The sequence below is a fragment of the Cinclus cinclus genome, chromosome 5 (assembly GCF_963662255.1).
Source record: "Cinclus cinclus chromosome 5, bCinCin1.1, whole genome shotgun sequence".
NCBI classification, from domain to species: Eukaryota; Metazoa; Chordata; class Aves; order Passeriformes; family Cinclidae; genus Cinclus; species Cinclus cinclus.
The window spans coordinates 63,906,973-64,040,025 of record NC_085050.1 but is presented as its reverse complement, the minus strand read 5'-3'; the positions used below and the strand labels follow the sequence as shown (position 1 = coordinate 64,040,025).

The 133,053-nt window shown below is 39.1% G+C and overlaps 4 protein-coding genes across 8 annotated transcripts; 2 read left to right on the top strand and 2 right to left on the bottom strand.

Annotated features, from left to right (window-relative positions):
• Positions 1-40,109: 40,109 nt before the first annotated feature.
• Positions 40,110-49,173, top strand: SCOC (short coiled-coil protein). Of its 3 annotated transcripts, none has more exons than XM_062493944.1 (4): positions 40,110-40,178; positions 48,037-48,108; positions 48,209-48,292; positions 48,865-49,173. In XM_062493944.1, exons 1-4 carry the CDS (start codon positions 40,115-40,117, stop codon positions 49,005-49,007), a joined length of 363 nt encoding a protein of 120 aa, XP_062349928.1. In that variant the 5' UTR covers positions 40,110-40,114; the 3' UTR covers positions 49,008-49,173. The 3 variants fall into 3 exon arrangements, with proteins under 3 accessions (XP_062349928.1, XP_062349929.1, XP_062349930.1); XM_062493945.1 differs by having other exon boundaries at positions 40,115-40,178; positions 48,034-48,108; XM_062493946.1 differs by lacking the exons at positions 40,110-40,178; positions 48,209-48,292 and having other exon boundaries at positions 48,087-48,108.
• Positions 49,174-52,937: 3,764 nt separating this feature from the next.
• CLGN (calmegin) lies at positions 52,938-76,277 on the bottom strand. 3 transcript variants are annotated; one of them, XM_062493942.1, is made up of 16 exons: positions 76,211-76,277; positions 71,603-71,787; positions 70,756-70,826; positions 68,946-69,004; positions 66,754-66,895; positions 66,475-66,556; positions 65,567-65,759; positions 63,630-63,819; positions 62,920-63,033; positions 62,190-62,346; positions 61,109-61,324; positions 59,915-60,034; positions 59,598-59,736; positions 57,701-57,781; positions 55,504-55,628; positions 52,938-53,905 (listed from the first exon to the last, which is right to left on the bottom strand). In XM_062493942.1, the coding sequence occupies exons 1-16, from the start codon at positions 76,260-76,262 to the stop codon at positions 53,831-53,833; spliced, it is 2,001 nt and encodes a 666-aa protein (XP_062349926.1). In that variant the 5' UTR covers positions 76,263-76,277; the 3' UTR covers positions 52,938-53,830. The 3 variants fall into 3 exon arrangements, with proteins under 3 accessions (XP_062349926.1, XP_062349924.1, XP_062349927.1); XM_062493940.1 differs by lacking the exon at positions 76,211-76,277 and adding an exon at positions 76,003-76,052 and having other exon boundaries at positions 71,603-71,773; XM_062493943.1 differs by lacking the exon at positions 76,211-76,277 and having other exon boundaries at positions 55,504-55,619; positions 59,589-59,736; positions 71,603-71,782.
• Positions 76,278-79,294: 3,017 nt separating this feature from the next.
• MGAT4D (MGAT4 family member D) lies at positions 79,295-112,158 on the bottom strand. Its single transcript, XM_062493101.1, has 15 exons — positions 111,921-112,158; positions 103,461-103,622; positions 101,351-101,479; positions 99,441-99,574; positions 97,294-97,340; positions 95,453-95,566; positions 93,961-94,036; positions 89,144-89,255; positions 88,473-88,603; positions 84,463-84,570; positions 83,424-83,617; positions 81,796-81,874; positions 81,610-81,688; positions 80,520-80,632; positions 79,295-79,989 (listed from the first exon to the last, which is right to left on the bottom strand). Exons 1-15 carry the CDS (start codon positions 112,009-112,011, stop codon positions 79,963-79,965), a joined length of 1,596 nt encoding a protein of 531 aa, XP_062349085.1. The 5' UTR covers positions 112,012-112,158; the 3' UTR covers positions 79,295-79,962.
• A 6,736-nt stretch (positions 112,159-118,894) lies between these two features.
• On the top strand, positions 118,895-126,254 carry ELMOD2 (ELMO domain containing 2). Its single transcript, XM_062493939.1, has 8 exons — positions 118,895-119,065; positions 120,208-120,236; positions 120,847-120,941; positions 121,707-121,836; positions 122,652-122,785; positions 123,369-123,437; positions 124,522-124,655; positions 125,070-126,254. Exons 1-8 carry the CDS (start codon positions 118,921-118,923, stop codon positions 125,225-125,227), a joined length of 894 nt encoding a protein of 297 aa, XP_062349923.1. The 5' UTR covers positions 118,895-118,920; the 3' UTR covers positions 125,228-126,254.
• The last annotated feature ends 6,799 nt before the right edge of the window (positions 126,255-133,053 follow it).

Genomic DNA, 133,053 nt, shown 5'->3' with positions numbered 1-133,053 from the left:
TGAAAGCCCCAATTCCTCAACTGTTATAACAGGACAGGCTAATAGATTGAGATACACAGGGCAACAAACAAAAACTCCCCTATCACTGAAATCAAATGCCCAACTTTGGTAATGAGGAAGCAGTTGGGAATTTTTTTTTTCTCCAGGACAAATCCTGTGCTGATACCAGACTTTTATAAGAATTCCAGTGTGAACATGATCACTTTGAATTTTTTGAGCCAGAAGATAGACTGAAGCTACTGAAAACTATCATTCATCCTCCTTCATATGGGAAACAAAATTATTTTGCAGTCTTTGGCATAATCAGTCAAGGTCAACATTCAAATAGGAACATTTTTTATAAATTCTTAAATTACAGGGAACTTGATATAAAGAGTAATTTTCCACAGTGGTAATTTTTTTAAAGTTCCATCTTCAAGAAGAAGAAATATAATCTTTTCCTCCCTGGGCCAGTGTGCTGACTGACAATAGTGTTGTTTCATTGAAACTGCTAGACTTTACCACCTACAAACAAATCTTTATATCACATATATTTATAAACCTGTATTGAAAGTCACATCACTGAGGTTGTAGCCTTGCAATGAGTTTAAAACCACCAAAATGAAAGCACTTGTGTAATCTTTTGTTGGCTTCTTCGCACAATCCACAGGATGAAATCTTCAAATACATTGTTACACACTGTTTTTTCACAGGATGTTTGTTTCATTCTGTACACAGAATCCTCAGTGTTCAGCAGTGAGGAGCATATTTAACAACTTTTTTTCCTTCTAGTTCCTCATATCCCCTCATGAGGATTTGCTGATTTAAGCCCTGTTCATAGACATTCATTTCCTACTGAATGGCTACTGCTCCTGCTGCAGAGTGTTTCACTTGTACCAATAAACTGATTTTCACAATTCATGGCAAGTGAGAAGACAATGCTCTAACACTGGAGAGTGGAGACTGAGAACAAGGAAATTAAGCTTAAGAGGTTTTGCAAAAATGCTCCAATCCATCTGATTTTTTATAAAGGCTTACACAACTCAGAGCGCGCTGTGTTTTATAAGAGCAGCCCACATCAACTTTAGTTGAATCTGTAGGTGCTTAGCATTTCTGTCAGGCACAACCCTGTTCTCTAGACAGGTACCTGGAGAATGAGGAATGCAATTAATGATCACCTGCAAGAAGCAGAGTTTGCTTGAACTGAATAGCATCATGTAAGAAAGCTCAAACATTTAATCTCAAACACATACAGTTCAGTGAATTACAGGCAAAACCACAATTAGACCTTACAGAAAAGAAAATACTACATGCTGGCTTTCAGTAATATTTTAAAATAATAAATCTTTTTGTCCCACTTTTTCTGTAGACGCACCTTTCAAATAGGTTTTTGCTACAGCTAGAGTCAAAACATGCTGTGTTTAGAAAGTACTCTCAGGGAAAGTTTATCTGAAGCCAGAAAATGCTTAAGAGATAAGACATTAGAAAAAACAAGAAAAACTGTATAAAGGATACAGAAACAATCCCTGACCATGCTTTGGCACATTAACTAAAATAACAAAAACAAGTAACTATTAGGGACATTAAAAACCAAGCCTGTGTTCAGGCTATTTCCAGAGTCACGGAAGTTACTGGGCAACATTCTTCAGAAGTCTAGGACGTCTCCAATCTTAGCTCAGGCTTGCAGCTAAGGGTTTGCAGCAAACAACAGCTGATTAGATTCCAGTTAGACAGGGAAAAAAATCCTTCTCATAGTATGAATAGTGAGACTTACATAGATTACTCATGAGGCCGTTGAGTCTCCATCATTGAAGGCTTTAGGAACTGGTCAGACAAATTTGTCACTAAGGACACCAGGTTCTTTAAGTTCCTTCTGGTCCTGAATTCTCACAACATTATATTTACTTAGGGAACTTGAAAGCCATAAATATATTTAAGCTGGTAATAACTTCATTTATTTAATTCTGACTTTGGTGTACATTGAGAAGTATATATATATATATATATATATATATATATATGAACAGTGCTCCATGTCCCACAGTAGCCACAGGAGTGGAGGAGTGGACTCTCAGGAAAAAACCAGAACAGTGTAAGGACATACTGCCTGCCAGCCTTTAAACATTTTCAGTTCAGGTTATGTGATTTATCTAGTCAGTGGACTCTACACCATCCCTTCCAAAGTTTTCTCCCAGCCTCTCCTTGCCTCTTTACAAACTCCTTGATCCAGAAAGTCATTTGAGGAGTACCACCACAGGTCAACATAGGCTGTCTGAACAACTAGTTCCTCTGGTTTGTTTTGAATGAAGCTCTTGCTATCTTCCAGTACCCTTCATGCTTTTATTAGAAGAGCCAGGAAAAAGTCAATTCCACTCTACTTTTCTCCAGACCTCTCAGTTCTGCAGACCCCTTCTTACCTTCCCCACTGTGTCATGAGTTTTTCCAAATAAGAGTGTGCATTGGAGCACTGCTGTCTGTTGGGTCCTTCTGCAGTCTTCATCTCACCTTTATGGATTTAATTGTCTTGTGTGCAATTCTTTGTCTGTTCTTGGTAAACTTTCTCATTTTCACAAATCTCCCCATATTGAAATGAACACAACAGTAGTGGGCATTTTGACCTCTATTGGTCCCCAAAGATATGGAATCCAAGGGTGTTAGGTCATTCTTAAAGAGCAATCTTCATGTTCAGCAAGATATAGATGTGTATATGCATATATATGCTTATATTGTGTGTGTGTATTCATTATAATGAATACACAATTATAATTGTGAGATATATATATATTTAGGGCAGATGTGGCTGGTAAACAGACAAACAACGGTAAAAGGACTTCTGGTTTTCCTGGATGTAACCAGACATAATTGAGGGTTCATCTGTATCTGTTCTGATTCCTGAGTTTGCCTGAAACATACACTGATAATAATTAGCATTTATTAGCATGCAGTTATCAGATGTTTCTGAGTGTCATTATTCCTCTTCACATATTAGGGAGCTTTATGTGTTTAAGGGCACCTCATGATCCACCAAAAACTAACCAAGTTGCATATTGTATGTATGAAAGCATCTAACTTCGTGCAGATAGGAAAAAACCAACCAAACAAAAAATAAACAAAAGAAGAAGATACCTCAAGATTATAAAGTACCATTCCATAAACTGCAAAGAGACTGAATTGGCATAGTTAATTATTCCTCAGCTGTCCATGTCATGTTTTAATAAATGAAGAGTCCAATAGAATGCATACTAGCTCTATAGGCCTGTATTTTGCACATCATAATTTTACAGCAGCAACACTAACAAGCCAAAAAACTGGATACAAGGTTGCTCCATTTTTCTCTCTCATGACTCAGAGCTGTCACCTCTCCCACATTGCCTGGTACAGTAATTACACTGGAATTTCACCTCCAAGACATAGTAACAGTAGAATTTTGGTACTCTACCAATATTTAAAATTCCCTCACAGCCCTTGCTAATGCACTGATTCTTTGCTGTGCTGAATCAGCACAGCACTGAAAACCAATCTCTCCTCTAAATCACTGACAGAAAGCTGTGCCTTCTCAAGGGCAGAATCAACAAAAAAACAGGATTAGAGTAGACTGACAGTAGCTGTATCAACTCCTATGGCATCATTTTAAAATTATCTAAAATCAATAACCTTTCACTTCTGGAGCATGAGGTTCAATTCTGCATTTAGCCATGCATGAAAATGAGCTCAGCAATCTTGGGCTAGCCTCCACAGAATCGTTCACGTGATTTCCCATGACTGGCAGATTTTACTGTAGAGAAAGAATGAAAATGAATTAGAAAATAAAAGCGAGGTTTTGTCAGGTTGAAAAATCAGACGTCGATAAATCAGAATGTCAGAATCACAAACCAGCAAATTCAGATCTGAAGGCTTGGACCTTCATGGAACCCTGGAATGCAGAGAATGAAAAGTGGAATAGAAGGCAGGATCTACTGTAAGCACAGCGCAGCAGCCACCACGGCATCAATGGAGCAGCCACGGCAATGGCTGTGAGTGGGAACTCTGCACACCCATGGAATGCTGCTCAACTCCACCACTTCTGCACCACAAGAGCTCTCAGGACTGCCCACCGAGTAGAGCAGGCAGTTTTGGATCTCAAACATGCCCTGCAGTTTGCCAAGGCCAGCAGCCCTGCCTCACCTGTTTCCAGGAATTCCAGGGCGCTGCATGGGATGAAAAATTTATCAGCCTGTTCCCATGATGGTAAGGAAGACTTCAAGTCCTTCTTTTTCATGTGGGAGCTCAACCTGAACAGTAAAAAGTACAAATGAAAACCTGAAAATACACATCAAGGAGAAAAAAAATAGAAAATGATGAAAAAAAAAGAGTGAGAGAAAAGCGAAGAATGGCAACCCCTCATCTGCCATAAATCCTGTTCTCAGTTGCTTTGGGTGAATAACAGGAACCCCCCATACCAAATGAAGCCAAGTGACACTTCACTGAGCTACCTCAGTAAGGGCAGTGCACAGTCTTGACTCTGTACATACAAATTCTTTGTGATGAGCTTTTCTCCTTATGCATAATTCTACTTTTCTTTGACAAATATTAAACTCTGTATAGCTAGAATTCTTTCAATGTGACCACGCAACGATGTGCTGTCATTTCCAGGTTTAAATGGGACTGACAAAAGGTGGCAGTGACACAATCAGATCTTTCATCTGGTGACACAAATCAAGACACCTGCCTGATGAAGATGGCTCTCATAAACACTTTCAAGAAGGAACTGCATCCTTACATTTGTTTAAACAACATCTGCCTTAAAAGGGTATGGATTCTAACTTGAAGCCCTGTGCATTACTGTGGTGTAAATACTGTAAAACTCACCTATACTTCTGAGTCACTGCTTCGTCTAAAAAATTAACAGCCAAAGTGGAAAAAAAAGATATAGAAACAAGAGAGATTGGTTGGCTTAACATAAATGCAAGCTGCAAGTATTTCTGTATAATTTAACTGGTTTACTTTACTAAAAAGAGGAAAAGACACTCAGAAAGGGGGGTCCAAAGCACCCATCTCCTCTGTAGCTCTTCAGATGGTATTAAACTTTCCTCAGTCATCCTGTTATGTGGGGAATCCTCCAAATAAAACTCTAGAAAATCTAGAGCAAGGAAACTACTGCTGTGTTCATCCAAATACTTGGACAGAACTGAAAAAAATCCAAATGTGGAAGCCTGTCAGTTTCACAGTGTAATTCTACCTGTTGTTTACCAAATTTACAGTGCAACCTTCCTCCTTGCACAACCCCTAATAATTTGTCATTAGATTTTTTTTTTTTCAGTAGAAAATTTTTACTTATTGTTTTCCTTCCTCTTCGCTGTGTCCAAGACTTCAGAGTCAGGCTGGTGTTGGTGTATTTTTTCCCCTCTGGATTCTTGGCCTATGTGATCTTCTTTTGGGAAGAGACAGTGTCACTACCACCAGGAGGGAAATGCCCTGTCACACTCCTATGTTGTGAAATAAAGACAGGCTTTCAGTTCACCCCTCATTTTCTCAGTACCACCTCAGGAAATATAATTTTACAAAAAATAAACCAAGAAGAAATAGAGAATGGCAGCAAACCTAATTTAGCCATCCTTTGACTAAATATACAAGGCACGTCAGAACATAACCCACCATAGTCTTATTCAAAAATAGGTGGCTGAAAGGTGCTGTAGGATTTACAAAAAGAAAACAGATTGTCTTGGAGGCTGATGCCAAATAACTCATTACCTGAGTTATCACTCTTCAGTCAAAATGTACAGGAAGAAACTACATAAGTCATTTAGACAGCAATCACCATGGGGTTAGGCTGGCCTCTCATGTCAGTGATGAAACGGCCAAAATCTCCGACAGTGCTGAGTTATTCCTTTTATCACTGGAAGAACTGCCTAAAGAATCATCAAGGCTACAGGCCTTTCCAAATTTAAGTGATAAAAATACAGTGTTTTATTACTTTACTTTAATCTTTATAATTTATGTTTGAAAAAAAAAAATAACAAGTCCACAATGTCACCTATAGTTAGGCAACAATGAGATTAATTTAAGCTCAGTATTTAATTCCTGTAAGGAAGCTTTCTTCCAGACCATGATCTTTGTGATTCCTTCCCCACCTTTGTCTGCCCCCAGTCTCTCTCATAACTAAAGACATATCTTTCAGCCCTGACAAAGCCAGTATAAAGTACTGGGTGTTTTATTGCAAGTTGTAATTCAGTCACTTTGGAAGTTATTTTCTCTCTCTAGTAATGACTTAGTGGAGGAAACTGGTAATTTTTTTGTTGCACTTTAACATTGCTAGAGAGGTCACATACTGTAAGTGAGAGAAGAGGTGTTTAGAAATAAGTCTCTGCCTGACCTGATTGCCTTTAAAAATCCTAAAGAAAGTGAAAGTATATTCATTCTCTTGTGTAAATATATATTTTATATATCTCTTATAAAATATTATATATCTATCTATCAGTTATTGTATATCTCTTATAAATATTTGTGTTAAAAACCTAGCATGATGTGAAGAAAAGCAACATTTGTGGGCCTGATTTCAATCTGAGCAGAGCTTCAGTTAATAACATAGCACACATAAACCCTCTTTTAAAAGTTCATAATATTACACTGAAGACAGAATTGCTAAAGAACTTCGTTAATTTTTCTCCCTATTAAATCAGCGTTACAGACTTCCAGCAGATGTCTTTAATAGACACTGTTAATAAAAAGTATTGCATAAGTTCAGACCATTTCATCAGTATTACCTTCTCCCACCATTAAGAGCAGAATTTCTCCTGTATCTTCAAATTATTTCATTAATGCCTAATGCAAAGAAACAATAACTCATCTCCAAGCCCTATAAACCTCTGTCAGCATCCGTACTGTTCCTATACTTTAAAAACTGTGACTGCTTCCATTTACTGCCTATTTGTACAGGTATAAAAGCTTCTCTTCAGAATGTGTTCTACTAGAAGTTTCAGTCCATGGGTATTTTAATTTTAAGCTGGGAAAAAACAATCCGTCTGCTTTTTAAAAGCTCTTGGGTGCCAAAGAGGTTTTGTAGTGTCAGGTGTTCTTCTGAGTAATGATCAGCTAATAAATGTACCTTTGATTGTTTAACTGTCTGGGAAATGTTATCAAATATAATAATTTTCAAGGCAAAAACCCCACCAAAGGAGATGTCTCTGGGTCAAACTGTCTATAGTACTTCATGCCTGAGATAAGTACCAAAGTCACAGTTATGGTCCTGCCATAAAATAAGCTGTGTTGCTCTGATGTGAAGGTGCAGCTCTGTGTCTCCAATGACGGGGATGTTTACTCACCTAAGTAAACACAGGTTTATGGGCTACAGATCCCTATTTCCCACCCACCTGTGCAGGTAAGCCGATGATATATAAAGTGCAAAAGTTTTCCTAGGTCTTGACCAAATCTTGGGCTCATGTTTGTACCAGTGTTTTCCCTCTACAGCATGTTTTCCACAGAAACCTAATGCCTAGTAAGACAAGAATAGCAACAAGCTCTTGGTTTGGGTAAGTAGGAGCCAGGATCTAGGAAAACTGTAAGAAACATCTGGAGACACAATGGGCTTTGGAGTTGGGATTCTCTAGAGTAATTCTACTGAAAGCTGTGAAATTACCTTTTTAACATGTGGAAAAATATGTATATTTAGGCTGGGTAAATTAAAGCAGATTTTGGTGCATTAGAGATACATAATACTCTCTTACATACTTGTAGTATGAAGTGAGAGAAAGAAAGAAGCAATGGCATAATAGCTAGGCACTAGTTTGGCTAAATCCACCTCCCCATCACAAACCTCTAAACGCTCAACCCGTGACTACATGTTTCTAAACAAGAGACCTTTAAGGCTTTCAAACAGGAAAGTTCACCTGAGAAGCCTGTGCCAAGCAGTTTTACTAACCTCTACTATACTCTGCTAGTAATGCAGCCATAAGAGCCTTGAGTTATCTCCCAGGCTCAAGCTCAGCTGTACTTGCCTAGCAATCCAGTAGGATTGTGGATCCTAGTAGGATCCACATTCAGCACAGACATTGCTTGAAAGAAGTGCTGATGTGATTAGGCAACCCATAATTAATCAACACTTCGTGAAGCACGATAACTCACCTGGGTGGCCTCAAGAAGTTTTTCACATCTGAGAAACAGAGTAAAAGAAAATATCCCAAATGTATGCAAGTCACAGTTCTACTGTATCCCTAAATAAAATCTCCCACAGCAGGTAGCCTTGCCCACCTTTTCTCTATGCACTTTGGCTGTTTCATCTGTTAAAAATATAAAACTCATTTGCCTGAAGGAGCCAAAATTTCAAGGGATGCCACCTCAGACCAGGGAGTTGATGACTGACTCCAGCATCTGAGAATAGATCCGAGTAAGCTGCTGCTTTTCTATCATGAGTGGCACAGTATTTTCCCCCTCTAGGTACACGCATTTAATAGCAATATATTCTGTTGCTATTTAGGATTCACTGGCCACTTCCACTACAAATGTTCTTGTCCTGACACTTACAACCAGAGTTTTTGTTACACTGTCCACTGCCAGACAAAATTCATCTCATTCTGAGCTTTATTGCAAAACCAGCACTATGAGCCACCTTCAATGAAATTTTTGCAATTCTTTTGGCAATCTTGAGGTGAGGTAAAAACAATAGACAGCTTAAGGTCAAGTGCCAGCAGAAAAATCTCAAATACAAATTGATTTGGCTGTTTAAAAATCAAAAAAAAAATGAGGAATCCTCTGTATTCAAAGAAGAATCAGCATTGAGTGGAGGGTTGAATCCAATGATAGAAAGCAAAGCGTTTGTGTGAACCCCAGTGAGAACCAAAATAGCAGCATTCTGCACTGCTCTATTTATAACTCTATGATTTTAAATGGTAAGACCAAAAATAATCATTCCAATATGTTAGCTCAATGCAATTTTTCTTTCCAAAAGAGATAAATTAGCCTATTTTTTTTTTTCTTTTGGCAGAGAGCAATAAAATAAATAATAAATATTTTTCCAGATAATTTTAGAGGTTTTTTTTTTTTCCGTTTCTGAAGTTTTAATCCTTTGTGGCAGGAGTTCCTGGCATCTGAATATGGCCTTTCCTTCATCTGATTTCATTTAGGATCTACATCTGTCAAGGGACTTTCGTATAAATACGTAATGATTTAACAAAGCAGCTAGTTTAAGGGGGGGATAATTAAGCTTCCACCCTCCCCTTGCCTCCGTGCCACCGTTTGTTACTCTCTCCATCCCCACTGTACCCCTAGAAGCAGTGCATCTGCAGCCAAGCACTGCACACTCCCCCCAGCCCGCTTCCTCTGAAGCTGCAGGGTGTAATCACAACCAGCTGCTAAGGGCTGCTGAGAGCAGGGCAAGCAGCCCCTGCCTGCCCAGAACCAAGCCCAGGTTTTGGGAGCCCCCAGCATTTGCTACATGGACACCCACAAGGAGGTTCCCACTCCGTGGTAGTAGAAGTTGAGAAACAGCAGAATTCCAACTTAGCCTTTGGAGATACTGAAAGGACTGGGTGTAGTGGGTTGGCACCACTTTGTTAGTGGCTTGTCTTCATTTCTTTCTGCCTTCACTCCGAGTCAGGATTAAGGCACAAAGGAGATTAATTTGTCATCTGGACTTGGTTGTTTATTAAATCTTATCTAAAGTACAGAGAGTTCTGCAACACTTCAAGCTACCACCTAAAAGAGAGCAAAACGGAGGTAGATTTAGCTAGTTATAACGTCTTTTAAAGCTAAACAGTCCAATAGATAATTAATCTATATTATTTATACTTTTGATCCAATAACCAAACACCTGTGAACTGCAGCGCAGCACCAAATATCCAACCAAAAACAACTACCTGAAACCATGAAGAAGGAATAAGACAGAGACAATTCCCAAGAACCTCCATCTTGTCCCATACCTATTACTATATTCTAAAAACCCCAGATTCCAATCCCTTCACCATGTGACACCACACACTTCTATTCAACTACACACTCATGATTTTAACTCCATCACTCAGATTTGGAAGCCTTCTTCAAGGCCTTAAGTCAAAAGCAGTGTTCTCCTAGGGGGTAATTGTCACTGTCGGTGCCAGATATTCCTTTTCCAACTGAATCACAGAATAATTGAGGTTAGGAGATACTTCTAGGGATTGTCTGATCCAAGACACCAGCTCAGAGGTGTACTGAGTTTTGACTGTCACCAAAGGGGAAGACTCCACAACCTTTCCGGACAACCTGTGCCACTGCTTGGTAATTAAATATTTTTTTTCCCTATCTGCGCATCTTTGAGAAATAATAACCATAATGATAATGACAGCATTTTTACAATTTTCCTCCAGGAAAAAAAACCCTGCAATTTCAGGCATGCCAACCATGAAAAAAATCACTTTTATAAAAGTTTCTCTCAAGAAAATGAACTTAAGGTAGAAGTGAAATAAGTAGTGCAAAAACCCTTATTAGCCTTCAGACCAAAGTAGAAGTGCTGTAAGACTGTAAAGACACAGACTAGTCATGGGGAGCTGTCCTGATTAAAGGACAAAGCATTAGGAAAGAACAAGCACGTTAGAGATGTCAATACTACACAGTGACTGAGAGTGCTTCAAGGTAATAAATGTTCAGCAAAAGGAATGTACTTAAGAAAGGAGAAATTTAGGCCAAATTGCAGGAAAAGATTCCTAATGGTAAAATACAGAAAGTTGTGGAGTACTTGCCTGAAGGAAGAGGCATGGCATAGCCCTGGAGACTTGTAAAACTACACTGGAAAAAGCACTGAAGTGTTTGGTACACAATAATCCTAAACCAGCAAGGAGAAAGGCTAGATGATATAACTCAGCTTTTCCATCTCTGCTTTCTGTGATTCAGTGGTAATTCCGCTGGCCAATTCCAGCTTCAAATACAAAAATCCAACATCAAATGTAAGCCTCTGCTAAAAGCAAATGTTATAGAAGAACTTACCCCTTCACCCCAGCATGGAATGCAAGTGCTCTTCAGAAATCAAAACAGATCCCGCGTTTTAACTAACTTTTATTTGAATATGCCTACATTATGATGAAAACATTAAAAATGTGAATGTTCATTGTGTTTGTACTTACAGCAGGGTTCGGATGTGATCAGCCTGGGTACTCACACTGAAATTTCTAAATTTTGAATGGAAATTATACAGACACTGTTTAATTAAGACAGATTCTGTAGGGTAGTTATAATGTTGCTCAGCATGAGGAAGAGGGATAGATCTGATGTTCTGTGAACTTTCAAAGGCAGGCTTGCACCTTTCTTACTTTCAGCCTTTTTTTTTTTTTTAAGCTGTTGCTGGAGGAATAAAGGGGAAAAAAACGGCAGCATATTTTATATAGAGTCCTCTAAAAATCTTACTCTTTCAACTTAAAATAACCACTCTGTGGTCTTGATCTCAGGTTTGGAAAGAGATGCAGCTATCTACATTCCAAAATTCTCAAAGGCCTACGTGTTCTTGGAAAGCCCTTGTTCTATCCCAGTTGATTGCAGGTGATTAGCAAGGACTGGGTCAGCAGTGCTTCTAAACTTCATGGAATAAATTAATTACATCCACTAAAAGCAAGTAAGCATTGTGGGACTGGATGACAAAAAATATGCACAGAGCGCATTTCAGTTTGTATGAGGAGGGTGTTTTTGAAAAGATTTGTCCTGATAGCTTCATCCTGGCTGGTTCAACCCATGGAGCAGTTCAAAGCTGGATTAATTTCAAATGAAGCTAAACTGGAAGATGTGTTCCAGCCATTACTGGACATGCAGTCCCCTGCTCCAGACAGAGCTAGCACAAAGTGAAGCATCCTGAAAAGCTCACAGCTTGGTCGCACAGCAAGATTCACAGCGCAGACCCGCTCCCGCTGCACCCCACTACGGCATAACACAGACCTCCCCAAAACTGACGGTCTGACTAACAAACCTGTCAGGAAATCAACGGAGATCCTGAAACAACACCACGAACATCACAAGCCCGGCTCATCCGTGACTCCTTATTTCTGATTTCCCTCCTCACTCCAGCCTTCTCGATTATTGGAGCACTTGCACTAAACGAAGCGCAAATCCTGCGGGACGGGTGTTCCCCCCCCGCGGGGTGGGGGGAACCCAAAAAGCACGGACCCCAAAAAGCACGGACCAGGAGCACAGCGGCTCCAGCCTTCGCACCCTCCTCCCATCACCACCGGGCTCTTCCTAGACCCGCTCCGCTCGGCCGCTGCAGAAGCAGGGAGCGCACAGCGGGGCGGGATAAGCCCGGGGAAAAGCGGCTCCCCAGGGAAAAGGCTGTCCCGGCCGGCCGAGCCCCGTGTGCCAGCCCGGGATGCCCTTCAGCCAGCGCCGGGTCCAGGGAAACGGGACCTGGAGCTGCGGAGCGGGGCCCGCTCCTCCGGTCAGCGCTGACCGTGGGTCCGGCCGGGGCTGTCCACGGGCCGGAGGAGCCACCGCCTCCCCGGGCCGCTCCCTCCGTGCCCCGCTCCCTCCGTGCCCCGCTCCCTCCGTGCCCCGCTCCCTCCGTGCCCCGCTCCAGCAGCGCCACCTCGGGGCCGGCGGCGGCACCGCGCCCGAGACGATTCCCGAAGGGAAAGGACGAGCAGGGACAGGGCAGGTCCCCGAGACGGATGCAGCGAGAGGATTAGCTTTCGTTTGAGTACGACTTCGTAGAGAACGTTCACAGAACAACGTCATATAGAAGTGAAAAATGGGAAATAAAGTAAAACGCAACAGCTGTTTAGCACCTGCCAGCTTCCAGCAGATACTTTTTCCTTCATTGCTGTCACCCCAGCCCAGGAAAACAGCAAACATGCAATGCTGCCACAGGTGATCCTGTCACTGACAGCACCCAACAGAGAGAAGGAAACCAAAATGCCTCGGGTTGCAGTGCCTTGCAAAAGTAACAAGGGAGAGGGCTGTGTGGGAATGGCTTTAGAGAAAAATGGACAAGCCAGGAAAGGGACATATAAACACTTTTGTGAGCCTGAGCCAGGCCTGTAGGCTTTGCCCTTGAAAAAGGGATAAGAAGAACAGTTGCTGCAGCCTAACAAGAAAAGAAGGGACAAGAGCTGAAGGTGATAGGAGAATGCCAAGGGACTCTGAAGCCTATGAAAAGTAGAAAAGTCTTAACAGAGAAATGTTTGACTCGTGCCAAGAAGGCTTCTACCAATGATAAGTTGTGTCATGGCATGCAGGGAGAGAGAAAATTGTATACTAGGGTGAGAAGACAACAATAAAATGTCACTTGCTTGTTTCATATCAAAACATGAAGAGTCCAGTTCTTTACAGAGCTGCTCCTTGCACAGGAATCTACACCACAGGGAGTGCTCTGCTATGAGAACAAGTGAACACAGTTCAACCAGACCAGCTACTTCACCACCTTTGGATGATCAACACCATGTAGGCAAGAAAAGACTACCATTTGAAGAATGCATAGAAGTAGCTAATTCATGGTGATGGCTGCAGTAGTGATGGCTTGGGTGGGCTCTGTACTTCACATGTTTCTGTTGGCTCTCTCTATCCAGTCTAGAAAGGATGAAGACAGCCTGATTCTAAAACTGCAAACCAAAGGTGACAACTACAAGGGGGGCACACGGAGGCCAGGCTGGGACCTGAGTGGTAGGAAAGCCTTTCCATAGAAAAACAGGTCTCCAACTCAGGACAAGCAATGCCAGTCAAAGTCACTCTTGGGTGGGGGGGAAAGGCAAACGTATTTGGTGTGCACCAGGACATTGCTCTGAGAGACAAGTGAAATGATCCTTCTGCTGTATTCATTGCTAGTAAGGCATCAGGCTTGAGTGCAGCACCTGGGTCTGGGCACGTGTCAAGAATGTTGTTAGTGGGAAAGAGCAGCAGGGAGCAAAGAGAGCCATCAGAGGGTTGGAAAACACAGCCTACCATGAGAGATCAAAAGAACTGCAACTGTTTTATCTCCAGTGGGGATGACTGAGGAGGAGTAGGGCCACCGTTTTCAAAGCAAAGGAGTAATTTGTTCTGCCTGCCCATTGTGAACAAGAAGTAATAGATTTAAATTGTAGCAAACTTTTCTAGTGATAAGCACAGGGAGACAATGAAACATAGTGCCTGGAGAGCCTGTGATGTATTTGGCACTAAAGAACAAATTAAACATGTTTTGAGAAGGATATAGAAATATCAGAATTCTTACTGGGGATGACAAAGAAAAATATATTTTAATTATGTTTTTTTATGAGAGGAAAACAACTTTTTACTTGAAATACAATTAGGTTTCAAAAAAGGAACTATTTCCATTCTTTAAGCTAGCTCACAGAATGAACTGAAAAACCATGAGTACTGCTGTATCTCAGCCCCCTTTCAACAAAATGGGGGTAGCAACACACAATTTATGACATTGTAGTCTATAATGCATTATTGCAACCTTGTGGGTGTTGGGAAAGGTGGTGATATACAAATATAAAACATCTCCAGACACCCTCAGGTTTTTTTTTTTTTTTCCCCATACTTGCGCTGCTTTAAATGCTGTAATTTGTTTTCCTTTCTTCTCTAAGAGTTCATAATACACTGGGATCTCTCCTGGTAAGTGAAGTACACCTCTTCCTAAAGAGGAGCAAACCAGAGCTTATGTGCTTTAATAGAACACAGCAGTTGAGAAATATTTCTAGATTAAAAACCCACAAACCCTAACCGTTAAATGCCATACTACAAGTTCCTTTTATTTTGTAAATTGTATCAGAAGAAATTTCTAATTCAGAAACGGTGATCCTTCCACTTAGGCATGTTAAAACACCTACTGAACAAAATCTACTTTCCCAAAACAATTAGTGAACATGTACAGCCAGCACTAATCGTGACTATCAAATCAAAGCAGAGCTGAAACAACCCATTACTACTTCCCTTCCAAAATGCAGCAATAGGACTAGATTCACCAGAACTTGAAAATATTTGTTGTTAATAAAGTTTATATTTAAAGAAACACAATTCAAGTGAATTCAGGCTGTATAACCCAAACAGATAACTGCAGATCCACTAAACACATTGATCCCAAGATAAAACCATCTTTTGCAGCCTTGTTCAGAAAATTATTTCTAATCATCTTATTATAAATACTTTTTTTATGGCAGATTTCTGCCATGATTTCCCAAATAAACCTTGCCTCTTCTTGCCACACCAGTGTCCTGCTCTCCTGTCATCTTGGCAGCCATCTCTCCAAGAATCCACAGCAAACTTCCAGAACCCAACTCCCCTGTGGTACCAGCACTGTGGCTGGTATGATGGTGCAGGGGCAGCGTTCAGGATGGAAATTCTGCATGAGGACAGCAATAGTAACAGTGCTGAAGATGGCAATACAGCCGTGGCACACATCCATGCAAGGCCTGTCAAAAAACATTGGGAAGTTCTCTCCTTGATCCTCAGCAGAAGCTTAATCCTCATTCCTGTTTGCTCCATAAAACAACATTTCATGCCCAGATCTGACATCCATTTTACCTGAGCATCGGTATAAATGTCTCACTGAAGTGACTGGGATTATTTACATACACCTTGTTCCTCATGTGTGTACCTATATTTAAATATTTAAGAAAACCATCCTGGAAAAGTGATTTGAAAAGTAATTTCCTCTTGGCATAGCAGCTGCTGAGATGATTAAGTCACTACTTATACAGTACTTTCTAAGTTCTCCAGCTCTCTAGAGACCTCTTACATTTGGCCTTGTTTATAGAAGTGCAAAATACTTAATTCCCTTCTAGCTTCAGTTAAAAGTTGGCATCAACACACCTTAAAAAGAATTATTACTCTTACAAAGACAATATATCAAAACTGCTGCTATGTTCCACTGCTCCTTTTTTTCTGCACTGCTTTTAAACTGATTACTTGTCATTTATCAAAACTCTAGATGTGGCCCTCAGGGACATTGCTTAGTAGTTAAACTTGGCAGTGCTGGGTTAATGGTTGGACTCAATGATATCAAATATTTTTTCCAACCAAAATGATTCTATGAAAAGTATAACAAAGCACACTTAAACTTATTTAAAATATTTTAATAACTATAGTTCAACATAGGAGTTGCTCTACTTTGCTTTATATCAATGTTTAAAGATGCAGGGAAAATTTTGTCAAAGATGTGACAAGCAATTAAATGCTTATAACACCCAGGATGTAAAAAAGAGTGAGTTTACCCTCACTTGTGCTTACCAAAAGTCTTCTCTACAAAATATATCACGTGGCTTTTGGCTATTAAGAAAAAAAAAAAAATCACAATGATAAGCAGAGATTGAGAGAGACGATCAGATAGATTACTAGCAGGGCTGCTCAATGGTCCTATACATTATTTTTGTAGAGAGCTGCAGAAAGCAAAGACTAAGATTTCAAGTGGAAGCAGTGTCACTGTCATCTGTACTTGGGAAAATGTTTTGAAGTTCTTCAAGACCTTTCAGTGGGAATATTTGTGAGAGTCAAGAGTCAGTTCTCAGGTAATACAGTTTATTGAATCAGCTGCAGAAGGGTGAAAAAGCAAAATACAAAAAGGAGAAAATTAAATAGGTTAAATATAAGGCGTTAATTACAACAATCCACAATTTTAAATACTTGACTTGGCAGTCATAATAATGCTATTACAAATTAGATGTGTTTGGACAGTATAGACAGATACATATATTTTTCTCATTAATGAGTGTCTATAGAAACACTGAGCAATATACGATTTTCAAAAATATTTAAACCATAAGTAATCTTAGGTCTTTCTATTTTATTATGAAAAATACTTCTCTTTTGAACAATGGTACGTTGGATTTATTAATGCTAACTACTTGCTAAATATTCACCATTTTCAAAGCTGAAAATTATTCCAAAGCAATAGATTGGTTTATTTTTCAGCTACACATATTAGAGCAAGAAGACCCTCATTGAAACAGGTTCTTAATCTGTATTAAATTGAAAAACCGTCCGCAAAGAGCATGCAAAAGACAGGGCTATTGATGTCAGTATGAAACAGAGGTTAAAATCCCATTGTCCCAAACTTGTTCACAAGAGAAGGGGTTTGGTCCAATTAGTGCAAGATGAAGATGACTAGAAGCACAGGAATGTAATGACACAAGCACACTTAAAAAGCACTTCAAGTGAGACTCTGGGTTTTCAAGACACACATGCATCAAACTTGATTCAACTGAATTACTCTTCTAAAAATGCTCTCTATGTTTATGATGCTAGAAACATTCAGATCCAATGAAGTTAAAGAGAACTGATGGAAGCTGCAGGATACCTAATGAACTGACAGAAGCTATTGTTCCACTAAACCAACGTGCCATAATTCAAGACTAACGCCATCTACTTGCTATAATTTCAGTGGTGGTTTAAACTATATTGTTTATAGCACAGAATGAATAGTTTCTCTATTGAGGTACAGGGTTTTTTTTTTTAATGGAATGTGCTTGAACAGCTACAGAGAAGCTACTGAACATCCCATCCAGCCTGAACTGTCTGTAGGTCAGGAACTTCCTTGAGGCAAAGATAGAGATTACATAGGTCTCAGTCTTCTGTGCTTCAAAAATGTGTCCACTAACCTTGCTGTCAGACTGTCTGAAGAATGCAGCATGATGATGCAAAATAAACTGTGCATAGTTTCACCCCGAAATTCAGGCTTAGCTGTGAGGCAGAACAGATGACTTTTGGAAGCAGGATTAGATAAATTACTTAAGCAAGATCAGATTCCTTAGAAAAGATACTGGGGTTAAGACAGAAGAATTCTGCAATAGCAGAAATAGACATGCACAGTGTCAAGTCAGTACTAGAACTTGCAGAAAAGGTGAAAAATCAGGGGTTTTTCTCTCAAAAACATCCATGCAGATTTAGGAAATAATGATTAATTTTAGTAAATAAGTATCAATACCTTTGGATAGAAAGGAGACTTAAACTGCAAAACATGCTCTTTTCTTTCTGAGAAGTTCAAGACATCCAATGCTATAACACCTGCCACCCACCCCACAGCATATTAGATATTTTAGATGAGAGAAGGAAGATTTTAGGATGCACAGTTCTATAATGTTTGTGCAAAACCAGGAGAGAACTGTAGTTCCTTTTCAATATATCAAGGCATTAAGATGGAGCACTAAGAATGTGATGGCTACCTTGTATTTCACAGCACTTTTACTTGGGAGCTGCTCTGCTGGGAGCCTTGCAAGTGTGGGTTATCACTGCATTCAGAATCTGCCCAACACAAACGTAAATGCACTTACAATTTAAGTTTAGCCAGCAGACTATGTTTCATGCACAAGTACCATGGACTAAGTTTGGAGGAAGAAATTGATAACTGAAAGGAAAAAGGGCCAAATTTCAGAAGACAGTTAAAGATTAGGTTAGGTTGTTCATAAGAACACTGAAAGGAAGTAAATGTGTCATAAATAAGAACTAAAATGCAGTTTATTAGAGAATATCAATTGTTTTGTACACTAAATTTATTACAAATACTTCAAGACAAATTCTATTTTGTCTTACAGCAACATATAACCCGGGATATGTGCAGCTTCCCTGGAAGCATATCTGCACATAATTTTATCCAGAGAAGCTAGCTCACAAGATTTCTGCTGCTTTTAGCTGCTAAAAATTGGGAGCATGGAATATTATTGTCTTAGTGATGAAAAAATTGTATAGGAAGCCCACTTTTACTCAATCTGTATTTCAGTTTGTATTTTAGCTCAAGTTGGAGACACCACATTGTTCTAAGTTAAAGAATAGCACTGCTCCAGGTATTTCAAGCCCTCCTACTGCATGGTTCAGCACCCTGAAGCAGATGCCACTGGTTCCAAAGAATTGATGCTTTTAAACTAAGAAACATCTAGTTTTATTATTCAATTAACTGAACTCCAGGGATACACTTGGCTGTCTATAAATACCAATGTGCTGTCACAGCTCAGGGCTCCCAACTGTTGACATTAAAAAGGGGGATATAATTTATTTCATTCTCATAACCTGTAATTTAAGTGCTTTAGAGAATGGACTATACAAGGAAGTTCAGCATCAGCCTAATTTCATGTTTTCCAAAGAGGAATCACTTGAAATTATAGAGCCATTTCTAGTTTCATTCCAAAGTTACGTTCCTGGTGTGCCCAGAAGGACTCACTCCTCAGAAAGGAAGCAGCTCTGGGGGCAGGAAGGACAGGGAAGATGATACAAACAATGGAATACTTCAGACCAAAGAGAAATAGCTTTTTGTGGAAATAGCCACATTAAGCAGCTATAACCCATTATGTAAGACAGGGAAATGGAAAGGAAAAGAGACTGATTCCTCCAACAAGGTGAAGCTTGGTTCAGCTAAAACAATTTATGGGCATGTAGTGAGGCAGAACAGTAGCAAAAGCAACAGGCTGCACTAGGTTAAGGTATTTCTGCTAAAATACTTCCATGATTTAATTTGATAAATAAGAAGTAAGAGGGAAGTGAAGAAACTGCTCATGAAGGAAATTTAGAATGCCTGAGATATGGAAGCAGGTATTGAGCTTGTTAACAGGAAAGAAAGCTGTTAGTAAAACAATTTTCACTCCTTCACAACCTGAATACTTTCTTCCTCAATCTAAATATTCAGTCTTGAAGAAACAGAAAGAAAAGCTCCAAATAAGAGAACAGTTAAATAATTGACAATTAGAGTTGTTTTCACATTCACAGCACTGTTTTACTCAAGAGCAATAAAATTGCAAAATAGAATTTTTCTTAGCTCAACAAACCCTGTAAAGATGATGTAAGGAGAATTTATGAACATGCTTTTGAAGAAAGGCATCCCAATCTGGTTTTGAATGTCCATGTTGATCAAGGAGTTAAACAGCTGGAAAATAGGCAATGCACAAAAAATTCTTCACTATAAAACCAGTTGTTTACATGGGTTTCACTTATTTGTGGAGAGTGAAGTGTCTGGGGAGACCTTTTTACCCAAGAATTTTCCAGACCATGTTCAAAATAAACTGATGCATAGACAAGAAAGAATTTAGAAGTAGAAGACAGATTTTATTGACTGAAGGCCTGGGATAAATCCTGACAATACTCACTCTCCAAACTTACACAAGGTTGCAGTTGTGAAGTGATTGCATTAGTAAAACAAATTCAAAATTACTGCAAATTCAGAAAAATAAACTTCAGGAAGCTGGTTAATTAAGCACACACTGTTGCCCCTTCACCTTGGGCCAAACCACCACAGTATGTTAACCCCTTCAAATGGCCACTGCAAAAAACAACACTGAATATTTCTTCGGCAAGATAATATTTCTCTGCTAAAAATATAAGATTGTGGTGCTCTGAATGTACTAGGGACGAAGAGGTGTAGTTCAGAAATCCCAGCCTGCCTTTTACTCAATCCTGTGTTTAATGAGCTGTCTCTCTTGCCTCTCAACCTGCACCTAGAAATGCCTTGGACTCTACATCAGGCAGCAGCAGGGCAATCTCTCATCTCCTGAGCTGGCTTTTCCACAGCTCTTCTCCACAAAGACCACACTACCACAGGCAGTAGTTTCTAGTGTTTCACTTTACTTACTGCTAAAAGAACCTAATTTCATAAAGACAACCTGGTTTTGTATGCCTAATAATTTCAAACACTTCCCATCTGGGTCCCAGATGTCAGTCCAGCAAGAATTAGGCAACTCAACAACTGATCTAAGGAATAATTGTTTTATCATTTTAATCTCAGCATTTTCACAAAAAAAAAACCCATGTTGCTCTAGAGCCTCTTTCCCCTTCTCTCCCAAATTTCTTTTAGTAAATCAAAGGGTATTTTAGTTCATCCCCAATATGGAATGGCAGGAGTAGAATATGAACATTTTGTTCTAATCCACTACTAGAAACTAAAATTGCAAGTCACACATTATTCTAGTATCATTGAAGCTTTTAACTGCAATAGAGGCTAATTCTGGTCTCTGTGTTTCTTCTTCCAAGGGATGGAGATATTTCTCTTGTGACAAGCAAGGAGGAAAAACGATAACTCTGCTTTCTTTGTCAGCAGTCACATTTTTTACTGGACAGCCACTTCCCTGCTCCCCAGCATGGAAAGACAACAAACCACCTGCAACACTGTTTACAGACACCAGCAGCATAATTTTGTTTATGCCTGGACTTAAAAGCTGCAGCAACATGAAGCTACTAATTTTTCTATTAACAGGAAGAACATCTAAATCCAAAGTCCCCATCAGAGAGATGCACTTTATCTCCTGCCTATAACCTTTCTTACAGACAGCAGTGGACAAGTTGTGTATGTTTAATGACTGCTGTAAATCTCAGCTAGTGCAAGTCATTTCTCCTCAGAGAGCTTGGGTGTCTCCTGTAGCAAGCCAGCAACATCATTTGTGTTCTGTGTCAGACACTAAGAGTGGTGTTCAGCATCAGAGGGACTCTGAGACAAGGCTGAGTTGAAAAGTGCACAAACTCCTTTTTCAGTGCTGAAAAACATTAGGTCTTGCAGTTGACTCTTGGAACGGTTTCCTTTTTCCACCCAGCTGATGCAGGGACCGTGAAATATGGGCACACACACAGATCAACCTTCTGTAATGGGAATGGAGCCCTTTAAAAATCTGCAGGCCACCGAGTTTTGAGGGGAGTTAATTCTGCAGAGTTTCCAGCCTCCCTACTCCCTCTTCCTCCAATCAAATTCTTGTCTCTATGCCCAAAGTGGTTTCTCTCTTTACAGAAAAACTTCCATTTCTTTTGCTCTAATTAAGATTTCTAGCCTTTAGGTAATTCTTAACGTGTGAGAGTATTGATTCCTTTTCAGAGGTGTGGTAAGCACCAAGACATCTTCTAGGTGTTACAAGTCTCCATGAAGCTCTGAAACATGTCCCAAGTAAAAAAAATTATAAAAAAACCAAATCCATCAATATCTCCACAGGACATATCCTGGGCGTGAAAGAATCTACTTACTTATCTTTTGAAGTTATTTGATTTTCAAATGGTCCACAGAGAATCTAATGCTGGTAATTTTTCCCAACTATGTGCAAGAGCCAAGAAACAGCCAACAGTGCAGTTAGATTATTCTGACAGATTTCCCCAGGGATCTGGAAAGCTTCTGCCCTCCTTGAAACTGCTTGAGGAACCAGTCCATACTCCACACACACATTTTGTGCAGGACCAGTAAAGGAGAACTTGACATTCAAATCCAAAGCAGAAATTCTCAGATCATTCTGCTCCACCCAATTTGAACATAAAGCACAGTGCTGAAGTACTCTAAACAGAATCTGGACTACCCTCTGGTGAGAACTTTCATGTCAGCTGGTTGTGGCTCTGCTGGCTCACACTCAGCACAGCCAACCATCATTATGATTTTGGGCAGAGCAGGAGTATTCAGCAACTGAACGTGGTCACATTGTTCTTCAGACCCACACAAACTTCAGCAGGCAAAATCTCTTCAGGAATTTTCTTTAAAAATAGCTCTCTCTAACTATGAGATTAGTGTGACTTCTGAGCTTTGAGCTCAAGTTCTACCTGTCTTCTCAGGTGGAAGCAGCACATTCTAAAAATAAAAACATCTAACACAGGCACCCCAGTATATTTAAGAATTCCCCTTCTCCTCATCTATTCTCCATTCTCCAAATGCCAACAATTCTTTCTGCTTCACTTCATTCCAAGCATTTTCATACAGAAACACATGCTGTATTCCTCAACCTTTTCAGAGATTGCTCTCAGTTGTGTTTTATTTCTTATGCTTTTAAATACAGTTTTCCTTAAATTCAGTACAAAGATTTTGAGAAGCCTTCTGGTCTTAGAGAGGGCATTAGATACTTTTTTCAAGCTTTAAGATCTACACTGTTGAATAAATTTAGCTCTTCATATTCCAAAATGACAAGGGTAAGTGAAGTTACATCATGTGAATTATGAAGTGATAATGTCTTTAGTTCTGCCCCAATCAGAAATGTAACTGTTTCAAGCTTGAAATAATCATGTTCAAACATATTCAGATTATAATTACTTTTCTTCTGATAATGATACCCCGTCTGATTGGATGATTACCTATTTGACTTTGATAAGTCTCAAGGTCAAAGATAATTACAGACATCTGTTTTCTAAGAAAAAATAAACTCTTGAAAAATAATATTTAAAGTGACATCTGCAAATAAGCATTTTAGAAGCATGCCGTTAATGCAAGAGTCACAGGCAAGTAAATAAAACAAATTTTAAATCTGCCAAGTGTTCACACTTCATTTGTAAACGTGCAAATTTCCTTTTGTTACTTACATAAGCATAAATAACTTCAATCTGATCAGAGCATTTTAAAGTAAATGTTAAGCATAAAAATAAACTAAACTCTAGTAATGCATATTCCATATATTTTAAACTATTCCTGCAGGCAACATCTGTCTGAAAAAGAAAGTTGTTTGTTTAACCATGAAGTGGGTAGCAGATTATGTACCCTACCTGTTGCTCTCTCCAAGGCAAGAGGGAATTGTATTCTGTGAAAATAAGGCAAAGTACTTCAGTTCCTAGCACGCAGTGATCAGAATGGACTCCTTTCCTTTTAGCTTTCATGCCCTCCAGTGTCCTGAGGCACAGTTAGAACCAAGGCTATGGAATACTGAAGCATTAATTACTGGCAAACAAACAAATCTGGAGCCAAAGGCACCTGCATTTGTTTCTGGAGGAGGAAGAGGCAGAAGAGATACAGGACTTCAGTTTCCCATAAAACAAATGTAGCTCACTTGGATGTTTTGCCTTGTACCCTTTACAGCAGTTTTCTCTTCAGTTAAGTGAGCAAAAAAATGCTGTCAAACCAAGATACTCTGCCCAAATTAATGACAACTTCTCTAGCCCCAGTCTTAACCCATTCCTCCTGCTTCTTCTGCGCCAACAAAATTCCGTAGTTCCAACAGCTCTTCTCCACTGCAGAGACTCAAATAGAGACTATAAAAGAAACATCCACACTCCTAGCTCATCTACAGGAATGTAGATTTAAATTTATATTTTTTAAAGGTCAACAGTTATACTTGAGAACTTTCTGGATGCTTCCGAGTGATGCAGATCTAATTTATGTAGTTCAACAAAAAACAGAAATCGCCATAATCTACTAAAGCAATCTTCTGATAAAACAAACATTGTCCTCCTGTTCTTTGTAATACCAAGCCATAACAGGATCAGCTTCAATATAATTACTTCAAATATTCTGTTAGATCAGTACACACAACCACCCATTTATGGTGATCTGTAACCTTCCCAGTTTCATGCAAGTTCACCTAGCAGTCAATTCCTAAATTCTTTAGCTTAGAATATGACTAGTGTAAAGAAATCAAGATACTGGTAACTTATCTTAGGGAAGTCATCATCAACATTAGATTCAGGATGCAGTCAGCTAGCCCACGCATTTGGAAAAGCAGCTGAATGGGTTTATATTTTGTGCACCGAAACATTAAATCAATAAAGATCAGGGATCTGAAAACTTAGAGAACTCTATTCTCCAGAAGAATAAGCACATAGCTCAATTTTAAAGTACCAAAAAAGGTCCCGATCTAAAGTTATGAAAACAGAAAATATGGAGAGGTAGGTGGGTTTTTCTACATTCCTTGAAAACCTAAGAACCCTGACAGTCACACAATAGTGGCTAGGTCCTTTTGAGATAAAATCTGATTTACAGGATTGTGCTATAAGTCATAATTATTATGGTAGACACCTTTTTGAAAGAAAGTCTGCTTTCAATTGCCAAGGAAATGAGATGCTGAAGACAATTGCATCCAAACTTTGCTAATCAAAAATTGAAATCTTCACCAGAAAATTGTAAGTTGTTTTTTAAACATGTGCAAGTGAGTATTCAACAAGCACTGGAAAGGAAGAGCAACTGAACCTCAAATGAGAACAGACATGTCCAATAGGACAAATTAACTCCAACAGAAATTGGTATTGTTCAAATATAAAATAACAAACAGTTCTCCAGAGAAGGGTAAACAGTCTAAACAGATGAGCCAGAGACCTCATTGGAGAAGAGATACTCCCAAATGAGAAAGGGAAAAGAGCACCAGACCTTGCCTAGACATTTTCATCAGTGATACAGTTTGAATTTGTCTTCTGATTTCCTTATGTCTGCATCTCCAAGAGGCATTCCTCTTTCTCTGCTTCTACAGTAACACAGACTAAAAGAAAATGTCTCCCTGAACGCAGGGCCTCTTACAAATTAAAGGAACATGTGAAGAAAAAAAGCACACTGACATTTTAGTTTCTCATATGTACTAGCTCTTAAGGACTTGAACATGCACTCTGCAGTGCATGTAAAAGACATCATCCTTCCAGCCATGATACCCAAATTAGAGGAGTGTAACAAATGCAGAGCTCCAAGCTGTGTGTATAATAACCAGGCTGTAACAATAGACACCAAGTATTTTAATTGGCAATAAGCCAACACATACTTACAATATGTTTAGGAACGTTTTGAACTTGAAGTAAAAAAATCTCTGGCAATGAACAACAAACGGCAAATTCTTGTTTGTGATATAGATGCCTGTTGCAGTAATCTCACAAAAGGGAAGCTGCAATTCAAGTACATTTAACTGCAGTTGTGACTCCTATCGATATTTTTATTGATATAGGAGACCCAGGTATAAAATGACCCCAAGGTAAGTCTCTCAGTGGCATTGAACCTATGGGTGAAGTCAAAGTGCCACTCAAAAAGCAATCGTTATATTACCCAACCAAACATTAATTCACCTCATGAATATTCGATTTACTTTCTTCCATAAGCAGCCTAAGAAAAGACAAGGTTCCTGGAATCCTCAAAGATAATTCAGGAGAACACATTCTTCTCTCACAACACAACTGACAGGAAAAGAATTTTCATTTCTCTGATTATTGCAGAAGACCTTGTCTGACTCCCTGGATTGTGAAATCTTAAGGCAGTGTTAGCAGCAAAGAGGTATCACTCCATCTACAACCTTGCATGACAGGTTACATGATTTTTTGAGCCCTCTTTGCATTCCTTCCTCTTCTTTCACCACCTACTGCTCTTCAGGAACAGAAGGTGCCACACATGTATTCAGAAATGTAAATCTTGCTTCCCCTTGTAATAAATGTACTGCACTTTATTTTTTTTTTCCTTAAGTAGCAAAGTCTCTCTACCTAATGGTCTCCCAGGTCTCAGCACTGTTCTCCTGCACTTCTAAAATCTCACAACATGCAACTGCAGCTTTTGTGATTTCAGGACTTATTTTCATCACCTAACCAAGTAAAAGGAGCAGCTATCAAAACACTGGTTTGTTTGGACCTATCCTCACTTTCATTCTCAAGATTTCATAGGGAAATATTCCAAGGAAATTCTCTGAGCTACAATGTATCATCCACGTGATCTCAATTATCACATAGAAAAGATTGTTTGGGGACCATACAAGAAGGATCCCCAGTAACAGAATATAGCAATGACTCACTAGGACTCAATGGTTTATATCTGTGAAGGGTAATACTGAGACAGAGTTATGTATCTTTTTAACCACACAAATCAATTGACATTTAAGCTTTATTGTGTGGCTTGAATGTCAGAAGAAGAAAAGGACCAATCACCACCCTCAGACAGTTCAGAGAGCAGCAAACTCTGCCATCACTTGTTTGCCAGACTCTGTCTCTAGTCTTAACTAACAAAATAAACTGGTTTGCTTGTACATGAACTGGGAGAAAATGATGTGCTTGTTACTCCAGCCAAGAGCATTTTCAGTAAATAACATTTAAAAGAACCCAAACGTTGTTATGAAGTAAGGAAGGAGAATCAAATCAAACTTCATTAGGAAAGTGGTTACTGTCAGCAAAACACAGGGCTGGTGAAAACCCATGAATCAGGGCTTGGTTAATAATTTAAGCCCAATCAGTTGCTCTGCTGGAGTTTGAGGCAGAGGTGTATCTATTAAGTCCTGCAAGCCCTGATGGTTCCATTTAGCTCATGAGAATCATCACCTCTAAAGATGGATGCACAGCACTCCTTCAGTGTTATAGCACCAAGGCTGCTGATTTGAGAACCACTGAAATAATGGAGAAAAAGCCAACTTGCACCTTATGATCAGATATATGCCATGCCATCTGGCTGTGGTATGGTGACACATGAAAGCAGTGCTAAAAACCTTCTTACAGTTTATTCTTTACCTCTTTCATCTGTCTTCTCATCCTTCCTCCCACTTCCTCTGAAATTAACAGTTTGACAACTGTTTCAATAAACACCTGTTTGAGGCAGGTGACCTGTACTTCCCATTAGAAGTTTATCTGTTCAGTACAAGCAGACAACCAGTGTGTCTTACATTCTTACTGGATAACAAACCTAAGCCATGACTTTTCCATCCACACAGCTGAAACTCTGGTTCTCATCTTGATTACCACAAAATCCTTCTCCTTGGCAGATGCAGCCTTGTCTGCCTTATTTCATTCAAAATACTACTACAAAGATAACTTCCTTTGGCTCGCCTTTTTCTTTTTTTTGACTGGGCCATCTCTCTCTCCTTGTAGTCTCCCAATAGCAGCTGCTTCTCTACCACAAACTCAACTCATTTTGATTGCTCAGACTTTTCAGTCTCTTCCTCCCTCACCATCTGGTGCCTTACTGAAATGCTCCTCTCTGATAATACTGCCAAGCAAGTCTGGATGCTTAATTGTTCTACTCCTGAACTGGCAATTCCCTAAAGACTAACAGCATAGCGACAATATTCCCTGATTACCTTTCTCTGGAGTTTTCCTTTGATGCTCTGAAGAAAACTGTGACAGTGCTGAAAATACTGCCTGGCATATAGTCAACATTATCCCACAGTCCCTTCATGTTTCCACCTCTTTAGTTTCTTTTAATTGCAGTCTCTCTGGGGCAGTGATCCTTTTGTCCTGATTTGTACAGCATCAAACACAGTGAACTCTCCATCTGTGGCTAAGTATCAGGTATACAACATAAATAAAAACAATAATGAAATTAAAGAGTTTCACAGTTTCTTTGAGAAAAATACTGCTCAGCAGAGCCTGAGGAGCTGCCAGTACAGCTCAAGTCATATTTGTTACAGAGGACTACACTCAGGTAAATTTTTCTGGCCAACTTTCTCACTTCTGTAGGAAATTATTATATTTCTAGGTGGTACTTCCGATAAAATGTTACTTAAAAATATATTTTGTCAGAAACCAAAAACACCTCAGAGCTAAAAAAAATTAAGAGAAACTTACAGGGCTGTTGTCACAGCTGTAAGCAAACACTTCACAAATCACTGCACTCTATATGAAATTCTGAGAAGTTTTACTGTGAAGTCAACTATCATCCAGGGAAATTTAGCATCACAAATGTTGCTTATTATGTTGGCTTATTGAGCCACCAGAAGACCTTGGATTCCTAATAATTGTTTATATATCCACAGGCCAAACTTTTAAAAACTGTATGCACAGATCACAACTGCATCATTTAATTGAGCCTCATCGCACAAAACTGATTTAACTTAGGCATGTGTGCTGTGAATATTAGATTCACAGTATGAAAGTGCTAAAATTCAGGGTGAATGACAACAAAAAGCAGAACTAGAAATGCTGATATTTGACTTCCTTGCTCTGTGTAAGAATTCATTGCTGAGGGTTGTTATTCTGGCACTCTAAGAACTAAGCAAACATTCCCATCAAGACAGGAACCTTTATAGGTTTGTTCAGTTCCACTTTCTAGTCTGCTCAGCAATACATTCTGTGTAAAAAAAAAAAAACACAAGAAGCGAACAAAAAAAGAGCAAAAAACTTAAAAGAACTGCACGTAAGTGTTAGGTGTAATTAGCAGAATGAAATGCAGATTATCTACCTTTGGACTCTCCAAGTTAGTCTGTAGTAACTGAGGATAGATGCATTCCTAGTTTGCCACAAGCACTATGTTAGCCTAGCTCACATTGGGGAACTGCTTTGTGAGCATAGTAGAACACTCATTGCCTCAACCACAATTTAAAATCAATGGCACTATATTGAGGCAATGATTTAGTAAAATTACTTCTCCATTAATTACTGGTAATTGGAAGCTGATCTTTCACTCTGCTGACCCAAGTAACAACTGTCACAGCAACTTCAATTTTTTTAAAAAAAGTAAAGTCTCTCAGTCAGACTTTTTCAAACAAAGTGAGGGAAATGCTTCTTTAAAAAAAAAAAAAAAAAAAAAAAAAAAAAGAAATCACTGCCCTGGTTTGGATCGGATATCAGAACTCTCCAGTTCAGAATACAGCAAGAAAATCCCTTCTGGAAAAGTCCAGTATTGCATCCTTTAGCTGATACACGTGGGTCCATCTTTGAAATTTACCAAACGAATCATGATTTAAAATCTAACCTGGAAGATACCATCCTGATACCCCACACATCTTATGCTATACTTGCTATAGACCTGGAGAGGGGAATATTCATTAAATTCAACATTTCATACAGCAGTCCTTCAAACCAGCTTCAATCTAGATGACAAGGGGCCCACTTCCACACTCTCATTTAGGGGCATTACAAAATAACTTAGAAAGATTTTCCCTACTTTCATTAGAGAGGATAATTTGCATACTAAGCAATGCATTTTAGAAAACTCTCAGATAATCAAACAAAATAGCTGTAGGGATCCGAGGTCCATACACATGCAAAGCATACAATACACACAGTATGAATAATTGGCATTAATGAATGTCAAACTCTTCACTGAAGCCTGGTTGTTGATTCACCACACTGCTGGAGTGTGGAACTACTGCTCCTTTGGGAGCTAATACAAGCAAAGGGACTGAGGTCTATTGATCAAGGGCACTTTCCGTGGCTAAGATCATGAAGAGAAAGAGATTACTCCTTCTCCCTTTGTATGGCAAATACATCCTCCTACAGTTTGGTCTGACTAATGAGAAAAGTGCTGCAAAGAGTCACATCTGAGAGGATGTAACTTGTTTGCTTCGTGACCACAACTTGCCTCAAAGTTTGTCAAAGGAAAGAACACACATGTATCTTAGGATCTGGCTCTTCATACACTACATGAGAAGAGCCAACAAGCCCTTTTATTCTTCTTTTACAGGGAATCCATCAAACTCAGGAAAACTCTCCACCCATTAATTTCTTGTACTTGCAGACATCTGCACTTTCTGTCTGAAACTGTTCCAGTAGAACACCTCTAAAATTACTGCATTTCATCCGCAAAAGACAAAACCCCTGATAATTATAAAGTAACCTTAACTTTGTCCCATGAAGGTATCACTTCATGTTAAGTTGTTCAGTGTAGTTTTCCTCAAAATAAGGCCAATTTCCCACCCATCCCTCTCCCCAGGTAGTAGAATTTTGTCTTATATTTATGACAAAAGCCTAGGAAGCTGTGAACCACAGCACACAGGTGCAGGAAGGGCTTTCAGTTGCTCTCCATGTTCACAGAAATTTCAGCTGAGGCACAGACACAGGAAAGCTTCTGGCTGCTCCTTCAGCTGCTCCATTTTTGGGAGCATGTCAGGTAATTCCATCATTAGACTTGCAACTTCTCAGAGCAGCTCTTCTGTTTTGTTGGTTTTCAGTAAGCTTTTTTGGTAGCAAACATTCACACAGAATGCACACTGTTACTGTTGCATGGGCTTTGCAGCTGGTCTCACTACCTGAGGTATGATTACAACTCCTACAATTATATCCTGGACTATTTCCAAATAACAGTTATTTCCTCCTGCAGCTTGAGCTGACACACCAACTTTGATGCCCTATAGAAAAAATAATTTTTGGGCCCAAAGAGATTTATAAGCATTAATGCCAGTGGCTGAAGAGCACACATGTTAAAACCCAGATATTATTCTTTCAGGTCAAACCACTTACAGAGTAGCACTTCGTAGTCTCTGAGTTTGGCATTTCTGTCACAGCTTCATTTTTTTTTCTTGAATAGTTTACTTGATTTGGAAGTTGAGCTTCAGTTTGTTCTTACTGTTTTCTCTTTTCCCTTGCCTTAGGTGACAGTGCAAGATGTAACTTAAAATATAAGCAGGTGGGGCAGTGTTCTTTATCTTTTCCCATGAGCCATCCCTGATAACTCTGGGAGATATCTTCTGCTAATGCACCATCAAGCCTCATTTCATGACTCTTAAAATTACACCATCCCAATGTGAGATGTTGCACCCAAGGGGGAGGAACCAAGCATTCCTACCCAGATATAATCTGAGACTTGGAACACCACGGGCAGCCTTATCCACTGAATTCCCAGAGGACAAGAGCTCCATAACCACCACTGGACCTCCAGAGGAAGACCAGATCCTTCTACAGGATCACTGCTTCAACAGAACCACATCTCTCACTCCAGGAGGACTGCAGCCACCATTTAATCAAACTGCTACCACCACCCTGGCCAGCAGGGTGTCAGGCTGTATTCTGACTCTCTCCGTGTTCCTGTATTATTGCCTTTATCCTAATTTTCCTATTAAACTGTAATTCTGACTTGGAATATCCCACTGGTTTGCTTTCAAACTAGCACACGCCTCTTCTTTCAGCTTTCCCAAATCAAAACTGAAAACCTGTTCTTCAACAATCTAATTCCCACCCAGGAAATTCAGTAAGCAAAGCCACTCAAACACAAATATAAGAGACAACACCTGGTAACCACTTCCACAGTCTCAAAAAGACAAAAGAAATTAAACTTCTAAAAAAAAACCAAAAAAAAACAAACCCTTGTCTTAACAAAATATTTTTAAAGTTAAACATGGGAACAAAGTGAGTACTCTACCATTTAAATGCTGTGACCCTTGGATTTAGATTGCAAGTACCAGAATCTTTCCTTAATTCATTCAGATACTTGACATTTGTGTTCAGTTTCTGCCATGGTTCATAGGCATCCTTTTAACTATCACAAGTCATGCATTTTTAAAAATAAAGCCCATGAAGATTCGCACATAAGTTCAGTCTGTTTTTAAGGAAACATCAACTATTTTAAGACTCATGATAAAACTAAGAGCTATGCACAATTCTACTAAAGTCTCTGGCAAATAGCCCATTTTTTTTAAGGGGAAAAATATGCCCAAAGACCACTACCTTCTCCAGAAATTGTTTTTATCATATAAAAAAAAACCAAACCTCATCTCTCTCTCAACTGATATTTCCCTGCTATTGTATTGTTCTAAGTACTATTGATCATCAAGTCCATTAAACACATAAGTCACATTAAATAATTCATCCCTCCAGAGCAGCTTTAGCCACAGATGCCATCAGCAATAGCACTCCAGGAGACTCCTACTAAAGAAAAGTCAGCATAGTTGCAGCTGAAATAGACAACATGCAAAAATAAACAAGAAAAAAAAAATGACTGAGCAAATATGTTACATAATTGCATTCCACTGCAGATTCCTCCAGAAACCAGCTGTGTGACAACAGGAAACTTGAGATCTTCAAATACATGCAAGCAACAGTAATATTTATTAAGGCTTTGAAAAAAGATATACATGGATGGACTTCATTGATCTTTGACACACAGCTTGTTCTGCAGAGGGCTCCAAGTGAGGAGCAGCAGCCTGTTTATGTGCTTTGGCCACTGTTTCAGCAGAGAAAACGACAAGTACCATACTTGTTTCAGTGAATAAGTCATCAAGGGCTTGGAATACACCCTGGTGCTCTAGACCCAGTCCTCATTACCAATTGCACATTGCAGGGCTATGAGCAAGCCAAAATCCTCCCTTGGTACACATACAGAGTACCCAAGAGCAGAATATGCAGCTCCCACACGACCCTCTCCTTCAAAGCCAGAAGCAACAGCAGGCAGCCCAGTAAGAATATCCAAATCAAGTTCATCAAGCCCAGAGTAGGCAGGATTCAGGCCATAAAGAAATCACATCTGATTTGCAAAGGAGGTTTGAAACAGTAAAATGCTTCATGTATCTCCCTTATTTTTCCTCCTAGTAAGTGGTAAGGCTCTGAGAAAAGATGCAGAAGAGCTGGTAGGCTGACACCCTTCTGGACTGTGCACTCACATCTACCTTGCTGCTGCAGCACAAGGCACTTACTATACCCCTAAAACCAGCTCTAATTCTGAGGCCGGCACTGAAATCTGTACCTAAATCACATCACTGAAGTACTCAAACTAGAGATCTCAGCACTTAAACTGTAGCACAGAAAGTTTCTATGACTGCATTGAGACCCACACATTTCTGAAATCCTCTTACAAAGTAAAATCTATTAGCATTATATGCATTTAAGTATTGATTAATCAACAAGCTTTCTTTGGATTATGTTCCTCCATCCATTTGGCAATTTTAATGGCTAGAGATGTCGAATCAGAAATGTTTTCCATTTATCTGCAGTACGGAACAGCAGCAGCAAGCAGGTCAGCTGGTTACAGACCTGGAGGGGCCTAGGGATTCCCAACAAGAAGGAAGAATTCCTGTGTTCTAGGTCACAGTCACTTCAAAAGGATGCTAGTGATCAGATACATTGCCAAATGCAGAAGGAACACTCCCTGGGATAGGGTATGCACTGCCAAATGCTTTACATCTCTGTATTCCAAAGACACAGAGGAAATCTTTAATGACTTTAGACTAATGAAAGAAAAAAAGCATCCCATTTTCAACACTGGTATCCGCCAGTGAACTAACCAACAATTTCTTAGTGCCTTTAATGAGCACTGTGAAATATTATCAGAGATGCAGAAGTTACTTAAGGCCTGTTCCTGAATTACTGCCATCTCTAGAATCATAGATCAATGGACTGATGCAAAAATGGCTTTCATTCAAGGAGAAGAGCAGACTGATCATTCCAAAGTCCTGGGAAAAGTCCTGTTCAGCTGCACACATGCTGAAGCACCTAGTTAAGAATGATGATGTATCAGATGAAAGAAAAAGGAATGGGAAAAGCACACACTAGTGAAATATAGATAGGCTCCCCCATTGTCCAGCCACTGTCTGGATTACACAGGAATCAGAATTAAACTTTAGTGAATACATCAACCTGCCTAAAGCAGTAGATTCTTTTAATTTTTTTTAACTTAGAAGACAGATGTTCTCCAAGTCTAGAAAGAAACATAACAGGAAGTCTGAGAGGGTAGAAAGTACAAGTGTGAAGGAAAGTGGGTCTATTTTAAGACATACCTACCAGATGTTAGAAGCAAGTCACTCATTTTGAGAGAGCAAATCCAAATAAAAAAAAATAGCCACACAGAAAACAACAACATGTATGAATTTAGTAAAATTTAAATGTAGTAAATCAGAGGATATGAGTACAAGTGGGCAGTTGTGGATGGTTCCTAAGTGGCAATTTTGGAGCCACATCAGAAGCAGCATTCACAAATAATGATGGGCCATCTGTATAGCATGACCTTCTTAAAATCTATCAAAATTTGGAAGACAACCTCAGCCACAACATGGCTTGTAAGTACATTAAATCGGTAAGGGGTGAGTAAGAAAGGAAGCAGAGGAACAAAATTAACACCTGGGACTCTTACAAGTATAAATGTACCTCAGTTCACAGATTAAAACTGAATAACACATTAATACTTCTGTTACTACCTGAGGAAACTACTGTTCTGCAAGCAGGTTACTGTTCTACAGTGTCAGCACAGCACTGAACATCCTGTGAGTTCACTGGTATGATTAATGCTTTATTAGCATGCACTAAACACATGCCACAGCTCCTTCTGTCCAAGTTTATTAAAAGAGAAACAGACTGGGAGCTGCCATTTGCTAACAAGGCAAGTAGTTTTAAAAAGCTGTGGTTTACATACTGTGGGAAACTGATATATTGGATGCATTTTAGAATGTTTTGTGTAAGAACAAGAACTCCAAATACTGCTCTTTGCACAGAGATTGTCTTACTTCAAGAAAAAAATAAAGATTGAAAGGAGTATTTTTGTGTTCATTTTTAATTGTGTTGACTAAAAGCAGAAGAATGCATTTCCTAGGAATCCAAAGCAGTTTTCTTAGTTCAGTGTTGGAGCAGACATCTCGTTAGGGGTAGAAATGTGCCAAGACACAGACTCTCATTCAATAACATGAAAAGGGTCCCAGTTTATTCTTCTTGACAGCTTAGCCATCCTGATTGTTACTACAGCAAGCTCCTACTCTAAGTTGACTGTGGCTATTTCCTGCTGGGCTATGACTGCAAGTATTGGTTCACAGACTCTGAACACAGCTTTCACCTAGCTCAGCTATAACTGCAGGCTGAAACAGCAGACACGGACTCCATCAGACACCAACCCATCTCAGGGCAGTTGTTTCACAGCAGCAACTCTTGGTTTTGTTCTTCTTTGTCTCTCTGGAGCCTTCCTTTTTCCTCAGGGCTCCTCTACCCCCTCAAGGTCGTTTTTCTCCAGGCCCTCTGCCTCCAAGATCCCCCTAACCAGCCAACCCAGCCCTTTTATCACACTTACCTTTATTAGCCACAGCTGTGACCCATTGAGGGCAAGGCTGCTCCTCTTCTTTAGTAATTAGTACAGCTTACCAGGGGCAAGGTCACCTGTAATCTCTTCTACCCCTACAGTTCAGAATCTTTTAGTGGCTTGCTTAATACACTGCATTGTTTACATCATCCACAGCTACATTTGCAAAACTTGTGTTCAAGCTAGACTCTCGATCAAACCGCTGTACAACAATAGCAGAACACATTAGGACTGCACAGTGCAACCTGATGGAAGATCAGCCACTACAAGTGCATGGCAACAAGGATCTTACCTACCAACAGTGCTCTTTCACAGTGTTCTCTGAAAGAAGCAGTAACCTCCTTTTGCTTGAGTGCTTTTCTGACTTAAAAAAATTCCAAACTTTTCTGTTATTGATACACAGAATGTACCAGAGCAACAGCAGGCACATCTAGAGGATTACACCTTTGGGACAAGGAGTCAGTGAGGTTTTGTTAAGTAGTGAAGACTGCAAAAATGTCTTTCAACTTACTAAACTCCTCTCTTTAAAACAGTCACTGAAAATTGTTTCTAAAAAGCACTACATCTGTGGACTCACAGAGATAAGAACTTAGTACTGTAATAGGAAACAAATGAAGCAGGTGAAGATGGCTGTCAGATGGCTGTCAGATGTTGTATCTCAGTCTGTAAGTGCAAGGCTGAGCCCTAAATAAAGGAGGGGTCTTGAAGTCTGCTTGGATCATGCTACTATAAGCACTGTTGGTATAAATAGGAGTCATAGCACATGCTGTGGTTTTGCTAGAATACTCCAGAATTCCATACTTAACTCAGAGCCAACTTCTTTTTCAGGTCACTATTACATCACTTTAATTAGAAAACAGTTACACAGTACTTGCAGTAATAAAAATGCAAACCTACTACCACAAAGTTTTAGCTACAGTGTTTTAAATCCAAGGATCCACAACCTTTTGCAATTGCATCCTTAACACAGACCAACTGAAAAATCCTGGGATTCATTTCAGTACTAAGCCTGAAGACACTCTCAGTCATTTATCTATTGCCTGCATGGCCATCATAACCAGACAGCAATCTACTGATGTGCTTGTTATCAACACACAAACACCAGGCCAGCATATGGCTACATGAACTGATGTTACTGCTATAAAGTCAAATAAAGGGCTCAGGAGCAGCTGTGCAAGATGCTGTCCCCAAACTTCCCCTACCCTCAACCTCCTCTGCAGCTCCTGACACCTGCTTTAAAAGACAGCCAGACAGCTTCTCAGCACTCCACAACCTTTGCTCAGGAAGATGAGCTGATATTTTATAACCAAATCAACTTTTACATTAATGTCCATTACTCCAGTGAAAATAATTCACTTGTGGAAATAACTAAAGCCCTTGCGCTCTGACAGTTAATTCCATTACACAGCTCTCTTTCTTCCTCTGTCGTCTGCTGTTCCTTTATGTACCTCCTTTAAAAAGAAACATTGTGACAGAAAGAAATGGATACTTGTACTTTAACATGGTATCCCCTGTCCAAACATGTTTTTTTCCACCAGTAAAATATCAGGACTACATCAAAGAAAATGTTTCTTACCATAGCACGCATAGAAACAAGGAAATGACAGATAATTCTACAGTGCCTTTACAGTTATAGAACACAGGTGCATGTTTAAACATGAAGACTATTCGCAGCAAGAAAGAAACAAGATTACACTGTAGACCTCTTTTTAAACCCCATCTCTAAGTTGGTAAAGGAGTCTTCCACATTCAATTTATCTGTGTAAGCCTCCCACAAACCTGATTCCCAGGTCCTCACAGGAAGCAAAGGGCTTCTGTAAAACAATGCAGGTCCTGAGTCCCATGCCATCTTAGTCTACCTACACATGCACCCAAAGCCACATATCTGTACCTTCCCCTCTCTCCTCCGGAGGCACTGACCAAGGAAATTAACCAAAAGAGCCACCTGTACAAAGGCCTTTTTTTTTTTTTTACAGGGAGCTTTAATGAGCTCTGAAAGACAGCAGAGATCCTTACATTTGAGCCTTAGAGTCTAGCTCTGTAAGACAGGACAAAAAACTTCTCAGGTAGCCTGCTCTTTGTGTCATACAGAGCAGAACACTTGGCACAAATCCAAGAGTTTAACTCCATAAATTGCAGGGATTGGGGTATCTCAGGAGACAGCCCAACACCTTCCTGGATCATATGCTCCCTGGCCAGGAGGAGTGTTCCTTACTTACTCTCATTAAAATACAACCTTCCCTCTGCAACACTGCTGCTAAAGGCTTTGATGCAAACATAGATAACAGTCCCTGTTGAGATAGACACAACTGACACCATCACGAGTCCCTTAGCTTCCTAAAGTCCTCCCATGCCTTCTCTCTGTGGACTTCTCACAGGCAGCCCCACACAGCACTGACACCTTTGCCCATAAACAGCACCACACAGCCCTGACTCCTGCCCTCTGTGAGTTTCCTTCTTCCTGACCAGCTTACTCCATCCAACCCCTTATCCAGCCACCTGACCCTGTCTGTGCCTCACACAGCATCTTACCTTGTCTAGCCCTTGCACAACCACCTGTGCCTTCCTCCACACAGCACAGCCAGGAGACTCCACCTCCCACTAACCAAAGGCCTCCTGACCCACTCTTTTATAACCCCCATCCTCACTGGGCAGGCAAGGCTGTTTCCACTCCTCAGCAATCATTACAGCTGTAATTCATTGAGGAAAATTGCCTTCAGCACTATCCTTACTAACCATCCTCCCACAGAAAACAACTTCACAACATCCCTATTTACTTGGCTGCTGTGACAAGCTGTCTAAAACAAGCTAATAATTTACACAGAAGTTGTGTCTACCAGAGAGTACCATGGCCACTATAATAGAACAATATTGATATAGGCTCGAGAAGTCAATTAAACTGGTTGGATGGGGACTTCACAGTTCAGACAACATACAGCCCTTAGGTTCCACAAGCATACAGTTTTTAAAAATGCAGAGGTAACAGATTCACAGATTATATAATTGAATAGGTTTTTAGAAACTGACCTTCCAAACTAATTTGTTGAAATGCTGCTACCATACATGTCTGAGAACAATAAAAAATGCAATGAAGACAAAAGATGAGAATGTTTTCTATCGTTATCATAACGAGAGCTTTGAAGCATGCTATTGCATCCTGGAAAGAAGAAAAAAAGGCCAAACTTATCCAGAACCCCTTTGTGATACTCAAGAATTTGGAATTAAGCCAGTGAGTCTATTTACAAAATATCAAGAACCATAGAATAGGCTAAATCAAAAGGGACTTATTAAGATCATCTAGGCCAATCTCTAGTGTTGGGCAGGAGAACCCCAAGGCCAATATGGTAAATTTTGAGCTGGTTCTGATATGCATGAAACAAAAATTGAGCAACTCAACACAGTTCTGAAAATGCAAGATGTGCTTGATTTTCAATAATGTCTGAAAGCTGCCCTCAATGACTTCATTGACAGCAACAGAAAAGGGTAAAATTTTTAAAATGCAATTAAAAGATCAGAAAAATGAAACAAAAAAGTAGCATAATATTTATAATTTCTGTAAGCTGCACCAATTCCAGTGCTTGGTTTCATTCGAGTGGTGAATGGTACCACATCTACTTGATGATCGAGCAGTGGCATCTTCCAGAACTCGCTATTGGGCCCAGTCCAGTTTAATATCTTTCTTAATCTGGATGAGGGGCTCAAGTGCACCCTCAGTAAACTCGTGGATGTCACCAGGTTGGGTGGCAGTGTTGATCTGCTGGAGGGCAGGAAAGCTCTGCATCTTATATCCTTTGTCCTGCAAAGTTATATGCATTTTCTTTGTATGTAGAAGTTGTCTCAAAAGTCCAAGATTACAGCCGAAAGTGTGAAAGGCAAACTGTAAATTCAAAGAATTATCATTCAATAATTGGGCAATGCTCTACTAAACTAGGATTTTATTTTTAATGAGACTTTAGAGAGGTTCTGAATGACAATTAAGAAAAGAAAGTATTTGTCAACACCCTTAATTTATGGTCTTTTTCTGAATTCAAATTAAAAAAACCAAAACCAAACTACAGATTCTGAACATGCAACACCCTGAAAATAGTGATTCCACTATTCACTATTCTGTCTCCAATCAAGGCCATTTTATATTTTCGAATGAATTTCAAGAAAACATTGTGTTCCAGGAGTACAAACAAAAGATATTCTTAAATATATTCTTAAAGCAAGTAGTTTGATGTGAATTTTTAATTTGTATGTTCAAACTATGTCCAGCATTCTTTAAGAAGCAAAACAAGTTCAATAAAGTGGGGTTTTCTTTGAATTTGATTTCTCTTCCTTCCTCCTGTCTCCTACTGTAGAGTGTCAGACACTCACTTATATACCTTCACTATTTCACATTACCCAATTAGTTTTGATGCAGCCGTTTCACATAAAATCATAAATAAAATCATTCCTAAGTACTTGAAGATTTTATTTTAAAATTGCTACTCCCAGGTCTGTTCATTGTGTTTTTGTGGGTTGTAAGCAACATTTCTTGAACACTAAGTTACTTTTGATCTTTTCTCTATCAAAAACCCCTCCAAGAAAATCCCCGTGTGCAGCCCTAGAGAAAACAAAGAGCATTGCTAAGAAAAAGCCAGCCAGGACGGATACAACTCTGTTACAGAAAGAACTTGTAATAGCAGTGTTTGTTCATCATTTGTTTGACAAAGCGGTGAGAAGGCAGAAACCTTCCAGCTGAACGATTTCCGCAAAAGAGCTCAAGGTTCAGGGGAGACGGAGCGCAGAGCAAGACATGTGCAGCTGCCAGCAACACCTGCGCTGGACTCATTAAAGATTTAACCAAAGAAGTCACGTGTGCACTTGAAAATGGCTGACAAGTGCCATGCTTAACACACATCTCGAAAACTTTGGGAAAAGGCAGCAAAAATGGAGTTACCTTTGGATGAGGAGGATGGCACGTTCACCAGCATTTCCTTGGCAGATGATTCAGGTAAGAGACTGCAGTACTCTACTGATACAATGCAAATTCCACAGGCTGAATAACAGCACTGTGAGAGCAGGAAAGCTCGTCCTGTTTACCAGGTACATGGTATTTTTAGCAAATACCCTCAAGCAAACTTTTTTTTAGTTGCGTGGTTTGAATAAGCCTTTTGATGAGCTAAGAGGGTATGGAGGCTACCACAGTTTTCATATATTAGCATATGGTAATATACACTCATCATCTCAGCACATAGAGCCTTTCACTGGTTAGAGAGACACTGTTACAGAAATATTACCTCAGTAGTTACTACTACCAAATAAAATACAGATAATGCTGTATACAGAATAATAAACCTCTGACATACTCTAGGGAGAACTCAAAAGAAGTGATGCAAGTTAATTGGCAACGGAAATAAGGTGATATTTTACATATCTACTGTTAAGCATTTAATTGTTTTAAAAGAAATTACAAAAGCAAAGACTGCCTACCCCTCCACCCTCCTCCTCCCCACTTACAGAATAAAAGTTACTTGGAAGGGGAAGAAGGAGAGTCCTACATAGTGGAAAAATGAAGTGAGTTAATATGAATTGATAATAAATTATTTAGAAAAGTGTGGCCAGAGTATCAACTTGATTATGTGAGCATGGCTGCCAAAGAGCTGTGCTATGTCACACTACTAGGGATCTGGAGGGCTTATTTTATAACAATGCAAGTCACATTTCCTTCCCCCCCCTTTTATTTTTTAATAAAGAATGTTATTGTGCTTTCTGTATTTACCTCCTATATTAAAAAAAAACAAACAAACAAAGTCCACTAAGTTAATCTTATTTTTAGAACACAGTTTCCTATTAGCAATTCCATATTAGTGTGATGGGGCTGAGCTGGATGTTTGAAAGCACTTTGTACATTGTAGAGTGCTACTGACACCAAGATGGGGCTGGCCCAAGCTATTTGCAAGAAGGCAATTTGCCAGAGCTTAGTCCAAGCTGTACAGTAATGAAGGCTTCTCCTGACAGTGAATCTCGCTCCTTCCTGTAGCAGGGTGTAGAAGAGTAGAGAAAAGGTATCCCACAGGACACCGTTTTGTGACCGGCTGCACAGCTGGTAACATATCAAGAACAGATTGAGGGGGTTGCATCCAGTGGCACAATTGTCTTGTCTTTGCAAACAATCCAGAAGAAGCTGAGTTAGGGATGATCCCATAATACTGAGTGGGTTTCAGTCTGCTCTGTCTCATAGAGGGATGTTTTTGCCATATGGGTTTCCTAGTCTTTCATGAGATGTCAAGTCTCTTTCTTCAGAATTCAAACACCCACCAGGCTCCTCTCCTGCTCTAACCTCAGCACCCTGCAGCTTGAAACATGTTAATACCCATGAGGTTAAAAATTCTCTTATCCAAGCACCAACCGCCAGTGGGTTTCCAAGTCAATCTTGGCATTTGGGGCTTGATACTCAAAGCTAAGCCCTGACAGATGTCACTGCTATAAAGGAGGGGACATGGCCAATAGGGCTGTACTGCACCTCAGAAGCTGAGCACTTCAAATCTGCTGGAGTCTAGATTAAGCAGAACACCCAGGGTCAGAGAAAGCTCATGTTCAAAATACAGAGTTCTTTATTAAAGATCTTCTACCAGTATTACTGCATTTCCCCTCGTAAGTGAAGAGGACCACCTGTCAGAAAGCAGAAGTAAAATCAGAATACCTGAAGATAAGTGACATTTTCAGGCAAGCCTATAGCTTGAAGGCACAGAGAGTAAATAGAGTAAGATTCATGGCGAAAATGATAGCCCTGGTCCATTTCTTCTAGCAACACTTGGAAGTTACAAAGTATAAGAAAATTCCTAACCTATAACAGGAAGAGACTATGATATACTTTGCAGGAAACAGTCTTTAACACTCCCAGTGGAAGTTAAGGCTAATTACAGTAACTCTGGGGCATTGAAGCTAACAAAGACAGTGAGCCTTACGGCTCTCACACTGAGACTGGAGAATAACAGCAATTCCAGTAGAGCAGGGAAGCTAAAGTCTACACTATTAGAGAGAGAAAAATATTCCTTACGATGGACAAGAAAAAGTTTGAGCAAGGAGTAAGGAAACTAGTAGATCCTAAGTGGACTTTGTCTGAGAATGATTGTTTTACATGCAACTGTTCCTTAATTAAATATTAAAAAGGTTCACAAAAGTGCACTGGTTTTAGTGAACTTGAGCACATTTTTCACTGCGTAAGGTTTCCCCCTCATTTCTTAAAACGTACAGGAAAGATACTAAATAAGCAAGAAGAACAACATGCTGTATGTGTACAATCTGAAGGATAATCAGAATACAGCCTTCATATCAAAGTTTCCATGGTACAGTGAAAAGCCATTGTGTCAAAGCAACAGGGGTTACTGAGCCTCCTTAACCAAGCACAAGCCATGAATATTTAATAGCTATTGCTCTTTCAAAACAGCAGTGTCTTTCTATTTGTTATAAAAATAAAACACTTCCATGTAAATTAAGACAAACACAAAATGGTTGCAAGATAGAAACTTTCTGTGAAGTATTTTAATAGCAATATTAACAGCACATGAAATCAAGGAAAACTTGTGAAAACATTTGCACCTTTAATGAAAGAAATATCTCTCAATTTGGAGACTTAAAGCACTAGATAAAGTTCCCTCAAAAAAATTACCAACCCAAACAAAAGTACAGAGGAAATCAAATAAAAAATAAAACAAACCAGTGAAATGTTGTCCAACATCTGCAAAAATCAAGATCAAGGCCGTCTTTCTTCACTGAAGACTACCCAGAAATTATCTTACTCTTTTTTTCAAATATGCCTTCCAGAAAGCCAACATTAGTGACTACATTTCTCATGTAAACCCTTCCTTTCAAAAGCAGATACAAACCCTTAACGTATAGAAAGACAAGGCAGTTTTAATCTAATTAAGTTACCAGTAAAGCTTTATGGAACTTTGCTAGATATCCTTCCACAAAACCTGGTGGCGAACCTATAGATGATTATAAGGAGGATCAAACAGTTAAGAGGATAAGGTTATGCAATATATGTTTGTATTCACAGCCCAAAGCTGCCAAGAGTTCAGTTCCTCAGTCTATTTAAAAATGCATTTTTGTGGAGTCAGTAGAAATGAGAACTTTTGCACTCATGCTCAATCTTGCACAGGACAGGATGCAGCTATATGTTGGCTATATAGCTGTATGGAGCTATATGAAGGTAGGCTCTTCAGGCATAAAGAAAAATTATGACTTTCTGAGGCTTCCTTTTTGTAGACCTTCTAAAGAGAATGCATTTCTTCATTCCAACTGTGTGCTCAAAGGTCTCATCTGGTGAGGTCCAATTCTCACTCAGGACCTAAGGCAAAAACCAAGATGTGCAGAATAAATAAGGACACAGATGAGTTAGAACAAAGTAAGCCAAAGTATTTGCTAATTTTGTATAAATTGATTTAGTTGGAAAAAATACAATCTAAGATGTACTTAAATTTTGCATTTAACAGAAGACCCCAGTTATAAATTTGCACAAGAATATGCACTAGGCTACAAAATCTTTTTGAGGTTACTCTAAAAGAGTGATAAGAATTGCAGAGAATTTGGTGTAAAGCAACATTACACAAAACAAAAAACAAAAAACCAAACCAAACCAAAACAAAACAAAAAAAAAAAACAACACAAAAGAGCCCTCCTCAGAGTCTGTTACTTCTGCAGAGAAACAAAAGGGTGAAGATTTGATGTAAAGAGTCTCACGAGTTAGCATTGCAAGGAAAAAGACATAAGCCACTTGTGTTCCTTTCTGTCTTTTTCTTTGTGGCAGTAATTAGTCAAAGGAGCAAACAGTACAGTTCAAATAGCCAAGTCATCTCAGCAATAGGTACAATGCCTCCCTCTGTTAGTGACAAAAAGGATACATTTCTATTGTAGTGGTGAACAGTGAAGCCTCTGTCATCAGTCAGCTTCTGCAGGCGCCTCTGCTGCCTGGAACGTCGCCAAAAGGGAAGTCAGAGGCTTGCTGGTTTGCACTGTGTGCCATGGGAAAAACAGGATGTAAACCAGAGTTTTAGCAATAAAACATCTGAAAGTGTTTGTCATTAGCAGCAATGACTTCAGAGTCTGAGTGCAGAATAGTAAAACCCTCCTCTCTCAGTTTGTAACTGTACCTGTGTATGATCTCAGGTAAACTATTAATGATACTTTATAATCTAGGGAGGCTGTTTTATTTTAAGCAAAAATTGATCTTTCAGTGAAACTGATTAAATTGATTCCTTTTGCCTGTGACATCCGCTGCTTTCAGAGAACCTAACTAGAACCTAGCACACAAACAAGTATAGATAGCTGCAGTTGTGAACTGAAACTTTTTCCTATAAATGTAATATAATGACGATATCATGAGTGCCTCCTGTGATTTAACCACATGCCTTAGAAAACAGTCTGTAGCACTGCCTGGGGCTGTTGTGACCCAAGTGCAGGACCCATCAGATCAACACTCCCACTCAACTTGGTGTCATAATATGCATAGGTGTCTTCTCAGGGACACGTTCTATGTTCTAAAATGAACATATTTGCTGGGGATATACCCTAAGTCCCTAGAACTTTACATTTAAAGTGCACAAAAATAATAATTGATATTATATTATGCAGTGCAAGACAGGTGAGGTAAGGCATTTAGGAAAGCCAGTAGGTAAATAATGTAATATGCTAAGCTTCTGGTTTCTTGGCTGACTTATACAAGAATATTTTGGGCTGTGGACCTTTATTTTGTGATATATTTGATTTGGGCATTTTTGCATTTGTGCTTTGGGGTTTTTGAATGTGTGTGTGTATGTGTTTTGATGTTTGTTTAAAAGTAGTGGTGCACTGGATATTTAGAACTCAGGAGTTGCCTTCTTTGCACTGGATGATCTAGGCATTCTCTCTGTGGAATTTGCACCCGCAGTATCAATCCAAACCTTTTGGTCCCTGGATTGTTCAATGTTGTGTCATAAGACAGAGAACTCTGTAGATCAGAAATGTCACCTGCTGTCTGCTGCTAACCCCTGTGCAATGCCAACAGTGGAAGAAGCTCAGAACAACAGCTTTCTCTAAAGGAAAACCAAAAAAACCTCTCATTGACTCTTTGACTTCTGAAAAGAAGTTCACCCTGGTGTTCATGCTCAGAGCTCAGAATCAAAAGAAAGTACTACAGTGAGAAACCACAACCAGGCAAAGTAGAAATAACCCAAACGGTACATATGCCAAAAAGGAAATGGGAAGTAAACCAGCAGCTCTTGAAATTACTCCTGTTTTGGCTACCACAGCACAGGATGTGTTGTCCATTCCATTCCATTCCATTCCATCCTGTAATTTAACATCAAGATTTCCCCGTTTGCCCATTTTGGGACAGATTTCACAATCTCCAACTGTAATGCAGCAAGAAAGTAGAATTTCTGCATCAGAGAGGTGCATTTCCTCAAGATCAGCCCACTATAATTTTTGCCCCTCTCACAGTATAAAAAGATATAATGTTCTTCACCAGGTAAGCAAGGTCTCCATCCATCTGTATAAACCTGGAGCATCTTGCCATAATTTTCCTCCCTGCTAATGCAACTGCTGGAGATTTTCTCATTAGAAAGAATTAGAACCTGTTGATTGCCATGTTTGCCAGTGCAGCAAGCGAGATCAAAACAGTGCAAGCACCTGGCATTTTAAAAACGGCAACCAAGGAGACTTTCCAAAAAGCTCCTAAAGCCCAGCTCCCACCTGAGAGGACTGCTTGCAAGAAATAACGAGGATTGCTGTGTTGAAAATGCCCTTTGTCAAGATGGTGATATGCTTTTAAGTAAACTAGCTAATGGAATTGGAAACAGGTTCATTTTCCAGTATGGATGGATAGCAAGACTCTAATTGTAGTGCATTTTCAGACCCAGAATAGCATCCTGTCTAATCTGAATTTATCTGATTGTAAGGTTAAAAAGAGTCATTGACACAATAATAATACTGTGGAGGCAGCCAGAAGATGTAGAAATATACACTTTCTGAAGTGTATTTAAAAATACAGTAGAGGGCTCACTTCCCAAACGCCTTTGTCTTCCTGAGCGTCTGCACATAATTTAATTATTTATTCACAGCTAGATATAGTACCGCAATTTACAGGTACAATACAAATATATTTCACTACAACATATGGTTCAAACTACATAGTAGTACAAATGATGCACTTCAGTGAAGCCACCAAAATTAGCTCAGGTCATGAACGTTTTTCATTCCTTTGCTGTGGCTCACAGAGGTCAAAGTGAGGACCTGTGCAGCACATCCTGCAAAGGGTTATTCCCTCCAGGGAACCAGGGAAAGAACAATGACACAGGAGCGTTGTTTTGGAGCTACTGAGCCATTAGATGAGAGCAACATTAGACGAGTGAAGTTGCTGAGGTTCTTGTTTGACGTGATCTGAGCGCTGTGAGACCCAGAGGCAGGGAGCTGAACAAGTCCCTTACTCTGGGCACTGCTGTGACAAACTGAGGCGCCAGGCTGGAGCAGCTGGGCCAGGTGTGGGCGGCGCTGATCTGGGGCAGGGAAGTCTGCTGCACTCCGGCTGGGAGGCTCCTCTCTCCCAGAGCTCCACATACAAGCACCTGGGAGTGAGCAGCAGCCCCACGCACGTGCTGTTTTCTCGGACCTTCCTCAGGCTTTGCCAGCCTACCTAAATGTGAAGGGGTTCCACACCAGGGAACAAACACCTTTTCTCAATCTCTTCTGAACACTACGCAGTGCGACCGACCATTGAGTGCGGCTGCTTTGAACACTGGCAGCGTATGAGCACAGAACAAATTAACCACAAGCGCGATCTCCCTTGCCGTCAGGCTGGCTGTGACCGACGGGGCGGGGGGTTATGGCTGCTGGAGCCCGTGAGGGGGCAGAGGGATGAGGGGGACAGAGAGATGAAGATCAAACAGCGATGAGGGGCACAGCGGTGAGGGGCACAGCGGTGAGGGGCACAGCGATGAGGGGGGCACAGCGATGAGGAGGGCACAGCGATGAGGGGGGCACAGCGATGAGGGGGGCACAGCGATGAGGGGGGCACAGCGATGAGGAGGGCACAGCGATGAGGGGAGCACAGCCGTGAGGAAGCGCTCCCGCACCGCCCTGAGGCGGGGACAGGGCGGAGGACGACAGCGCCCCCCGTCTCCGTCCGCCCCGCCCCCCCCACGCGCGGCGCAGGCGCGTTGGCAGCGCGGAGCGGAGCGGGCCGGGCCGGGCCGGGGCGCAGCCCGCGGGAGGAGGCGGCAGCGGGGCAGGAACGGGGCAGGAGCGGGGTAGGGCGGCCGTCGGGAGGGAAGGAGGGGGCGAGGGGCCGAGCCGGGTTGGGAGTGCGTGGTGGGACGTGCGGGGCTGCCGGCCGGGTCCTGCGGGGAGGGTCCTCTGCAGTGCTGCCAGCCCCGCGGGCCGCGGGCGCTGCCGTTCCCGGACCTGCTCCGCTCCGCAGTTCCAGGCGGGGATGAGAACGGGCGGGTGCGGGGATGCCCGAGGGCACCACCCCCGTCTCGCAAGCCCGGGCGCTGGCCAGGAGCGGCGGGGAGACAATGCGGGGCCATTCCGGAATAGCCAGCTCTAGAATAACCCATCGCAGAATGATTAGAGCTGAGAAGGCGGAGATTACATCATTGAAACAGGGGTATTTCATGCTTTGCAGTAATCTAGATCAGTTATTTTTGTAAACAGAGGCATAGGTACCTACGGCATGAGGCCTAGGAAGAAGAATTAAAGCATGATGAGAAAGGTTGCTCTGCCTTAGTCTAAAGCACTGACCCATCAGAATTAGAAAAATGCATCTCAAATTCAAATACAATGGAAGTTCTAATAATTGCTGCCTCCGTTTGTTTTTCTTCTTTAAGCAGAGTATCGCTCAAGAAAACGCTCTTCAAAAGTGGAAAGAGCCCCTACTACAATGATGAACGCCGATATGGATGGTATAAATTCTTAATGTTCTTGTTCCTCATTGTTATTCTCTTTAGTATAATTTCTAACTGTTAACAGAGGTTGCACTAAAACTCTCATGATTTATTGCAGCTGTTGAGGCTGAGAATCAGGTGGAATTAGAAGAGAAAACACGGCTTATTAATCAAGTTCTGGAACTGCAGCACACACTTGAAGGTTAGCAGCTTGAGACATCAGATTTTTTACAAGTACACAGTAATAAACAAAAGAAAAGAACCTGACTGTTCTGCCCTTAGTCGCAATGTCCAGAAGTATGTCACTTAAAGCAGTTGAAGGTACAAAATCTAGGTCTTGGAAAGTTTTTTTTTTTAATTCCTCTTTATGCAGCCTTTTGTTTGCTCAACCTTGGTAATACACAGCAGGTAGAATGGGTGATAACAGCTAATATGTCCACGTTTATTAGAAGACACATATCTGAGGCTGCTCATCACTGAACTCTTGTTTCCAAGTGATTTAGTTTGTGATGGCTTAATTCAAAAGTTTGAAAAAGCAATAAACTTACAGACAAGCAGTAAGTTTAGCAAGTTGGTCAAAATACTGTACTACAAAATAATATAGGAAAAATGGCTTTTAGGTAAAACATGAGTAGGATAAGGTTTTATAACATAATACCCTATGGTAATGTTTTCTGGATTAAAGCTGTGACTAGTCTGATGTAGGCCCATAGAAGATACTCATTATTGTATGCAATAGTGTCTAACATCTTTCTTATAATATCACCTTCACAGATCTCTCAGCACGCGTAGATGCTGTAAAGGAAGAAAACTTGAAACTGAAATCAGAAAACCAAGTTCTTGGACAGTATATAGAAAATCTGATGTCAGCATCTAGTGTTTTCCAAACAACTGACACAAAAAGCAAAAGGAAGTGAAGGTTGACTCACAGATTATGTCATTGTATTGCTGCTGTTTTGGTTTTTGTTGTTTTAACTGGCATAGGCTACACTACATAAGCTAAAATACTTTAGTTTGTGGCTTACTGGATTCTCTAAGATTACAAACTTTGGTAGTAAACAGAATTAAGAGCATTATCATGAACAGGAGACAGAAGTTTGTGTATTAAGATTAAGCAGTGTGCAAATGTAGAATAGATAATTACAAAATTTTTGTATTTGTTTTAAAAATGACCATATCTTGTTGAAAAGGAGATTAGTTTGTCAGGTTAAACAAAGGTCTGTTGGCACTCTGAGGTCTTAGGGTAGATTTCTTGACTAGCCAAGTAATAGTTACAACATCTTGTTGAAACCCTATTGGATAAAAATATTCAGAGTTTATTGCATCACTTTTTTCACCTGGGATGTATTTATTGTGTAGTACTGTTCATAGGTCTGCAAAACAAAACAAAAACCTATAAACCAGTTAAGCATTTCTGTGGAATAGGAACAGTATAACATTTTTTGCAGGGCTTGCATACAGAAAGAACCCTCAGATATTTTTTGGGAAGGGAGAGGGTAAGAGTAGGAACAAGGGTAAGCAACTTAATCAGGGAGATACCAAACTGATGCAGTATCAGATGTAATATGTACACTTGAAGCCATTGCTACTTTCCCATTTCCCTGAAGAATGACCAGGCACATCATCATAATGTATGATCTTTGTGAAGTTCTTCTGTTGTGTGATGAAAAGTTAAGTAAAAACCTGAGTGATAAACTTTCCAGAAAGAGATCAGCAATGCTCCTCCTGCTCGTGAACAATCTGCTGTGAGGAACTGAGAACAAGTCTTTCCTTCTCACCTTTTACTTTCCTCCTGAAGTGCCAAACTTGTCTTTGCTTCAGGCCTCAGAGCAGCTCTTTTCCTGCCTCACAGCCTAAGCCTGTGAAGCGCTTCTTGAGGCACTGCATAAAAACATCTAAGGCAGAAGGATGCAATGGAATAAAGGTGGATGTTGCCTCTCAAAACTGTGCTGCTCTGAGTAATGCCTGGTGTCAAGGTGCTGTTTTTTCCTGCCTTGGATGTTAGGTTTTGTAGGGAAGCTCAGCCTAGATTATGGGTCTGAGCACTTCCCACAGAGGCAGCATGTCCAGCATAATCAGTATTAAGGGAGAGCAGAAGCTGAAATACAAACAAGTGTGTGAATTTAGCAGTACTTAGTTGCATCTGTTTCATCTTGCCCTGCAGCAGCACTGCAGACGTTTTTATGGATGTTAGCTAGGACGGAGTTGTCGTCTCAGTAATGAAACCATTTTACTTGACCTTTTGAAAGGAAACCACTAGTTCAAGGATCTCTCTCAAGCATGGTGTGAATGAGTCAGTATAATAGAATAATAAATCCCTCTCAAATCCCAAGTTCCTTAGCAGCTGGGTACTGCTGTGTCTCAAGTCTAAGTTGACATTGTGAGGTTCCCCCCTCCCAAAGGTGAGGTTTCCCATTTCTCCCCATTTAAAACAGTTACAATGCTCACTGGAATCAAAAGACTGTAAACAAAGTCCAGTTGTTTACAAGTCTGGGTCAAGAAACCCAATGATGAAAAATGGATGATCCCATTTGTGTCATGGGGTCCTTGTCAACATCTAAAATTAATTTTAATCTTGTATGGACTACTTTCTCACATTACTGGAGCTCTAAATCAATCCAAGAATTGCTAGCAGGTAGAGTAGATCACATGGCTAGTCCATAGTCTGAGCATTAAAGGAAGAACGATCACAGCAAGCACCTGACTTCTAAAGATTGCATTGCATTACAGCCATGGTAGCTTTAGAGCCATGTCACTGCTGTCTCCATCTGCACTGTAGATCACCTGGTAACACAGCATGCGCTTGTTAGACTTCAGCAATTCCCAAGATAAGGTAATTTTAAAATCATGGTTTTGTATTGTAGATTGGATAGTGGTATTTTATCCATCAGTGTATATAAAGCAGTTATTTCATCTCCATGCCATTGACTTCCCACTACTGCGGCCTTTATTTAACTTATGAACATTTTAAAGATGTTGTATTTCTGACTTTACACCAAATAAAAACTTTTCATTTGTCTGTAGTAGTTTGGTTGAACATTTGTAAAGCCTAAAACTTCTCCTAACTATCTGTAGTCAAAAGATGAAAAAGCAGTCGGGTTAGTAATCATCTTAAATCGTTTCAACATAGCTAAACCATCTGAGAAACTAGATGTAATTGAGATTAAACCTCAGTTAATGAATCTAGTTTTAGCAAAGCTTCAGTACCTGACTCACTTGCTCTTTTCAGCCATCAATCCTACATTTGTCTATTTTTCTGTTCTTGCCGAAGTAAACAGGAAAAGGATTGGAAGATTGCATCCACAGTTGTAAAAAAGCTAAAACTTGCACTTCTTCATGCAGGAGACCATTAAGGCAAGTTAGAAATGTTACTTTTCCCTACCCTTTTAGTGAGCTTTACATTAGACAGAAACCAGAATTATTACTTCATCGTGCCTTCATGAATGTAGATACCAACTGAAGAGTAGGTTCAGCTGTAACTAAATAAAAGGGCCTCAGTACTACTTGGCCTTCCCTTCATATAAAAAGTGTTCAGTCTGGGATCTGGCATGCTCAGTAAGAGCTCTTTTTACCAATCTGCAACACAGTCAGAGGGAGTGCAGGTTGTGGAGGTCTTGCTGCTTACAGAGTTCCAAAGATGATGGACAGTTTTAATAGCAAGACCTGCTGGAACTGAAAATCTTTTTTTTTTTTTTTTTTGTTAGTTTTAAAGCTCTTTCAAGCAAGCATGATAGAAAAATGAAGTATGTTCCCTGGAATACCTATTCAGGTAAAAATGGATAGTGCACAGGAAGTGTGGGTGAAATCTCACCGTTGCATTGCATCAATGAACAAGGCTTGCCCTTTTGCCTGGCTTTCTACCTCTAGAGCCTCAAATCCTCAACATCTCCGATGTACAGATCCAAGTAAGCTGATGTGCAGAAGGATGTACAATGTCTCTAGGTTCTAGGTGATCAAAGCTGATGTGACATCAATCAACACTTCAAAGTTCGAAACCCTAAGGGAAGACGAGCATCCCCCATAGGGTGACAAACCCCTGGAGTAACTCAATCACATCAAAGAAACTAGTAACTATCACATATTAGCAAAAAAAAAAAAAAAAAAAAAAACAACAAAAAAAACACAAAAAAACAACCTCCAAAATCCCAAAGCAAACAAACCAGACCCCCAGGACACCCAAATGTTGTAACAATTCCAAAGGACTTCTATCAGACTCAGACACAATTCATTTACAAGGAAATGCTCCTTGACAGCTCACAGTAACTGTTGCTAGCAGGATACTACACTTGTAACAGCTTCTAGGGCTAAGGAGTAATCTGGAGTCTTCACTTCTTACCTTTTGCATGGAGACCCTAAATAGAGAGGTAGGAACTTGCAGTTAACTTAAAAAAAGATACAAAAAGCCCCAAATTAAAAACCTAGAGACATTTCAATGTAATTTGCACCAAGTAAAAGTCAAATAAATTAACTTTTGAACACTTCAAAACAAGCACTTGACATTAGCTTCTTCATTAGGGTTAAGCTCTCATTTCTTAAGAGATATCCATGGAATCTACTTTTTAAATATAAAAAGTAGAGTGAAAATACTTTTTAAAGTGGACAAATTTTATGACAGGCGCAAGAAAAATCTGTCAGATTCCTTATGAATGAATGTATTTCCACTTGGTAATGTAATGCAATGTATGACTACTTTTGCTGGAATTTACACGTTCTGCTACTACTACAGGCAGCTGCCAAGCAGCAACAATTTCTGGTGACTGGAATTTTATTGTTTAATATACAGCTGAACGTCAATGAAACAAAGTTTCTTTACAATAAGCAGTTTATTTAAACTATGAGAATGCCCAAGTTACTCACATTATAAAAAACTTAATCCATCAAAAATTCTTATCTATATTAATAAATTTCATATTAAGCAAGAATTAATAAATATTTTAGGTGACAATATACACTTAGCAAGTATTCTATAAACAGGTTATACCACTCTGGTTAGGAACATGAGAACTATAAAAGTTTGAAAAAGTCATCTGTATATGACTTCTGCAGATTTGATACCTGCATTCAAGAGTAAAACAAGTCACATCAATTATCACTTGTATCCTATTTTAAAATATGTCCTGAAAATAAATTACTGTAACCAATGTCTAAAGTGAGTAGGTGACCACCCATGTAACAAGAACAACTAAAATAAATAATTTACAATAAAAATTGTTGCTAGCACAAATTCATCATACAAAAACAATTATTGCATTTAGCTCTGCACAGAAAAAAATACCTTTTATCATAGCAATGTGAACTGCTATAGATGCTACATCTATACTACCACCTTCTTTAAGCTGGGAACTGTAAACAGCTTATTTTGTGCTAGAGCTACAAAAGTATTATAATGCATTCATTTAAAAAAATATTTCGAGCAAGTTTATCTCCAACTAATACTAATTTCTAAGAAACTTCAAATCTTAAGAATCTTCACCTAAAAATCAGTTGGTCAACTTGTAATTTCCCTTTTAGTTCGTATCTGAAATATCAGCTAACTCTTCACAGATAGCATTTATCCTTAAAAAAGGGAACTGAGGAAGTTTGGGATGGTTAAAGAGGTCAGAGAATTAAAACAGAAGGTTAAATAGTAGTGAGCCCCCACTTTTCCCACCAAAGCTGAGGAATTTGCCAGGCCCATGAAGTGGCACACCAGAAGTTACTGTCACTGTCTCTAGACCTGCAAACACCAGCTGGACACAACTCAGTCTTTTCGTACTCTTCTTTTGCGCACTGATTTCAGTGGACGATCTCCCATCCCTTCATCAGCTTCCTTCTTCTGGAAAAAAAATAAATTCAGCATTAACATTTTACACCTATTTTAATTGTTGAAACTGGCATGCTATGTTATTCCTCTTCCTGAATTCCCGAGTCATTTTATCACTAAATGCAGCACTTAAAATGATATAACATTTTTTTCCACACTACTAATCTAATGATTAATAAAGTGGGTAGAAGACTTCATTTCTATATCAAGAAGGAAGAGAATAGTATGTCTAAACTGATGTCAGGAAATTATTTTTGCCCATGTCTTTGCTGGTTTAAAAGCAGTGACTTTTAAATTAATTTAATCTAGCAGCTTCCTTAAAGTGCACCTTTTGCTAATTTTATTTGCACTTCTGAAGAAAGATACATTTAAAGCATTTTAACTGCTCCCTTTGCAGAGCTACAAATAGAGCAAACTGTCCTTAAATCAGATGTGGTGTTCCCAGTTTAAAAGCAAAGGGCATACAGAGGCACAGAAAAAGCCTTTCCAATGTGAAATCCATTCTCAGACCATGCATTGCTTCCTCACTTTCCTGCATCACCTAATGGCAGGCACCTCCTTTGGAAGGAACAGCTGAGAGAATGTGGCCCAGCCTGAGTGAGGACATGGGGTACAGGATGTGTTCCAGACACCTCACAACAAAAACACCTACAGAAAACACTCAGGGAAAAGCAAGCCATGGCCTCACTGTGACACTGTCACAGACACATTCAGAGCTTGCAATTGCTTTCACAAGGAGTCATGTGAATCTTAGTGGGGTTCAGTAGATGCTGTATTCCTGGGTAAATGTACAAGGAAAAGAAAACTTCTTACAGGAAACAAGAGAAAGTACAGAATAAGGGGCAATTAACAAAGACTTTTAGTGCTGAAACACCACCTCATGCAAGGTAGTTTCCTAGAAGAGTTTTACATGAAAAGGCGTTAACATTACATTAAACAACTCCCTTAACCTGGAAAGTGACTCATTTAGGGAGTGACAGACCCAAGATGATCAATGGGTGGATCTAAAGTGTTTCAGGCACTACCAGTTTCTGAATGAAGGAATAATGAGTAGTTGACAAACAAGAAAAGCACAAATTCCATTCTACAATTATTTTTATGAAGATAATTTTGTAGAATATCTGGCTGACTGGATTAATCTACACAAGAAAAATGAAACTGCAGATGCTGTGTTCAAAAACAGTATTGTCGGTCTTGTTTAAAACCTTCTTTTGGAATAAAAACCCCCAAAAGGTAACTGAAAAACTTTTAGGTTTTTCTAGGTCTCAGGAAAAGGCTATTCAGTTAGCAACACATGTTCTAGCAATTAAGAAGCACAATGAAAACTGACCAATCTGCTGCAGCATCCAATTTTACAATTCCTGCAATTCATTTAATAATCTGCTAAAAACTATACTCCTGTAAAGACATTTCACATTTAGGGAGCTGCCCGATAGTATCCCTGTATTTATGCAGAGCATTTGAGGTGTCAGATTCAAAGGAAAGCACATTTCTACCTCAGGAGTTGTGGATTTTATGGCTCAACAGAAGAAAAACACTTGCAGGTAACTGGACTTAGAAGTATGATGTCAGACAATGGCAAGGAGAAGTACAGGAAAATGCAAACTTACCTCATCTTCTGAATCAGACTTATTTGACCTATCACCTTGACTTCCCTCTAGAACTTCATTTTCTTCTTCATCTGGAACTTCATTTTCTTCTTCATCATCATAAATATCTTCACCATCTTCACCTTCTGTGGAAGAAGTAAATTTTACTTTGTAAACAGAACTATATTACAAATACACTATATCCAGACATACTAGTAAGGAAAATAAACAAATTTCAGCCTAGAATGAATGGCTTGGTTAGAATAACCCATAAAACTATCTCTGTGATACAGAGAGTAGAATTCTCATAAATTAGTAGAAAGTGATAACTGCCAGATTTAATAACCAATTTTAACAGCTCCAACTTTGCCTCTTTTCATAATAGCCCATGCTGACTTCAGACTTGTTACTGACTTAAAGGATCTTCCTTTACTGTACTTTAAAACTAGCTATTGTATTGGAGAGTTTTGAGAGTAGAGTCCAAAACAGAGAACTCAGGCATCCCAAATCTGACTAAATTCTGATTTAGACGGGGAAGTACCATACTGCAGTTATCAGTCATCCAGCAATGAAAACACTTAAATCCCCTTTTCAGCAGGGAATTCTTCTGGCATACTGTTTTGATTGATAAGCAGCTCTTTACTTCCACCCTTCTTGTGCATTTTTGCAATGCAGAAACGAGTCAGAAAAGCACTGTACTCCCCTTAGCTCACTCAAAGCATGTCCAGCTTGCACTACTACTGCACTACCAGTACCCCCTACAATACTTCATATCAAGAGTAAACAAGAAATCTTAAATCTAACAAAAGGGATATTCATTAGCATTTTGCAATTTAAGAGTCTGCCAGTGGCTTATTTAAAAACAGCAGTGAAGTAGCGTTCAATTCTGTATTTGTCAGGTCACACCTACGTCTCATAAGCACTGCTTAGGTGTGAAAAAAAATAGGAAAAAACCCAAAAACAACTAAAATCTGTACCCACACCAAATTCTCACTGTTACATCTGAGTTAAACAAAAAAAAACCAACTTCATCCATACAAATTTGGAATGTAGTCACATATCAGATGAGATTCTCTTGATTCTTGATGATGAAAACCTAGAAATACCTAATTTGTTAAAATATTCGACACTTCTGTAGAAGTACCAAGAACTTTGGCTGAAGTATAGCAAGAAATTGAGCCAAACAGAGCTTCACTAATTGTCATGAAGCAACAAGTTAGTTTTGTCATCTGTCAGTATAGCTGGTTCATGTCTACTATGTTTCTATTTCTATAAGCAAAAGGAGAAATATGACCAAATAATGAAGATCATGGTTTAAGAAAAATGTAGACAAAGATCTCTGTCCTAAAAGTAAGCCCTTAACAAGAAGAGCTTGACAAAAATTCACAAAGCCTTTGGTCATATTCTAATAAAGAGACTGGAAACGATAAATGATGCAAATCCAGCTCCTCCCATAAGTATGAATTTCAATAGAGGGAGAAAACCCCCAAATTAAAAATACTTGGAGACATCAGAAACCAGCACCCAGAACTGGAAAACTACACTATTTAAAATTATTATTTAAAATGTAATAAAACAGTAATTTAAGCATTATTTCATATAAATAAATGTATAACTTGACAAATAAGGTTCAGACTGTGCCCCTGAAATTCCATTTTGTGGCAACATTCTTTTACCTCCTGCAATATCTTTCTAGAGGTCAAGGAAAGCAAGGGGACAAAGCAGACAAATAGACAATACCACAAAAATTAACCTAGAACAAAATAAAACAGTAAACCCCATGGACAATGCCCTTCAAGGAATACTCTGCCAGCAACTCATTGTCACTGGTGTTAAAGAAACTGCCAAGTGTTTCTAGAATTTGCTCTTGTGCCACACTTTCTTTTTGGAATGGTCCCATGATACAATGTGGATTTCAAGCCACTTAGTGTTCCACAGCTCAAAACCCCATTGCCTTCATCTCCAAAAAGCCCAGAGGAGGAAGTAATGACTAGGAAGGAACCATAAAAATCATAAGGAGAAAAAGATACTAGTAGAAAATATTTATGACTGCAGATACCATAGGGAGAAATCTCAGAGAAAACTTGCATCTGCACCTGATGGAACTTGGCATCCACCAGCTTGAAGTTCTACCATCAACAAGGAAGCAGAGGGAAGAAAACAGATAGGAGAGACCCACTTGAAAGTCCTGGCCCAAATTGCTTCCCTTTTCCGGTACCTGAAACAGGAGCCTCCCTTCCCATCTTCAGCGTATTGTCCTTTATAAGCTCTCTTTTTGTCTCCTCCATTTCTCTTCTCTCTGTAGCAAAAAGAATCAGGACAAGGAGGCAGAAGACAAATTCTCTAATGCTTTCAGATACAGAGAGGCAAAAGAGCAATAAACAAAAAAGGGAAGATTTCAACCTGCAAGTGTAGACGGTGGCAGGAATCTAAGGGAAGCTAAACAATTCTTCTTAAAGCAAGAAGCCATGAAGCCATATGACAGCAAAATGTAATCCTTCCCTCTGAAGCCTAGAAATCATTTGAAAACCCTGGAATAGTCATACAAAAGCTACTAGCTAGGTTAGTTTTACTTTGTGTTCTGTTCGGTAACTAAAAAGTAAAGGCCTAAAATGGAACCTACCTTTGCAATACCATGAACAGCTGTTGCAAGTACCATTTAAGAAAGCTGCAGGAGCTGAACTATGTTCCTCTGCAATTGCCCAGGCCTTATTTCTTAGATTGAAGCACACATTTTAATGTATTATTTAGCAAGTGATGTGTTGTAATTAAATAAATTAACTGACTGACTTAACAGAAGAATACTAGAATTGAGGAATGGCAGCCTTGCAACATATTGGGTACAAACTATCTATGATCTGCATCAAGACTGGGTAGAATAAAACAGAGTCTGTACTTCAGGAGAAAAGGTAGAGTAGAGTAAGAACACTGAAATAATGTACTTACAATTTAAGCTAAAGTAAAGACTGTGTGTAGCATAACCAGAATAATGAAGTGCCTTGGTAAGGCTCTGCAATAGCAAAGCAGATGGACTAGGTTTGGTGTGGCAAGCACTGTACCAAATATGTACTCAGTTCTGTCAGTGCTGGCATGGGAACTGCTGATGCTGAGCAAGCTTTTAAGTCGTGCAGGCAGAAGCCATCAACACCCATGGGACATGGTGCAAAGACAGACAAAACCCACCAAGCAATACAGAGTGATGTCAGTACCAAGACAAAAAGCCCAACAAAACATGAATGTCTGCTGTGTCTCTAGTTATCCATGCCAGTCTCTTGTCATTTTCTTTGTTCTCACCAAGGAAGAGTGAAATAAGAGGCAGAATCTTGTAGAGTTCTGAAGCTAAAAATTGTCTCATCAAAATCAAGATACTGCATTGTAAGTTAGGTGCTTTGGTTTTTATTCATTATATAGACACAGGGAAATGCTAACAGCACCTCAAAGCTATAGCTGAGTAGTACCCAGTAATCTTTGACACAGTAAGATGGGATGATTTTATCCTTAAATGCTGAAGTACAGCTCAACCTACAGAGTCATTAATTTCTCCCCTGGCCAGTAGGACACACCTCTGAAGGCATGCAATAGGTTGCTAAAAAGCAACATAAAGGAAGCTGCAGACTTCATGATTTCAAGCCTACTGTATTTTCAAGTTTTAACAAGAATAACTCAAATCAGTGACCAACAGAATAGTATAACCCTCCCAGAGAGGTGCCAGCAGATTTATGTTAAAGACATAAAGCTGTCCCAGACACATTTTAAAGAATAAAGTGACTTTAACTGCTTCAGGTACTTAGATCTGAATAACTAAAATGTGTTTAATATATGAAATATTTAGAAGGGATAACATATCTGTTTACAAATAGAAAATAAGTGTTGGAAGCACGTTCATTTCTTGAAAGTGAAGAAATGCTGAGTAGAGCCTTACTTTCTGTTTATATTTATCAGAGCTATTAGCCATGGGATGCCACACTGGAAGTTATCAAAGGGGAAAAAAGGCTCAGGGCAAGGCAGATTTCACATAGTCTAAGATAACAGCTTGTGATTATTGGCAATGCAATCCATGAACTAGTTCATGTCTTTAACCATACTGCAAGCTGACATACTCTTACTCATCTTACCACCTTCACCAGTATCTTCATTTTCTTTTTCCTCTTCTAGTTCATCATCTTCAAACTCCTCTGCCTCTTCTTTTAGTTCTCCCTTTGTAATTTGCTGAGATACATCAGGTTTTTTGAAGTCAATACATTCATCTGATTTCTACAAGAAATTAAAAATCTCTTTGTATTTCAACTCCAATTAAGAATTAAAAAGGCACTGTAAGCTAAGTAATATACCAACGGCATATTAAAAGGATGTATCATTGCACAGATGCTCAAGAGTTTCCAAATAAAGTATTAAGAAAAAACCAAATAAAAATATAGTAAATTTCACTAACCTTTCCTGGCCAGCAGAACAACACAGTTAGACCAACAGGGAGAGCTAAAGTCAAGATGTAAAGAACCCAGAGCCATGGGTGTTCTTCTGCAGCAGTCACCAATTGACTGAACATACCAGGCTGTATTTAAAAAAAAAAATAAAATTAAAAGAATGGCATTTATATCCCTCTCAACACTTAAATAAGACTTATACACTAGTCAGTGCCTGGTGCTTCTCTATAAGAGGTACATCAGGAACTAAGGAAGTTTGAGAGGCACGGTGGAACATGGGGACACAAAGGAGTATTTTTGCCATTGTGTGTACAGGTACGGATACAGGCTCAGAAATAAAGCCAAACATTTTGAAAAAGGGCAAGGTTGTGTGAAGAGATAGCTTTCCTGCTGGCACGGACAGACATGCTGTTGCTACTTGCTCACTCAAACAAACAGCAGCTGTAAGGAATTGGCCACATTTGCCATGTTTCTCGCCCACAACTGTAGCCTGCTGTTGCCATTTAATCAAAGAGAACAGAGGACTGTTAAACAGAAACAGGAGTGCAGGCAGCCACTAGAGGGGCCCATGATCCCGTATGGCACGGCAGATCCATCCCACAGCATAGGGAAGGAGAGAAGAAGGCTGTCAAAGGGCACTACTCAAATAAACGTGGATGGACACACAGAAACAGAGCAGATGCAGCTCTATAAACATACAGGCAAAATTTTCAGAGCTGCGTAACGCACACCTCAGCAGCCAAAGGCCTAAAATTATTAAACAGAAACAAACACTGGACTATTCATTCCTCATGGGAGGGAAGCACCAAAAGAATATATATCATGGATATAGTCACAAGGGAAAATAGGGGGCAAGGGGCAGGAGGGGAAGTTTTTGAGTCTAAGTAACTCAGCCTTCATTCTTTCACTTGCTGCCAGGTACTGAATTTCTAATATCAATGTGAACAGCACAAGGCTTCACAGAAAGTCAATTTCTCACTAGGTGTTTAAGTAAAATGCAGCACTCTTTTAATCTCAAGAAAATACTCATCTGGGAAAGGTAGAAATCCAAACTACAAGACAGAAAATCAAGTATCAGAGTTACTCAGCAAAATTATTACTTGAAGACAAAATTAATACTCTGTCGGCATTGACAGAAAATTCTTCCAACGCCACAGCTTCCTCACCACTTTCTACTATCAAGAACATACTAAAGTTTATACCTCATTAGCACTTGCTACTAATTTCTTCAAGCCCCAGCTGTCTGCTGCCCATCGATCTGCTACTTCTTTTTCTGAACAGATAATGAAGTTATCAAAGTAGATATCAGACGTCATAGACCAGAGTTCTAAACCAATAGCACTGATAGTGGTCATTTTGAATGGGTGAAGATCTTCAAAATAGTCTGGGTTTGGTATTTTCCTAGGGTTCCAGATTCCCTGTTAATGGAAACAAATGTCATCACATTACCAGCAAAAGAACAACTTGAGAAAGAGAGATTTCAAAATAAGAAGAACTTTAATTTAAGAAGACAAACAGTAGAGTTTAACCCATCTAAAACAGAACTGGAAACAGCCGGTAGGATTTTGGCAGATGGGTCTCAATTTCATGGCTTAGGGGAGACCTCCTAAGTATTTTTTTCTTTTTTACTGTAAAGGTTACAGTAATAACTGACTCTTAGCAGAAGTGTTAGAGAAAATTTTAGGGAAGGAAAACTCAGCCAATTATGCTCGTGCAAATTAGAGCCAAATTTTGTTTGCAAACCTGCTTAGGATCTCATCCTCAGGGACATCAGATTCAAGCACTCCCCAGCCATAACTAATACAAAGTAACTCTCTTTAATAACTAGCTGACCACCTCTAATATTTGGAGGGGAGGAAGGGAATTGAATTATCCAAAACTGATGCTTCCTCTAAAATTGAACTAGTAAGGCAATCTGCTTACTCAAAGGTTTCATTTTTTAACATTAAAAAAAAACCAAACTAATTCAAAATGCTCACACTTAAAACGCTGATGTAATTCAGAATACAATTCTGAAGACCATACTAAATAAATGGCACCAGTGAAAATTGTGCAAAAGGCAAATCTAAACAGGGAAGTTGGAAGCATTACTGCTTCCCAGCATACTTCAAGGAAAAAAAAAATCAAATTAAAGGCAAAAAAATATCTCAAATTAGTGAGGGTATTCAGACTCATTCTAAAATATAAATACACTGCAAAAAGCCTAAGTAAATATACTATTTTGACTTGCTTGCTCTGCTGAACTCTGTATCTTTTAGCAATGACCAACAATCTGGCTATTACCTGATAGTTAGGATTGTCTATCATGGGTGCCCTCCATTTTCCTTTATACTTGGGGTTGTTCTTCATGGGACGCACCCACTCTCCACAACCAGGTGCAGTCTCACATTTTGCATTAGGGATCTGAGGGGCTTCCCACTCCCCATCCATTTCTTCATCCCTAGAGACAAAACATGAATTACAAACAACTGCTTATTAAGATCAGCCAGGTGTCAAACACTGGCAGTCTCAAGTTAGGGTCCATGTACATTGTTGTAACAACCTCAGAACTCTCACCAGCCCACAGAATTTACCCAACAGTATAAACACTTTTTTTAAGGAGTGCTACACCTTTCTGCTTCAAAGTCACATCACATTCGTGACTACCACAGCATGACTGACTTCAGTTACATTCCTGCCTCTGCAGACAGCTTCAAAGACTTCTACCCAGGATGCTCAGAGATTCCTTTGAGACTTACATTATGATTTCAAGTTATCCACTTAAACTGTAGCAAATTCTTTCAAAGGGGACTTTCATATTCTGGTTTTACTTATGTATCTTCAAAAAACCAAAGGCAAGGACAAGTTCATGTTTTCACAGAAGCAGTCCCCCACACCAGTAAATATTTGGCCATACCTTAAACATTCCAACTTACTACCTCAAAAGACAATGAGATTTGGACTGACTGCCACAACTAAAAATCTGCCACAGAGAAGAGTCATATCTACAAGCACATTACCAAGCTGCACTTACCAGTCCTTTGGTTTTTTTGCATTAGGGTCTGGAACATACTGTGGTTCATCATCAAGCCACCCCTCAGGCTTAACAGCATCAGGATCTTCTATTTTGGCAGGTTCATCTTCATCCCTTCAATTACAGACTTATATTAGAAAATACAGCAGCCTGACTTTGGACCAATGTTCTTTTCAGAGGACTACAACTGGCATGAAAGGGATGATTTTCAAAAACATGACAGAATTAGACTCACTGATCATGAGCATTGCACATATAATTATCTGCTTATAAATATCTGGACCATTTTTACATTGTTTTATAGTACTGTTTAGTCCAGAAATTGCTGGTATCAAGTGGCAGGTGTCAGTCAGGTCTTCCCACTGAGGTTTTCCCTACTCTTCCTGAGTTGCCGTAAGAATAGTTCACACAGAAGTAGAAATTAATTGTAAATTAAGACTATATAGTAGAAAAAACTTATTCATGTGTAGCAACTTTAGTTACTCGTTGCAACCATGCAGGATACAAAATCAGCAAATAATGATTTTATTTGTCACCTTAGAACATGACAAAATCCTTATATCCACCTCAATTATGCTTTCAGACTTCAGTGCTTTTAGTGAAATGTATTGCAATTGACATTAGCAAACTCCAAAAGAAAACCAGTCAAATCTTTCAAATAAATAACCTGTATGTAAAAGACATTGTAGAAATGAAAATGTTCTCCTTACCAGTCATCTGGTTTGACAGCATTTGGATCAGGTATTTTTGGTCTCTCATCCCAGTCATCAGGCTTCTTATCAGTAGGATCCTCTATTTCTTTAGAAGGATTTACTGGAGGAATCATATTCTCAAGAAGACTTCCTTTACTGACAACTGTTTGGTCGATGAATATTTCAAATGTATTATCTGGTTTTAGCACTAAATTGAAGAAATTAGGGAGTAATTTAATTTCATAGATATATTCAACCAAATAAACAAAGACTTGGTCAAATAACAGCAAACAGGATCCTCACTAGCAGGGGAGACAGACTCCTCACTCAGGGACAGGATCCAGGACAAAAAACATTGCCCTTGAGGGGATGTATGACCAGCATCAGGCCTCCAAAGATGAAGCTTGAAGAAAATTCAATTGCTGAAACATTCTAAGAGACCTACCAACTTGGCCAAAATTCTGTCTTTTTACTTCAAAAGCACAGACAGTGAAAAAACAATCTCTGTCCCAAAAGGCACCTCTGCTATTAAATTTAAATCTCACACTTGAAAGCATGGGAATACAAGAATTGTACCAGAAACACAGGGCAAGGATCAAAACACCATTTTCTGTGAGGTTCTAACCTCTAACAGCCATTTCCCTCAAATGCTACCCTGCTTAAACATTTGAAGAGTATTTTCTGGATGTTAACAAGTGTGAGTAATTAAGAAGCCAAGGTCACAGAACTGAGCAGTTTCAGACTCTGCATCCAGATCTATTTCTAATAAGCATTTATAAATGTGCTCACTGGTTAAACAGCAGACTCAACTGTCCATTTAACAGAATGAAGATTACAAAGTAATTACTATTTCACTTTTATGACAGTTTTCTAAAGACAGGTTAAGAAACCTGTCTTTAGACAAGAGTCCTGTAACAGTTTGATAATATCTAATGATGGCCTTCCAGACTGAAATTTTCAACATTAAGATTGTCTATTATTAAAATATCCATAAATGCAAAAATGAAGCCCCCATATCACCTTTAGATAAAATACAAAGAGCTAATAAATGCACTGGAATCACACAGCTCTATGGAGTCTGTATGAACAATTAGAATAAATGCAATCCAAGTTTAAGTACCTTTGTCCATAATTTCCAGCAAACAATCCAAATACAGAAATGCATACGCTCCTTTATTATGAGATTCCTACTATCTAAAAGTGTAAGTTTGTTGTGGAATACTGCAGCAATCTATTTTAGAAACCACTACATTTTCCCATGGCACAGCACTTGAACATGCACTGTGTTATTATTATTCAGTGAAAGTTCATAAGTGCAGTCAGTTTGGCTGGATTTACAGCATGCCACAGATTAGCCCATTCTCTGACTGCCATTCTTCCTCAGAAGTTAGAAAAAGGGGTAAAAATTAACTGAAATTTTCATTTCTCTGGACCGTTCACAGGTACAGGAAGAGCTGTCACATGAATTAAAAGCAGCCCATAATCATTCATTTCACAGTCTGTGCTGACCTATCTGTTCATGCACACAGCTTCAGATGCAGGTGTTGGTGAGAGCTTTTAACATGTGGAAAAGAGTGGTGTGTGGCATGCTACAGATTTAACTGAATTCCTCTGAATTCTGACACCTTCCTAGAATATTGGGCAGTTGTACATTTTAGTATCTTCCCAATAAAAATTGTTTTAGAATAATTATTGAAGGCATTTATTAGTAAAGGCTAGTCAGGGCTGATATGTTTTTTCCTGTAATTGAATATTAAGCAGTAGCATCTGAAAGCTACTTTTATGTCCTGCAGTTAAGCCCAGTCATTAAACCCAAATCATTAAGCAACCACCACTCAGAATTAACAGGCTATTACAAAGACTCAATTACAAAACTTCAGCAGACAAAGCCACATTTTTAATCTCTCCTTTCCAATTTAAGAATTGGAATTCCACTTCTAAAAATTAAACAATACCAAGAGTATATAGATGTGTCTTCTTGTCCAAATAGAATTTTTTTAGGTCTACATCAGGACGTTGAGCATGTTTTTCATCATATTCTCCAGTTTTAGGATTCTTATGTCTGAAGATAAAGTGCAGTTTGTAGTCTTCTCCACATTTATCTGGTCCAAACATAATAGTGTAAGGTGTTTTGTCAAAAAAGTATTCCTGTAGAAGCAAGAAAGCTGAGCATGTGATATACTGGACATTTTATTACATCACTTTTGGTACTTTTTCTGGGCACAGAGCATAGTTATCTAATTCTAAAAGGTAAATGAATAATGGTAGGGTAAATCATGAAAGGAACTCAAAAGTCCTCTGTAGTTGCTGGGTGCTCTCTGTTCTCAGGGAATGGACTCTCAGTCTCTTCAAGGAAGATGAATACATTTACAAATTTAGATTTTATCCTTATGTTAAGTAGGAATGCCTGTCACAAATCAAAACACCCAAGTATCTCTCTCCCTTCCACAAACATTACACTAAAAGATGAAAGGGAACTAGTTACTGTTCTTCATAACAATTTTATTTTTCCAATAAAGATAAACCCCAGGATATTAATATCCAGTATTTCTACCTATTTCTCTCTGCATTAAGTAACAGCAACAAACAACCCTGAAAATATCAGACACAGTTATTCTCCTTCAGACTATGTTGCATTACAGAGTTATGTTGGTATTTTATAACTATTCATGCTTTCTGTATTTGGAACACACAATACCACACGTGCTGTTCAGTAGAAAAATTGTTTCACAAGTTTTGAGTTAAGATCCTATGGCTTCTATTAATACAGAAAGTCATGCTAAACATGCACAAGTCCTCTGTCCTGGATATCAGACACCACCCAAGCTGTTCCTAATAGCCAATCTTAAGCAAGAGGACATACCAGATTCAAGTCATTGCTACTGGAGAGAAGTTTAATATATGCACCACCACAGTCAATGCCTTTTTGAAAATTCACTTCGTATCTGGGCAAAGAGAAAGTGATAAAAACATTCCAAGTATCAGAAAAATAAGAATTAACTCCCAATCTGCAGTTCTAATTACTAATATATTAACACTGCTTATTAGTACCTACTATCAAAAGTGTCAAAACACTTCTGCGTAAGCAAAATGTTTTAACTCACTATTAAGCATCAAGTAAAAAATCTAAGGGATTACTTACTGGACAATCAAAGGTTTATCATCAAAAACAAATGCTTTTGTTAGCATTGCTGATATTGCATGATACTTTGCCACTGACTTTAACACTAATCCTTTGTCTCCAGGCACTGCATTCTCTTTCAGCTCTTCTACTTCCCATCTTCCTAAAACACACAAACAAGAAATGCAAGTCTGAAGTAAAGAAATCACTTGAAAGCATCCTGTTGAAAGCAAAGAGTTAGCAACAAATAAAGACTAGTTGCCAAAGTAGAAAGAAACGTTGGCATATGATGTCAAAGATGCCGTTTCTTGTTCTCAAATTTACAAAAATCTGTAAGTAAACTTTAATACTGTAGATCGGTATCTATTTAGGTTGTGGTATCATACAACAGCTAGAGGAACAAAATATTTCTCCAGATTTCAGATTTACTTCTACCATCATCACATAAAAATATTAGTCATAAAGCATTTTGTAAAGCTAATGACCTGCTTCATTACTTTTTCCCCCCTGTTTTCATAGAATTAGAATATCTAGAGCCAATCTAATGACAGGGTAGATGAAGTTCCTTCCTCCTCCCCAAAGTCTTTCCAAGAATTATCAGATTTGATCCAAAACAAGCCTACAAGTTTGAAAATGGAAGATTTTGTATTTATACATTCTCCTGGTTTGGGACAAATACAGTTGAATACATATGTGCCCAATATCCAAAGAACAAGATTTCTTCTAAAAGGGCAGTTACATTTTCTCAGAGATTAACAGGACGAGATTCACTTGGTTTTTTTCCAGGAAATGACACAGCAAAAAAATCCCCCTACCTTTACAATCCTCTATAATCTTGAAGAATACATGTGTAAATGTAAAAAAGGAAGAAAACTTCAGTTCCTCAGCATGCAATTTAGAGAAGATTCATAAATTGTGATATGGAAATGAAACAGTGATTTACTTTTATTCAGCTGAAGTGTGATTAGTCAAAGTTGTTAAGGAAGGACAGTTATGCAAGTCAATAATGAATTCCTAAGTTTCTTCTAGCCTAATAGACAGGAAGGAAGAAAATTCCATCCTCTTCAATACTGTTCCTTTCTGGAAACTAAGGCCAGACAATAATGCAAGGCAAAACAAGGCTGGAAAAAAGAATTGGAAAGTAGTTCAAAAATTTTTATCACAGACTTTATTAAATGTTGAATTTTCTGACTTCAACAAATATGACTGTTCTGACATTAAAGACAATTTTTTATTTAACATAAGAGACCTCATTTCTCTTAAGCATCTCATCTGTGTGGCTATCTCCTCTGCAACTTCTTTATTTTACCAATTATTTTTACCAATTTACTTACCAATAAATTTAGAATCATCAGTTCTACTCTATTCTGTACACCAAAGTTCCCCAAGTTATGCTTGCTTGTCACTTTCTATGAACATAATTCATTTCATTTGACATAGTAACAGCAGCAAATACTCCTCTGTTGCAGTAGAAACTTTTTCTCTTCTTCCCACTCGTTTTTGAATGAAATAAACTCAGGTCACAAAATGATTGCTGCAGATCACACCTCTGCCAAAATTTTAAGCAGCCAATTCTAGACTAGGAAACCACAAGTGCAAACTGCAATGATTAAACCATCAGTACAATGTTTTCATTTTTGCTTTCCAAATTTGTTTTTGGCTACAAAAAGACTAAACTGTACAAGAACCACTGAAGAGCCCTACATTCAAGCATAGCCAATCTCAAAAAGTATTTTTAAAAAAATCATGCAGCTTTTAACTGTCTTGTTTCAGAGGCTATACCAAGAGACCAATGCACGAACCAGTAGTAGGTTCAGATGAAGCAAAATGGAACACAGTGCTTTAGAAAACAATGTTGAACAACTGAAATTGAAGTGGTAAATCTCTCTCATATGATTTCAGAGAAGACATTGTTTCTAAAGAAACAATACTCATAAACAAACTATTGAATATTCAGATGCCAAAGGGTATTCTGGTATCATCCATGGCAATACATTGTTGGAATGACAAAAAAAGTTAACTTCACACTAAGGAAACCAATGAGCAACATTTCACATCTCAGTTTAACAGTCATTATACAAGCTAACATTTTTGACCTACGCCATCTAGATGTTCAAAGTTCTGTGTTATTTCTCAAAGAAATAGTAGCTATTTCTCAACAAGCAACAGAACATCACAATTATGCAGTGGAGGTAAACATTATAACTGCTTACCATCGTATTTAGCAACATTATCATCCGAATCTTCTTTCAGAGTTACAGACAACACCCACCTAAAACAAAAATTGTACTGGTCATTGATCTGTCTATGCAAAGCTCTATTATTTAACAAACAACGGGTAAACAGCTTTTGCTTCTAGGCTGTCAATCTGTAATACTGATTTTGAGTCAGCATCCTGGAACTATGTGTGGTTCAAAGAACCTGCAAAGAAAAATTAAAGGAGAGTAGTCTAACAAAGCATTTCAAAACACTTCCTAAAATTTAAATGAATAGAGAATTTAAAGTAATTAAATTCCCAAATTATTTAATTCTGAATAAACTTCAGTTTTATATACAAGTTCAGTTTGACAGAATGTAATATACATATAATGTTAAAAGTGCACAGAAAATTTCAGGTTTCAAGTATAATACCTTCAATATGATAAGAAAAGAGAAGGAAACCAGCCAAAGGAATCTAAACTCTATCTGACAGTAACAGTACACATGCACAGCAGAGGACAAAAGGAAATGTTAAGTGGCAAAGGTAAGATTCCAAGTGTACTGCACACAGGAGATCCAACAGGGCAAACACACTCCTGATCCCCTCGATTCCATGAGCACGGCAAACTCAGCTATCTCATTAAGGTGACCAAAAGATAAGCAGAGTCTCCACATTAAGTGTTCATTTGGAAAGGAAAAAAGGGAAATGGACAGTCCACTCTCATGTGGACATACAGTGCTTCTATCTGGAGCCATGCACAGGATTATCTTGAGCCAACAGCACTACTGAACTCTTTGTTGTATCAACCACAAAAATACATTCTAATAATTTATTCTGGAAAGAACTGTTTTCATTCATTCTGAACTATCCTCTGCATGGAGTGATTCAGGGATGAATAGTTCATCTTTTTTGCTTGAATTACAGTCACATTTGTCCACTGTTAACAGAGATGCTGGAAAAGCTTCACAGTACAAATAGCAAACTAGATCCTTGGCCTACCAGGAGAGAGACCAGTGAGGATATAAAACACCTCTACGAGTCAAGTGAAAGATTTTCAAGGTCCATTCTCAGAAAGCTACTCTATTCTTACCTAGTCAATTTATATGTACTCTTTTACACACTTTAGAGAAGAAAGGCAGCATGTTGCTTACTTTCTCATAAATCTTTCTTCCATACTCCTTCAGTCTTATGCAAACCATACATAGCTAGACCAGAAAATCCCAAGCATTGTAGCTAAAACTTTGAGCATTAGATTTAGTAGGAAGACAAACTAATCTTTGAACAGATCTCAAAAAAGCTAGAAACTTGGATAAATTGTATCCTTAAGTCCTCTCATTAAATCTTCGAATCTGTTAATCAAAGTTTTCAGCAGTTTGTTAACAACCATTATCACCTCTTCTATTTAATTTTTTTTTTTCTGTCATCACAGGTGATGCTTTTGCACTTAACATTTAAAATTTACACATACCCAAGATCTTGTGAAAAGAAAGAGTTTGCTACTGAAATGTAATGGCACTTCACCTCTCAGCTGGTTAAACTCAACTGGCTAAATCTTTATATTACTTTTCTTAACACCCACAAAACCAGAGTTAGTAAAAGCTTCCTTAAAACACACACAAAAATAATTACACATCTGAAATGTTAACTGTCCAACTTAACATTATGATGTATTTGGAGCAAGCATTAATAGCCTTCCCAATTCTAATCCCCATAAATATAATTTTTATAAAGATAGTCGCAGAAAAATTAATACTAAATAAGTCCTGCCACTCCAAGTTAAACTACTGAAAGCAAAAGTTTATCATTTTAAGGCATAAGCTTACCCAGACAATCCTTCATCAAAAGTTTCTGTAAAATACACTTCCCCAGTTGGCTTTGGAGTCTGGTACACAACCTAAGAGATATGTACAGAGACACATCCCGACATAAATTACAATTCTTCATTGTAATACACTCTCATATGTCCAGAAGTAATCCACCCAGGCAGACCAACAGATTTTGTTCACTAGAAATACCTAGCAGCATAAAACCCCTTCACGCCCAGCCACAGTTCAAGTTTGTGTGCATCCCTCTAACAGTGAGCAATTTCACATCTCTGAATTTTATGTTGCTCCCTCTGTTCCAAGTTCATAACTAAAGCTTTGTTACATCTTTTGTGAAACAAAACCCAAAAAAATTTTTCTGAACTTGCACCAAATCTGCTTCCTCCCTGTTTGTTTCTTCATATGTTTTCCATTCTTTTGCTTTCCCATCTATTGTCCACATCTACTTTGAAGGATAGCATACAGATTCTCTGGTAATAAAGACAGTGTCAAAAGGCAGCTGTGACTGATGAAGTCAACAAACTGGTCTAAAGTCAGTCTCAGTGAGACCAAGGTGCTTTCCATTGACTTCTTTAGAAGTGCCATGTTAGGACTTGCAACAAAAGGTTCTGTATCTAGACTGAAGAAAAACCTTTTTCATGACTATCAATCACAGGCAGGAGATTTTACATGTGGGCATAACAGACTGATTCCTTAAGCTTGCCCTGTATGTCAAATATAGCAAGTGAAAAACTCAGACTGCTACATTTGAGACCCACTCAGTTGTCAAATGCAGATTAACTTGCTCTAGTTATAACTATGCACCTTGCATTTAACTAGCTTGAAACAAAGACTTCTCTCATCTTACCTCTAGAGAAGATTTATTTCTGTCAACATCAGCTTCTTGGGACTGCTTGTCAAAATTCTCCACTTCAACATCTGCATCCAGATTTTCTTCATTTTCCATTCCTGCAGTCACTGAGCTAATTACCAGGACACCCAAGCACAGCCAGTCCCACTGGAAATGCATCTTGGTTATCTGAAGAATTGAAAGTTTTTGATTTTAAGTATCATTTCAAGTATATTATCAATACTATTTCAATTTTACCCCAGACTTTATCGAAAAGAGGGAAAAAAACCCATTAATATAATGAGAAATGACTACCAGAAGGTGTTGTCACTGTAATATGATCATAATTTGCTTTTTTTTTAATTTTATTACTGAGCCCTGACTTAAGACTCTCTTTTGCCTCCTGTTTTCCCTATGGAAGTGCCTGTAGCCTGTTCCTTTACCTTTCCAAATCTAGCAAGAATCTGACTGCAATATACATACTCTTTCAAGAGCTAAGCAAGACTGACTTTATTTTTCTCACTTGTAAACAATCTGAACAAATAATTAAATTTAATCAGTTTCTACAATGCTGCAAGAAGAAACATCCCTTTCATTAAGAAAAATAAATTTATAGATTTAGAATGCATTATTATCCGCTGCCAGAATTGCATTTGTATTTGCCCCTACTTCCAGTGACTACATTTACATGAGTGCAGAGTGTTTATTGGCTCCAGCTGTAAGTGCCAAAAGAAAGTATAAAATGGTTTCAGAAAATATTTTCTGTTTGAAAATTACTATCCAGTAATTTTCAAGTTTAAGTTAGGTAGAGCAAGAGTTTAAGCTTCAATGCAAATACCTTCATAATTTCAGAGAAACCTGAAAATCTTTAATCTGTGTATGAATGTCAATATTAGACAACTGCCCCGGCCTCTCAATCTATTATCTGCTGTGTAAAAGATTGTTGCCCCATATTTTTTGCTTCACATCTGTAAGACATACAAATCCAATTTTATGTTAGAGTACCCAGTGGTTTGAGCAAGTGCAGTGTCAAAAATACCCATGCAAGTTTCATCAAAGGTCTTCCAAAAAACGCTTTTTAGATGAAATTATTTTGTCTGAATTTGCAAACAGAATGAAGACAGATTCTAGACACCTCTGCACATGTATTAATCACTTGGTTCTTACTAATTTCTATTCACAGTAAGTTTAAATAATTGCTGGTATTTATTTTGCTATTCTAAGACATTTTCAAGCCTTGCATTACTTGTAGCCACTACTAGTTATACTGAACGCTCTGTGCACCTGAGAAAGCAGCCACCCTCTCTCAGTTACATCATCACTCCTTGGAGATTAAACTGTTTGCCACTACAACTCTAAACATCCCAGCAATTCTAGATACTATCTTATATTGAAAACGTGAGTCTCTTTCTTTCTTTCTTTCTTCCTGGCTTTATCAAATTTGGTAAGCAATTCAAACATTGTAACAGTAATTATTTCATCATTCATTTTTTACACCTGCAAGTTTTATCAAGGAACACATACAGAGATCAAACAGTATCAGGGCTTTATTTCTTTTAAGATCTATTAATTTAATATTAACTGCACTGATTATATTTGAGCCAAAACACAGGATTATCATAAAGAAATGTTTCATACACTAGCACTATGTCAATACTAGGAAATAATCAAAAGACTCTTTTTTGGGACTAACACCTATTTTCCACAAAACTACATTAATCATATTACCATTCTTTTCTTCTCCCCCACTACAATCCATAATCACTACCATTCTTTGTGGGATTTTACAACTGGTTTGAAAATGGCGAGTCTGTGGTTCCCTCTTTTTTCAGGTGATACACTTCTATAGTTATCTGCAAATTTTACTAGTGTTTTGTACTGACTTTCTTTTTTAAAAATGTCAGTTAAAAACTAGATATTCTTAATTCATACACCTCCTTAGCAGTTCTAGAACTTAAAATAATCTTGCCCTGAAGATTAAAAGTAATTGAGTTTATCACAGGTGAACATTTAATTTTAAGGTGTATTTTTGAAGACCCCTTGACTGAAGAGTATCAGTTTTACCAACCCCATTTTCTTGTTCCTTAATCATCGAATTAGGACAAGCAGTCAAAGAATTCCACATCAATACCTTCTGGACTCCTTAGCTCCTAGCAGAAGTGTCATATATTAACCAGGTATCAGACTTGCATTTTTAGCATACAGCCCTGCCTACCTTACCTTAGCTAGTCTGTCATGCAGATGGTCTCTGTTTCTCCTAAAGCAGAGGAAGAGGTACAACTTTCTCTTCCAGTACATTTCAGGTGTGTTTGTGTAGGATCCAAAATCCTTTACTCTTATGTAGCTGTAATTTTACTGTAATTAGCCCCATTCACTTTTGTTCCATGCACAGACTAACAAGGGCATCCATGAAGTCATGCTAGTACTCACCTTTCCAAACAGCTCCCTTCCAAAATTTCTGATGTTTTCACACAGTTCCCACTGAATCTTATCACTACTCCCTGATCCTACCTAGGACTTCCCTAATTTCCTTCAGCTTTCAACTATATCTCTTACTTCTTCCTTCAAGAAGAGGAGGTGCATTTTAATCTTTCACCTTTTGATGCACTTCTAAAATTATCCCAGAAATGCTGAAATGTGTTATCAAGACCAATTACAGTTATTATTCAACTGCCAGGCAAAGAGTTCTAACCAACCCATGACATCTTGTATTTCTGTGAACTCTGCCACACTACAGTCTTAGAATATAAAATAAATCTTTCTGTTTAGCCAATAGTTTCTGGTCACAAAATCAAACTTGTCACCACACATTTAATTACCTTTGAAACCTACCAAACTTTCCTAATTAACACATCAAGACCTATGAGAAACTTTCCTTACTCTATTTTCAAGGTGGCAACTAAAATAAGCCAAAAGGATTCCCGCTGTTAAAATTTCCTCAGCAGAACAAAGCAAATTAAAAGTCAATGGCTTTCACAAAACCCCAAACATATTTATTAGCAGTCTTATCAATGTATTTGAGTTCAGACCTGTAACTTTAAACATGGATTTTGCATAGCATGGTCACTTTTCACCACGGGTAACCACGGCACAGCTACACATCAGAAGGACAATTAAAGCACTAGCACTATTGCAAAGCATGCCCTAGGGACCAGCAACAGTGCTGCAACACCAGCAGAATATTGCACCTAAAGTAACAAGCTGCTTTTTCTGAGACACAGACTAGTATTTATAAAAGACAACAGCATAAGCTGAAAACATATTCTGACTGGATATTAGAATTGTTTTCCCCATGAGGAGAGGTAAGCAGTGGTACAGGCTGCTTAGTCTCAGTCCTTAGGGTTTTCCAAGACAGTCCAGATAAAATCTCTGAGCAGGCTGGACCAGCCTCAGGGCTGCCCCTGCTGCAAGCAGGTCAGGAGAGACCTCTGGTGTCTCTTCCCACTTGGATGATTTGATTTGGGTTTCACGGTGCAAATGTGTCAATCTGTGTACCTGTCAACCACGATCTTCTGCGTATTGTTTACATGCCATTAAGTTAGTGGCATCATTATTCCATTTGCTGCAGAACTAAGTAAGAAGTCAGGATCTCTTTGATTACTAACTTTTTTTATTTTTACTGTGAAAATGGTCATGCCTTTCCCATGCAATTCTCAGAGTTCTGGATTTTCAAGCACAAAGGGAATAAGACGGTCATTCTCACTCCAAAGTCCAAGGCTCCTGCATCCATTATCAACACATAGGCTTTTCATAGGGCCAAATACCAATTCCATCCAGGCCCACGAAAAGGGGAGGATTTTTTCACACACCCCTTCTTGCACCCATCACCATGAGCTGTTTTATTCCTTCCCCATTCAGCTACATTGGCATCAACCTCACATTAGCCGTAACATCAGCCGTAACTGCTCCATGAAAAGCATGCATGAATTCTTATGCAACTTTTTTTCCTTTTTTGGGTGTGAATACCGTACCCTCTCCCTTTACCTGCGATGTTAAGATGCTGGAATGGATGCCGAATGTGAAATTCAGCAGTTACTCCAGCCCCAATGCTGCACTCTTGCAGGTGCCTCGAGATATTTCGTTGCTACAGCGAGCTCGACTAAAACCTTCCGGAAAACCTTATTTTCCAATAATAAAAAAAAAAAAAAAAAAAAAAAAATAGACGTTTGGGTCAAACGGCCACCCGGTGTTCTGTCAGCACCCAACACGAACCCGCTTTTTGGGATACCTCGAAGGGAGAAGAGGCGCTGGCCCATCGTTAACCCTCGAGGCCGCGCTCCCCCTGCGGAAGGGCCCGAGCTCCCAAAGCCTCTCCTGCGGCGCCTTCACCCAGCTCCCGCCATCCCTCCCTCCTCCCCGCCGGGGCTGACACCGTCCGGTCCCCTCCCCATTCCTCGCCACACGGGATCCACACGCACCTCCCGCGGGGCCGGGCGGCCGCCGACTTCTCGCGGCCTGGTTACCAAGCACCGCGACGCCGCTCCTCCCACGGCGGGCTGTTACCGCCGGCGCTGGCCGGCCCGCGACAGGCCGTTACCGGTGGTGGTCCCGGCGCTGCCCGGCCTGCGGCGGGCGGTTACCGGCGGTTACCGGCGGCGGTCCCGGCGCTGCCCGGCCCGCGGTTACCGGCGGCGGGAGCCGGAGCCGGAGCCGGGCCCGACCTCTCGTCCCGGCGCATCCCCGGCCGCGCACGCGCACAGCGCCCCCCGCCTCTCCCGGTGATGCGGGAGCAGGTGCCGCAGCTCGTGCCGCGCCGCGCCGGCCAATCAGGACGCAGCGCGCGCGGCCCGGCCCGCATTGAGGGCGCGGGAGATGGGCAGCGAGCTTCGCCAATCGCAGCGCCCGGCGTGAGGCCATAGCCAATGGCGGCTCGGTCCGCAGCTGCCGCCCCGCCCCGCGCTGGTGCCTCAGCCAATGGGCCGCGGCCCGTGGCCGGCCCCGCCCCCCGGTATTGCCGTCGCGGGGGGCTTTGCTGCTATGGCCGGCGGGACGCGCGCGCCTGGCAGCCCGAGCTTTCCAACCTGTAATTTCCAGCTAATGAAACAGGCGGACACTGACGCCTGAGGGCCGCGAAATATAAATGCTTTAAATAAATTACTGAAGCCGAGTTCACATCTGCCTTTTGTACTGAACACAAATGTTGGCGTGCCCCTTGCTGAAGTACCCGAGAAGATTTAAGACGAGAATGGTGACACATCACAGAGTAACTGTGCTCCAGGGAAAATTGAAATTGTTTGACTAAAACATTATTCATACTGAACTGTTGAAAGTCGTATGCTTCTTAACTAATTTTTACTTGGTTGTAAGCAATGCCTGCTTTTAGCCAGCACTAGTTTTCTTTACAGATTCTTACTGATCCTTAAATCATTGAAACTTTAAGTTTGCTAAAACTAACCTGCCAAGTTTCATAAACAGAGCCAAAGGGAACTAAAGATTGGACAACTTGTGGCCCTTCAAGGATACAGAAGCAACCGGAAGACAGAGTGGGGATTAACGTCTGAAAAGTTGGGGACTTCCCATCTGAGAAAAAGATGATAAAAGGACTAAAAGAATGTGGACGGAATGAGCATGAAGAGCATGAAATCAATGAACAGTAGAGGATAGAATACTAATTAATGAAGAGAATTATGTAACTTGGAACCAACGAGCATTAATTCCTTTCTCTCGTAAAAATGCATAAATAAGTGAAGAAGTTTTATATCTGTACCAGCACAGAGGTTGAAACTCTGTCATCTGCACACGCCTCTTGGCCAGGAATAAAGTAATGCCTTGCTCCCCAACAACAAAAAGACAGGTGTTGAGGGAGTCTTATTTTTCCAGATGTTTTCAGAGGATTTTGGCAATGGAACTAGCTTGAAAATTGTGGTTTCTTACCACACAGACATTAAAAATTATTAAGTACATGTACAATGAGCCTGATGAAATTACTGAAGTAAAATTTCCTGTTCAATTTTCCAGTGAGCCTGGTGATCTGGTTTGTAATCTGAAACTCCAGAGTTTGTTGGTTTGTTTTTGGATTTTTTTTTGTAAGTTACAATAACAATTGCCTTCAAAACCAGTCATTCATAAAGTTAGAGGAAGTTCTTTATTCCCTGGACCTGAACTGAAGCCTTCCTATGGGAAGGCTTCTGTCCAGCCTTTGATCTGGCCTCGGAGCCGCAGTGTGTAAAGGTTCAGTGCTAATGGGATTATTACATGGAAAACCACAGGTGAGATCTTGCTTGCAGGGTGGAGAGGAAGCTGCAGGTGTTCTGTAACCACTCCTTGTGAGCAAACCCAGCTAATTCACTCACCAGTGGTGGCTGTTGCCAATAACACACGGAAATGTTTATTGATGAAGTATTTTTCCACTGCCCTCCCTTCTCATAAACTTCCTGGGGTTGGAATACTTGCTTTTCTGCTATTGCTTCTTCAGTGAAAATCCAGAATTCCTCTTAGGAAGTTCCTTTGGTTTTATAGTAGAACTGTGGACCTGCAGACTGTGCAAGAAACCTCTGCTTTTGTGAAACCACAGGGAAGAATTAATGGTTCTGGTGAAGCATTTGTTATTTACAACATCAACTAAAACCTCGTCTACATCGGAGTGATGGGAAGGGTATTCTGTGATTGCAACAGTTATGTAAAATATGTAAAAACAGAAACAAGGAATGCAGCACCAAGCAGGCAGCACAGAATGAGAAATTTCATTTAAATATATATTTTTAAAGTCCAGTCATTTCCTAATACAATTTCAAGTATTCTGATGAGCTTCCGGTGAGCTTGAAAGTATGCTTCAACAACTAGAGAGAAATCTCATTTCACTGTGAAAAATAAGATGTTTTGGTAGCAAAATGTATTAGTTTAGTATATTCTGTGTTTTCACTGATTTAAATAATTGCTCTGGAATTTCATCATTGGTGACACTGCTCTGTAACAAGTGAGTGTAAAGCACCCTGAATGCAGACATTACTCCCAGCAGTGAATCTGTTGCAGTGAAAGCAATGGCAAAATAAAGTTTTATGTTTTCACTCTAAGTGCTGAGGGACAAAGGTGTCTCCCAGTATACCTCTAAGCATGCTGGATTACTGCACTAATTCTTAACTGGCATTACACTCCTAACCTAATGAAGGCTGCAATATTTGGTCCAATATATGTATGTACATATATCTACACACACACATATATAGCACCACAGTGTATAAACAATCCTGTACATAAAAGTATGAATAAATAAAGTAAAATAATTAAACAGTGAACCTCTAAGCAATATTATCAAAATATTACTAGAGGTTGTCTTTGAAAAAACCACTATTCTGAACTGTTTTAATGTAAAAAATTGATTCCATCTCATTCTAAACGAAAAACACTGTGGCATTGGGAATACAACTCTACATTAATTTAACCCATTCATACAAATCCACATATTGCAGTTTATTTCCTGCTGTCAGGATGCAATGCCTGTGTAGGGGAGTGAGGGTGCAGTCGTGCTTCACATGCTGAGGAAGTGAGGGAGATGTCCAAGGGAGATTGTCATTTCCTAAGAACTTTTCAAATGAGACTACTGTGGTTCACTTTTTATTTTCAAATTTATGTTGAATTTGAACTTGTGAAAATGATTCAAATATCAGTACATGCTGATCATCTAATTCTAGGATCCAAAATTTTATTTAAAAATATTTTCTTTCTACAAAAATATAGTTACAGATAATACCCTTATTTCCTGTAATCAATGCAATGCACAATTCACTGGGAAGTTTTAGAATCTTCCCAAAAAATACCCGTTTAAGTTTCAAGTTATTCAGATGGTAATTTGTAGGCACTTCTCATTAAAAAAATATTTAACATAACTTATGCTACATTAAGGCTGAAACGCATTTATATTAAGCTTGAGATCAATTTTCATAACATTAAATTGATCCTGTGAACTACTTCAAATACCTGTAATGAATATTGACAACTTTTCCTTCAGTTCTAATTTCCCTACAAAACTGACCAGTGTTTTTAATGAAGTTGAATGCCATGTCCTTAACATTTTTCAAAAATGTCTGTATTTTTGTTTCTGGTGAAACTTTTATAACCTTTATGCTTTAGTCCCTGAGGCAGGCTGTAATGCCTTATTAATTGTTTATAATAGTAGCTATTTAATGTTGCCAAACTAAGGTGAGATTTTTATATATGACATGTCACTCAGTAACATTTTACAGAAATTACTAACATTCTTTTCATATACTTTGTCACATAGAAACACCTAAGATTTATCTCAACACTTTCCTAATACAGGATATTAATAATCGAGTATGGAATTAATCTTTTGACCCAGTCCTTTTTTTTTTCTGTTGTAGCCATCCTTGTTTTCAAGCAATACATAACAAGTGACACATCAAAAAATGTATTTTTTTTCAGTTTTCAGATGTCTTGATAAGTACCTGGAAAAAACCAAAATATATTATTTTCCAATACCTGCAGGAGCTTTGCCTATGACATTAGTTTTTCCCTTCTTCCAGCTATAGCTAGGATTAAGGCTGTACTAATTCTCTTCTGTGACTTCTGCTGAGTATTTTCTATTTGTGGACTTACTGACATTTTAACACTTGGGAAAAACTTGGAAGAATTAAAAAATCAGAGGTTCATCTGAAAATGTTGACATAATGTAATTAATATCCAAGATGGTGACTGAAAAGAGCTTTGTTTGTCAAAATCCAAGTCCTAGCAACTACAGTTACAGCACTGCAAAACTGGAGAATCATCCCATTTGAGCATTTCCAACACTTTTGATGAAGTACATTTAACTTCTCTCCTGAAAATAATTATTATAATTCTTCCACTTGTGTTTTTCCACACAAAATCCTATTCAAAATTCAGTATGATGAATCATTAACAATACTATATGACTGGAAGAACCAAAGTTCACTCAATAATGAATAATAAATAACAAAGCTTTTATTGACATGCTTACCTCACTCAGTATTGCCCAGACTGGAGAATCAGAACTGACTGATAAACGAATAGCCCGTATTCTTCCTATTGACTGATTGATGCTGCCTTCTGCAATGCCATTCTCAAAAGCCCCTTAATTAAAAAAAAAAAAAAAAAATCCCACAAGACCCATATGAACATTTATTAGAATGCAATACACTTCCAAGCAAACCTGTGAAAAAGCTCTACATTCCAAACTATAAATTAAATAGAGGAACACATTAGGGAAAAAATGTTTTGGAAAAGACTCGTGGGTTGAAATAAGGACAAGGAGAGATCAATCACAAATTACTGTCACAGGCAAGCCAGACTTGACTTGGGGAAAAAAAAATATATTTATATCAGAGTAGGGTAATGAGAAATAAAATCAAATCTTAAGAACTCTCCCTTCTTGGGCTTAAGTTGACTCCAGATTTTCTCTACCTCCCTACCCCCAGGTGTGCAGGGGGACACGGAATGGGGGTCATGGCCAGTTCATCACGTGTTGTCTCTATCACTCCTTCCTCCTCAGGGGAATCACAATGGCATCCTCCCCCCCAACTCACTGACTGCAGAATTATTTTCTCTTATGTATTCTCCTTCCTGTTCTCCTGTTCCTCTGTTACACAGAGCTTTTCTGCCCCCTTTTTAAATACGTTATCCCACAATGCAGTACCCCTGTCACAGCTGTAGGTCTGTCCTGGAGCTGGCTGCCACTGGCTCCTCTGGATACAAGGGAAGCTTCTGGCAGCTTTTCAGTGAAGCCACCCCTGTAGTTTCCCCCCATCCCCCTGCCCCAGCTACCAAAACCTTGCCATGAAAACCTTTACAGGGACTGTAATTAGCTCTCCTCCTAATTAGATGTCTTAGCTTTTGCCACTTGTCATAATTAAAACAAAATAGCAGAGTCATTGGTCAAACATGATACACTGCAATATGCAGTAACGCAAAAGGTTACTTTTCCTTACTAGTTCACCTTGGAATGTTGAATTTATCAAGGAGTTAATGAAAATCCTTAAGAGCAGAAACATTTTATATGTAGGAACAAAATTTCTGGTTTTGAAGTGTTTTTACCTAGTGAAGTTTTTTACCTATTTTTAAATATCCGTCTTTGGTTGCTGGGTAGTTAAATTTACTTCCATGAGCAACCAATTCTTTTCTTAGAGTTTCCTGTAAAAAATAACACAATAACATTTCAAGAAGTATTTTCTAGGGTATGACATTTTATACTTAATATAATTCTGAAAGTGAAATATGGTTCTAAATGAGAGACTTACATCAGCTGGCAACACTTCCACAGTAGTGTTAAACAGTTTATCACCAGGGTGCTCCATGTTTCCACTTTTGAACAAGTACCTGATGATAAAGGTGTATTATTTCCAGGTATTTTATACTTTAGAAGAGTTCTAAGGAAGTAATTCTTTCCATAATATAGTATTTTTATTTTAAATAGAACAAATATTAAAACCATCTTTCTCTGGGACCACAAATGCAAGTGTTTCCCCTTTTTAGTGCTCAAGTTCCAAATAAATTAACTTCCCATGTTTAAATGGCTAAGGAAGATCTGCCCTCTGATCTGTTCCTATAATTGTAAGACTGAAGTGGAATGGGCTTCTGGAAGGTGAGTGGCAGCAAAAATGTCTGTTTCTACTAGGCCACATACTCCATCCCAGGAGAATTTCCCTTTTTTATCAACGCTGGTCAATTCAGGTGCTTCTAGAAAATTTCCTTTATAGCCAATAAGTAAGAGCATTGACCAAACAAGAATCCGAGCAAAAACATCTAAGAATAAAAATCCCTGTTTGGTTTTAAATTTCTGGCATTAAGAGTTCTTAGGGTTTTAGATCCAAAAAGAACTAAGAGAATTTAAATCATCAAACACTCTCCTCTGATATCAAATACTCAAGGCTTAAAACCACCAAATATTATAGGATTAACCATACATTTTCACAGACTAGCAATGTAATGGGGCTGGGACTAATGCCTGAAGTTTTAGCTTTCATATTTTTCAGATTCTGTACTGCAGTAGTATACAGCTCTGAACTTCATATAAAGGAAGTTCACAGTTTAGTTCGACAGAACAATCCTTTTGCAGGCTGAGAACCAAGGACACCATTGCAGCTTCAGGCACGAAAAGTGCAAACAACAGTGGATAGAGGAGAGCAGTCTGGGAGGATGGGACTTCATAACCTGGACCTGAAATTGGACAATTAACCCCAATATGTAAATGGCCCAAAACTTATAAAAGTGTCAAAACTTGTGACTCAGAGTCAGTCTTGGGTGGAGCCATGCCCAGGCTCTTGTGCTCCTCAAGGTGTATCCTTTGAAGGCCTTTTAATAAATACCTACTTTATTCCTTTAACACTGTCTAGCCTCTGTTCTAGGCAGCCTCTCAAGGCATCAGTCAACACCATATGTAAGTTAGCTTCATGCAATGCAGCTTCCCAGTAACAGGAACCAGCATTAACCAGTTAATTAATACAAACACCAGTGTTTATTGCAAAAACTGTCATTCACTGCAGCTCACTGGGTGGAGACAGACTCGACATCATGTAAACAGCCTTTCTGTTGGCAACTACACAAATAAAGCTTTCACTGACACCATTGATCAAATTCATCAGTTAAAAACAGATTCCTTTGAGAATTATAATGAGAGTGTAAAATATTTACCTGAAGGAATAGCAATAAAAGAAAAAAAAATAAGAAGCTCTCTAGTTACCAATGAAGAAATGTATTTCAGGAGGAGAGTTCAAGAAGAAGAGCAGATAAATAGCAAATCATGTATTTTTTGTCAGTAACAAGGTTTATGCAAACAGTTGAGCAGTGATAATTTCAAACAGACTCAAGAATTTCCAAACTGGAAATATGTAGGCTTCCATCATGTTTCATATCATGTAATACTTACTTTTCAACTTCTAGTGGATTTAAAAATGTGAACCTGATGTAGTCACCTGCCACTGGAGCTGTAGCCCAAAAACAGTCTTGTCCTTTATAAACTTTTTCCAAGGTATATTGCTCATATATTCTTAGGCTTGTATCCACTTTTGCAGGTGGATTATTATGTGCTTTATGTAGCAGATTTTTTCCAAAATCTTTATCCTGATGATATTAAGAAATACAATTTCACTCATACAATGGAAAAAAAGGTGCATTGATATCTGTAATTACTACAAGAAGCTATTCCAGAAAATAATCACCTCAGTGTCAACAAATATAAATCTATTTTTAACAAATACAGAATATAAATTTCAGTGTAATCACTGGGACTTAATGTTACAATCTGCAGACAGAGCTGCACTGATTATTTCTTAGCTGCCAAGATTTAAAAATAAAAATCTTCACAGGGGCTATTTCATAGTTGTCTAGGGTGCCTTCTGCCAGAACATGTGATTGCTGGTCTCTGCTAAAGGCTCTGTGAATTTCTAGTCTGATCCAAATGAGAAATCTTGTCACTAGTCTAGATGGCACCACCAGGAGATTCCTGAAGTCCAGTTCATCATTGCTCATGTCCTTATCAGATATGTGGTTTGCCCACCAAACTCTTCCCAAAAATTTGTGGCAATCAAGTTAGGCACACCTTTGTCCCACCAATATACCTTCGGAATTATCCCTCATACTGGAAATGTGAACTGCTCAGCCAAAACAAACCATCATGGCTTTGTCTGTATGGAGCAGAGCATCTGAAACCTTGTGTTGTGAAGAGGGTTCCTAAATGCCATGAAATGCTGCTGTTCAGATGAGAGATTCAAAGGTGTTTGTGCAGGAGCAGTACTCCACCTGCAGCTTAGATGCCAGATCAAAACTCTCTACCAAATCTGTAAAACAACATCACTGGATATGGAAATGCCATCTAATGCCAAAGATGGTCCTTGAAACTCATTTGAGAAATAAGTCAGAACACAAGCATATAATATAAAAATATGGCATTAATTTCTTATTCTCACTTTCAAATTCTGTATCTTCCCAGCCAATGATGAATAAATTCCCATATGCTGAAAGAGAGAGGGCTTAGCACGGATACGTAACTTTGACTTTTCTGTTTCACAGTGTGCCTGGAAAGAAAGCAAAAGGGAGTGAAGGGTTATTACCAAGGAGAGACAAACTATGTTCCATAAGGCAATTTCATTATGTAGTTAAGGGTATGGGTCACAATTTTTTATCCCTATTTAAATGAGTAATCCTTAAATTAACAGTCACCTTATGTCACATAGACTGTTTCTAGACCAAACCTCAGAATTCCACTTATGCTGTTATTTAGATTTGAAGACTCAACCACCAGTAATTCAGGAATCTCTGCACAGTATGTGATTAATCACATCTCAGGGTAATAAGAAATGGGAAACCGATTGATTTCTTAGCTATTTCTGGCAAACTTTATTTCAACTCTTAGCCTTGCCATATTCCAATTAAACTATTTTGACCAAAATTGACCTTCTTAAGATAAATTCTGGTTATATTTCAATCTTCATAATTTTGCCTCTTTCTGTTGTGTTTGGGAAGCTTTTACTGTATTATATAAGTTATGGATCTTTTAGAGCATCAGTAGATAATGCCCTTAAATATTGAGTTTCAACCACAATTTTTCACTTTGCTACACCTGGGACATGACATATATCAAGGAATTAAGTAACTGTAATTGGTACTAATTTTGGAGTTTCTTGATCTTTGAATGATAGCAAACTACTTCTTTAAATGTAATCTTTTTCTTTGCATATATAGAGCATCATAGTTTGATACAATTACACAAACATGCCAAAGTAATTAATACATCAATGAAGCATAATGGCAAGGAACAAAGAAAAGGGCTAAAATGAGACTCCCTGGGTTGTACTCTTGGTGCTGTCACAGAATTATTATATGAGTTTGGAAGATAATTTAACTTTTCTGTATCCCAGGTCTCATACCTTAAAATTTGAGAGGATAATGTGCTTACCTCTTCCATCAAGTGCTTTCAGTTCTATAAAAGAAAAATGTTCAATTAACTATATCAGTGCCTTCTAAAGCCAGAAGTGATTAAGCCTTCTTAAAGCTGGCTTAAAACCATCAAAACTCATGAAGGATTTATAGTTTCCATAGGAGTACTAATTAGAAGTTCAAAATGCCATGGAAAGCTATGAAAAAACTAAGTATTTCTATTTTTGTCCACATCAGATGTTCAGCAAAACAATGTAAACCAACAAAACACTGTGCAAATTGATTTACTGGCAGCTGTTTCTCTGAAAGGCACGCTATATTTCAGTAAAGAAGAAATAATTTTAAGAAAATAAATTTATGATCTTTCTTCTGACAGGGTTTGCAATTCATCCCCTGCAATAATGCAGGCTCTAGAATGCCTTGTTTTGTGCTATGGCAGCACTACCAAAAGAGCTGCTTCTGGCAGCAGCTGAGAATCATCAGCGGCATGAGGCTGGTGTAGTCATTTCTGCAGAAGCTGAGAGAAGGCTGCTTCTTGAGTCAGGGCTTCCACCCCTGCAGCCTGTAGTTCCCACTGCACCCGATAGACACAGGCCACTGCACAAAAACACAGAATGCTCGGGTTCAAAGCCACCTGTAAAGATCATCTGACTCCCCTGCCATGGACAGGCTTCCACTAAAACAAGTTGCTCAGAGCCCTATCCAGCCTGGTCAGAAACACTGGATGTGGCACCTACACCTTTCCAGGGCAACCTGTGCCAGTGACTCACCACTCTAACCATAAAAAATGTTTTCCTTATATCCAGTCTAAACATACCCTCTTTCAGTTTAGGACTGTTGCCCCTTGTCTTGTCACAACACATAAAAAGATTTTCTCCCTCTTTCCTACAAGCTCCCTTTAGGTACTTGGAAGGTGCTGTATGGTCTCCCTGAAGCCTTCTCTTCTTCAGTCTGAAGAGCTCTGACTCTTTCAGCCTGTCTCCAGCCCTCTGACCATTTCTGTGGCCGCTCCACTTACTCTTACAGGTCCACGGCATTATTTTGTACTGGGGACCCCAGCAGTGAATGATGGTTCACAGGAGGTAAACATGACAAAATGTCTGAACCATGCAGAGATCTGATGGCTCTGATCATCACAAACTGTCTTTTCCAACTTGGTGAGCAGATGTAGCTGAACCTTGATGTCAGTCAGTCCAGGCTGAAAACTTGGAGAAGGTTGAGAAGTAGGCACACAGGAGTATTGTGAGGTTTAACAAGAGCAAGTGCAAGGTGCTGCAACTGGGTCAGAGCAACCTCCAGTATCAATCCAGGCTGGGGATGAGCAGATTGAGGACAGCCCTGCCCAGAAGGACTCAAGGACGTTGGTGGAGGAGAGGCTGGGCATGACCCAGCTGTGAGCACTCCCAGCCCAGAGAGCCAAACGTGTCCCGGGCTGCATCCAGAGCAGTGTGGGCAGCAGGGCAGGGAGGGGATTCTGTCCCTCTGCTCTGCTCTGCTGAGAGCCCACCTGCAGTGCTGCTTCAGCTCTGGGCTCCCACCACAGGCAGCACATGGACCTGTCTTGCTGAATCCAGAGGAGGCCACCAAGTTAATTAGAGGGCTGGAGCACCTCTCCTGTGAGGAAAGGCTGAGAGAACTGAGCTTGTTCAGCCTGGATAAAAGAGGGCTTTGGCAACTGCAGCCTTCCAGTACCAGAAGGGATCCTGCAAGGAACACAGAGAGAAACTTTTACAAGAGCCTGGAATGACAGGACAGGAAGGAATGGATTCCAACTAAAAGAGAGTAGGTTTGTATTAGCTATCAGAAGGAAGTTCTTTCCTGTGAGGATGGTGAGGCACAGAAACAGGTTGCCCAGGGAAGCTGTGAATCATCCCTGGAGATGTTCAAGGCCAGGCTGGATGAGGGTCTGAGCAGTCTGGTCTAGTGGAAGGTGTCCCTGCCAATGGCAGGGAGTAGGAACAAGATGGTCTTTAAGGTCTTTTCCAACCCAAACAATTCTATGATTCCACATAAACATGCCAAACATCCATCACCACAGGATGGCACATAGAAACCACACACAAGTGCCCTGCTGACCCTCCTGTGTAGCATAATGTGTGATCACCTTGTGACACTCTTAGCTGGTTGGAAAGGAGACAGCAAAGTGTGAGGAGCTGCCAGCTTGCCTTCTCTGATGCCTATCGGAAAGTTCACTGCTTGAACCTGCTAAACAGAGAAGCTACCACAGCTGGGGTCCCCAGCCTTCACCCAGACTCCATTTTCTGCATTCTCATGAATAGTCCCAGCAGGCCATGCCACTGGTCATTCCCACCCAAGGGCCATGTGATCAGTCTCAGTAGGTTTTTGCTACCAACAGCAATTGAAATTACAAACACAGAAGTGAAACTCAGTAGAAACTTGTGGACACTTCTGTGCTATGAGAACACAGCTTCATTTTAGGTAGGAATCAGGCCTCAGAAGATGGAACAGCCATAAATAAAGTATTTAATCTATTGGATGGAAGTTGGCACACGGTAGATCTGGAATGAGTGATGTCAACATAACAGCATCTGTTTTTTAATCTGTTTTCACAGACAGACAAGAACTTAAATTAATTTCTTGACACTCGCTCCAACTCCTATGAGATTGCCTAATCCATAAAGCAAGATTTAAAAGCTTGCTCCTGTCTGTATGAAGTGGGTCTGGAGACTCTACAGTGCATTACTAAGTCCAAAACCAGAGACCTTCTGCTATCCCCAGAAGTCACTTATACTACAGGGTAAAACCTGAAGTTTGCTTGTTCCACTCCCCCAATCTCCTGCTCTGCACAACACCTCTTTCTTCTTGCTCCTTTATCAACATAAAAGTAATATGTGCAAATCCTGGAGCAGGAACTGGCTGCACCAGTTAAAACTCCTGAACCCTAAAACCAAGAAGGAGGAGTAACTCTGGTCAGTCCAAAGTAAGTCTAGTTTGAGAAATTTATATTCCACTTTTCAAAAATAAATTTTGTCACTGAGAGTGTTTGAATGTTCACAAACAAACTCACAGTTATACTTACTGCGTCCTTTTCTGGATTGCACACTTTAACCCAGAGCAGGTGGTCTATAAGCCAGTCTACAGGCTTATCCTTATAGAACATGAGGAAAAATTCCACCATGAGTGGCAGGTCTTCTGTTTTAAACAATTTTCCTGAAAGCAAGACAGGAAGTTATATTTTTATTCCTATGCAAGAATCACCAGCTTTATGTTTAAATGTAATTTATTTAAATAAATGTTTAAGTATCACACCAGTACTTGCACACATGAATGTAGTTATGATATTTAATGAAAAACTTCACATAGAATCTGAAGAGTTGCTAATTATCCAACCCTTTTATATGGGATGCATATTCACCTCCATAAAGCCAAGGAAGTTGTTTTTTTTATTGATTGTTCAAATTCCATTCTTGAAAAGAGAACTACACATTACAGGGGCACATAGTTCCCTGAGGTGGAACAACTTCCTCCTCATGGGCAGTCAATTATAGATTCTATACTGAAGAGACTGTATTAAAAAGACAGTTTTAAAGAGAATGAAAAGTCAACTACTTTCAGTGGGATGTTTCCTGAAGAACCAAGGAAGTTTTGATATGCAAGTCCTTCCATGTTCTGAGATGTAATTCTGAATGACACCTTTTTGATCTACACAGCTCCAAATCCAGTTGATCCTGCTGAGGTCTTAATACTTACCAATAAATCCAAGTTGTGAGAACTCAAGTACCATCCAATCTTGGGACTGTTGAGCAGCAAAGCTTTTTATACTTTCAATAAAATCAGGTTTGGCTATAATATCATCTTCCAGCTGGGGGGAAAAATGCAACAGAAAAAGAGAATGCAAGCAGTGACTTTATTGCTTGCAGAAGGGGTGGTGACACTGCCACATGCAAATAAAAATTGTTGTGTTTAACTGCTGTAGTGCATGTACTGAAGCTGTACCAAACTACAGCGGATTGCTATTTAGCATCTACATGTATCTCTGGTTTCGTATCACTCATCAAGTAATTATCTACAGGACTGACCATAACACCATGGGTGCTTCTCCCTTTTTTCATGAAGGAGGGCTCCCTGCCTTAAAGACATCTCACTTAGAAGAAAACATTAAGCAAAAAGACAAGTTAAGGAAGACAACAATAAACAGTTTGTTCTTAGGTTATATAAGCATTGATCAGCAACAGGAGCAAAGTGTCTGAAAGGAAAGGTGTCCAAACGCTCTGGCAGCCTGGGCAGACTTTGTCATTCATACAAGGTGACTAAGAAGGACTGCGGGTGATTACTGAGATGCCAGTAGAAAGCAAGTTGGCCCAGGGAATATTGGTAATGAAGGGCTGTGCTCTGTGAATCACACTGAAGGACAGCAATACAGAGAGCTTTTAAGATGTTGTAAAGGCCAGCACAGAGTGCAGCAGTAGAGCCAGCTAAAGGGTACTTGGAAGAGCAGACTGACATCCATCAAAGGAAATGGGAAAGGCACTGGCTTCATTTTTGCCTGGCTTTCAGACAAACACTGGGCATCTGAAAAGTCAGAGGCTGTTCCTGCTACTAAAGCTGGGGATTATGAATCCAGACAAGGAGGTTGGAGGCAATGACACAAAGGAAAGAAATGTATTCCAGAAATAATTAAGGAGCGAGTCATTCATGGTTTGATTTCAGTATGGGTGTGAAAACACAGGAAGAGGAGATTACGACTTCAGGAAAATATTGCTGAGGTGTAGTGTAATCATACAGTAACTTATTCTAACTGCTGTACTTCACTGGCCCTGCTGCATGGCTGGTTGTGCTGTAACCAGCTTCAGAAAGATAAATAGCTAGAAAATTAAGCCTTTGAGGGAAAAAAAACAACCGAACAAAACATGATTTCCTGCTGGTTTTGTGTCTTCAACTGACACAGCAGAGTCATCAAGAGCTTTAGAGACCACGCCACAGGTTTCAGCTAAATTTGGGCATCACTGCGACTGTAGGGCTGGCTGACAAGAAATGTTTTGGCAACAGTGAACCCAGCAGTAAGTAGAATAAAGTTAGAAAGAGGAGATTAAGAGATCTGTTTTGACCTATCAACTTTTGCTGATGGCAGGATAAAAAATAGACAAACTGATCAAGATTAATGCTTCTTAACAGATTCTGAGGTCTGGGGATTGAGTTGAAAGTTATGCAGAAGAGAGCAACAACAACAAAAAAACCCTCAAACATCAATTTACAAGAAATCTGGCATAAAATGAAATCACTTTAAAGGATTAGCCAGGAGCAAGATGGAAAGGGAGAACAGTAAAGAATCAAAGAAGGTTTTAGAGAAACCTTAAAGAAAAGTTGAGGGGCATCAGAAAAGTCTGAAAAGCAGACTGGAGTATCTCAAAAACCTAGGGAGGCCATCATATTGAGAAACACCATGGAAAAGTATGCAAACCTAGTAAAGATTAAAAGCATAGAGGCTGTGATGCAAAGTGACTGTGAATGTGGTTATGAACAGAAAGTAATTTTGAAGTCTGAGATGGTCTTTCCTGAAGCTAACGGTGATTATTAGAGGATGCGGTTTGATACCCCATGTAGCACAAGCCATTAAAATTACTTATTTAACCCTGAATTTGTGTTCAACTAAAGCACTTAGTTTTGGACAAAATCTCCCATTGCTTAGAGATTCCAGTGTCAGTTATTTCAGTATGTTATACAATATTTTACTACCCTGAATGCTCAATACTTTGCACCCAAATTCTAATTTGAGGGTTTTTTTCTGTCTTCAGCTTACAGCCACTTGTTTTCTCATATGCTCTTATCTACTACAGGAAGTTTTGCAGCTGCACACAGCTGGGTCAGGAAGTTTAAGATATAAACTGCCTAGTCCACTTACCCCATTGCCATAGGAAAGCCAGCAAAACATGGAATCACAGCTAAATTCCCTTCACTCATCAGTGCTTTTAAATGAAAAAGATATACATCCACTACAGCAAGATTATGAAAATTTCCTACATAAGTAACAAATGGGTTTTCATTTTTCTTAAGCAAGTTGACTACAAGAAGTAAAAGTGAAGTATTAACAAAAAAGTGGAATAATGCAATGAAAGCTCAGGCATCAGACAGGAAGATTCTTCCTTGCTGAATTTTATTAGAGTCTTTTTGTCTCGCTGACAATTAATATGTGGAAACTGTGGAGCTCCTTTTAAGAGGTCTACCAAAAAGCAGGCCTAACCTAGAGTCCAGTGAGGGAAGGAAAGAAAAATCCATATAAAGAGTGCTGGTGAACTCACTGAGCTATTGCTCAGGCTTTAAATCCATTAGAGAAGTGCTGCTGGCAACCTATATTACTTGTGCGTGTATGTATATATATATATATATATATATATAAGATATATAAATACACAATTTTTTTCCCAGCCTCCATATCAGGTGATAAAAAAAATCATAGCAGTAATTCAGATAACTACAAGTTAAGTTAGAACTTGATAACAGAGTTTAACTGAAGAAACTAAGATTTATTTAATGGTTTATATTTGCTTCATCTCAGTGCTAATAGAAAACACTTTAGAAGTACTGTAGCTGTGTTTCTTTCAGATTTGAAATGTTTGATTCCTTCAGGGAACTAAGTCTACATGGACAGAAATAACAAATGCATGTCCTCACTATTAGGCTGGGATTGGATTGTCTGCTTTTATGGCCATGTTATTATCCCATTATTCTAAGTACTTCAAGGGTCTCTGGTGAATGCTAGGAAATGTAATGAAAGTGGAAACAAGGACCTCAAAGTTCTCTCAGGGGAAACAAGTGTAGCAAAAGACAAATTTGTACTTGAAGTAACAAAATTGGTCAGCAGGTAAGGTTCACCCTCACTATAAGCCTGCTAGCTTCAATGGACTCCATAAAACTTCTTATTAAATCCTGGTTCAGCAGTATCCTAGAAGAAGTGTTTATCCAGCAAAGATCATGTCTGAATTATGACATCAGCTGTTCCATAGACATCAAGATTAATTGTGTGTGCTTATCTTCTTTCAAGGTTTGGGAGCTAGCATCAGCCACTCAATTAATACTACTCCTGACTAAACTCAATAAAAATCTAACCTAGCTCAAGTTTTGTTTAAGATTACAGAAATAAATCTTGTACCAGGCTAAGGAAAAGTAGTTTTAAGTTGTTTGCTTTCCTTTAATACAAGGCTTTTAAATAGAGGGACGACATAACTAAGTTTATGACAGCAAGTGTTCATTCTTTTCACCTGCACTCTACAGAGCAGTTTTTGGACAGACTAGTATCTGTGCTATAGGAGCAGCTGCAGGCTGGACATACAAAGAATAGGATATAGTAGGAACAGTATGAGGAATAGTATGAGGAAAGTATAGTTTCTTTTTGAGAAAATTCCAAAAGCAGACCTAACTCCCACCAGACCATCACCATCCAGGCTTTGCTCCTAATAACAGTTCAGTCCTTATATAAAGTTCCAGATAAGAAAACACGTGTTCCCAAATTCCTCTAGAAATACAAATACAGAAGTAAGTCATTGTGGTTCATTCAAATATGATTGTTTGGTAACAGGAAGGGACATCAAGTGTCTGGAAGCATCCTAACATACCACTTCACTGGGTTTCCTATGCCTTGATGCCCTAGTGCACTCAGTAAACTTGGATAATGTTCTTAAAAATATTCAAAAGCGTCAGCAAAATACTTCATTTTCCATTAAAGCATAATTGGTCAAAATACAGCATTTTTGTTTGTCCACCTGCATCACGAGCACCTATGCCACATTTGAGAACATTAAGTAGCCCAGCTCAAATGTGTTTTTGTTGAATCCTGAGAAAAACTGTGGCAGATGCCAAGTCCTGCAGTCTTCTGCTTCCAATATATCCTGAGATGTCCTTATGGAATACATACTCTGAGGCAAAATACTCTTCTGGGCTTTTTTTACAAACTGTTGACATTATTGAGCCACGTGAAATTTTACAGACCTTTTTCATGATTGAACATCTCTTTTGGAACGTCCAGTGGTGAATAAGATTTTTATGGAGTGCTAATTGGCACAAATCTAGAATGATGATTAAAGCTAAGCTTAAATGCATGGGGATCTTCTTAAAGGCTAACACAAAATCTTCTGGAGAACTAAGGATCTGTGCCAACCTGTAGTTGACCTTATCTCAGTATCACTCTACTGGTGCTTCCCTGTCCTTCACTGTTATCTGGGCTATAACCTGGACCTATCACCACTCTTTTTCCTGGCTGCAGTAAGTAAAAAGATATTAAACCCTGACCTCCTTAGCCTAATCAAGTAAGTGCTTAATGCTTTAGTTACCTCACTTTTTGACTTCACAAATGACAGGAAGGAAGATATGGTTTTAATCAAACAGTACCTGCCTGCAAGATGTATATACATACAGAAATATGTGGATGCTTGTAAAGAACACAGGCAAAATACACAGAAAATGACAATAGACTGCTGGTTTTATTGAGACCTTTGAAACAAATTAAAATTGCCAAAAGATAATCATCAGTACAGAGGTATTGCTGCTACTTAATGATAATATGAACATACCTGTAAATAAAATGTTCCCTTAGGTTGAGCATATAGCATTAAAAAGCTATAATCCAAATTCTGTTTAGTTCTCCACCTAAACATAAGCAGCAAATTCTGATAAGCTTTTTGAGGGGGTTGTAAGAGTTATTTCTACAATAAGAGAAGTTCTAATGTTCTGCATTTTTTGTCTCTACAATAAAATTTTAAGGTTGAGTATTCTAAACCATTGGTAAGTGCAAAATAATTTCTCTACAATCAACGTAAACATTTGTAAATAATTTTACTTTCCTATAAAAGTTAACATTAAATAAACAAAAAAAACTATCTCTGTCAAACACAAGTGAAACAAATTGTCTAACAAGTTACTCATGTAAAATGACTTAAAAGATTCTACTCATTTTATTAAGAGAAATTGTAATAGTTTCTCAGGCTGTCAAAAACTAAGCCAACCTCCAACTGGTCCCATCAATCCACAGAGGAAGTTCCCATGGAGAAAATCTTCCTAGTGTGCCCTCCCCCTCAGGGTAAAACCAGCACAGTAATAAACACACATGGATTATTTAAAGATAAAAAATATGTGGTTTTACATAGGAACAGCACAAGAGAAGGTTGATAACCTTAATTTTCAGGTTTATATTTAAAGACATTTTGTACAGTCACTCATTTTACCATAGGATGATGTTGATGTTGGATAATAAAGACTGAAAGACTACAGAGTAATTCATCAGTATTTAATTAACATAAGAGAATAACTGATCCAAATATAAAACCTAAAACTAAATTATAAGTATGTAAACTTGTTTATGGTCTATGGCATGAACAGATAAGGTTTATAAAGCCAATATACACACACATATATATATAAATATACTAGCTGATTTCATCCAGCCTAAACTCTCAATACTGCAACTCTCCTGCTGTGTTATTGCAGTGGCTTCTGATAAATTAGTTATTGTTGATAGAAAGAAAATTACCTTCCTCCAATAAATACATTTTTTTAGGTTATTGCTGTCTTACTGAATGTGGGGCATGTGAGCAAATGAAATCACCATTAAGGATGTATTAACAGTAGATAAAAAGTCAGTGATCACCAAAAGTTAGGTCATTAATTAAATCCACAGTAGTCATCAGCAATTAGCTAGAGGGTCACATGGGGTTTCCTCTGTGTGTTCACAGACACTCTCCCTCATCAGTTACATTACAGATTTTTCTATTTTTTCCTTTATGACCAGATCATACAGCCTATTGCTTGTTGGCATTACCCATCTGGTTTAAAACCTCTGGGATGCCTAGAGTCAAGACCCAAAGGAGATGCCTTGGCTCTCACCCTGAAGCTGATGTGTAGCATAGCTTTTCTCAAGATCGCTTTGTAAATTTTTTGACAAGTACCAATGAGATCCTTTAGCTCTGAAACACAAAAACATTATCAGCTCAAACAATGCTGACTTGTTCTGAATTTTCCATTTTAGACTTCTAGCAGAAGTTCTTTGGTTTTATATAGCAATCTTACCTTACTCGGTCCTTAGAATCTCCAAGTGTTTTCTTCAGGTTGGAAAGATCCGGGTAATAAGAAGCAGGAGGAGAAATAACCTCTAGGACTCCAGACTTGACTTCTCTGGGGAAGCTGGGAAAAGAATCTTAGTGAGATCCCATTCATCAAAAATTCTTTTGAGGGCAGCCACAGACAGCAGCTCCCCAAAGTTAGGTCTGCTCCTTCAGAAGTGGAATTCACAACTCTAGCAAAGAAACCAACTGCAAATTTGGAACTCAGTAGGGGTCTACAACAACCATCAGAACAGACAGGTCAGGAACTCACCCAAGTCTCAGAAAACACTGGAGAAAAGTGTCTCAGAAATCCTGTCCCCTCTGCACCTGTAGATGCTTTCTAACAATCCTGAGATAGTTGCCAAAATGCAGCAGTAATTCACAACCAAACCCACTATCTAGAACAACACACAACTGCTTCCACTTGCATGAGAGCTCCCAGTTTTCTGATCCTGGCTCCAGTGCTAATTCTACTTTCTAAAAACAAATTAAAATGGACAGTCTGGGTTTACTCTGCTCCAAGAATTAAATTTTCCATTTAAAGAGACAACTGAAAAAATGTGTAACCTACTTTGGGAGCCAAACCTGGAAGCCAAATCTCCCCATTCCTCCAAAAAAACCCCAAAAAGTCCAACCAACAACCACCAAACAAAAAAGCCAAAACAAACAAACAAACAATCCCAACAAAGACAAGCAAACATACAAAAAGACAACACAAAATAGGTAGAGGATTCAAAACTGAGTTCCCCATTTCCTATGATTAGTAAACAAAAGATAACATAATAAATATTAAACACATCAGAGTGCCCGCACTATGGGAAAAAATATCAGTCTCACTGTGTAACCCCCCTCTAAAGCAAATACTCTGCAGTTATTTCTTCAAAAGCAATAAAGCAGTAATAAAAATTATCTGAGTGTTTCAATTGCTGTACATATTGCACCTTGGCAGTGCCAAGGAGGAGTGCCTCTCGTCCTTGTCCCCTTGTACTCCCAGCTGAGCTAAACCCTTTGAAGGCAGGAGATGATGAATATTACTTAGGTAACAGCCTCAGTATGAGGAGTCTTCTGAGGAAAACACACACAAGACACAGTCTGGGAAACCACTGAGTGAAGGAGGATGTGCAGAAACCCTCAAATTAGGAAGAAAAGGTCAACTCCAGGGATCTTAAGAAAGACAAGAGCAAGCAGAACTGAAGTGGGAACTAAGCTTCCATTTGACATCTCTACGGTTAGGGCAAAGACTACCCATCTTATGTTGCCCAACATGTAATGGCATTTAACATTATAAATGTAATCTCATTGCTGCCCCAAGTCTATTGCCTTCCTGAAAACATGGATGTGTTGTGGCACTTGGGGACACAGCTCAGTGGTGGCACTGCTGGGCTAATGGTTGAACTCTATTGATCTTATAGATGTTTTCCAACCTAAGGAATTCTATGATTCTATGACAGATGCCAGATTACACTGCAGGGCTGTGTAGTCAGTGGAGATCTCATACATGTAGTCTCAGGTGCATCAATTGCATCATTAATTTCATGGGGAAAAGACTTAGGCTCAAGTAAATATTTATCAGAAATGTAAGCTGAGACCTAGACTGGTTAGTTGAAGCATATTTATCAAGTAAGAAATGAAAAATAACTTTTTATACATACTTTTATTCTCAGTTTCACAGTGTGTTATGGCACACATACTGAGAGTGCAACTTTACCTCAGTTCCATTTCAGTGTTGAAATGTTCTAATTCTTTCCATAAAAGCTCCACACATGTTCACACTGGTGGTTGAGAGTTACACTCTGTAGAACTTACCTGGTTTTAACACTTTGTGCAACACTCTTAATATACTCTGCATCCACCTAAAGAAAAGGAGGGTGTCATTAAAAGTTACCCATTTTTGGATTAAACAACACTTTGTAGGGAATAGGTATATGCAATCATTCAATTTTTTTCCTTCCAAACAAACATGGTATGTTACAGCAGCATTTCTATTAAGGAACAGCAGGGGCTTTTCAAGCCAACCAAACTTTCAATGTAGTTCACTTTGCTTACAACTCTCTCCAGCTGCCATTTCTGGATTTTGTTTTTCAGTGTTGTTGCAGAAGGCCAGGCTATTTTCTGGCCAAAATTCTGTTCAGCTATGCCAGTAAAGCACAGCCGTATAACTATCAGTAAAAAGAGCTGTTTTGGGTTAATCATAAAAAAAAAAAAAAAAAAAAAAATCACAAAAGAGGCCTAAGGCTGATGAGAAAAATCATCTAAGCAAAATATTCTACAGCCAGCAATACTTGTATTTTTTATTTGTTTTCTTCCTAATATAACAAGCTTACAGCTCTTTGTTTGGAAATTTTGAGGACATTCATTATTGTTCTTTCATAAAAGTAAGAGTTTTAGCGTACCAAACATATCCGTTAAGTACATTAAGAGGGCAAAGGTTTATGAATGTGATTTCTAAAGCAACACAATAACTGTCTTAGGAGTTCAGACTTTTCTTTAAATAAACAAATTGCTTAATATATAGTTGTTACCAATTACATATTAAATTTGTAGCTAATAAAAAAAACACCAAAAATTGAAGTAAAGAACTGTCTTAAGAAAAAAAAAATACCCAGAACTTGAAACTCACTCTCACTCAATTTGTTACTCAAGCTTATGCCATGATGCACACTTCTACCTTGATCTTTTAAAACTTTGAGGGAAAAAGGAAGGTGTGGATTCATGAGAGTGAACACACCTACCCTCCTCTCATAATAAAATGTTCTTACCACCTCTCATATCAGCATGGTTATGTGCTCCAATTTACTGCATGTGTGAAAAAAATGGAAGCTGTGAGAACATGACTTTTGGGTTAGGAGAAAAGGGAGAGTAATTCTTACAATGCCAGTTTAATCCTAAATTGGCTCATATGGACTATTGCTACAAACGTAGTTCCTCTTTGTTCAAAGTATCATATTAGGACCCTACACAGTGGGAAACTATTCAAAAGTTAACCCTTAAAAACTCACAGAATCCTCTGAAGCCCTGTAATAAGAAGTTTACCTGAATGGCAGCCAGGCAAAGCTAATCACTGCCAGGGTTCTTCATTGGGAAACACCAACTGCCAAGTTCAGCTCCTAAAAACTGTGCTGAAGAGGAACTACAGCCAATAAAACTGGTCCTCTGTACTCATCATGGTGATCCAAACAGAAAAGTGGAAGTCCTGGCCAAACTTATTAAAGTGAACTATACTCTGTTTGACACTTTTACACATGCAAAAATGATGACTACGCAATAAAAAATAGCAAACCGTAACTGCGTGCATGAATTTAATGCTGTCTGTGGAAGGACAAAGAAATATGAAGAATAAATATGAAGTCTGAATAATTGCACTGTCATTTTACCTGGTAGAAGTTAAAATCAGCTGATTCCCTTCTGCAGTTTTTTGTTTCTTATGCAATCAAGGTATTTTTGAGTGAGGAAAAAAAAAATAGGCATTTATCCCTAATATCTTACCTTGAGCACTGTTTACTTTCCCAAACATGTTCAGTGCTCTTTTAGCATGGAAAATGACAAAACAAATGCAGAAGGCTCCAATATGTGGAGCTTTGCAAGACGTGTTATCAAACCAGCAGATAAATAATTTGAACATTTGTTAGACTAAGCTGACTTTCTTTGGGTTCTTGTGGAGGACTTACATTTCATTCTGGAAGCAGAAAACCTTACTTTCAGAGATAAATAATGAGTTCATATGGTTATGTTAGAAAATCTGATCCAACAACTCTGTTGGTAAATGTAACAGGACTTTTTACCCTTGGATTGTCTGTATCGAAGGTTCCCCCCCATATATGAACACTGAGGTACTAACTGCTCACCATCTCCTCCAGCCATGAAGAAATCCCTCCCAAAGGCCAACCTAACAGTATTTTGCACTATTACAATTACACATAAATCTCCATATTTTCTATCAGCTGCAAACTTACCTCTGCTATAAAAACGATTATTATGCAGTCCTTCTTTTGCTCCTCAGATAGTTGGTATAGCAGGGAATGCAATGTATCAATCAGGTAATTTTTTTTTTCCCTTTTCACCGTAGGAATACCCATCACCAGGGAGACTGCAAAGAGAGAATGCCTCAAGCCATGTAATTTTAAGGGAAACTGAAATCACATTTTAATTTTGATTTGATGTGACCATGAAACTCTGTGACCATTAATATTTCCTTAGCACTGTGACAGCATTTGCTCTACTACCTGGAAGGAGAGATACCTCCAGCTATGTTTAGAGACACCTGTGGCTGTGTTATAAACACCAGGTCTACACTTGAGAACTTGGAAATAGCTCTACCTCTGGAAAACACATAGGTGTATGCTACTGAGATTCAAAAGTGAGAATTGCAAATAAAGTGCTTGCTCTTGCTTTGGATATCTAAATAGGAAGGGTTAAAGCAACACTGCTGTGGTGAGCAGGTTCTCATAGGAAGTGAATGCTGCGTATTTCAGAAAGGAACCCAGTTCAAAAATCCTTCTGGGCAGTTTAATTGACATGCATCAATGGTTTCCAATATGCATTGATATGCATGAATAAGAATAAAAGAACTAAGATGCTACTGTTATTAAAATAAAGGAACTGAAATGGTCTCTGTCAAAGATTCCACTAGTAGCAAACCTCTGCTGTATTACATCATAAGACCAATAGCAGGATGTCTCTCTTTTCATTAGTATAGGCATTACTTAAATTAGCAGCCAAACATAGCTCAGTAAACCTGTGGAATCTTAGTCCTTGCAGATGACTTCTAATCACCAAAATCCCAGAAGGATGGTGAGGAAGCAACAGTGTGAAATAAAACAGTTGGTGCAATTAGTGACTTGCTTTTGACTTTAACTTCCGTGCCAACGTCAGCTCATAAACCACCAAAGTGCTAATGTTCCTTCCCAGCATAGATCCTGCTAAACCATTGGGGTTTGTTTCATTTTATACACTGAAGGTCAGCCTGTACTTACTAAACTGCAGTCTTGCTATTGTGATTTTCCTGTACAAATAAAAAGATGAAATACAGAGTACTCTTTTATTAGTCACACTGACCTACAGGCATTCCAGTGAGAACGACAACACTAGATCACATTGCTGCAACTACACCTACTAATAAGCAGGCTGTAAAGAGTTATCCATTGTCATCAACATGGCCCAGGGTTTGGGCTTTTTTTTTTAGTTAAATCAAAAACACTGCCAGTGTTTCTTCATATAAAACCACCCTAGAGAAAAGTAAAAGGCTTCAACAAAACACAAAACTCAAAGTGGTTAACTAGTTTCTTCTTTGCTTATTATTTTTGCATGGTCCTTTTACCTGTCACACGACAGTTAGGACAACACATTTAAAATTTGTATTATAGTTCACTACAATTCATTATGGTTTCTACAGGTGTCAGCTGATTTCTCATGTGGATGAAAAAGCTACATTGAAGATATATTAATATCCTTTAAATGAAGGATAAGAATTAATGTTTCACATTCCCTTTGCTTCTGACATTGGCAAACTGCATTGTAAATTCACCTTGGCCTTCCTCATCAATATTAATTTTGTGGGGAAAAAAATGTCAGCTACTGTATCTTAGCTATAAGAAAATATGATTGAAACAAAATCTTGCTTTTCAATTAAGATTAATGTTTACTGATATTTCAAAAGGTTTTCAGAATACTTTGAGATAAAGACTTGAAATAGGGGTGGGCATTTTAAAAGTGCTTTTGATATTGTCATTAAAATTCATTCAGTTTAGCAACATTAGAAAGTAAAAGGAGAAAATCCATTCCAAACTTTTGAGCATGCCTCATTGCTAGAAATTTATAAAAAATACAAACATATAGAAAATAGAAGCCAAACTTTATTTCCTACCTCCAGTTCTCTGTTGCCCAAAAATAACATTCGGGAAAATTGCATCTCCATATTCTTGAATATGAGGGAGATAATAGTGCATATTTGTAAGACGTATGGGGAGTTTTAACTCTTTCCACTTCATATCACCTTAAAGACACAACAAACACAGAGATAGGCATAAAATAAAAAAGTGAGCAGAGAAGCCTATTCCTTCACCTGTTTTGCTCAACTGAACACTGGCAGACTACCACACACAAGGTTATTCAATCAGAACTATTCTTCAGAAGGTATTATATGCCATATATATTACATTATATTAAATTGAGAATTTCCCAGTACAACTCCCTCCCACTCAGGTGGAGGCACAGAGCTCCAAGCTTGAACATCCTGGGAATACCATCCGTATTTCCCTGTGTCTGCACACTGGCAGGATTAAGTCATCTTAAAACACAGTTAGCAGTTATTTTAAAGGCAGCAGGTTTTTTCTGTTTTTTGTTTTTTTGTTTTTTTTTTGTTGATTTCTTTTACATGGTTGGCAAACAATTTTTAAATAAAAACCTGAAACACAGATTCTGATTAATAACCTTCTTAGTTACTTAATAAACTTCAATGCTTTCCCCAAAAAGTAACACGTGGTGGTTTTTACAGCTCAAGCTAAAGCTCTCAGTTTATAACAAGTCCTATGGTAAAAAGAATGACCACATACAGGCCTTTTAAAACTATTAAAGAAACAAAAGGCTCTAGCAGTTAAGAGAAAAGTAGGGGTTTTAATTTTCTTTGCTACTTTAAAATAATGATGAAAACAACAGAACATTTATTAATTGGGATGAAAAGTTACTTTTCACAAGAAATGCATCTAAGATAACTCCAAAAATGTACCATCCTTCAAAGTTATGTACAAGTATCACAAAAAACATCATCAGCTTTATTCACTCACCTTAGATTAAGAAAGGAAGAGGCTTACTGAATGGGCAATATTTTAACTTTTTCAACTACTGAAAAATCAGGATTAAAAAGATTTCCTACCTCACAGAAAAGAGTTTAAAAAATAAAAACCCAAACAACCATATATACCTGCCCAGGTATTTGTGTATGAGAGAGACCCATAAGTCATTCCACACTATTAAGCCATTCAATATACTGGAATTTTGCTGCATAGAAACCACCTTCACAACTTTTCAAGACTTTCCTTCTCTATTTGGAAGCACTACCTATCAAGTATTGGGCAAGGGAATTTAGTTCCATTGACTACAAGGAACCTCTCAATTTTGAATGTATAATAAAACATGGCTGGAATGGGAAGCAGAAAGGTAAGTAAAAATAAAAGGAAAATTATTCAGCAATTTTAAGAAATTTCTGCCTTAAATCCTATGAACTGACAAGATGTAATACTATCAGAAATTTAGCTGGCTCCAATAAGACTAAAAAGCAAGGGGGAAGGGGAACTTGCACTTTCCTTTACTGCTATTTTGGGCATTGGGCAGTAACTCTGCCCACAGTATGTAGGGCTACTGGGGGTTGACAACATGACTCTATTCTAAAGCTCCTAAGGCCACCACCCTGGCAATGCTCAGCCTTTTGTTGATGCATGTCTGAACAGTCCCAATGAATTAATATTGGATAAACAGACAAAAACTGGCAGAGCGAGACCAGGAGAAGAAACAACTCTGACTGTACAAAGAAATAGACCTTGTTCTTTCTTCCCCTGTAACAGTCCTGGTTAACTCCCTATTCTAGTCTGATTATCACCCTGCTGTACTGAATGAAAACAAGGACTGTTAAATGGCAGTTTTCAGTCACACCCAGGCTCTTTCTGAAGTTGGGGTACTCTGTGAAATGCCTCCAGCAGTACTCCTCTAGTAGTTTCCCTTCTCTCCTCAGGGAAGAAGCTCTGCCAGTCTCAACAGGGAAGAAGACAGATCCTACACAACTACGTAATTTATCTTAGGTGACAAAAAACAAACTGTCAATCTATTGCATGCAACTACAGTGTGCAGATAGATAGAGATGTACAACAGTCTGTAAGGCAAGGTAACTAAAAAATTTCAATTAAACAGTGGGAAGAAGCCATATCACTAAACTCTACATGCTGCTGTCCTAAAAAACAAAACAGAAAACCCCAACAAACCTGTGTCATTTTTTCTCATGTTCATTCTTCTTGCAACTATGTGTTTAATTTCATCTAGGGCACTGCTCAGTTCTTGTGATCTTTTTTTATTTTCCTTTTCAGCATTCAATAGTCTTTGCTGAAGTTCCAGCAACTGGTCTTGGTTCATATCTAAGTCATTTCCTGCAATAAGAACATATTTTCTTTTCTAAAAGGTGATTTATATGATGGAATGAAGTTAAAGAATAGGAGATGGTTCAGAAGATCACATCACCGAAGTGCATAAACAATAATGAAGTTTATTCAGGAGAAGAAATAGTCTGGAAGAGTATTTTGAAGGTAACAAACATAACAAATCATGATGACCCTTTTCACACTGCAAAGTATAATTATGTAGTGGCTTGTCTTGTGTACCAAACACTATTAAGGATAAAAGAGATATTAAAAGCATTCAGTCATCATTTATGAGTTACAAGGTGCCTGGATTACATTAAGAACTGTTACCAAAGGTGATTAATATACAGCAATATTTAAATAAGATAACCCCTTTGCAACAGAGAGTAAAGAAAATAGAAGCGGACTTCTGCCTCATTTTAAAATATGTTTGATAATGCTGTTTCTTTTATTGGTCTTGTTGTGGTTTAATTGGTTGGGTTTGGGGTTTTTTTTCCTAGTTAAATGCTGTTATTTAGAGACTTCTCCCATTCTATTTGTGGACTGTGCTAAGTTTTATCTGTGCAGCTCTCGTTGTCTAGGACTCACCATTGCCGCTCTGGAAAAGCAAATTCCCAGGGATTCTAATCTGTAAAAGGCACTATGAGCAAAATGCAGAGGTAACACAAATTTGTGAGGATTTGCAGAGGTGTTTCAAACTGGAATTAATTTGCAGTTTTGAATAAACGGGGGGGGAAGGGCAGTATTTGCATTAAACACAAGTCCTTAATCAATAAATGCGTGATTGAAAGATTGAAGTTTAAAACATCTGGAAGAAAGCAGTCAGAAAAAAATAAACATGTGATATGTATTATCATTTACCTCATTAACAACTTCAAAGGATGTTTAGTAAAATCTCATAAAACGAATGCTTCCTAAAATTTTTGACACTCTTAATGTTTTGACTTGCAAGAAACGCATTCATATTTATGAACGTGTTATACTATGGAGCTATGAACATGAATTTATCATTACTGAAAGGAGGGGAAACCTGGCTTATTTCAACTTCAACAACAAGACACTTTTACTTGATTAAAGTAGGCTTCCCTAAGAAAATTTAGAGACTAAATAAAAAAACCAAAAACAAATGGAAAACAGATGAAAATTCTACCTTTAAAATAATATAAAATATGTAAAACAGATTGAAATTGGTTTCAAATTAAAAAATCTGTCACAAGGCATCAGGCTACAGAGCTAGAACCCTAACAAGCTAAATTTTTTGGCATACCTAAGGAAATGGTCACAGCACAAAGTCTGACAGAGTTCAAGAAGCATTTGAGCAACACTCTCAGACACAGGGTGTGACTGTGCAGGGCCAGGAGTTGCACTCAATTATCCTTGTGGGTCCCTTCCATCTAAGCATATTCTGGGAGCCTATGTAAAGGCTTCTTCTCCCCTTGGTGAGCTGAAGATGAATCACTCTGATGGGCTAAAAGGGGGTCACTGAATTCCCTTTCCAGGAAAAGTCTGTGTAGTCTAGCTACAAGCCATGGGAGCAAAAGCAGAGCCAGCCACCTCCCAGAAACCGTGACAGCACTCAAAAGCTTTTGCAGTGAATTTTCAGCTCTACTGTAGTTTTCCTCTGACTGTTAACTACACTTTGGCATATAGATCTATTGATACTGTAATTCTAAGACAGCAACATTTAAAATGGTTTTAAATGCACTCTTGTGTTATCTCCTAATAGATACATTTTTTAAATATAAAACTTCCTGCACTGAAAATTGAAACTGCTTAGGAACAATACCAATCTCTAAAGCAAATACTCATTCTCAAAGCCAACTGATTATTTCTCTTGGCTCCACACATATATACTTCCTGTATAATCATAAATGCTCCCAGTCTCTTTAATAATTTCTGGCAATATCTAAGAGCTGTGGAACAATTCATCACTATCTTCTCCTAGCACTCAAACAGAAAAGAAAAGAAAAGGAGAATTTGGAGTAGCAGAAAGGAGGGAAGAAAACACTTCCAAGTCTAGCAGTGAATCTTGTTCCCTACTTCTTGATTACAAGCTACATTGCTTATCATACCTAAAGTCTGTTTCCTTTAGAAACCGAAAATTGGTTAATGGCCTCCTTAAAAGAAAACTATATAAGCATGTTAACTGCAAAAGATCTTGTCATAAAAGACCTGTGCTTGGAACCACTGCTCACTGTTCAGGTTAATGAGGCATATTAAACCACTGAGGCATGCATTGCACTAATAACAACTGGCAGTTTATTATCTCTCCATAACTGATCTGAGATACCTTTCTGAATCTTGTTATGTGCTTTGCATGCTCAGGTTTTGTGCTCTCTGAGCAAGGAAGGAAAAAAATCCCCCAAACAATGCCTCTGCCTCAGGTCAGAACTGAGTTCTTAGGCAAACACTTAAATTCAACAACATGCATTACCTTTAACTATTGTGTTTAGGGTCCCACAGCACAGTATTATTTGTGTCCTCCAAAACGTTAGAGACACCTACTCGCCTTTGACAGTGTCCCCATCAGGAGCTAAAAGGCAGTGGAGGGACTTTGCATTAACCCAGGGACACCAAAGAAAAGCACTGTGCCAGCAATTTGGGCCAGGGGAGATAGGGTTCCTCTATTCCCTATAGGGCATACTGGGAAGAGAATCTGAATACTTTCAGTGTTAAAATAAACACACACCTTATAGAGTTAAGGGCAGATCAAAGTTAATAACTGGATTTTAAAAACTCACAATATTGTCCAATGAACATGGGCTCAGTCTCGAGTTTGGCACAGAATACTTTCTACTGAACAATTTACATACTGTACCTAACTGAAAATAGATAAGCAAACTTGTTTCAAAGAAAATACAACTTAAGCTCTAGTAATATTTTCTTAATTGTTAGCAAACAATCCTCATTTTAGACTCATGTCTTTTCCTATATTAGAATACAGTGAAAAGTGACCTTAAAACAGTCAGTCAGAACATCACCATATAGGAGAGCAATATTATTAAAATAAGTGAAAAAAAACCCAATCAAATGGATATTGTATGGTGTTTGCCCATAATTGGTATACTTTGGTTTTAAGGTAGTACTCATTCACTTCAAGCAATTGCTATTGCTTTGTTCTAGTTGGTATTTTAAATACTTAAATGTTTTACTTCTCTTCCTAAGGTAGCAACTAGCCACCTAAGGTATTTCTAGACAAAACTCTGTTCCTTAAGACTCAGTGTACAACACTAGGAAAGCATGAAGGTCATATGGCTACACTTGTTCAAGGTTATGGGGAGACACTGTTCAGCAAACAAAGAGAGACCTGAAATGCTCCCCTTCTCTAAAAAACCCAACAATAACTGGCCTCCTTTTGTACCTCAAGATTTATGGCTAAGTTCCTCTACTCTTTAGACACAATCTAAGAAGCAGCAGAACCTTCAGTTAGTAAATTAAACACTTTGAAGCCAATAAAACTACACAGCTTTTCTAAATCTTGGACATTAATTCAGACATAAAATTTTGGACCAGTAAATACTAAGCTTTCAGTGGACCATTTGAGATTGTTGTATGTTGGAGGGTTCTTTTCAATGCCAAAATCCAGAACTATAAATAAAAATTGATGGACTGAAAATCTTTTTCCTTATCATACTGTACTTTTCAGCCACAACCTAACTGCATGTTGAGGCAAAACCTGTATGTGCAATAACCTCTGTTTGCTCTCAGTGTCACTGGAAGGAAATGTACACATGGAGGGAAGACTTAGCCTACCAGACAGCTGGGAAAAGTGGTGGTTAAACACAGCCTAGCAGGTCTAGAAAAGACAGGAAGATTGGCTTCTGCACGTTCAGAAATCTGATTAAGCTCTATTGACTGAAGTGAGAGCAGTGTAATTCAAGACTTCCTTACTAAGTCTGCCAATTTGCCACTATTTAATTGAAGCTTTGAGCCAGAATATGCCAGCTGGGATTGGACAGAAAACCTGCAAAGAACTCCATCACAAATTACAGAATCTCCTGGGGACCTGCACTTGGCTGCACAGCTGAAACAAAGCACAACACCATAGTCAGAAGATGACTGGAAATACAAGAAACGTGCAATCATGTTGTCTGGACCAGCATGTACATTACTGTATTTCAACTTGCAGAACACATTCAAAATGTAGATTTAAAAAAATTATGATCCTTACATATACTTCTGTAAATTTAATGATATGAGCAGTTTCAATCTTGTCCATCCCACCTCAAAGGAATAATCAGGTTTCACAATGTTTGATTCAACATATATATCAACATGCCTAGATCCTTGGGACATCACATGTCAGCATCAACTTCTCCTAACTTCCAGGTAAGGCCTACTTTTAATTTACTTGGACAAAGTATCCCACAAATTTAGGTGAAGAGGGCAACAACACATTACAAATCAATTCAAGGAGATTTAATCTTGTAACCCTTGAGAGCAACCTGAAGAAGCACTGCCAAAAAAAAAAAAAAAATGAAAATCCAATTTACCTCATTGCTGTGGCTTACAAAAATTACAGTTATTCAGCAAAGACAGCAAACTTTCTTTTTATTCAGGAATACTGTTTCCTCTGAAGAAACTTTAGGTTCACAATGAGTTTATAATGTGGTTTTGCCTTGTGTTTTTCAAGTAGGGAAAAAAAAAAGCTACTTCCTTACATCTATTTCATTGTTTTTGTATACCTGTGATTTTTTTTTAAATGGATTAGTATTTACATGGAAAACAATAGCTAAAACTGTGGGAGAAAAATCACTATGTATATTGTAAGTTGTATACTATTTCTCAGAACTCCAAACCTATATGAAAGAGTAAAACAGTTCAGGTAAGAGCAAACAGTTCAGGTCAGGTGAATTAACAAGTGAACTGTTACTCAGTTTCACAAGCAGAAACCCTTGCATCATCCTAACAACAGCCTTTCCTATGCTCAGATACAAACTGTTCACTTCAGACAGGTTTGGCTTGGGGCCTGAAGAGGGACCAGAAATTTCCCAGAAAAACCATGCAGGACATGGAAGAGGAATTGCTGCAGCAGCCCAGCTGAGTGCTGGCTAATAGCAGCCTGTGTTCACAAGCACTCCAGTAGATGCTGAAGGAATCACCACACAACTTCAGACACAGCTTTTGCTGAAGATCTGATTATTACCAGTTGTCTCCACAACTACTTTTATCTTTTTTGTTTTTTCTGGCTGCAAAATTATCAACGTATCTAGTATGAAACCTTTGCTGGTATTCATAAAGCAATGGAAAAAGTGACTAGAAAAATATCTTCCTAACCATAGTTAAAATACACACAGTATTGTCCACAATAACTGAAGTCTAGCGACTGTGCTAGATTCTGATTTTTTATTTTTAAATGAATGAGCAAGTATCATCTTCCCTGATATGCCAGTTTGATTTATGTGTACTTGATTTTAGTCTCACACCTCCAATACTCAGGCTATACATAATAATCAAAAGCAGGACCAAAGAGCAAATTATTTACTGTTGTCATTGACAGCAAATACATTTCAACTCAGATCTCCCAAGCTACCTTTATAAGGCGTTTAAAGGTCACTGACTTAAGCTACTGATTTTTATTTGCACAGAAACTGGGACAGAGCCAATATCTGATTTAAACTTCTAATATTCAAGGGTTGAAAGGCACTGAGACTGCAGACAAAATGAACAATGTTTTGCAGATCTATTATTTATTCTTATATTATAGAAGTACATAAATATATATAAGAAGAATATACTTCTTATATACAAGAATATATATTTATATATTCTTACATATAAGAAGTACTTAAGACCACTAGTCTTGAGCTTGGGTGCCCTGTCCTAGTTCCACAAAGCTTATTCACTAACCCAAAATCACTGCTATCCAAGAAACAATTAACCAGACAGAAACCTGAGGGAATACTATAGATTACTGCTTCTTAGTGTGATAGATTGTAGTCAAAAATCAAGAGTAGCCTAAACATTTCAATGGGAAGAGCAAAGAAGTTAAAAAACTTAGGGGAGATTTAACACACATGTGAAAGAAAATGAGCCAGAAAACATTTGACAAATGAGGGGAAGAGATGGGAGCTGAGAAGCTGCAACAGTACTCAGAGTAACTGGTGGGCTAAGTCAACAGGGAATTAGAAAAGAAAACACACATAACAGTTTGAGCTGCACCAAAAATGGTAATTCCTGTAGTGCTCCAAGCATGGCAGTGGAGAACAAATTCGGCAGTGCAGAAAGAAAAAAATATGTTTAACAACATCATCCCTAAGCAGAGATATCTGCCTGTTTTCAGAGCAAAAGAATAATTTCAAACCACTTTCTTAAACAAATACCCTGCGACAACAATAGAACATTAGTGGGTTTGCTCCCAACGCTTCTCTTCTGTGTAGAAAAAGGTAACACCCTTTGTTGTTGTTACCTAAGGCTGGCTGTTTTCTGGATGGGTAAAAGGCCTGTCTTCTAAACTCCTTTGGAGCAAAGATTCCTATTTTCAGTACAATAAACATAATACAAAGTCATTCAACATGTACTGCTACTTTTTCTCTTTTAGTTAATAATATTGACTATTTCATTTACATATTGGTGATATTTACCAAGCTTAAGAGCCTAAAGACTATATATTCACATATGCAATGGTCAACAGTCTGCTATAAAAAAACAGGGACTAATAATAATAGTAATTAGGAAAATTATACCATCTGAGAGGAATTAGTTACTCAGTTTACTGTGGAGGAGGAGCCAGCTGTGGAAAGAGAAGTTAAGACAGCATATATACACCACAACACACATTATCCCTCTTGCCCAAAACAAACAAACAGAACACAAGTAAAATCCCAAAGCTAAACAGCCCAGTATGAAATGTCAACAGAGAAATGTCAAAAAGAAAGTAAAATGACAATCCAGTGTCAGTAATGAGGAGTCCCAAAACATGAGCCACAAGACAACACAATGGTAACTGCAGATTTGACAAACATTTCAATCTGACATCTCTTGGATCTTAGTCTGCTGACACATCCTTCATTTTTCCTTCCCCACTCCTAGCAGGAGTGCCACTGAAGAAAACAAAACGTTGAAATGTAAACAACCCTACAGTTGACCTAAAAGGCAGAAGGATCAGCACTGCCTTGATACTGTTCAATATGCCTTTGTGGGGCCAAGATCCCTACCACCACTTTGATTTGTTGCAGGAATAATTAATATAAACAAATCATCTGCTAGCTGAAGCTGTGTTCAACCCAGAAATTACTAATTGGCATATTCTAATTCTTCTGCACCTATAAAACCAAACCTATTATAAAGTTGTATGTAGGAAACACTCAAAGATCCACTCTTTCCCTCACCTCAAACCAACCACCCCCCCACCCATAACAAGCCATGTCTGCAAGTCTCAGAGATACAATTTGGAAAGACCTTCTCATTTCCTTCTGGAAAATACCACCAGTTTTATCCTTCCTATATCAGCTCAGATAATCATAGATATGTCTTTATGTAGCTCTATCTGGCCACCTACACAACCTACTAAAAAGACAGTATATAATTTTAAAATTTAGAAATAAAACTTAAAAATTCTGGGCTTTTTCCTCTGCATTCCGGTCCTGGAAATATGCACAAGAAAAAGAGACTGTACATGAAGCACAAATATAAGTTCAGGATGGATAATGCTACTTTATCCTCACTGACAATAAAATCAAAGCCACATTAAAAGTGACAGCCAGAGCAATCACATTTAGATTTTCCTTTCCATCTTAATGCACGATACTTGTAAGAAAAATAGTCGGAAAAAAAAAAAGAAAAAGAAGAGTTAGGAGGAAAAACGTTAAAAAGTTACTGCTTCTTAAATTTAGGGTGGTATTTTTAATAGGGCAAGTACGGCCCGAGGATCCAATCCTGTAAGCTGTCTCGCAAGGTGGTGCCTGGGTGCAGTTAAGCCGCGACCCCGTGGGAAGAGCAGACGAGACCCGCGTGCTCAGCCTTACACGCGGCCAAGCCTCGAGGCCACACGGCTCCCCCTTCTTCCCGGCGCACCCGGGGAGCGCAGCGGCTCCGCAGCTCCGGGAAGGGACGGGGCGACCCGCCACGCTCCCCCCGCCGCAACCCCGGCCGTGCCCTGCCCGCACTCGCCGCCGCACGGCGGGACGGAGCCGCAGGACGGCCGGAGCGACCCCCGCTGCCCCCGGCACCGCCGGGCGCGGCTCCTTGCGAGCTCCGTGCGGCGGGAGCCAGCGCTCGCCGTCCCGACCGACGGCCCGGCCAGCGGGGCGCGGCGGCGGCCACCGCGCACGGACGGGACCGGGCACCCCCGCCGCCCGCTCTCACCTCGGCTCCCCTGCCACACCGCGTACCACAGCAGGGGGAAGGCGGCGCCGAGGCACAGCGCCGGCAGCACCCGCCCGAGCCGCAGCCGCATCTCCCGCGGGCGCTGCCCGCACCGCCACCGCCTCCGCCCGGGCAGCGGGGGCCGGGCGTGTTCGCGCTGCCCTGCTCTGCCCTGCCCGCCCCCTGCGCCCAGGGCTCGTCCTGCCTGCCTCGCTGCTCGTCGGGCGAGGCCGCCCGGCTTTCCCGCTGCACATCGGCGTTCCCCGGGCAGCGGCTGTCCCGACCGACGGACACCCGGCTCCATCTGCCGCCCCGCTTTCCCCCGGGAGACACCAGCCTGCTGAACCAGCCCCCACGCCAATTCCCCCTGTAAAGCCCCTGGCAGAGCCCCCCCTGCCCTCAACCCTCCCACTGAAAAAAAAACCTCTCGACTGCGGCAAGCGTACGCCGTTTTCATGACAAAAACCCGGCACTTCGGCTGGTGCTGTTTAGCCTAAGTCATAACATTGAAAGGAATAAGATGAACCTGTCTTTACAAACAAGCGATGCGAATCTGCTTGTAGATAGGGCCAGAGACTTGTAAAGAAGTTAACGGGAGAAAACCAGTTTGAGAAAACGTGACTAATTGACACAGACTGCTGCTCAGCCAGCTCACGCTTAAATCCCGAACTTCGAGAAAAAGAATAAAGGCTTGGTAGAGCTCTCTTATGCAAAGAGTGGTGTGGGTGTGTGCATGCTAAGGTGTAGTAATTAGACAGACTGGACTGACACCACTGTCAGTCCTTTATTAAAAACTTCTCACGCCTTCTCTCAGGCAGCCCTAAGTCCTTTCCTCGTAGGCAGCTCCACACATGGCTCCTCTCCTCTGTGCAAGTTTCCTTCTTTCTGCATGACTGGCTAACCCCAAACTTGTCCCTTACCAGGCCACCTGACCCTGTCTGTCCCTCACACAACATCTTCTTACCTTATCTATCCCCTGCACAACCACACGTCCCTTCCTCCTCACAGCACACTGCAGCCCAAACTGCAGCAGACTCTGGATCTCAAACTCCAGCTACAACTTGTTCTCCAGCAGCTGACCCACTCTTTTATAACACCCATCCTCACTGGGCAGGCAAGGCTGTCTCCACTTCTCTGCAATCAGTACAGCTGTAATTCATTGAGGAAAATTGCCTTCTGTACGATCCCTACAAACCATCTTCCCACACTAAGGGGGACATATGGTAGGTGAATCAGGAAATCTGTGCCTTCCAAGTATCTCAGCCAATGGGGAAGGAAAGAGGGTGATGTGGCTGGGAAAATCAAGGTAATAGCAGGGCTATGTCCTCCAACAATTTGAGACATCTCATGGGAAATGCCTCATGGCCTCTCCCTTTGTTCACATATAAACTCACAGGACTCCTCTCTCTCCTTTTTGGACATAAATCTCTCATGATGTGAATTTTTTTTCTGCACCACATTGTAATGGTCAACATTATTTTGCTCATTTAAAACCAATGGGGCATTTGTTTGCATATTGCCTATTAGACTGTATCAGGGAACCAAGCTGTGTATAATTTATACATGCATTTAGCACAGTCACAGAATCAGGCAACTAAACCAAGCTTTTCAGTTCACCTTTAAAGAGGAAGGAGGGCAAGCAGCTGCAAAATCGAACCTGTTGAAAGTCTAATGGTACACCTGGTTACCTCTGCACTGGTAAAGGTCTTATACTTCAGATATTGTACCTTGCTTCACACATGTGCCTTTCCATTTAGGCACACACACCTGTTTGCCTTTTTTGGGTCTTCAGCAATTCTGATGAAAACAAAAAATTAGCTACTGTTTAGAATACATCCTCTACAACATAGTTTATAAAGGGAAGAGATACCTTATTTACCAAGGTCCCTGTAATCAGTTACAGCAACACAGTTCTAATAGAATCATCTATGTTTTATATGAAAAAATGTTCCTCCTTCTTATACCTGACTAGCAGGTATTTAGTGGCTTTTGCTTTGACATGTTCTTTGCCTGCTCACAAGTCTACCTTTCATTCAACACCTATGATAAACAAAGTATGGTTTCCTGTTCTGTGCTGCAAACATGTAAAGGACAGCTTCAAAAATTAGACTGGACTTGGGTAGCTCTCAAAACTCTCAGTAAACTTTTTGTTATCTACTTCCTTAATGTATTGTTAGCATATATAATTCATTACCCTATTTACCCAGAGGACGTAGTATTTTAGATAATTTACATTCTAAAAATATGCTTGTATTATTAATATAGTACCACTTCCTTTTCTCTATTTGCTTACTTAACAATTTACCTCATTTTGTGCCAAACCCCCAAATCATTTGTGAGGGTGTGGCACAAAGCAATGCCAAATCCTACAATAGTTGTGTCCAGACACAGGTATGCTGAAGTCCTAATGTCAATACTGCCTTTATGTGCTACTCTTTATACTAACAACAGTATAACTATGTCCTTTTTGGAAATTTTGGACTTCACAAACTGTAAATTGCTGCTCTGTCAAGGTTAGTGTGACCCTCCTGTGTTTGAGTTATGAGATAGTTATGATATGGATGGGTTTACATCTCTGTTTACCAATTACTTTGAATTTCAAAGGTCATTATTCATTAAAAATGCAAGAGACTGCTAGTAGCCTGTATCAATATACATATGAACTAAAAATCTCAATGTGGCTCCATAAATTACTGTGAAGCCTTGAGTTAGACCTCACTATTCCTGTCCTGTATTCATTTGTTATAAACTTCCCTCTACCTTCTGTTTCTGTGCCTTTGAAATTTTTTCCTGAGAAATCTTTAAGCTACACTTTGGATATGCATTTATAATTGGCTAATAAGATGCAATGCTATCCCAATGCAATCCTCTTTTCCTACTGCCTCCCCATCACCATTTCCCTCTCCCAGCTAATAAACTAAAAGCTCAGGGCACTAATTTTGATGGAGGGTCAATGTAGAATTTGGCACATTCGCAGTAAAATAGAGACTTAACTTAGAACTAACAGGAACAAATGAGCATTAACTATGCCCCAAATAATGAATAAAATGTCTTTACTGGTTGGTATTCTATCTGTAATAAAGCCAAAGTGAACATGTACATGATGTAGTCAAGCAGGAGAGCTGCTGAAGATAAGATTAACAGAAATCTAGCACACATTTAATTTTAGCTTATGTTCAGAGCAAGTAAAGAAAAAAAAAAAAAGACAGGACTATCACATATTTCCAGAAACCAATAAGAAACTGACACAGTGTGCAGTGAAGGTCTGTGGAGACTGCCATTGACTGCATTTGATGTTATTCATTAAGGCAGCAGATACAGTTACTCAGCCATGCTGAGCTGTGGTGACCATTTACTTGATGCTCACTTCATAGATTAGCTCATTAACTTACAATGAGATAGTGCATTAAGTATTCCTCAAAAAAAAAAAAAAAATCTCACGATTGAGACTGTCATGAGCTTCCACTGCACTTGCACCTACTTGCAAACAGGGTCCTTTTTCTGCTTCATGCTTTCACAGTATCTCCCTCCCAGGGCTCTCTTCTTATGTTATTTTGCATACTTGAGAGCTGTGCACAACTGGAGTAAGTTGTGCTGGGGGTTTTGGGGGTTGTTAATTGTTTCAGAGCAGTTTTACCTCCCATCAGCAGACTTTCTGCATTTTTGGCAAACGGATCATCTTTAAAAAGACTCTGTAGAAGAACACGTTGCTGAGTAACCTGTAATACTTAACACTAAGCAAGTGATTCAGGGGACTGGTTCTCCTCACCTGCAAGAGAGAGCTCCTAGGCTTGTCCTTGTGCTTTGTAACTGTATACCTCTTCTTGCTCAGATGATTGCTCCACATTGTATAGTTTTCACACATCTGTGTGTGAGTAGAGATAAGAAACATTAAAATAAATATTTGACCAAATACAGGCTCCTGGCTGAGCCAAGCAGTGGATTATTTTGCATGTCCTTCATCTGCAAAGGTACATGAACAAAGAATAGCTACCAGTAATAATACATAATAGTTGCTGCCATGGAAAGTTTTCTGACTAGAGACAGATCCAACAGCTACTGCTGGTTATTTGTCCAGCTTTCACCCAAGAAATGGGATTTTAAAACACCGACAGGTTAAAATCTTTACTTCAACTAAAGTCTCTGTGAAGGTAAGACTTGAAGGCAACTACTGAAGAGAAGAGGAGGGTAGAATATTTTTTAAGCCACTGCATCGTATTTTTGACTGTCTTAATATAATTTATTAATCAACTGAACATGATGATACAGAAGCATCTTGCATGATTCAAGTGCTTACATTTGTACAAAATCAAATATGCTTGCTGTTTTGCAATTTACAAAAAATTGTGGAGAAAATGTCAAAAAAGCATGCTCTAATATTTTAAAATAATTAATTGGTTTCAGATTTTTTAAAATACAGATTTAAAGGGAAGAAAACATATGAACAAAATTAAATGGAAGACTAAAACTTGCATCTTTTAAACTCACATTTCAGAAGCCAAGATTTAAAAATCTGTCAAGCTTACCTCAACAAATCTAATTATATCACAGAGAAGTGTTGTGCAATGTGCTGTCAGCACCAGATACTTTACACATCAGTCCTGGAGACTGGAAGCAAAGACAACTGAGAAAACAATAATCCTGTACTGTATGTATGTATTGTTACAGTAAATCACAACAGGAACAAATTCCAAAACATGTAGTAAAAGTTACTTTGGCTCTTAACACGCCACACAAAATGCAATTTCTCTTTAAGTATAAATATAATGAAAAAATATTCATATGAAAAATACTCATATTGGTATGAAGCTATTTAATCCCTTAAAAGATGCCACGGGAAGTGAAACCCTTGAAGCAGCAGCACAGTTTAATTTTGGTATTAAAAATGAACAAGCTAGAAATTCCCATGTTGTTTGTGCAAACCCACGCTTCAAGGATGCACCTGCTGGACTTCCTAAAATTCCAGCAGCTCCTACTTTTGATGAACTACCTCAGTGCAATCCATGCGTGGGCACCAAGACTGTCAGGAAGGACCTCACCACCCTTGCATTTCTTCACATTGTTGCAATTCTTCTGCCTTCCCACTATTAAACTAACACCCTTCTGCTGCTGGTGTAGCCAGGACTCCTCTGACAAGAAGATTTCAGCCCAGCTATGTTTAAATATCACAGCAGCAGTGCCAAGCTGTCAGATGGGAAGTATAGCAAAATCTTTATTTCCCCAAATATTTGCTCAGAGTTGTTTCATATACAAACTAGGTGGGAGCTGTAGCTTACACCCAGGTCCTGCAATACAGACAAATTTCTTCCCTCCAGAGTTTCTGTTACCAGTTCTTAGGCACTGGATCTTTGATTTTTACATATATATATATATATATATATATATATTTCCTGGGGTTTGGCTAGCTTGGAACAACTTACATGCAGGTAATGTGATAAAATCATCATGTCATCTTGTCACCAAGTAAGAATACTTTTAAATAGAGATAAATACTTTCAAGTTTATTTTCATGCAATGTTCCAATGCTTTCAAAGTCAGATTGCTCCCTAAGCAGTTACATTGCCTCTTAACACACAACATGCACCCCCTCTCCTCACAGTTTTTAAAAGTAGGAATAAGATAGGCAGACAATTGAAGTTCACACATCAGTGGTTTCCCTGCATGAAACTCTGCAACCCTATGAGTGAAGGAGCCCAGAGACAGGATGCCAAAGAAGTTGGTCCATGCTCTGAAACCCTCTGTGGGACATAGGCCATCAGACCTGCTGCGTGGCTTTTGTGTAAAAGTTACTTCAGTTTCCACACATCAAAAAAATATATCAGAATGCAGTCAAGCAAGCCTGCCAGCTCCCTTTCAACACCCCCAGTTTTGCATACAATTCTGTGTTCAAGCCACGTTTACTGAAACAATCAATTATAATACAATGGAAGTAGTGATTGAAACAAAATGGAACACTCAGGCTGAACCTCCATTCAGGAAAGGCAAGGCAGGATCCATGGCAACACACTCCGTAAAAATCATCTAGGCCAACTGCTGCAAGATGTGAAATATGTAAATATTTTCATAAGGAAGAATATCCTTTGCTGTTTTGATGACCCAACAAGCTCTACGTGATGTCCAGGTTTTAGGGAAACAAATTATTTTTTGGTAAAATTGTCTTGCTGAGGTTTAGGGATGGGACAGGTTTCAATGTTCTCAGACCCCGGGGAGGTTAACAAAGCTCGGGAAGAAGGATGGACCACTATGGGACAGTGGCTGTCCCACAGAGCACACCAAAAATGCAGAATTTAGGGGCCACAAGGACTTCTGGCAGAACTCCCAAGGTAAGGAATAAACAAATGAAGACCAGTCTGTAATTGTGCTCCATGAGGGCAACAGGAAATCCCGGCAGGGGCCGATCCCGACCCGAGAAGCCCACCGGCCACGAAGGAGAGAGACACTGAGCATGGCATCAATCAGCGTGAGAAGTGAGAGAATCACCAAGCAGCAGAGGACTGGACAGCGATTAATGACAGAACCGTGTGACTTGTAACTAATGAACACTAACCCCTTTGTTTGCTAAAACGTACAAATAGTAAAAAGTTCTGAGGGTTGGGGCACTTGATCTGCGGATTATCAGAGACCATCCAGGGCTGCGCAATCTGAGACAGACACTCGGTGTCTCTCCCGAGTGTGCCATTCCTGCCGTGCTGCGCACCGGGCGATCAACCCACCGGGACACGAGGCAGCAGGAGCGCCCGGGGCTGACACCGACCACCGGGAAAGGGAAAGCCGTTCCCAGGCGGCACTTCCGCCGCGATCACTTCCAGGTCGGGAGCGGCCTTCCGGGGGGTTCCGGGGGCGGCCGGGCCCCGCTCGGTGCCCGCCGTGCTCTGAGGGGCCGCGGCGGCCCGGCCGCGAGGGGGCGCCGGCGGCAGCGGCGGGGCGCGGGGCGGGAGCAGCGCCCGCGGCCGGGCCGGGCCGGGCCGGGCCGGGTTCGGGCCCCGCCGGAGCGGGGAAGATGTGGGCGCACGTCTGGGGGTTCCTGTACAGCAGCTACTTTCGCTTCTGGCTGAAGTGGATCCTGCGGCTGCTGACGGGCAAGTGCGAGCTGCAGCGCCTCCTGGGCGGCGCGGAGGCGGGCGCGCGGCGGACGCTGAGCGTAGGTAATGGAGGGGCCGGGGCAGGGCCGCGCCATTGCCTCGGGAGCGTCGTGTACAGAGAGCAGCGCTCACAGCGTCCTTTAGCGTGGAAAACCCCTCCCTGGTCATCGAGCAAAGCGCTGCCAAGCCCACCACTGAACCGTGTCTCCCAGTGCCGCATCCGCGCATCTTTCAAATCCCTCCCCAGGGAAGGGTGGTGACTAAACTGCTCTGGGCAGCCTGGGCAGTGCGCGACGAGCCTTTCGGTGGTGACATTTTCCCTCTTATCCAACCCGAACGGCTCCTGGCACAACCTGAGGACGTTTCCTCCTCCTGTCGGTGGTTTCCTGGGAGGAGGAGGGATCGACCCCCTCCTGCCCGCAGCCTCCTGTGCAGTGGTTGTAGGGAGCGATCCAGCTCCGCCTGAGCCTCCTGCTTCCCAGCACCTGCTGTGCATCCCCAGAATTGCATTTTCGCTCTTCCTTTCATCCCAGCTATCCTGTGAGAATTCCAAATCAATGCCAGAGTCTCTTCCTCGCCTGTTTGCTAGGGACGTTCCAGTGTCATCAATAAGTGAATCAGAAATCGTACCTTTCTGCTCAGAGTCTTCCCATCACTTTGCTTTTACCTTCCTTTACTAAAAAAAGATTCACACTGAATAGACACAAATGCATTTTTTTTGGAGGTGAGGAGGGAAGAGTGCTTTAACTTACCGTTCTGCTTGATGCAGAATTTTGATCTAAAATAGCAATTGGAGAAACTGCTGAACATTTTTGTGGTTTTACAATAACTTGCGGAAGTGACCGTACTTCCTTGTTCTTCAGTAATAAACATGAAATAACGTCTGAGAACAGGAAAATATCAATTGATGTATTTCTCTCCTGACACCTTTTCAAATTTGTCTTTGGTTTGTACATGTAATAGATACTATTAAAAAAAAAAAAAATCCAGATCTACTTTCAGCATTGTACTGAAGTCAGGAAAAACTCTGTGTAATTTAAGACATTCTGTTACTCAATAACCTGTTCATTTTAAGATTATTTTTTTTATTACATGTGTAAGAGGGATGTAAAATTTTATAATACATACTACAAGAACACTTATTGTAAATTACTTAAAACAGTTCAATTTAACTGTGAAATATTTTTATTTTTCACGTTCTGCAGAACATTCACTGGAATCATCAAAAAATAAGGTAAGAGATACTAGAGATGAAACTGTAATAAAACCTTTTTTCAGAGACATCCCAGAAAAATAACACATGCATTTACTTTTTGAGAGGGGAGAAGTGAAGAGGAGTAAAGGACAGAGAGAAGAAAACTTGGAATTCTGTGTTCTGTATGCTAGGTTTATTTGAGGTTTCTCAAAAATAATCCCATGTCCTTTCAAATGTTTGTTTCATTGAAACCTCAGCTTTGTTAGCTACCCGTCTCCTAATTTTGAAGCATTATTTTCTTGGTTGCAATTTTTTCAGTTGGATTAGGAAGGACATAATTCTGGAGCTGAAAGCAAACAAGAACCTTGACTAAGCAACTCTTCAGCTTTGTATTTATTCTTTACGCAACTACTATGTAAATGTTGTTTACAGCCTGGCAAAGTTATAAATCATGCTGCTGTGTAATTATTATCTTTTATATGCAATTTGAGCCAGTGCATTGTAAGCAATTTCCTTAAACTGACCCTTTTCCTCTTATAATAAACAATACACACAACAGATATACAGAAGGTGAACAATAATAATAATAATAATAAAGTAGATTATGTCTTCATTCCTCATGAAGTCATTTACTGTGTCAACTCCCTAGGTTTTAAGAAATGCTGTACATGTTGAAGAAGCTGAAATGGAGAGGTGTGTCAGAGATATAATGAAAGAAAAGAGGATTGAACAGAAGGATACAGGGTATGTTTGGAAACCTCTCTCTGTTCTCACTTGTTTGCATGTTCTTCCAGCTGCTTAACCTGATCCAATATTTGGGCCATTCAACACAAGTATTCAGTATGAAATCTGAAAATAAGGCATGGTTATGTCCTCATGAGTTCTAGAAAATAAATTGCCAAGTTTTAATTCATGAGGATTTGGCATTACTGTATCTCTGTTTTGCAAGTCCCTTCTGTTACTCCATATTTCTAACTAGTATGGTCATTGCACAATTGATTACAAGAACTATATAATTCCTTAGATATGTTTGAGAGAACATAGTGATGCTTGATTAATATTTGCATTCATCTGCATAAGTAACTAGTGAGTCTAATGAAATTCTTCTTTGAAACTATAAATATTTCTGACAGAGTTTGACTGTAAGACTTACAAAAAATTTGAGGGTAGGTGAAGGTACAGTGGTCAGGATGATGATATATGGAGTTTTCTTGTGCCGTAACAGATTGTAGCTTTTTTATTTTCCCCTCTATGTTACTTAAGGTAATAGAGTCTGACTGCAGCACTGCAATCAGCTAGAGATGTTTAAAGCATGTAAGAGCCATGTAGCAGTATGGATCTGTATTAACCAGTATGCTGTAGTTTGTAAAGATAAACATAAAGCACTTCCTAATTCTGGTGTTTACATTACATTAACATAAGGAAGGTCTTAGCTGGTAATTCAAGCTAGAATTCATGGCTGAGTAGGCCTATTTAAAACTTCTCTGTGGTGTTTTGTTATTATTTCAGGTTTAAGACAAATTTGCATATATCCTTGCTACAGATATCAGGTTATAAAAAACTGTATTTGAATGTGGAAAACCTAAGGAAGATCCCGTATGATTCAGAAAATGAAGAACACGAGGAGCAGTTAATTGAGGTGAAGTAATTTTTAAAATACATGTGCTCTTTGTTTGTTTTTTTCCCCTCCAAGTCCAACACCTTAAAAAAACTTATTGGTAGCATTCTTACCAGCTTATTTAAACCTTTTTTCTACTTACAAACTGCAAAGCCATTATAGAAATGACACATTAAAACCTCAAAGGAAAAAAAAAAGTGAACTAGAGTTACTTGCAATGGAATTACTTTGTGTGAAATCAGACATAGCAACAATATGTAAATAGAAAAACAGATTTGTGATACATCACTGGAGAATCACTACTAAAAAGTTACATAACCTTATGCACACGTCTTTGTAAACCACTAATAACTAAATTAAAAAAAAAAGACACTATTTTTTTCTTATTACTGCTCCCAGTCAACCTCAAGGAAGATAGTTTGATGCTGGAAGATAAAAACTATTTTCTTAGCACTTCATAATTATCTCAGCTTGCTGTGAAAGCCCCAACACTGACATTAAATGAGTATTCATTGAGAATTCTTATTTCAGTTTATAGCTGACCTGTTACAAAATAATGCATAAATTAATTTTTGAGGTGAAACAAGTCTTTGTTTCTCTGGTATTCATACAGCATCTTTGTCTGTGAAGGGAAATTACCCCATTTAATATTAAATGTAGTAACTTGCATAACTGCTGAAGTGAGCCATTGTAGCAGACTCCAGATTGCCACTGACAGAAAAGAGCAGATTGTTCCCTGTTCCTTGGTAAAAGGTTTCTAGTGTGCAGCAGCAAGTGTTCTGAATCATGTGATTTGGAATAGTGGAGCAGCATAACATGGAAGTATATTTGTGCAGCTCTGGAACTTGCTGATGCCTCACGAGAATCTGAAGGCCAGAATCAGCAAACAGTGGTGTGACATCGGCTTCCAAGGCGATGATCCTAAAACAGACTTCAGAGGAATGGGGCTGCTGGGCTTAGTGAATCTGGTGTAAGTGAAAAGAAGTATTTCATTCTTTTTGTGACTGATTTTCAGTATCTGTATTTTCTCTAGTTAATGCAATTTCTAATAAAAACTGATTAGAAGCAAATAGAAAGCAGTATGTTCAACATTTCTAGTGGCTGCACATTGTGAACATGTGATGTGGTTGGGTAAGGACAAGAAGTGAGGGAAGGGACAGAAATTTGCCCAATTTCTTACCTTATTTTTTTGTTGCCTTTTGATGGAGTTGCTAGGTTGTATCTAACTTGTCAAAAGCTTTAAAAATTCCTGAATGTAAAAATTTCTACTGTGATAAAAAATAGACAAGTTTACATATCTTTGCTAAGCTAACTTTTTGGACTAGGTTGAACTTCATAGTTGATGTTCAGATCACAATGATTAATTTTTTTATTGGTACTAGTTCATGCTGAATATAATTTATTTTGCTGCCTTTTCCTTGGTTTTCATTTTGTGCCATTTTCCAGTTACAGGCTAGTTTTCACCTTTAGTTTAAAGCTACAGATTTTAATGTTGTCATTAACACAGTATTTTTTTTTTTCAAAGAATTTAAAATAATATTTTACACTGCCAGGTATTTTAGTAAGCATTACACCAGTGAAGCTCGTCACATCCTTTCTCGGTCAAATCACCCAAAGCTGGGGTAAGTCACTCTGCAATTTTTTCTGGCTGCTTCTATATAAGAACTTACATGAAGACTGCTAAACATCTGTCCAGAAAATAAAGAGAAAAATATATGTGGGCTTTTTCCATTAAATAACGAAAAACTGGATCAAAATAGAAAGGTGTGAGAAACCAAACACAGGAAGCAATTTCTAGCTGGGAACTAAGTGCAGGTTTTTTTTTTTTTTTCAAAATACCATCCTTATTTAACACAGTGAACATCTTTAACATTGTACTTAGTTGTATTTGTAATAGATTAGATTTAGAAATTCATACTTAGTTTTCACCTTACTGATCCTATGTTGGGATTGTATAGATTACCTCTTAAGGTTCTTTTTTTTCCTCTAGGTTTCTGCTCTGTAATAAGTATTTACAAACAGGTGTTTTGTTGTTGTTCCGCTTTAAATTTGTTTTCAAAAACTTTGCATATTTAAACATTTAGCTAATTTTACAGGGAACTGTACTCTCAAGCCAGTCAGATATAATAATCTGATCCATCTCACCCTTAGTTAACTTGATGACTTACCAAAAAACAGGAGCCCTTCATGACTTTCGTTGTAAAAAATATCACCCTGTGCAACTCCATCACGAACAGGGTATGTGAGACTTTTTGCTGAATTACATAAGTATATAATTGGCACAAATTAATTAATTTTTACTTTTCCTTCCTCCACAAACACTGTAACTGTTGTTTAAGAATTTCTGTTATGTTTTTTATACCATGCAACAGAAAACCAGATTCTTTCAACCTGAACACCAGGTTGAAATAGCCATTCCGTTTACACTGCAACAGTGTTTTTCACATCCTGTTTTTAGTATTCCAGCAGATCTAAGGATTTCAAATGAACAAGTTGAAGTCAGTGTTGATTAGCTTTGCCATCTCAATATTACAATAACGTTTACATGGTTGGATGCACCAGGGAATGGTCTGTGGATTGGAATCAGCCCATCAACAAGTATTACAGGAAAAATTTTGACTATTACAGCTCTCCTAAAGCAAAGTAGGCCAGGGAAGCTTTTTAAGTCTTTCAGTCCATAACCTAAAACCATGATTTGTGTTGCAGTTACTCCTATGCCATAGTTGGGATCAATCTGACAGAGATGGCATACAGCTTGCTCAAGAATGGTGCTTTAAAGGCTCATCTCTACAACATGGTCACTGGGTTGCCACAGATGGAGCACTTCCATCAGTTTTACTGTAAGTATCTATAGCTTCTCTAGTGCAGACAACTCAGGGTAGGCCACAACATAAGAGTTTGGGCTCTTTGGAGTGCATTTCCACTCTTCTCTCATTAGCCAGAGCAAGCTGTACGTCTGCATCAGGTATTGGAAATGTACCTGCTGCTTTAGCATTATGCTGCAGGAATGTACATTTAAGGATAATTTCTGTGGCTTTCTGTATTTTATATACTCCAGTCTGAAAACTCAGTATTTGCAGATTTATTTTTGCATTCATTATTACAGCATCCTAAAGCTTGCTGTAGATCAGGACAGGACAGTCCTAATTTTAAAGGGTTGAAGAGAGTCTAAAGGATCACTCTAGGACTGGCTAGATCAAGGCATGAAATTGTGGAGGTCATTTTTGCAGATCTGTGTTTTATTTTCTTCACAGGTTATCTAGTTTATGAATTTGACAAGTTCTGGTTTGAAGAGGAACCAGAAAGCATTATGCACTTCAACCAGTACAGAGAGAAATTCCATGAAAAAATTAAGGGACTTCTACTGGATTACAATGTGGTACTGACCTTACAAGATACAAAGAAACCTTAATTCCTCTACAATATATGAGGTTCTGTATCAAAAATTGGATGATGCATTTGGACAGAAGTTTTGTGTGTCTCACCAAAAACTGTCTAACAATAGAACTTTTTTTTTTTTTTACATAAAAAAAAGAAAATTAGCAAAATTCAGTTAAGAAAGCTTGGACAATCAACCTCTGTTTACAGGTATTTTTATGCTATTCTCCAAAGGGCAGCTTTTTGAAAAGGAACAAAACCCAACCAACAAACCAACACAAAAAACAACCCACAGATCTCAAGAACCTTTGAGTTGCTTACTTTTGCATTTTCTTTTCTACTTCTTGGTGCAGGAACGTGAAGCAGGTATTTATGCTGCATCATATTTTCTATGAATGGGTTTGACTGTTAATGGTCTTTTAAAAGACAGTTTAAGTTCAGCTTTTCAAATTTGAATTTAAATTCCAACCTTTTAACGTAATGGCTGAAGTTCAGCTTTTAGTTGAAATTATTGCGGTTTTAGATCTTGTGTGTTCTTGTTCCTTTACACGTCATTGATCATTCACTCAACAGTGTTAAATTTCTTTGTAGTTAAGAGGTCCTTAAAGGAGACATATTATTTGTTTATAATTTTGGAGAAGAGGCTTGATCCATCAGCATATTTGTGTACTTTCTAGAAAGTACTTCTGGATGAGGAAATTTATCTATGGATTTCTACTAGCCAATTACTATGCTTGGAAGAACTTTAGTTTGCAAATAAACAAAAAGAACCACATGTCATCAGTACGAGGATAAGATCCTCAAGCTAAAGCTACTCTTTCTAAAAGTATTCCTGTCATAAAAACTTTTGATTCTTTCTAATCTGACTTCAAATGCTGAGGATGATTGACTCAGAATTTGTTATCAGCCCTTTCTTTTAACAGCTTAGGGGGTATTCTTAGTGGGAGGTACAACAGATCTACTTTAGCCCTTTTATAAAGTTTTTTAAAAAACCTTTTATTGCAGGTGCAATCCTTATTTTATAAAAATAAATGCACATCTGAGTACAAGTCTAAAAACTATGTATTTTCCATGGAAGGGATGCAACTTTGATGTGTTCCTTAGTCTTGCCATCCTCAGACAATCTGATAGAACTTCATGTCTGTATTGTGACTGATTATTGCTTAGAGCAACTTTAAATGGATTTGGTATGACCATCACTTTGTTTTCTAAGACCTTCTATTAAATAAGTGCCTTCTGCTGTTTTCAATCAGCTATTTATTTTGATTCTTCTAGCTAGATCAGAGTCTTAGAAACTTGAGTAATTTGAGAAAGATTTTTTCACCATATACCTAAATAGCTCACAGTGGCACAACATTTGTATGCTGATACAAGCTTTCATATATTTTTTTTAATCATCTCAGGTAAACTAGTTAATTTCTAGTCAATGACTACTCCAGAAGAGATTCCCGAAGAATATAAGCATTGAACACAATGAATGGAAGCATGAGAGGAAAAAAAAAAAGGAAGAAAAAAAAGAAAGACAACCCCATTTTCGTAATGAGTGCTATTACACTACATAAGTTTGAAATATAATATTTAATACTGCATTTCTTGGTGATCATCAAAACCCACCTGGGCATGGCCCTAAGGGACCCTGCTTTTAGGCAAGGGATTGGACTTGGTGATCCCCAGAGGTGCCTTCCCAAGCCAGTAATTTTGGGAGTCTGTACTGTGTAAGTAGTGAATTGTTGCACTGCATCCACCCGTGTGCTCTTGATCCCTTAAATACTGGGGATCTCTTGCTTGTGGGGAAGCTCCTGATCAGGGTACACAGTGCATGGATATGGGGTAGCACAGTTCTCTTTTTGTGATACCTTAGGTACAGACAAGAGTCAGACAAGTTGAATGTGTTCAGGGGTGGGGAAGGGTTCAGTCTTACCTGTGTTGGTTGATGCTGTTCTACCAATATAAAAAAACCACCCCAAAAACAACAACAACCCCAACACTATGAAGATGTGCATAGGGAGAGTATTTATGGTTTGCCCTGGCTTGTAAACTGAACAGCTGAACCGACCAGATTCAATCCAAACTGACAATGGGAGGCCCAGTTCTTTTGCTACTCCCCTGTATGGATCCTGGAATACTCACCAATGAACAGCTGAGGTCCTGTGGAGAGCATTCTGGGATTCAGGTCCTGTGGCAGCGCTCTGTTTCTCTGAGCTTTGCAGACACTGGACATGCCAAAAATCCAAGGAAGGAAGTGGAAAGTGGACTCCTTCCCAGTGGCCCAAGTGGTTACTTTCTAGCTCCATCTTCTGGAGCAAAGGATTTCCTTTGCTGCTGCTGCCAGACATAATTGGGGTCACTTCTGTAATTCAAAAAGTCAGTTGCGTGTTGCTTGCAAAGGAGATCCTGTTTGTTTTCACCTACAGCCTGCCAGCTAGTCACAAAATAGTCTGAGCCATCTCTAAAGGCTCCTCTGAAGGAAGTCTAAAATTTTTTTTTTGCAACAGTTGCAAATGTAATCTACACCCTTGTCCTTCCAGCACTGAGACTTTCACTGGACTCCTTGTTCAGCACGAGACTGACATGGAACTATTGCTGAGGCTTCTAAAGCCCAGCCCTAGAATCTCAGGGTTCCTATCACACACCTGAGAGGTTTTAGTGTCAAATGTAGTTCAAGCTTTTAATAAGATGCATCTTTGCTAGTTTTTCTTCTTCTTAAATCAGTGGGTGATCTGGAAGTAAACTGTGGCAGTATACAAAAAGTAAAACCAACCATCATCAGATGAGTGAGACGTAAGGGAATGCATTAGTTTGCATGTAGTAATTAAGGTGAATGTTTGTTAGGCTCCAGTGCACCTTCCCAGGAAACAGTTAGAATTTGCATGTGGTTTTGTATGACCAACTAGCCCAGTAATTCTGTCTAAGAGTCACTCACTGTATGTAGACTAGTACTGGGTGTCCCTTTTTGCACCCCTGGTATGTTAACTGTATTATGGTGGTAGCTAGAAAATGTATTGAAATAGGTAAAATAGTGTTTAGAGAGGGCAAGAACAAGGCCTTACTAGTCAGTGGTGTTTTATGCTAACTCTGTTGTAGGGTGACAATCCTTAGGTTATGGAAGACTGGAAATGGAGGTAGGCCACTTTTCTGCAAGTTGATATAATCTTTAACATCCGAATTTGTTGCTCACAGGTTATTCTAAGAGTCTTAAAAACTCAGTAATTTTTTTTTATTAACCATCATGTTTTAAATACATATTATCTTATTAGAACTTGCAAGTGCTGTTATTTTTCTAACTTGTTGCCTCTTGAAAACATTCACTATGTGAAAGCTTGCAGCAATTAAAACTGGAGACAAGATGGTTCTCTAAATTTGTTGTTCCTGTAGCAAACGTTTAACAAACTACCTTCACATTTGTTGTTCAGCTTATGCTTGAAACATGGTGCCACTCTGTGAACAAATTAATCTGAAGATAAGCAGAAGTTTACTACAAGCAAATGTAAAATCTAATCATTCACCAAGTAAACACATTGTTTCAGAAGTAATTAACTTGATTGGAAAGCCATCTGAAGACGGTGCTACATAGGAAGAAAGAAACTGTTTTTAAACTGGTTGTGCTTCTGTCATCTGATACAACCATGTAAATAATAGGGCATTTTGTCCTAAAGGGCAGTAGTAAAAGGGGCAAATTTAAACACGCCAGGTAAATAGCTTTGGACTTTCAGTCTTTGAAATACAAGACAAAACAAAAACGCAACAAAAATTAAACACACACACAGCTCCATTGGTTTTCCTGATTTTCCGTCCTAGTCTAAATAAAATCCCACAAAATAAATTACTTAGCCTTGTTTTAGGAATTAGGATGAAAAAGTTTGTGTTAAGTTAGGTGGGAATTGAGCAGTCAGTATCCTTGACAATACTGCTAGTGATGTGTGGTGAAGATGTAACTTGTGGTTTCCTTCTGTCATTCCTGTTTGTGTTGCTGTAGTACCATGGTGACCCATCTTTGGAATGATGTTTCTTGTGCCAGTCTAGATACAGTCTTTCTCTAGGGAATTAAGAACAACCCAGCCCAAAACAGCTTGGGGGCAGTTTTTTCTTATGACACTGTGCTTAGATAGCTGCATACTAGTAGGAATTCCTGTTCACCACATTATAAAAGCAATAATGTATACTGTGATGTCTGTGTAATAGAGATGTTTACAATGATAGCAAATAAAGAACGGGTTATTCCAAAATACTGTCAATAGTCATGTCTTTGGCCTGCTAGAAAATGTAACAATTTTCAGTTTCATGCACCTGCACTGGATATGAGTAAAAGCCTTATCCTTTTTTCTTCCCCCCAACCTCCTGACTTGCCTCCAGCTTGTTTAGAAGTCCTTGGTTCTTGATCCTGTCATGTAGATGGGCTACTGTGGTAGAGGTTTATTACTGCTTCATTTCAGTTGCTTTTAAAATCATCAGTAGAAAAGAAGCTCTTTCTTAAGCTTAAAAAAACAAAAACAAACATTCACCAAAAAAAAAAAAAAAAAAATCTGCAACACAGAAAATCCCCCAACCAAACCCAAACCCCCAAACAACCCCACAAGAATGATTTTATGTGAAGGATCTGGAAGTTAACTCTCAGAGGCAACTCAAAATGCGAGCGTTTTTGTTCAGGAAGAACAAAATTTAAAAGCTGAGAACAACTCTGGAGAATTAAAGAAAATCCTTCAAGTGTGGATGATTTGTTATATTTTTCAGACTCAGTATCTTCTGGCGTACCTTCACACAATCTATGTTAATGATTTACTTGGGGTCTTTTTAGTTTATTTGTACCTCTCAGGCAGCTTTTGTTTCTCCGGCTGAATTCTGGGGAACAAGTGTTTCTATTAATGTATGGAAGTGCCATTCCATGAGAACTGTAATATCTCACCTGTAGCAATTTTTTATTTCTACAGAAGCACACAACAGGCCCTGCCACTACAGGAACATCCCAGTCATCCAAACTCCAAATGTCAGGTTGATCAGTTATGCAGATGTGTTATTTTAGAAAATAGGACAAGCAAGCAGCTATTCAGGAAATTGAAAGGAAAGAGAAGAACCAGAGATTGTCTTCTGAAGTAACATACATTGAAATATCTGCCACCATTTATCAGGAACATCTTGCCCTGCTGTTAAAATTGACTAAGCTGTATTTCACAGCTTATATTCCAGCTGTAAGATACTCTTGCACAGCAATGCTGCTGCTATCAGGACACGTTGCAATTTTCTATTATTATTACCATTTTCCAGTGTAACATTCACTGCCACAATTTTGGTTTCTTACTGTTTGCTGTCAGGCTAATTTCTGGCTTTGCTATTGAATAAACCAACATTTTAAATTGTGTCAGTTTTGGGTGGGGTAGATTTAATTTTCTTCCCAGTGGCTGGTATGGGACTGTGTTTTGGATTTGTGCTGAACACAGGGTTGATTAACACAGAGATGTTTTTGTTATTGCTGAGCAGGGCTTACACAGAGCCAAGACCTTTTCTGCTTTTTCTTTCCCTGTTAAACTGTCTTTATCTCAACCCACTAATTTGAAATACATAACACTTGACTCAAGGCTATCTTCTAAATTGAAAGAAACAGGAATAGCATGGAAAGACTTTTTTTTTTTTTCCAGCCAGAGGATAAAGCTCAGTAATAGATACAACTGATTCACTCTCAGTCTCACAATAACACTCCTGCTCACCTCAACTGGTGAACTCTAGTCACAGACCAGTCTTCCCTCAGCACCAGGAGTTGACACCAGGATTTGAAGGAACACTGGAACCTCATACACTAACCAAGCAAAAGGCCAGGATACCATGGCACACTCTGACAAAGGCTAAGCTGTCCTACCAACTTGTATACAATTTCTCAGTATTTCCTCATTTGTTCAAAATGTTTTACTCTAAGCCCAATTAGTCCACATTTCTTACCAAAATGGGTACAACACATCAACTACTTTATACTGTTAATACCTAATATCTGATAAAAGGTGTTTTCTAGCTACAGCATCCCTCATTACTGGATTACACCTGACTTCTACTCTAACAGAAGCTCCAGCATCATTGTGTAAGAACTCATGAAGTGCTTTTCTCTTTGCAAGAGTTATTTTTTCTAGTAGGTTTAATAAGTCACATAATGAGCTTCTTATCTGTGTAACACAACACATATAACACAAACATTTGCAAGTCTTAACCTTCAGCTCTAAAACTTAGAACTCAGGAGTTGCAAGATGCTACAATGAAGGAGGTAAGTGTCACAGAACTTCCAGGTGTTAACAGCTTCTAAGCTGAAAGACAGACTAGAAAAGCCATAAAGAAATATTCCTCTCAAGTTCTCTTTTTTTTTCCTTTAGTAATGCAAGTTCTACATAAAATAACCTATAAAAAAAGCTCTAAAATAGCAGCCCCAAGTGAACTCTACAATTCACAGAATAAAGAGACTGTATCTCCAAGCACAAAAAGCACAAGACATAGGTACTTCCAAAGCCATACTCACTTTCTGTGCAGCACACCTCCACATACAGTAAGCCTTTAAAAGTACTTACATTAACCCCAAAGATTCCCACCGTTGTATGCAGGTCAGTTGAATTCTTGTGGAGCTTTGTGTTCACCAGCTCCCACACATCTACTAAAGAACAGAGCACAGCACATCTTGTCATCAAATAGGAAACTGCCAGGTGGTCCTGATCGAGTGAGCAACCTCATGCAAACAAACCTGGAAAAGATCAGCTCACCTGGCTGCTACCTATAGCAATACCATTCTTAAACAGGAGCTGGCTCACACTTGGGAGCTTTGCTGATGTGATCAGCAAGGCAAGGAAGGCTACTAGAGCAAAACAAAAAAAAAAGTTGCTTTGTAAACTGGCTCATGTTACACCAGAGATCCAGTAGTGGATGCCTCTTCTTGTTACAGGAGACCAAACAGCAAAATAATTCTTGTCAACTGTTGCATCCCCTGCCATGTGGGTGGGTTGGGAACAAAGCTGACAAGCCCTTCAAAGAGAAATGCTTTGGATCTGTGTCCTGTGTGTCCCTAGGGGTGTGTGTAAGCTTGCTGATAGGCTTAAATTCACTTTAATGTAACAGACACCTAAAAGAGAAATAGTTTAGGGATCTGCAAACTTAAAAAGGTCAGTTGTCTACTTAAGGATGTTAATTCTTAGTGCTGAAGACTTCCATGACACCTTATTCAGCTGCCAGATAGTCTAATAATGCACCCCACTCTCGCCTTGGCATCTTAAATTAAAACAAAGTAATAGTATTCAAAATGGTGATTATGGCTTCAAATTAATATCATTATTTGATACATATATAAACCCATCCACAGTCACAGCAGAAAGGCTACAGTGCTTTTCATACCATTGCCAGTAGACATACTAACATTTGTCTCTGTAATAAAACTCATTTTCCCACTAGCATGACTTTAATAGCTAAAAATTAAATCTGTGCAGAGTGTACTTTATTTGTCCACATTACCTATTTGTGGTTAAAAACCACTTCATCTGACAGTTTAAAAGCATTCTTTTAAAACAAAAGAATTAAACATAGCTTGTGCTAAAAAAATCTGCAAGTTACATGGATGCAGTATTATACAGGAGTATAAAAAAAATCAACAGTATTCTACAGAAAATATTCTCAAAACAGCAAATAAAGATTAGGCATGTAGGCATGATCCTGAAACAAACAAATATGAATTTAAAAACGGCTAACAAAATTAAAAAAAAATCCCGAATATAGGTATAAAAAAAGCAAGGATTCAAAGTGCAGGTGCTCCAGTTTCCATTCTAACATATTATTCAGTAAGTCAGTACAGGATACTATTCATTTCATATAAAGTGACAGTGTTCTCAGTAAGAGTTA

Bases quoted from the DNA above. Each gene is read 5' to 3' on its own strand.
- SCOC (XM_062493945.1), top strand. From the start codon at position 40,115: ATGGAGTTACCTTTGGATGAGGAGGATGGCACGTTCACCAGCATTTCC. The intron at 40,179-48,033 runs GTAAGAGACTGC...TTCTTCTTTAAG, and splicing joins TTCCTTGGCAGATGATTCAG to CAGAGTATCGCTCAAGAAAA. The intron at 48,293-48,864 runs GTTAGCAGCTTG...TCACCTTCACAG, and splicing joins ACTGCAGCACACACTTGAAG to ATCTCTCAGCACGCGTAGAT.
- CLGN (XM_062493942.1), bottom strand. From the start codon at position 76,262: ATGCGCCGGGACGAGAGGTCGGGCCCGGCTCCGGCTCCGGCTCCCGCC. The intron at 62,347-62,919 runs GTAAGTGCAGCT...TTTTGTCTCTAG, and splicing joins GCAAAAAAACCAAAGGACTG to GGATGAAGAAATGGATGGGG. The intron at 55,629-57,700 runs GTACCGGAAAAG...CTTCTTCCACAG, and splicing joins AAGGGAGGCTCCTGTTTCAG to AAGGTGAAGATGGTGAAGAT.
- MGAT4D (XM_062493101.1), bottom strand. From the start codon at position 112,011: ATGCGGCTGCGGCTCGGGCGGGTGCTGCCGGCGCTGTGCCTCGGCGCC. The intron at 95,567-97,293 runs GTAAGTTCTACA...TTCTTTTCCCAG, and splicing joins GCACAAAGTGTTAAAACCAG to CTTCCCCAGAGAAGTCAAGT. The intron at 94,037-95,452 runs GTAAGATTGCTA...GCTTATGTTTAG, and splicing joins GATTCTAAGGACCGAGTAAG to GTGGAGAACTAAACAGAATT.
- ELMOD2 (XM_062493939.1), top strand. From the start codon at position 118,921: ATGTGGGCGCACGTCTGGGGGTTCCTGTACAGCAGCTACTTTCGCTTC. The intron at 120,237-120,846 runs GTAAGAGATACT...TCAACTCCCTAG, and splicing joins TGGAATCATCAAAAAATAAG to GTTTTAAGAAATGCTGTACA. The intron at 122,786-123,368 runs GTAAGTGAAAAG...TTACACTGCCAG, and splicing joins CTGGGCTTAGTGAATCTGGT to GTATTTTAGTAAGCATTACA.